Here is a 144,179-nt window from a genome sequence, read left to right on the forward strand (position 1 = left end):
AGCAATTGGTGTAAGGGCTCAATAGAAAGTCTATGAGCCCGTACATCAATTGCTCGGCTTTCCGAAAAAAGCCAATCAGAAATGAAGCGGCTCAGCGCTCACCTGAGCGCTTCTGCTGCTTCGTTTTAGCGATCGGACCCGCACCAATCAAAACTTCTGACTTGTCACTATGACATATCAGAAGTTTTTTGAAAGTTTATGGACCCTTGAAAGTTAAATTTCGAATGTACAACAGAATATGCAGAGTGCCACATGTCCCGGGCAAACCTCACTTAAAGGGTCCGTACCACCCCCTTACACTTCGCCTGGGTTTAACAAGTACCATCCTTGGCACCGGACACTCCTCTACACCTCCTGCACCGGAAACAACACCTTGGCTATGTGAGGCAGTCTCTACATGTAAAAGCAGTCAGAATGCATATGAATAGAAGACATGTAGGTGGGCTGGTATGTTATATTAGGCCTGTACAACATGTTCACTGTGCGGTCAAACCCCCCAGGAGGCCTAGATCGGCTAGCGGTGAAGTACAACAGGCACCTATCATGTACAATATGGATACCAACTTCTGGTGTCTCCTCATCTTCCCCCGACAGGCTTAAAGTTAAGCATGGTGGCCATCTAGTCCGAAAGATAATATAATAACGAAGTAAGGAACAGATCGGGATACAACAGAAGACAAATATAATATCAGAAAAACAGGTAAGGGAAGAAACTCCAATAACTGGTACTGGGGCCAGTGTATCGGGCATTTAAATAGAGCATCGGACATTTAAATGATTGGCCGGATGGTCATGTCATGTACTCTGCACACATGTTGCTTGACATCCCTGTCTGCCCCGCTGAGAGACTCATTGCTGGCGGCAACTGACAGAGAGAGAGAGAGATTATGCTGGAGCACGGCAGGGTAAGTACATTCAGCTTGTTATTTGTTTTCAATAACAAGCCAGCTCAACTTTGAATGCAACTCTAGAACAGGCTTTAACTCAGAATCGTGAAAAGATAAGCAATGCAAATACTGTACTTAAAAAGCAAAGCTGTGTCTCTCTGCCTCGCTCTCACTCTTCTTCTGCTCTCTTCTCCCCCCTCCCCTCTCCATAGATCCCTCAGTCCGTTTTTTCTTCAGGAGATGTAATAAGCAGCAATTTCAAAGTGAGTGGAGAGTAAGTGGAGAAAGAAGTGTTTTTCAGGTAATAAGATATGCAAATGTGTCGACCCTTACCTTTGTTTGAATTTCGTTAAGGACTTCAATTTATCATGAAAAGAATTCAATACAATATCGCGGCACGCTAGCAAAACCCCTGACAGGCTGTAATTGACATTGCAACACATCTCGTGACAGAATATCGCAAAATCATGTTTGTTTGTTTTTAAGAAGGAAAGAGATAAAAGGAAAGGTAAGAAAGGGGACATATGTTTTACATAGTTTTTTTTAATATTTGCTTGTACTTTTGATTTATGCAAAATTTGTTGAAAAGTTAGTGACCATTTGTAGAACATATCTTCTGCCTTATACAGCGCTTATAAGCTGGGGCTGTTGTAAGAATCTCAATTATTTTTGGCTATCTTGCCAGTGCCACAATTGCTGTTCAATATGATTTAAAGATAAATGTAATCTCATTCACTAATGTATAGTAATTATTGCTTCTTTTACAATAATCTTTTACAAATTAAAATCAAAAGAACATTTAAAGAGTCAAATATGTAAACATGAGTAGGGTCCAATTTACACTCACATAGTAAGAGGGGGTAGGAAACAACAACTTACCTCCTTTCTGATGCCCTCAGAGTAAGATCTTCCCTCGGCAGATCATCCTTTTATTAGAGTATCTTTAATATTGAAATATTAAAATAAACAAACATAGCTCAATGCATTTTATAAAATCTTACTTGCGCCATAATTTTACATGAACAGTTTTATATATATACTGTGATCCTTCCTGGTATTTCACCAAATTATACGATTTCCATTGATTTTATTTGATGATAGTAAATCATATCCTGTGATTTTGCCATAAATGTCTAAGATCGGAATACCCCTTTAAGAAAAGTTTTTGTTTAAAGCTTTTTAGGATTAGGGCCATCGCTAGAGATTTTATCTAACAGACATCGAAATGGCACCCCTCCTCCATGGCGCTTTTACAATCTAAGGCTGGTTTAAAATCACATGTGAAATTTCTGCTCTTCTATGTTTTTTTTTTTAAATCAAAATGAGGAAAGGCCCTTAGCAAAAGGGAGAAGGGAAACATTACCTAAGTAGACGTTAGAGAATGTTTCTCTTCTACCTTGTGCAAGACTCTGTTCCTACTTTTGATTTAAAGAGACATCTCCCAAATGTGTTGTGATCCTGTACCGCCATACAGTACATGAGGTAAATTTCCTAAAACTAGTGTGATACCTAAACATAGTGGTTTAGGCCAGTTTCACACTAATGAATTCGGTCTGTAAAATTCGGTCCGTATTTCGGCAGTATTTCCCGGACCGAGCACAGTTCAGGGAGATGGATTCCTAGCATCATAGTCCCTGCCACCCCATGTAAATACGTACTGAAAACATGATTACAGTACGGGACACTATTCCCGTGATGAGGCAGGGACTCCTAGCATCATAGATAACTACCTGAACTGGGTTCGCACCGAGAAATATTGCCGACATACAGGTGGAATTTTACGGACCAAACAAGCGCTTGTGGAACCGGCCTAATACTAACAACTGTATTAATTAGGGTAGTGAATGGTTTAAATCCAAATTCCAAAATAATCTAGGGTATTAACAACTTATCAATGAGCGACAGATTTAGCTGTCACGAGCAGTTGCAAGTTCTGGCATAATAAAAATATATATCCGTCATTCAGATCTCATGGATAGTGCCAATTTACCCACATTATACACAGCCGAGCTCCTGCTGCAACTGCCAGATTGGAAATAATTCCAACCCTGGAAGTTTAAACCCTTAGGGTATGTTCTCACGGCAGCGTCTGTAACGGCTGAAATTACGGGCATGTTTTCAGGAGAAAACATCCCCGTAATTTCAGCCGTAACGGCATGTGCATGCGCTTGAACGCCGCGTCCATTACGGACGTAATTGGCGCTGCTTTTCATTGGAGTCAATGAATAACGGCTCCAATTACGCCCCAAGAAGTGACAGGTCACTTCTTTGACGCGGGCGTCTATTTACGCGCCGTCTTTTGACAGCGGCGCGTAAATATACGCCTCGTGTGAACAGACAAACGTCAGCCCATTGGTTTCAATGGGCAGATGTTTGTCAACGCTTTCAAGCCGCATTTTTCGGACGTAATTCGGGGCAAAAACGCCCGAATTACGTCCGCAATTAGTGTGTGTGAACATACCCTTAAATGCCATGGTCACAATCGACTGCGGCATCTAAGGTGTTTGACAGGCATGGTGGGACAAATTGTGACGGAAGAAAAAGTTAAATTGTGTTTATTAAACTTTAAGTACTCACCATAAAAAAATAAACCTTTTTTTTAATAAAGAAATCTTAAATATTTTTTCAAAAAATGGCTCATACATATTAGGTACTGCAGCAATTGTAATAAATATAACTTATTATTTATGCTTTTTGTAAAGGGAAGTGTCAATATATATGTATATATATATATATATATATATATATATATATATATATATAGTATGTATGTATACAGTGTGTGTATATATATATACACATATATATAATATATATGTGTATGTATAGTACATATAATGTATCATGAGCCAGGGCTGTAACAACAACAGCCCTGGTCATGAATACGGTTGGAAGCAGAGCAGGACAATTAGCATGTCCCTGCTTTGTTATTAAACCATGGAGACAAGGGATAGTTATCCCCTGTCTCCATTTCAAGTCTCGTGCGGGCTCTCATGAGTCGGCTGGTGATACATTATCACCGTGCCGACCCATGCTAGCCTGGGGCAAGCGCCACACTCCCCGCTGCGAGCGTACCGACAGGGTTAAATAGCCCTGCATCGGTACGCTCAGGAGCCGAGCTCAGGAGCCGAAGCCAGCTGAAGAAGATCAGCTGAGAGCTGCCTGCCTACCTCACACACACACCACCGACGACTCACCTCTCTCCTCCAAAGACCTCGAACTCGTGCTCCTGCCTCTGCTGCTCCACAAAGTCTAAGTATCAAGTGTAGCAGCAGCTACACTTAACCCTGTCTCTCCCTGTCTCCTCCTGCTGTAACCCTTGAGTCCCTGAGTTAACCTTTGCTTCCCTGAGTTAACCCCTTGCTCTCCCTGAGTCCCTACTGTCCCAGTTAACCCTTGCTTCCCTGAGTTAACCCCTTGCTCTCCCTGAGTAACCCCTTGTTCCCAGAGTCCCTGAGTTAACCCTTGCTTCCCTGAGTTAACCCCTTGATACAGTCCCTACTGTCCCTGAGTTAACCCTTGCTTCCCTGAGTTAACCCCTTGCTCTCCCTGAGTCCCTACTGTCCCAGTTAACCCTTTCTTCCCTGAGTTAACCCCGTGCTCTCCCTGAGTAACCCCTTGTTCTCCCTAAGTTAACCCTTGCTGTCCCAGAGTCCCTGAGTTAACCCTTGTTTCCCTGAGTTAACCCCTTGATACAGTCCCTACTGTCCCAGAGTTAACCCTTGCTTCCCTGGGTTAACCCCTTGCTCTCCCTGAGTCCCTACTGTCGCAGAGTTAACCCTTGCTTCCCTGAGTTAACCCCTTGCTCTCCCTGAGTAAGTTAACCCCTTGTTCTCCCTAAGTTAACCCTTGCTGTCCCAGAGTCCCTGAGTTAACCCTTCCTGTCCCAGAGTCCCTGAGTTAACCCTTGCTGTCTGTTTTACACAGTAACCCATTCCCCTTGTTCCTCTTTATCCCGTATTAACCCTTAGTGTATAGGGAAAGTTATATTAGGAGGGAGTGGGATAGAGATAGAGAGCGTGTGAGAATCACAAGTAACTTATGTGTATTGTGTTGTAACGTAACTGTATTCTGTGTAAGTTTAGGTAAGTGGGTGGCGGTATAATATTGTGATACCGTGTTTATACTGTACTGTGATTAGTTACTGTATTATACATATGATTGTGATTACTGTATGTTAATAAATATTACCTTTATTTACTATACGGTCTTATTCCCTTGAGTAGCCGCTAAAGCAATTAGATCGACGTTAGTATAAGGAAAAGGTAGGAGAACTAGGCATAACCCTAGTGACCCTGATTATAAAGGCGGTAGTAATAGTGGGTGCCACTAACCAGTGAATCCCGTTATTACCCCACCCCCTTTAACACTTTTTCAGAGCATGACATAAAAAAAAAAACTATAGTGGATTTGCTGTTTTGTTTTTTTTTCATTCCCCCCAATCTTTTTTTAATAAAAATTAATAAATAATTAATTTGTAGGCCAAAACAGTACCAATAAAAACTGCAATTCATCCTGCAAAAAACAAGCCATCATAGGACTACATTGACAGAGAAATAAAAAAGTTATGGCTCTTGGAATGCAGAAAACCAAAAAGGACTTTTTTCCATAACCTGTTTTTAACTGGCTTTTACTGAGCAAAAGTAAAAAAAAAAATTACGTAGCTGTGAGAGACTTTCTTTTTTGCGTGAAAAGTTGTACTTTATGTAGGTACTATTTTTTGGGGACATTTACATTATCATTTCATTTATATAAAATTTTATTTTAGCGAAAATGCGGAAAAAAAACAGTTCCGTTGCGGTTTTCATAATTTTTTTTTACAGCATACACTAATCAACATAATTGATTCTATAGATTTGTTGTTCAGACTGTTACGGTTGTGGCGATACCAAATATGTGTATATTATTTTATGTTTTGGGACTTATATTTTGTAAAGTTTGTTAACCCCTTAATGCTATGTGACGTTATAGTCCGTTACAGGCGTTGTCCTGTTAACGCAAACCGACAGACTATTATGTCAGAGCATTAACAGGGTACTGTGTCTGCAGACACGTCTGCAGATACAGTTTTAAAGCAGTGATAGCTTAACGCTATCCTTGCTTCAAGGCCAGAACCGGAGCTAGTCTCCGATCCGTCCGATTAACCCCTTAGATGCAGGGCTCAAATGCGAGCGCTGCATCTATGGTGTTTACAAGCAGATCGGAACCCCGCAATGAAATCGTGGGGTTCTGATGACTGCTCCGGAAGACTGGAGGCCTAACAATGGCCTCCTGTCTGCCAAGTAGCGACGGGGCCTAAAAGGTGCCCGGTCGCAGTAACAAGATGGTGCAGGCTCAGAAGCTGAGCCTGCGACATTAGCCGCTGGTGTCAGCTGTATGTTACAGCTGACACTGTGCTGTAATGGCATGGAACGGAGCTAGCTCCGATCCCTGCTATTAACCCCAAAAGCGATCGCGGCATCTTAGTGGTCTGTAGTTATCGGCATTGACGCAATGTGATTGTGAGGATGCCGATCGTTGCTATGGCAACCACTGGAGGCCTAATAATGGCCTCCTGGTCTGCCACGTACGATAGCCTATTAAGCTCCGCCCACAGAATAATAGGCTTGCTGTCAGGGAATGACTGACAGCTCTATTGCGTTGCACTCGGTCGGTTGTGCAATGCATTAGAGTAAAGATCAGAGGTGTATAAGTCTTTTATTATAGGAAAAAAATGAAAATGTTAAAAAAAGTACACATATTTGGTATCGCCGCATCCGTAACAACCCAACCTATAAAACTATAATGTTATTTTTTCCCACACGATGAACACTGCAAAAAAAATAGTAAAAAACAATGCCATAATCGCTATTTTTCTTATCACCACTCCTAATCAAGCCCTTACACAACTTTTTTGACTGAAAAATAAAAAAGTTCTGGCTCTCAGAATATGGTGACACAAAATGTGCAGAATGTCCAAAAGCGGGTAAGATTGGGCACCATTTATCAGTGCGACACTGACCTTATATCTGCGGATTATTATTTATTTAACGCATTATTATACCCTCTTACTATACCCTGATGTACACCTCACAGTTTACATATGCCCCCACATTATAAACTGAAACACAAACAAAACCCCAAACAGAGCAACTACCAAGCTAAATCGGCGCTTCAAAAGCCAAATAGCGCTCCCTCCCTTCTGAACCCTACAGCGTGCCAAAACAGCAATTTACGTCCACATATAAGGCATCGCCATACCCGAAAGAACCAGCTTAGCAGTTTACGAGGTGTATGTCTTCGGTGGCAACAACTGGGCACAACATATTGTGCACTAAAATGGCATATCAGCGGAAAATTGCTATTTTCACTTTGCACCATCCGCTGCGCAGTAACTAGTAATTACTAATGGAAAAACACCTGTGGCCTTAAGAGGTGTAGTTTCCAAAATAAGGGTCACTACTTGAGGGTTTGTTTTACTACTTGACCTCAGGGCCCTGCAATTGTGGGCCAATGCTGTGAAAATCACCAAAATAGACCTCAAATGCGCATGTTGCTCTTCACTTCTGAGCTCTGTTATATGTCCAGGCAAATGATAAATGCCTTGAGGGGTGTAGTTTCCAAAATGGGATCACTTCTTGGGGGCTTCCACTGTACTCTGGTACCTTAGGGTTTTGCAAATGCGACATGGACCCAAAAACCAATCCAGCAAAATTTGCATGCCAAATAGCGCTCCTGCCTTTCTGAGCCCTGCCGTGTGCCCAAAACGCAGTTTAAGACCACATGTGGCGTATTTCCGTATTATGGAGAAATTGCTTTTCAAATGTTGGGGTGCTTTTTCTCCTTTATCCCTTGTAAAAATTTAAAATGTCCACGTTTTATCTGAAAAAAATGTAGCTTTTCAATTTTGTGGCCTAATTCCACTAAATTCAGCAAAAAACCTGTGGGGTCAAAATGCTCACTATACCCCTCAATAAATTCCTTAAGGGGTGTCATTTCCCAAATGGGATCACTTTTGGGGGGTTTCCACTGATTTGGTTCCGCAGGAGCTTTGCAAATGTGACATGGCGCCGCAAACCATTCCAGCAAAATTTGAGCTCCAAAAGTCAAATAGCGCTCTTTCCTTTCTGAGCCCTGCCATGGGTCCAAACAGCAGTTTATTACCACATTTGGGGTATTGCTGTGCTCAGAAGAGGTTGAGGTTGCTTTACAGATTTTGGGGTGCTTTTTCTCCTTTATTTATTGTGAAAATGTAAAAATCTGAGCTAAAACTACATTTTATTAGAAAAAATTTAGATTTTAATTTTCATGGCCTAATTCCACTAAAGTCAGCTAAAAACCTGTGGGATCAAAATGCTCACTATACCCCTCGATAAATTCCTTGAGTGGTGTAGTTTCCCAAATGGGTCTTTTTTGGGGGGTTTCCACTGATTTGGTCCCTCAGGGTCTTTGCAAATGTGACATGGCACCCGAAAACCATTGCAGCAAAACTTGAGCTAAAAAAGCCAAATGGTTCTACTTCCCTACTGAGACATGCCTTGTGTCCAAACAGCAGTTAATTAACAGATATGGGGTATTGCCGTATTTGGGAGAAATTGCTTTTCAAATGTTGGGTGTTTTTTCTCCTTTATGCCTTGTGAAAATTTAAAATTTCTATGTTTTATTGGAAAAATGTAGATTTTAAATTTCACGGCTTCATTCCACTAAATTCAGCAAAAAAACTGTGGGGTTAAAATGCTCACCATATACCTTGATAAATTCCTTGAGAGGTGTAGTTTGCCAAATCGTGTATTTTTGGGGGTGTTTCCTCTGTTTTGGCATCACAAGACCTCTTCAAACCGGACATGGTGCCTAAAATATTTTCTAATAAAAAGAAGGCCCCAAAATCCTCCATGTGCTCCTTTGCTTCGGAGGTCTGTGTTTCAGTGAATTAGCACACTAGGGACACATGTGGGATATTTCTAAAAACTTCAGAATCTGGGCAATAAATATTGAGTTGCGTTTCTCTGGTAAAACCTTCTGTGTTACAGAAAAATAATAATTAAAAATTTATTTCTGCAAAAAAATAATGAAATTTGTACATTTCATCCCTACTTTGCTGCAATTCTTGTGAAATGCTTAAAGTGTTATTAAACTTTCTAAATGCTGTTTTGAATACAGGGTTCAGTTTTCAAAATGGGGCAATTTATGGGGGTTTGCATTGTATGGGCCCCTCAAAACCACTTCACAACTGAAGAATAAAATATAGCCTTTTGAAATTTTCTTGAAAATATGAGAAATTTCTGCTAAAGTTCTAAGCCTCGTAACATTCTAGAAAAATAAAAGGATGTTAAAAAAAATTATGCCAATCTAAAGTAGAATCGGAAATGTTAATTAGCAGTTATTTTGTGTGGTATAACTATCTGTCTTACAAGCAGATACATTTAAATGTAGGCAATTTTCGCTAAATTTTGGTGTTTTTCACAATAAAATACTGAATGTATCTACCAAATTTTATCACTAACTTAAAGTACAATGTGTCACGAGAAAAACAATCTCAGAATCGCTTGGATAAGTAAAAGCATTCCAAAGTTATTCCCACATAAAATGACACATGCCAGATTTGAAAAATGGGGCTGCGTCCTGAACGTGCCAACTAGTCCATGTCCTTAAGGGGTTAACAGTAAAAAATGTGCATTTGTTTTTTTTATTGTTTTTATTTAACATTACTTTTTTAAATAAATGTAAAATTTTTTTTTAATCCCACTGGGGGATTTTTCATTTTGATTTTTTAACTTTAATGTACTGCCATACATCTATTTGCCAGTACATTAGCCTGTGTACTGATCGTACACAGGCAGTTGTTATGGCATATATTACAAGTATGCCCCGACAACATTAAATATGGTCGGACAGCCCTGGGGTCCTTTAATGGACCCTGAGCTGACTGGCCATACAAGGTAAGGCCATTGATCGCGTCACAGAGATTCCCTGTGATGCTAACAAAAGGCGGTCCCCCCTTCCTATTTTCAATTTTAATGGCGAGATAAGCTTTGACGTCACGTTAGGGGCTTCTCCTGAAGTGGAATCCCCGTCCACAGCATCCAGAGACATCAAGCGCTTCGTCCAGGAGCGGAATCTCCGACCACAGGTGGATTCCGCTCCTTCAGGGAGCTACAGTGGCACTATCTACAGGAAGGGGGTGCTATCTACAAGGGGGCTGTGTGGCACTACCTACAGGGGTGTGTGTGACACTACCTACAAGGGGGCTCTGTAATACTACCTACAAGGGGACTGTGTGGCACTACATACAAGGGGACTGTGTGGCACTACCCACAAGGGGGATGTGTGGCACGACCTACAGGGGGCTGTGTGGCCCTACCTACCAGAGGGCTGTGTCGCACTACCTGGGGGAGTCTACATGGGGGAGGTGGGGGGGCCGTATGGCACGATCTACAATGAGGAGGTGGGGGATGTATAGGACCAGGGCCGGCCTTAGGGGCGCATCACTCCAGCAGGTGGAAGAGGGCGCTGCGCTGGCTCCCTTCCCCTGCTTGTTTCAGAAGCGCCAGGGCCCGGGCGCATCTTCAATCAGTGCCGTCGCTACCGCTGTAGCAGCCATAGCGGCTGCTAGCGGCGACACCTGGCATGAGGGTGGTGGCGCCGCTAGCAGCCACTGCGGCTGCTACAGCGGTAGCGACGGCACTATAGCAGAGCAGGGAGCTATCTCCCTGCCCTGCTATCTACTAGCGCCACTGTAGCTCCCTGAAGGAGCGGAATCTCCATGTGGCTGGGGATTCCACTCCTGGAGCGCTCCGCTTGATGTCTCTGTCCATATATGGACACTGACATCAGGGGAAACTCCTGAAGCGGAATCCCCGTCCACAGCATTGCCGATGCTGTGACCGGGAATTCCACTCCAGGAGAAGCTCCTGTTGTCTGTGTCCATTTATGGACAGTGACGTCATTGGCTTCTCCTAGAGTGGAATCCCCGGTCACAGAGTCGGCAACGCTGTGGACGGGGATTCTGCTTCAGGAGTTTCCCCTGATGTAACTGTCCATATATGGATAGAGACATCAAGCGGAGCGCTCCAGGAGCGGAATCCCTGGCCACACAGAGATTCCGCTCCTTCAGAGAGCTACAGTAGCGATATCTACAGGAAGGGTGGGTGCTATATACAAGGGGGCTGTGGGCTGTGTGGCACTACTTAAAAGGGGGCTTTTGGCTGTGTGGCACTATCTACAATTGGGCTGTGGGCTGTGTGGCACCACCAACAAGGGGGCTGTAGGCTGTGTGGCAGGGGGCTGTTTGGCACTCCCTACCAGGGGGCTGTGTGGCACTACCTACCAGGGGGCTGTGTGGCACTCCCTACCAGGGGACTGTGTGGCACTCCCTATCAGGGAGCTGTGTAGCGCTCTCTACAGGGGGCTGTGTGGCGCTCTCTACTGGGGGCTGTGTGGTGCTCTCTACAGGGGGCTGTGTGGCGCTCTCTACAAGGGGGCTGTGTGGTGCTCTCTACAGGGGGCTGTGTGGTGCTCTCTACAGGGGGCTGTGTGGGGCTCTCTACAAGGGGGCTGTGTGGTGCTATCTACAAGGGGGCTGTGTGGCGTTACCTACAGGGGGCTGTGTGGCGCTACCTACAAGGGGGCTGTGTGGCGCTGCCTAAAAGGGGGCTGTGTGGCGCTACCTACAATGGTGCTGAGTGGCGCTACCTACAAGGGGCTGTGTGGAGCTGCCTACAAGGGGCTCTGTCTCGCTACCTACAGGGGGCTCTGTGGCGCTCTCTACAAGGGGGCTGTGTGGCGCTATCTACAAGGCGGCTGTGTGGCTCTACCTACAGGGGGCTGTGTGGCGCTACCTACAAGGGGGCTGTGTGGCGCTACCTGCAAGGGGGCTGTGTGGCGCTACCTACAAGGGGCTGTGTGGCGCTACCTACAAGGGGCTGTGTGGCACTACCTACAGTGGGAATCTGTGAGTGGGGGGACTGAAGGTCATTTTACTGTGAGTGGCTGGCTGATGGTCATTTTACTGTGAGTGGGGTGCTGATGGTCATTATTGTGAGTGGGGGGCTGATGGTCATTATACTGTGAGTGGGGGGCTGATGGTCATTACTGTGAGTGGGGGGCTGATGGTCATTTTACTGTGAGTGGTGGGCTGATGGTCATTTTACTGTGAGTGGGGAGCTGATGGTTATTTTACTGTGAGTGGGGGCTGATGGTCTTCAAGTGGTTTCCGCCTCTGACCTCCAATTGAAATTAATAGGAGGCAGATATTACCTGTGGCACCCTTTTGGAGCTTTTTTGCCTGCGTCTTTTGAATTCGCTTCAACGGCTTAAGAAAAAACGCAAAAAAAAGGTTAAACAACGCTGTCAGTTCTTGAAGAAATTTTGAGCCAGATTTTTTTTGCCTTACCATCCTACCTTCACTTTTCCCATCCCTTGGTTGAACTTGATGGACATGTGTCATTTTTCAACTGTACTAACTGTACCTATGTAACTATGTAACATACCCTACAAATGTAGTGCTTGTTTTTAGCCGTTTTCTGTCTTTCTCGAAACAATTTTTTGGAGGGGTGCCCTGAGGAAATATTATTTTTCCAGTGCTGCCTCGAGTCCGAAAAGGTTGAGAAACTCTGTACTAGGCTACAGGATCACGCCGAAAGAACGCAAGAATCCCGTCGTGGAGCAGCTCAGTTCGACGTGGGAACGGGGCCTAGGTGAGTACAATTTTTGTTTTTGTTTGGGAGCACTATCTACAAGGGGGAGGTGGGGGCTGTATGGCACTGTCTACAGGGGGGAGGTGGGGGGGGGTGGGGGCTGTATTGCACGATCCTCAAGGAGGAGGTGGGGGATTATGGCACTGTCTACAGGGAGGCTGTATGGCAAAATCTACAGGGGGCACTATACTGTGTGGGGGCCACTAAGCGGACATTATACTGTGTAGAGGTACTACAGGGGACATAATACTGTGGGCACAATTAGAGGACAAAATACTGTGTCCTTGAAGGGGTTGTAATATATTATTAAATATTATTATTATTATACTGTATGGGGGGTACTAAAGGGGCATTATAATTTTTTTATGGGCCATTTTTTTTTTAATGATAGGGGTGGGGTGCCGAAAGATCATTTTGCATGGGGCGCCATTAATCCTAAGGCCGGCCCTGTATGGGACTGTCTACAAGGAGGAGGTGGGGAATTATGGCACTGTCTAAAAGGAGGAGGTGGGGGATTATGGCACTGTCTACAGGAAGGCTGAATGGCACAATCTACAGGGGGGCACTATCTACAAGGGGGGGCTGTGTATGGCAGCCAGGGGAGGGGACATTATACTGTATGGAAGCCGCTAATCGGACATTACACTGTGCACTACAGTCGGAAATATACTTCGTGTGGCACTTTTAGAGGACAAAATACTGTGTCCTTGGAGGGGTTATAAAATATGATGTTATTAAATATTATTATTATACTGTATGGGGGCACTATATAGTGCATTATACTTTGCAGAGGCATTATACTTTTTTATGGGGCATTTTTTTATGATGGGGTTGGGGCACCAAAAGATAATTTTGCACGGGGCACCATCTATCCTAAGGCCGGCCCTGATGGCTGATTCCCTGGGGTCTATGGCAAGAGTTTACTCATCCCCTCCCCAATGCCTGCTGAATCCTGCCTTTCTTAAACAAATCTGAACTGATTAGCTTCCCCTTCACTCCCTGCACTGATCACACAGATCTATGCAGGCAGCAATATAGAGAAAAGCAGAACAGTTCTCGCTATTATCGGGCACAGTTCTGTATGAGCACTCAGCCCAGTCACTCAGAGAACCTACTGCTCGGGTGCCCTCATTCCCCAAAAGGAAGCCCTGACCAGGATTTGTGCCAATGTCTTCCATGAAGAATAGATTCTTACAGATGTAGCAATCCTTATCTTGACTCTAATAACTTGTTGCAGGAAAACAACTTATCAATTATCACAACAGGAGCTATTGAAAAGCCATGAAAAAAGTCAAGTTCAAGTGAACAGTGAAAAAAAGGCTGCTAAAAATGGATCAACTGTCAGTTTTTCACGCCCGTTTTTTCGTCAGTGTGTCTCTAAATTTCATTCATTTCCAGGCTGTTTGACCATTTTTCACGGCCGTTACAAAAAAAACAATGAATTTAAATAATCAGCGTTCTTTTGGTCCCAACCCCCTCAAAACACCACAGTACCCATGTAGATAGTGCCACAATGCCCCTGTAGATAGTGCCACTGTGCCCACTGTAGATGGTGCCCACATAGATAGTGCCACAAGGCCCACTGTAGATGGTGCCCACATAGGTAGTGCCACAGTGCCCACTGTAGATAGTGCCACAGTGCGCACTGAAGATAGTGGCCTCATAGATAGTGCCACAGTGCCCACTGTAGATAGCGTTACAGTGCCCATTGTAGATAGTACAAAAGTGCCCAGTATAGATAGTGCCACATTGCTCACTGTAGCTAATGCCTGCACAATTCCACTATGCCCACTGTAGATAGTGACCACATATAAAGTGCCACAGTACCCATCTAAGTAGTGCCACACAGCAGTGGCGGATCATAATTAGGGCGGTTCGGGCGGCCGCCCTGGGCCCAAGGCTCCCAGGGGGCCCATGCCCGCCCGAACCACACATAACCGCACGGACCCCCTCATGCCTGGTGGCATCGCTAGCACCGGAGGGGGCCCCGGTGCCAGGGCCGCACCTTTTATGAGGCGAAGTGAGCTTCTGTCCGACTCCCAGCTATGAGCAGCCGTGGTCTGTGCTGCGATCTTAAGACTCACTCTGCTGCTTTAGTAGGTCACCCTCCAGCCCCCCTTCCCTGCTCTACACACCTCTCCTCCTCCTGCTCCTGCTGCTGCTGTTACCAGTCGGGATGTGAGGGAGTGGAAGGGGAGACTGTCTGGGGCACTGTGTCGGTACATCAAGCTGCTGAACGTCCTTCACAAATATCCTACATAACCGGTAGGTGCATGTGTGTTTACAATGTGTACTTTATATGTGTAATATGTGCATATTCATGTGTGTCTGTGAGGTGTACATGTGTGTGTATGTATGTATATATAGTGTGTGTGTGTGTGTGTGTGTGTGTGTGTGTGTGTGTATAGTGTGTGTATGTATTTATATATATTTTGTGTATGTATGTATATATAGTGTGTGTATGTATGTGTAATGTCCGTGGCTGCGGGCTGTCAGCTTCAACCTCCCCCTGACAGCCGCAGCCACGAGTCGGCAAGCACTGGCCCCAGCCTCCTCCTCAGGAGACGCCAGCGCTCGCATCCACTCACCTCTGCCAGATCCTGGAGGGTGCGCGCTCACGCTCGTCCCCGCTCTTAAAGGGGCTTGATACGAAAGTCTTCCTCCCCGGCAGGAGCCGGGTACTTCTTCGTCAAAAAGAGAGATGGCTCTCTTCGTCCTTGCATCGACTACCATGGTCTCAACCAGATCACGGTGAAGAATAAATATCCGTTGCCACTGATCTCCGAACTATTTGATCGTATACGTGGTGCAACATTTTTTTCTAAACTAGACCTGCATGGGGCTTACAACCTAGTCCGGATTCGCCAGGGTGATGAATGGAAGACGGCATTTAACAACCGTGATGGACACTATGAGTATCTAGTAATGCGCTTCGGCCTGTGTAATGCTCCCGCGGTCTTCCAGGAGTTTGTGAATTACATTTTCCGTGACCTCCTCTATGTTTGTGTAGTAGTCTACCTTGATGACATCTTGATTTTCTCCCCAGATCCTATCACGCACCAGAGACATGTCCGTCAGGTTCTGCTACAGTAAAGGGAGAATCGTCTGTATGCCAAGCTGGAGAAGTGCATATTTGACAAGGATGCTCTACCCTTCCTGGGCTACATCGTCTCGAATCGAGGTCTCGAGATGGACCCTGAGAAGGTAAAGTCTGTCCTGGAGTGGCCACGCCCTCAAGGCTTGAGGGCCATACAGCGCTTTATGGGATTTGCTAATTTTTACAGGCAGTTTATTCCGAACTTCTCCTCGCTAACTTCTCCCATCTCTAACCTTGCTAAGAAGGGTATGAATGCCAAGGTGTGGACTGCTGAGGCAGAGTCCGCATTTACTAGCCTGAAGAATGCCTTCACGTGAGCCTCTGTCCTCCATCATCCGGATGTCTCTCTCTGTCAGTGCTGGTGCACTCTTGTTCCAGAGAGGTCCCAAGGGCAAGTCAAGGGTATGTGGATACTTTTCCAAGCTCTTCTATTCCGCAGACCGTAACTACTCGATTGGGGATCGGGAGTTACTGGCCATTAAATTGGCTCTGGAGGGGTGGAGACATCTACTAGAGGGCGCAGCTCATCCGATCTTGATTTTTACGGACCACAAGAATCTGACCTACCCCCAGCCGGCCCATTGGCTGAACCCTCGTCAGGCCAGGTGGTCACTGTTCTTTGCAAGGTTCCAGCTTGAGCTTCATTATCGCCCGGCCGACAAGAATGTGAGGGCCGATGCCTTGTCCAGGTCTTTCGAGACAGAAGACACCATTGAGAGTCCACTGAACATTATCGATCCATCTTGCATTGTCTCGGTCAATCCCATGCAAATTGGAGACATTCCTCCAGGGAGGACTTTTGTGCGCCTGGCTGATCGTGGAAGAATCCTCCGCTGGGGTCACTCCTCTAGACTGGCAGGTCACGCGGGGTTACGTAAGACCCGGGATTTGATTACTCGTCATTTCTGGTGGCCCACTCTGCCCAAGGATATTGTGGACTTCGTTTCTTCCTGTGCTGTATGTGCAGCCAACAAGGCCACCTACTCCAGACCTGCTGGCCTGCTCCAGCCATTGCCTGTGCCCAATGTTCCCAGGCAGCATATAGCGATGGACTTTATCACGGACCTGCCTCTCTCTGCTGGATGCAGTGCTGTCTGGGTGGTGGTGGACCAATTTTTGAAGATGGCCCACTTCGTTCTTCTGACCGGTCTTCCTTCTGCTCCTCAGTTGGCCAAGTTATTTACCCAACACATCTTCCTCCTGCACGGCTTGCCGCAGCATATTGTGTCTGATCGAGGGGTTCAGTTTACTTCGAGGTTCTGGAGAGCCCTATGCGGACTTCTTGGAGTGAAGTTGGACTTTTCTTCTGCCTACCATCCCCAGTCTAATGGTCAGGTCGAGAGGATCAACCAGATTTTGGAGAACTACCTACGCAACTTCATCTCCAAGCAGCATGATGACTGGGTGCAGCTGCTCCCATGGGCGGAGTTCTCCTACAATAATCACACCAACGAGTCTACTAGCAATACACCGTTCTGCATTGTCTACGGCCAGCACACACAAATTCCTCTTCCGTTGCCTGATACTTCCGAAGTACCCGCAGCTGACTCCACGTTTAAAGACTTTTTGAGGATCTGGCAGCAGACTCGATCCTCAATCCTAATGGCAGTGGACCGCATGACACGGAAGGCTGACACAAAGAGAAGAGAAGAGAGCCTCCTCAGTTTCTTCCTGGCACTAAGGTCTGGCTGTCATCCAGGAATATCCGACTGAGGGTGCCGTCATGTAAATTTGCCCCCAGTTTCCTCGGACCATTCGAGGTTCTGCAGTAGATCAACCCTGTTGCCTACAAGCTTCGGCTCCCTCCTACCCTCAGGATTCCCAACTCCTTCCATGTCTCCCTCCTGAAACCGGTGATCCTAAACCGCAATTCCAAGACTCCCAGCCGTGCAGTTGCCTCCAGCGGCCCCTCGGCATCTTTGAGGTCAAGGAGATCCTGGGAGCCAGAGGAGAACCTCAATGGCCCTACTCTTCTGAAGAAGTTTCTTTCTCGCTCTGGTCCCAAGTAGAGGGGGCGTAAGAGGGGGGATACTGTAATGTCCGTTTCTGCGGGCTGTCAGCTCCAACCTCCCCCTGACAGCCGCAGCCATGAGTCGGCAAGCGCTGACCCCAGCCTCCTCCTCAGGAGATGCCAGCGCTCGCATCCACTCACCTCTGCAGGATGCCGGAGGATGCGCGCACACCTCTTAAAGAGGCAGTGCGCGCACCGGACCTCATGGACGAACTTTGACCCGTGAGTACCCTGGACTATAAGAGGGGTCCAGCCCCCTAGTTCTATGCCTGAGCGTTGTTGTGTTCCCTAAGTTTGTCTATGTGATGGCCTCCTAGTTGTTTCCTGTTCCAGTCCCAGTCCCAGTCCCTGTCCCTGTCCCTGTACCTATACTTGTTTCCAGTTCCTGTTCCTAGCAATCCATACCTTCCTGGTTTAGCACGGAGCCGTGCCAAAGTCGTGTCGTGCTGCATCCACATCTGACCTGCTTCACATCGCCTGACGTCCGCCTGCTACTTAGTCCAAGCCAAGCCTACCCAACCGCTGTCTGAGCTGCCACAGGTACCTATAAGAACTATAGACTTTCAACTACTCCCTTTTGGCCAGCTGCCTTACCGCCACGGCGGTACGGCCCAGTGGGTCCACAGACCCTTTGTGACAGTATGTATGTATATATATTTATATATATATATATATATATATATATATATATAGTGTGCGTGTGTGTGTATGTATGTATATATAGTGTGTATGTATGTCTATATAGTTTGTGTGTGTATGTATGTATAGATAGTGTGTGTATGTATATATATATATATATATAGTTTGTGTGTATGTATGTATATATAGTGTGTGTGTATGTATGTATGTGCATATATAGTGTGTGTATGTATGTATATATATATATATATTTAGTGTGTGTATCTATACATATAGTATGTATGTATATATGTATATATAGTGTATGTATGTAAATATAGTGTGTGTATGTATGTATGTATGTATGTATACATATATATATAGTGTGTGTATGTATATATAGTGTGTGTGTGTGTGTGTGTGTGTGTGTGTGTGTGTGTATGTATATATCGTGTGTGTATGAATATATAGTGTGTGTGTGTGTGTATTTATATATAGTGTGTGTATGTATGTATGTATGTATGTATATATATATATATATATATATATATATATAGTGTGTGTATGTATATATATATATATATATATATATAATTTTGCTGTTTAGAGGAGCTATAAAACTGACCTTCCTTTGAGCTAGTTGAGAATCTGGAGCATTAACATTTGTGGGTTCGATTAAACTCTCAAAATGGCTAGAAAAAGAGAGCTTTCATGTGAAACTCGACAGTCTATTCTTGTTCTTAGAAATGAAGGCTATTCCATGCGAGAAATTGCCAAGAAACTGAAGATTTCCTACAACGGTGTGTACTACTCCCTTCAGAGGACAGCACACACAGGCTCTAACCAGAGTAGAAAGAGAAGTGGAAGGCCCCGCTGCACAACTGAGCAACAAGACAAGTACATTAGAGTCTCTAGTTTGAGAAATAGACGCCTCACAGGTCCTCAACTGGCAGCTTCATTAAATAGTACCCGCAAAATGCCAGTGTCAACGTCTACAGTGAAGAGGCGACTCCGGGATGCTGGCCTTCAGGGCAGAGTGGCAATGAAAAAGCCATATCTGAGACTGGCTAATAAAAGGAAAAGATTAATATGGGCAAAGAGCACACAGACATTGGACAGAGGAAGATTGGAAAAAAGTGTTATGGACAGACAAATAGAAGTTTGAGGTGTTTGGATCACACAGAAGAACATTTGTGAGACGCAGAACAACTGAAAAGATGCTGGAAGAGTGCCTGACGCCATCTGTCAAGCATGGTGGAGATAATGTGATGGTCTGGGGTTGCTTTGGTGCTGGTAAAGTGGGAGATTTGTTCAAGGTAAAAGGGATTTTGAATAAGGAAGGCTATCACTCCATTTTGCAACGCCATGCCATACCCTGTGGACAGCGCTTGATTGGAGCCAATTTCATCCTACAACAGGACAATGACCCAAAGCACACCTTCAAATTATGCAAGAACTATTTAAGGAAGAAGCAGGCAGCTGGTATTCTATCTGTAATGGAGTGGCCAGCGCAGTCACCAGATCTCAACCCCATAGAGCTGTTGTGGGAGCAGTTTGACCGTATGGTACGCAAGAAGTGCCCATCAAGCCAATCCAACTTGTGGGAGGGCCTTCTGGAAGTATGGGGTAAAATTTCTCCCGATTACCTCAGCAAATGAACAGCTAGAATGCCAAAGGTCTGCAATGTTGTAATTGCTGCAAATGGAGCATTCTTTGACGAAAGCAAAGTTTGAAGGAGAAAATTATTATTTCAAATAAAAATCATTATTTCTAACCTTGTCAATGTCTTTACTATATTTTCTAGTCATTTTGCAACTCATTTGATAAATATAAGTGTGAGTTTTCATGGAAAACACAAAATTGTCTGGGTGACCCCAAACGTTTGAACGGTAGTGTATATTTCTGCAGCAATTCCGCAGAAACTAGCAGAAATTCTGCTGCAGAAAAAAAAAAAAAACTTTCCTGCATTTTTGCTGCAGAAAATGGTGCGTATTTTGCTGTGTTTTTCTCAATGTTGGGAGATGGTGACGTCTCCTCTGTAAAACGCAGCAATTCAGTCCACTACCTGCCGCAGGAATTGACATGCTGTGGTACGAAAAATACGCACCGCAGGACAAAATTTCTGGTGGAAAATTTTACGCAGCGTCCGGATGACATTTGTTAAATGGTTCCGGGCGGAAAATATGCAGCAATTCCGTTAAGTGTGGACAAGCCCTAATACAGTAGCAGCAGAGTAGATTAGATATGAACAATTCTCAACCACACGCTGCGTAAATGATAGGTGGAAAAAAAAAGCTCAGAAATTGACCTGCGGTGCGTTTTTTTTATTCTGCAGCATGTCAATTGTATTTGCGTCAACGCTGCTTATTTGTTTCGGGTTTTCCCCATTTAATTCAATGTAAGGAAGGGAGCACTGTGTTTCACTATATACAGGGGGAGTGCTGTGTGGCTCTATCTATAGGGGGCTGTGTGATGCTATCTGTAGGGGGCTGTGTGGCGCTATCTACAGGGGGTTATGTGTGGCGCTATCTACAGGGGGTGTGTGTGTGGCGCTATCTACAGGTGTGTGTGTGTGGCGCTATCTACAGGGGGGATGGTGCTATCTACAGGTGTGTGTGTGTGGTGCTATCTACAGGGGGGTGTGTGTCTGGCCCTATCTACATGGGGGGTTGGCGCAATCTACATGGGGCACTGTATGTGGTGCTTTACTTTACAGTGTGTGACACAATTATATTCAGGGGTGCAGTGCATGGTGATATTATATTTAGGGGCTTCAGAAATAGGTCATGGACGGGAGAAGTTGTCATGAGCTCTGGACCAGATGGAGAAGAAAATAGGAAAAAAAACTACTAGCATCTGAGACGTCGTCACCTGTGAGTCACTGGATTTGTAGAGAATCTGTCCTCTCCTGAGATGTTTATTATACGAAATCCTTGTATTCCGCATAAAGTCTTTGTGCAGTCCAGGACTGATAGAAAAATTGGTGTTACCAATCCCCTTGTCAGGAGGATGTGTCCCTACACAGTATGATACTGTCAGTATGTAGGGACACAGCGCTGTGAAAGGGGAATAGTAACACCCAATTGTTAATGCCTGCGCAAAAAGGTAGTGTTAGCAATAGTTATGGCGCGGCAGGGTGGCGGTGGAGAAGAGGGGCCCAAGTTTGGGTAACAGCCCAAGGCCTATGGTCTACTTAATCCGCCACACAGTGCCCATTTACTGCCACAATGTTCCATGTAGATAGTGCCTGAACAGGGCCACATTGCCTATGAAGATAGTGCCACACCCCCCTGTAGGTAGCACCACATCATCCCCCTCCCGGGGATTCCGCTCCTCGAGGAGTCCCTGACATCACTGTCCATATATTACATTACAAAGCTCCTAACATCACTGTCCATATATGGACAGTGACATCAAGGGCTTTGCCAGGACAGGAGTTCCCGTCCACAGCGCTTGCGATGCTCTAGTCTAAATCATGTGCTATTTTTGATGCCCAGTATTCATGTGCCGTTAAAACAACAGTCATGTGAATACACATATAGAACTTTACTGTTTTAAAAACGGCCGTGGGACGGCTGGCAAAAAATGCATCCATCACATGGCCATTTTTCACTGTGAATATAGCCTAAGAGTCAAGTTAAAGATTGCTACATCTGTGTCTAATGCACTAAGTAATTTAAATTATTTTAACTTTAGTGTGAATATAACTCTTGTACACGTGCACACACTGTGGTTTTGGTCCAGATGTTCAGCACAGATCCTACAGCTTACGTTCGTACAGTAAATGCAAATGAATCTTCATTCTCATGTCCTGGAGATACACTGTAGGGGCTTATTCACACGATCCTAGCATACGTCCGTGTGATGGCCGTTAAAACAACGGTCGTCACCTGGACGCATGTATTTCAATGGGGCCGTTCACACGGCCGTTGTTTTAACGGACTGTGTAAATGGGGCTGTGGAAAAATAAGACATGTCCTATTTTCTTCTGATTTCACGGATCCCTCAGTAGACTCAAGTTTATCCATTTATAAATATGTCTCAAGTCCAATGACTTTTAATAACGCATTATAAAGATATTTTATATCCAATATGTTTAGATAACCTCATCTTACTATATTAACTTAGGCCATGTTCACATGGCATGTATTTGACGCGTTTATGCCACATTTTACGCCCTGAAAAATGCGACAAAAATGTGTCAAAAACGCATGCTTTAAGCTTCCCATTATCATCAATGGGAAAACGCATTCTTGTGCATTCGATGCGTTTTTTTTTAACATTTGTGTGTTTTGAAAAAAAGCGTTCTGTACACAATGGAGCGTCAAGTCAATTCTTGGCGCTTAAAACACACCTAATTCCCATAGTCAATAGGAGTCCTAAGTACGCACCCAAAAAACACACCGGAAATGCATAAAAAAAACTTGCCAAAACGCGTCAAGAACGCCTGTACTTTAAAAAGCACTTTGCAAAAACGCCAGCATTTTTTATGCGTTTACACATAGTTTTTTTGGAGCGCCGTGTGAACAAGGCCAAAGCTGGGAGCTGTGATTCAATGAAAGAAAAGAAAGGTCTGTGGAGTAGAGGTGAGGAAATCGATTATAAACTAATCAAAATCGGTCCGAATTTTCCAAATCTTTTGGATTCCTCGAAACCCCGAACTTTTGGGGTTCATGGTGCACAAACCGGAAAAATGGCGGCCACAGGCTGACATTTTACAAATAAGAAAAATGAGGAGGACGAGATAAAAAAAAAATTAGCATTGCGTCCCTGCTCACTTACTGAGATGATGTCGTTTTGTCCCATGTGACTGCTGCTATGACGCTTCCCTGGCATCCTTACTGAGATGAGGTAATTTTGTCCCATGTGACCACTGCAGCCAATCATGGGCTGCATCGTTTACATGGGACAAAACAACATTATCTCAGGAGTCCGGCAGGGACGCGTCGCTACGAAAGACCAGGGGAAGTGAGTATGGTATTTTGCTTTATTTTAGAGGTGGAATTGCAAGTGCTCCAATTGCTCTGTTTTTACTCTATAATGTCTCCAAGAATTGTATCCAACAGATAGAGTCCTAAAAAGACATCAGAAAGTCAGACAGGGTTATCGGGGCAGTTGTGATTCGCAGCAAATTTATTTGGACTGAATCTTATTTAATAGATGATTCGATAGAATCGGCCTAGAAATGAATTTTGGGAAATTTGCTCATCTTATCTTAGGAGCTCTATTTTTTTGTGCATGCTACAGTAATTGACATGCAGTAGTGATGTACTGCGAAAACATCAATCTGCAGTAATTCACATTAAAATGAATGTTTGTTCTTTTTCCATTTACTTTTATTTTTCCAGCACATACTGTACAGTAGATTCTGCTGCTAGAGGACATTTGCAGGAAACGGTGAGATCATCAATATGCATCAAAACAAAATTCAGAAAAATTCTGTTTTATGTTTGGTAATGGATATGTCAAAATTATTTGTCACAACAAATTTACCCAATATTATTCTGATGTTGTATTTTTAGAAGCATAGCACTTGTGATTGAGTCTGTTAACTGACAGACCTATCAAGCCCATTTCATAACACTCACCCATCACACTGTGTTTGGCGCATCCCAGTCGATGAACCAAGACTACGCTGTTTCCCATCTTGTTCCTGGTAATTGAGTGCAAAGTAAAACCATTAGATGGGGCACCAAGGGTTGTGAAAGTAATTAATGTCTATCCATTTCACAGGAACCTGGAGATCAGGTGAAATCATACACAACGACCTTATAAGCTCAAACCTCAGTTTGCCTGTCAATAATCTGTTAATGCAGCTGTGCAATGTCTTTTGAGACCATAAAAAACACTCAAAAGAACATTTTATGTTGTACAAAAATGCTGAATGAGGCAGTCTGAATTCATTAGTTTATCTTATTCCTTACTAAAAATCTTAAACTCGGATCTTGAAGACATTTTACTGTGCTTTTGTATATTTATTAAAAACAAAGTTGGTCAGCACATCCTAAAAAAATGTAAACAAATGTGCAGGTGCACGTTATCTGTGTGATTGCAAACAATCCGATCCTGGCCGTTAGAGCAAGGGTATCACCTTTAATATACAGCTGACGCCCACTGCGTATGTAGTAAGCTTAGCTCCTGAACTCACTCCATACATACACCAGCAACATCCACTGTACACGTATGGCGGATGTCGCCAAGGGGTTATTATTATTATTTAATAGTGAGAAATGCTGAATGCTAAATTGAGCCAAATGCTCAGTTGTAAACACTTTAACAATACATACACACTGCTTATTAATAGCATGGCCGGCCTTAGCTATGTGCGACACGTGCGGTCGCACAGGGCGCCGGCCGCCATGCTGTAAGGGGGGCGCCAGTGGGTACGAGCAGAAGAGAGGAGAAATGTTCCTCCCTCTGCACTGCTGCGTGAAGTGAGCGCTGATTGGAGGAGCAGCAGCAGGTGCTTCTGTCTGCTCCACCAATCGGCACAGCCTGTACTCACACACACTCAGCACCTCACGCAGCTCCTTCCTGCTGTGCTGCTGCCACAGTGAAGACTCCTCCACGGAGCTCCAGAGTCAGGTAAGCAGGGCCGGCCTTAGGGTAGATGGCGCCCCGTGCGAAATTATCTTTCGGCGCCCCACGCCATTATAAAAAATGCCCCATAAAAAAGCATAATTCCTCCCCACAGTATAATGCCCTATATAGTGCCCCCACACAGTGTAATGCCCCTTTAGTGCCCCACACACAGTATAATAATAATATTTAATAATGTAATATATTATAATGCCTTCAAGGACACAGTATTTTTTCCTCTAATTGTGCCCACACAGTGTTATGCCCCCTAAGTGCCACGCACATTATATTGCCCCCTGTAGTGCCCCTACACAGTATGATGTCCTCCACAGAGTATAATGCCCCCACAGCCCCCCTAGTAGAAAGTGCTCCCTGTAGACAGTGCCATAATCCCCCACCTCCTCCTTGTAGACAGTGCCATACAGCCCCCATCTGCCCCTTGTAGTGCCATACAGCCCCCCATCTGCCCCTTGTAGTGTCATACAGCCCCACCTCTCTCTTGTACACACTGACCCCCGCCGCCCCCTTGTAGACAGTGTCATACAGCACCCACCTCTCCATTGTAGAAAGTGACATACAGCCCCCACATCCCCCTTGTAGAAAGTGCCATACTGCCCCCCACCTCCACCTGACAGGATCCTTGCGTAGGCCGGCTTGATCCAGAGATGTCATCACGCCGACTGCGCAGGGATCCTGTCCCTGCACCTCATAGGCTGCAGGCGCCTCTGTAGCCTGCTACAGAGTTTCCCAACCTTTTCGGACTTGAGCCACCCCTGGAAAAAAATAATTCCTCAGGGCCCCCCTACCAAAAATTGTTTCGAGAAAGACAGAAAATAGCTTAAAATAAGCACTACATTCTTAGGGTATGTTCACACAGCGTTTTTTGTAAGGCAGAAAAAATCTGCTTTTGAATTGACAGCGTTATTTGATGGGGTTTTTTTAGCGTTTTTTTTAAGCCGTTGAAGCGAATGCAAAAGACGCAGCAAAAAAATCTCCAAACGAGCACCACAGCTATTTTCTTCCTACTATTAATTTCAATTGGAGGTCAGAGGTGGAAACCACTTGAAGACCATCAGCCCCCCACTCACAGTAAAATAACCATCAGTCCCCCCATTCACAGTAAGGCTGGGTTCACACACACTATTTACGGACGTAATTCGGGCGTTTTAGCCCCGAATTACGTCCAAAAATGCGGCTCAAAAGCGTCGGCAAACATCTGCCCATTCATTTGAATGGGTCTTACGATATTCTGTGCCGACGGTCATTTTTTTTACGCGCCGCTGTCAAAAGACGGCGTGTAAAAGAGACGCACCCGCGTCAAAGAAAAGCCTGTCACTTCTTGAGACGTAATTGGAGCCGTTTTCCCTTGACTCCATGGAAAAACAGCTCCAATTACGTCCGTAATGGACGCAGCGAAAAGCGCCTGCACATGCCATTACGTCTGAAATTCCGGAGCCGTTTTCTCCTGAAAACAGCTCTGTAATTTCAGCCGTAACGGAGGCTGCCGTGTGAACATACCCTAAAATGACCATTAGCCCGTCCACTCACAGTAAAATGACCATTAGCCCCCCACTCACAGTAAAACTACCATCAGCCCCCCACTCACAGTAAAATGACCATCAGCCCGCCACTCACAGATGCCCCCTGTAGATAGTACCACACAGCCCCCTGTAGATAGTGTCAGACAGCCCCCTTGTAGGTCGTGCCACACAGTCCCCTTGTAGGTCGTGCTACACAGCCCCCTTGCTGCACAGCCCCCTTGTAGGTCGTGCCACACAGCCCCCTTGTAGGTCGTGCCACACAGCCCCCTTGCTGCACAGCCCCCTTGTAGGTCGTGCCACACAGCCCTCTTGTAGGTCGCGCCACACAGCCCCCTTGTAGGTCATACCACAGTCCCCTGTAGATAGTGTCACACAGCCCCCTGTAGGTAGTGCCACAAGGCCCCCTTGTAGGTCGTGCCACACAGCCCTCTTGTAGGTCATGCCACACAGCCCTCTTGTAGGTCGTGCCGCACAGCCCCCTGTAGGTCGTGCCACACAGCCCCCTGTAGGCCATGCCACACAGGCCCCTATTGGTCGTGCAACACAGCCCCTTTGTAGGTAGTAGGGATGTCACGATACCTGAATTTGGACTTCGATACCGATACTTCGTGTAGTATTGCAATTTCGATACCAAAACGATACTTTGCCAACAGTAATTAAAAAAAAGTTCTTCCATTTTCCGATGTGGGGCACGTGGTGTGATGAATTTAACCTCCATGTGCCTCAAATTAATAGTAATTAACCCCATCATGTTTCTCAGTCATAATGGGTTAATGTGTGAGGTACATGATGGGGTTAATTGCTATTAATTTGAGGCACATGAAGGTTAAATTCATCACACCTCAGGCCTCACATTAATAAGTGAAAAGTTTTTTTTTATTCTTTTTTTACAGCGTACACATCATAAATGACGCAAAAAAATTGTTGTTCAGGTTATTACGGCCACGCCAATACCGAATGTGTGTATATTTTATGTATTGAGACTTATTTTAAGGTTTATTGTAAAAAAAAGGTGTATGTGTATTTTTGAAAATTTAACATTACTTTATGTTTTTACTTTATTTTTAAACTTTAATATACTGGCATATATCAGATATATGCCAGTACATTAGCCTGTGTATGTATAGTACACAGGCAGTTGTTAGGACATACCTAAGAATGCCCTAACAACAGGAAATATGGTAAGACGGCCCTGGGGTCCTTCAATGGACCCTGGGCTGTCTGCCCATATATGGTATGGCCCTCAATCGCGTCACAGGAATTCCCTGTGACGCGATCCAAGGGTAATCCCACCTCGTCACTTTCCCCTGTATGCTGCAGTCAGCTTTGATCGCAGCATTCAGGAGAATAGCGGCGGAGATGAGCGGTTTCTGTGATCTCCGCCGTTATAGAGCGGGGCTGCGGCTGTGTAATACAGTCATTGCCCCGCTCCTGACAGAAGTGCGTGCGCGGTCAGCATGAGGTAATGCGGCCGGCGCTGCACTAATGAGACAGACACCGAAGACAGAACACTGGGGTGTTTTGCAGTATGTCCGCCATGTTCTGTTTTCAGTGCCTCCGCTCATTAGTGCAGCGCTGGCCGCATCGCATCATCCTCGCGGCGCGCTTTTGTCAGGACTCAGGAGCGGGGCAATGGCTGTATTACACAGCCGCAGCCCCGCTCTCATTCATCATGTATTACTATACTTACCGGTGTGGCTCGAACCATTTGGGGATGCACAGTATCGAAGTTTCGATGCATTGTGCATCCCTAGTAAGTAGTGCCACAAATCCCCCCCTTGCCGCACAGCCCCCTTGTAGGTAGTGCCACACAGATCCCTTATAGTGCCACACACACCCTTGTAGGTAGTGCCACACAGATCCCTTGTAGTGCCACACACACCCTTGTAGGTAGTGCCACACAGCCCCCGTGTAGGTAGCACTCCCTTCCTGTAGATAGCGCCACTGTAGCTCCCTGTGGCTGGGGATTCCGCTCCTTGACGGAGTGCTTGATGTCTCTCTACATATTTGAACAGTGACATCGGGCAACTAACTCCTGAAGCGGAATCCCTGTCCTCAGCATTGCAGACGCTGTGACCGGGGATTCCACTCCAGGAGAAGCCCCTGACGTCTCTGTCCATTTAGTCGGGGGTGCCATCTACAGGGGTTCTGCAAAAAAATCTCCTCCTCCTCCTCACATCCACTCCTCACATCCTCTGGACAACTGCCACGGACGTGCTTTCTCTCCTCCTCCTCCTCCTCATAGCGCGAAGTGGATGTGAGGAGGAGAGAAAGCACGTCCGTGGCAGTTGTCCAGAGGAGTGTCGCGGCACCCCTGGAGGGTTCTCATGGGAACCTCATGCTGGGAACCACCAGCCTAGTAGATCACAGAGCAGGGAGATACCTCCCTGCGATGCTATAGTGTTGAATAGTATCTGCGTCCTTAGCAGGGCCGTATTTACAACTCACGCTGCCCTAGGCACTAAGCCTGAATAGACCCCCATTACAGGCCTATTTAGTTTAGCCAATTATCATTATTCACCAGTTTCTGACCAATTATAATGATATTTGGTCAGTGTTAACAAAGGAGAAGATCAATTAAAAAAGGTAATACACCCGGCCGTAGTCATAGCGATGCGTATTCTGTTCTGAGCGTAGCCCGGCCTCCAGGGATGACGATGCATCCCATGTGACAGCTGCAGCCAATCAAAGGCCAATCAAAGGCTGCAGCGGTCACATGGACTACAGCGTCATCGCAGGAGGCCGGGCTACGCTCAGAGAGAGAGGGACTACGGCCGGGAGTATTAGCTTTTTTTTAAATTTATTTCTGCAGTCTTTCCGCCAAAAAAACTGCACCAAAATTTGGTGCTGTTTTTCAGGTGAAATTCCCTGTGGTTCTCAGGACGTATACACTAAGTAGTTTTACGTATCCGCCCTGTGTGTTCCTACCCTTATAATCAAGTTGCTCTCCCCCACAAATATTATCACTAAGGGCTTATTCAGACGAATGGGATATACGTCCGTGCAACGCGCGTGATTTTCACGCGCGTCGCACGGACCTATATTAGTGTATGGGGCCGTGCAGACATGTGCGTGATTTTTACGCAGCGTTGGTCCTCTGCGTAAAAGTCACGACATGTCCGTTCTTTGAGCGATTTTCGCGCATCACGCACCCATTGAAGTCAATGGGTGCGTGAAAACCACGCATGCCACAAGGAAGCACTTCCATGCGAACAGCGTGATTCACGCACCAGCTGTCAAAAGGATGAATGAAAACAGAAAAGCACTACGTGCTACAAACATCCAAATGGAGTGTCATAATGATGGCGGCTGCGCGAAAATCACGCAGCTGCGCATCATACGGGGCTGACGCACGCAGCTGTCAAATGCATTTTGCGCAGGCAAAACGCCGCGTTTTTTGCGTGCGCAAAAGGCACACGCTCGTGTGAATACAGCCTAAGAGTAAGGCCACACAGAGCGGCCCTGACACGGTCGCAACGCAGTTAACAACCACGCCGGCACCATGTAGGAGCGGCTGTCCAATACCTCGTTAAGGGGTATTCCGGTTACATTCGCATGCGCACTGCCGCTCCATTCATTCTCTATGGGAGCGCCGAAGATAGCCGAGTGCGGTGTTCTGCTTTTTCCGGCGCTCCCATAGAGAATGGATAGGAGGTAAGTTGTTGTAATTTGCAAAATCGTGCGTCCATAAAGGGTGTATTAATTCATGGCCGCACGATTTTGCAGATAAAGGGACGGTTTACCAGCGTTAACGTGCGGTCATGAATTAATATACCCTTTATGGACGCACGATTTTGCAAACTACAACAACTTACCTCCTATTCATTCTCTATGGGAGCGCCAGAAAAAGCAGAACACTGCACTCGGCTATCTTCGGCGCTCCCATAGAGAATGAATGGAGCGGCAGTGCGCACGCGAGTGTAACCGGAATACCCCTTAACGAGGTATTTGACAGCCGCTCCTACATAGTGCCAGCGCGGTTGTTGGCCGCGTTGCGACAGTGTGAGGGCCGCTCCGTGTGGCCGTACCCTAAAGAATCCTTTCTCCCCATACATAACGCTAAGTTCCCCTCCCCCATGATTCATAATAAGCTCCTACACCACAAAATAAACTATACAGAAGTCCCCCTCCCCACAAAATACATTTATAAAGAATCCCCCACACTCCTATAGCACTTAGAGCAATGTCCCCTCCCCCACAAAATCGATCTGTAAAAAATACACACAAAGTACCTCTAACCTAGTCTCCCCTCCCCCACAAAATTGATCTTTTAAAAAAAAAAACATCCTGTTACACATCACATAAAGCCCCCTCTCTCCCCCTCCCTCACACAGCACATAAATAAACATAAATTAAGCTAAAGCTGCTGCACTTACCTGCATGGCCGGCCTTAGCTATGTTCGACACGTGCGGTCGCACAGGGCGCCGGCCGCCATGCTGTAAGGGGGGCGCCAGTGGGTACGAGCAGAAGAGAGGAGAAATGTTCCTCCCTCTGCACTGCTGCGTGAAGTGAGCGCTGATTGGAGGAGCAGCAGCAGGTGCTTCTGTCTGCTCCACCAATCGGCACAGCCTGTACTCACACACACTCAGCACCTCACGCAGCTCCTTCCTGCTGTGCTTGCTGCCACAGTGAAGACTCCTCCACGGAGCTCCAGAGTCAGGTAAGTGCAGCAGCTTTAGCTTAACCCCATTTTTCCCTATTTTTAACTGCAATATGTGACATATGTACACACATACTGTACAATTTTTTTTATTAAATATATATTTCCATCTCTTTACTCTATTTTGGCAGCACTTTTGAAAAAAAATAATAATTTTTGAGCAATTTAGAAGACTTACAAGTTAAGTAATAATTTTATAAATTTTGTAGTACATTTTGTTTTCCTGCACCAAGCCAGGTTTTCAGAGGCTCATAGGTGTCAGAATGGTGGAAACCCCCACAAGTGACCCCATTTTGAAAACTAGACCCCTTAAGGTATTTATTAAGGGGTGTTGTAAGTATTTTGACCCCACAGTTTTTTTGTAAGAATTCATGCAAAGCAGGCATAAAAAAATATAATTTAACTTTTTTCATAAAAGTATCACTTTGAAGACCGATTTCTTTGTAAAGCGACCATGAGAATGAAGAAAAACACCCAAAAATCTATCACCCTGTTTCTCCTGTTTTCAAAAATGCCCCCATTGTGACCCTAATGTGTTGCCTGGACACACGACAGGGCCCGAAAGGGAGCACCCGGAGGCTTTCAGGACTCATATTTTGCTTGAAAATGTTTTAGGCCCCACTGTACATTTGGAGAGGTTTTGAACTACCAGAACGATAGAAACTCCCCATAAACGACCCCATTTAGAAAACTAGACCCCTTAAGGTATTTATCTAGGGGTGTAGTGAGTATTTTGACCCGACAGTTTTTTGCTAAATTTAATGCATAGAAGGTGAAAAAAAATAAAAAATAACATTTTTCATAAAAGTATCACTTTGAAGACCGATTTCTGTGTAAAGCGACCATAAGAATGAAGAAACACACCCCAAAATCTATCACCCTGTTTCTCCTGTTTTCAAAAATGCCCCCATTGTGACCCTAATGTGTTGCCTGGACACACAGCAGGGCCCGAAAGAAAGGGAGCACCCGGAGGCTTTCAGGACTCCTATTTTGCTTGAAAATGTTTTAGGCCCCACTGTACATTTGGAGAGGTTTTGAACTACCAGAACGATAGAAACTCCCCATAAACGACCCCATTTAGAAAACTAGACCCCTTAAGGTATTTATCTAGGGGTGTAGTGAGTATTTTGACCCCACAGTTTTTTGCTAAATTTAATGCATAGCAGGTGAAAAAAAATAAAAAATCACTTTTTTCATAAAAGTATCAATTTGAAGACCGATTTCTGTGTAAAGCGACCATAAGAATGAAGAAACATACGCCAAAATCTATCACCCTGTTTCTCCTGTTTTCAAAAATGCCCCCATTGTGACCCTAATGTGTTGCCTGGACACACAGCAGGGCCCGAAAGAAAGGGAGCACCCGGAGGTTTCAGGACTCCTATTTTGCTTGAAAATGTTTTAGGCCCCACTGTACATTTGGAGAGGTTTTGAACTACCAGAACGATAGAAGCTCCCCATAAACGACCCCATTTAGAAAACTAGACCCCTTAAGGTATTTATCTAGGGGTGTAGTGAGTATTTTGACCCCACAGTTTTTTGCTAAATTTAATGCTTAGCAGGTGAAAAAAAATAAAAAATCACTTTTTTCATAAAAGTATTACTTTGAAGACCGATTTCTGTGTAAAGCGACCATAAGAATGAAGAAACACACCCCAAAATCTATCACCCTGTTTCTCCTGTTTTCAAAAATACCCCCATTGTGACCCTAATGTGTTGCCTGGACACACAGCAGGGCCCGAAAGAAAGGGAGCACCCGGAGGCTTTCAGGACTCCTATTTTGCTTGAAAATGTTTTAGGCCCCACTGTACATTTGGAGAGGTTTTGTACTACCAGAACGATAGAAACTCCCCATAAACGACCCCATTTAGAAAACTAGACCCCTTAAGGTATTTATCTAGGGGTGTAGTGAGTATTTTGACCCCACAGTTTTTTGCTAAATTTAATGCATAGCTGGTGAAATTAAAAAAACAAAACACTTTTTATATAAAAGTATCACTTTGAAGACCGATTTCTTTGTAAAGCGAACATGAAAATGAAGAAACACACCCCAAAATCTATCACCCCGTTTCTCCTGTTTTCAAAAATACTCTCATTGTTGCCCCAATCTGCTTATTAGACGTGTGGCTGGGCCAAAAAGAGAGGGAGCACCCTTTGGCTTTCAGGGCACAATTGAATAAATTCTAGGCCCCATATCATGCATTTAGAGGCATTGAGCTGCCTGAACAAAAAAAAAAAAACACGCAGAAATGACCCCATTTTAAAAACTAAACCCCTAAAGGTATTCATGTAGTGGTGTAGTGGGCATGCGGACCAAAATTTTTTTAAAGGAGGAAATAATGGGTATCATTTCAGACACTATGGGTATATAATGTTTTCTTCAAGCTTTTATTACGTTTCCACATGAAATAGAGGAGACGTGGTAGAAGGTTATTTTGTTAGAAATATGCCACATTAATAAATTTGTGCGGCACAGAATAGAAGTGAAGCCGTGTATTCATAACGGATACATGTCGCTATAGACGTATTTGCCTGTACTTATGACTATGTCTTGCTGAAGAAGCAGTTGGTGCCATTATGATGTCATTGTGGACAGAATTCTGTCCTAATATAAAATCAGTCAGAGAGGAAAAAATAAACTGTACTGGAGTGACGGGCAATATCTTCAAACAAATGTGGGAAAATGTATCCAACTATGTTGCAAACTCGAGTCTGTTCACTAGATAGAAGAACACCTGCAGGGCTGTCAAGACAAGGTTTTTTTTTTCAGTGACTGGTTGTACAACGTCTCTTTAGCTCCATCAATCCTTATGAGGGACGAATGTGCCAAGTGACGCGGTACACCATAACAGGCCCCTGCCCGGCAAGGTAGGAACCGCTATGTGCACAAAACAACCAATCACCTACAGAATATATAAAAGGACAGTGTCCAAAACCATCTATAGGAACAGTAAAGGATCACTAATCCCCAAAATGATGTCAGTATTTCCAGAAGAACCGTAACAAAGCCCATGGTGTATTGATAAGGAACAGCTCAATTATTAGAGATCCTCCAAATAAAAAAAAAGATCATGCCCGTATCACGGTACAGAATTAGGAATGTAACAGCTGTATGTGGCAGGACATAATCATAAGAACAGTCAAAATAAAAAAATTGTGGATGTGGGATTTTGTACTGGACAATTAATTCCAGCACTTGATCACCCACAAATAAATAAAAAAAATCATAAGGGGTAAAATTAGTTTCACGGTCTGAAAAAAATGTGCTCTACAACCTCTCCCACAAGAAATAATCCCTACTTGGAAAGCCCACGAACTAAAAAGAAAATATAAAGAAATTGACTCCCTAAAAAGGCCCCCAACCCATTTTTGTTTTTGTGTGTTAAATTCTAGTAATTTGCAACCGTGTGAAAGGTTTAGAAACAGGGGTAGTTACAAAGGGCTGGTTTTGATGGACACATGGGGCAATAAAAGCGGGTATCCCTCCTCCTGCTATTCTTGCTACATACACGACACCTTTTTTGGGGATATTTTTGGGTCTCAGTGGAGGGAGTAGGGTGTAAAAATTGGCACTCTGAAAGCCTGCACACATCCTCAGATTCGCAGGATTGTGCCGGTATAGTGGACTCAAAAAGGAGATGCTCAATGACCTTCTCCTGAAATTGAAGGAAAGTGAGCGTTCCTTGGGCTTTTTTGAAAATAACAAAACTGTTATAGGTAGCAACCTGGATGAGGTAGATTGCTACCTTTTTGTACCAGGCCTTATTTTTGCGCTTCACCAAGTAAGGCTGAAGCACCTGGTCGGAAAGGTCTACACCCCCCATAAATTTGTTGTAGTCCGTTACACAGACAGGTTTCTGCTTTGCAGTGGTAGCCCCCCTCTCCGTAATTGCCACAGTGGTGTCCGTGTGTACGGTGGACAGCATGTAGACATCCTTCTTGTCGGCCCACTTCACTGCAAGCAATTCCTGACTTGCAAGCGCCATGGATGTTCCTTTTCCCAAACGCCTGGACACCAACTGTTGTGGGAGTCCCACTCTGTTCTTCCGTACTGTCCCACAGGCCCCTGTATTTGCAGCATGGAGGGCTTTATAAAGGGCAACGCTGGTATAAAAATTGTCTGTATAGACGTGGTACCCCTTGTGCAGAAATGGCTCCATTAGGTTCCACACAATTTTGCCAGAGGTGCCAATAGTTTCTGGGCAGCCTGGGGTATAAATTTGGCAGTCCCTGCCTTCATAGATTTTGAAACCGCAGGTGTAACCCGTTGTGCTCTCGCACACTTTGTACAATTTCACCCCATATCTGGCTCGTTTGGAAGGGATGAATTGACGAAAGGAAAGACGCCCTTTGAAGCTCATGAGCGATTCATCTACTGACAAATTTTTGTCAGGGGTGTACAACTTTAGAAATAAATCACTTAGAAGGGTGATTAATGGCCTTAATTTATTAAGCCGATCATAGGCTGGGTCACTTCTTGGGGGGACTTGGGAATTATCAGTAAAATGCATGAATCGCATTAGGGCCTCATAGCGGTTTCTGGACATCACTGCTGCAAATACAGGGGTAGCGTGGACAGCACTACAAGTCCAGTAGGACCGGACAGAGGGTTTTTTAACCAAACCCATATTGAGGGTAATGCCTAAATTTTTTTTTATTTCTGGGACACTTGTGGGGCTCCACATTCTGGAGTACATAGACGCAGGCTTTTGTAGAACAAACTGCCTAGCATACAGATTAGTCTGCTGGACTATCAAGTCTAGGACCGTATCACATATAAATAAATTAAAAAAATTATAGGGGGTAAAATTTTGGACGTCGACACTAATTCCTGGGGTCGCTTCAAATTGGGGTACTTGGGGGGAAAATGATAGTGCAGGATCCCACATCACGGGAGGGACTGCAACACTCGGCCCTGCACTTGACACCTGACACCCTACAGCGACTGACGTATCCACCACCATAGGACTATGGGGTTCAGCGGTGGAATTAGAATCGTCACTGTCACTGTCTGGAACAAATTCTGAAGCGGTGTCTGTTTCGCTTTCAGAAGTGTCGGAACATAGCAAGGCGTAGGCTTGCTCCGCGCTGTACATACGCTGAGACATATTTATAGATGTGTATGTATATATATATACCCTATAAGTCCTAACCCTAAAGTAAACCTAAAATCCTAAAAACGACACAAATTATTATTATTTTTTTTTATATATATTTTTTTTTAATATATATATTTTTTTATATAACAGACGTAAAATTAATTCTAAACGGCCCTAAACACGAACGCTAAACTAGCCCTAACCCTAAAGTAACGCTAAACTAACGCTAAACTAGCACTAACGCTAAACTAGAACTAACGGTAAACTAGCACTAACGCTAAACTAGCGCTGACGCTAATATAGATTTGATTTATTATATATATATATATATATGTATGTATAAGAACTATGATTTTTTATCACTTTCTTTCTTCACAGCACAGGACTTAGACTGATTTCTCTCTCCTCTCAGAACAACTACAATGGGAGGAGAGAGAAACACAGCCCATGTCCTGGCTGTGTTTTGAAAATAACTGTCAGTGATCTCTGTGATAGGTTTTATCACAGAGATCACCTGATCAGGGACCAGTCACAACGGTCCCTGATTGTTGCTGTGCCAGATGACGACACAGGTAAGACATGCAAAGCGCACCCGGGCGCCATTTTGGGGGGGGGAATCGGACCGTGGGGGGGGGATCGGACCGGGGGGGGGAATCGGACATGAAGGGGAATCGGACGGGGGGGGGATCGGACGTGGGAGGGGGGGGGACGCACTATTTACCCGTTCTCTCTCCTCTCTAAGGAGTTATTCCATGAGAGGAGAGAGAAATGGCGATTATCTGCCGGTTTAGCGTGATCGCCGTGAAATAGCGATTCACGGCGATCACGTGACCAGAGACCACTCGTTATGGTCTCTGGTCGTTGCCCCGAACTCTCAGCTACCTCCGGTAGCTGAGAGAACGGAGCCCCAATCTTTAATTTCGGCGATACTTTAGGCTAATGCGATCACGTTAAAAGGCGTCGCATTAGCCTAAAGCCCATTAGTGAGGAACGTAAAAAGGCGTACTGTTGGTCACTAAGGGGTTAATTTATGTTTATTTATGTGCTGTGTGAGGGAGGGGGAGAGAGGGGGCTTTATGTGATGTGTAACAGGATGTTTTTTTTTTTTTAAAAGATCGATTTTGTGGGGGAGGGGAGACTAGGTTAGAGGTACTTTGTGTGTATTTTTTACAGATCGATTTTGTGGGGGAGGGGACATTGCTCTAAGTGCTATAGGAGTGTGGGGGGATTCTTTATACATGTATTTTGTGGGGAGGGGGACTTCTGTATAGTTTATTTTGTGGTGTAGGAGCTTATTATGAATCATGGGGGAGGGGAACTTAGCGTTATGTATGGGGAGAAAGGATTCTTTAGGGTACGGCCACACGGAGCGGCCCTCACACTGTCGCAACGCGGCCAACAACCGCGCTGGCACTATGTAGGAGCGGCTGTCAAATACCCCGTTAAGGGGTATTCCGGTTACACTCGCGTGCGCACTGCCGCTCCATTCATTCTCTATGGGAGCGCCGAAGATAGCCGAGTGCAGTGTTCTGCTTTTTCCGGCGCTCCCATAGAGAATGAATAGGAGGTAAGTTGTTGTAGTTTGCAAAATCGTGCGTCCATAAAGGGTTCATAATTCATGACCACACGTTAACGCTGGTAAACCGTCCCTTTATCTGCAAAATCGTGCGGCCATGAATTAATACACCCTTTATGGACGCACGATTTTGCAAATTACAACAACTTACCTCCTATCCATTCTCTTTGGGAGCGCCGGAAAAAGCAGAACACTGCACTCGGCTATCTTCGGCGCTCCCATAGAGAATGAATGGAGCGGCAGTGCGCATGCGAATGTAACCGGAATACCCCTTAACGAGGTATTGGACAGCCGCTCCTACATGGTGCCGGCGTGGTTGTTAGCTGCATTGCGACCGTGTCAGGGCCGCTCTGTGTGGCCTTACTCTTAGGCTGTATTCACACGAGCGTGTGCCTTTTGCGCACGCAAAAAACGCGGCGTTTTGCCTGCGCAAAATGCATTTGACAGCTGCGTGTGTCAGCCCCGTATGATGCGCAGCTGCGTGATTTTCGCGCAGCCGCCATCATTATGACACTCCATTTGAATGTTTGTAGCACGTGGTGCTTTTCTGTTTTCATTCATCCTTTTGACAGCTGGTGCGTGAATCACGCTGTTCGCATGGAAGTGCTTCCGTGTGGCATGCGTGGTTTTCACGCACCCATTGACTTCAATGGGTGCGTGATGCGCGAAAAACGCTCAAAGAACGGACATGTCGTGACTTTTACGCAGAGGACCAACGCTGCGTAAAAATCACGCACATGTCTGCACGGCCCCATACACTAATATAGGTCCGTGCGACGCGCGTGAAAATCACGCGCGTTGCACGGACGTATATCCCATTCGTCTGAATAAGCCCTTAGTGATAATATTTGTGGGGAGAGCAACTTAATTATAAGGGTAGGAACACACAGGGCGGATACGTAAAACTACTTAGTGTATACGTCCTGAGAACCGCAGTGAATTTCACCTGAAAAACAGCACCAAATTTTGGTGCAGTTTTTTTGGCGGAAAGACTGCAGAAATAAATTTAAAAAAAAGCTAATACTCCCGGCCGTAGTCCCTCTCTCTCTGAGCGTAGCCCGGCCTCCTGCGATGACGCTGTAGTCCATGTGACCGCTGCAGCCTTTGATTGGCCTTTGATTGGCTGCAGCTGTCACATGGGATGCATCGTCATCCCTGGAGGCCGGGCTACGCTCAGAACAGAATATGCATCGCTATGACTACGGCCGGGTGTATTACCTTTTTTTAATTGATCTTCTCCTTTGTTAACACTGACCAAATATCATTATAATTGGTCAGAAACTGGCGAATCATGATAATTGGCTAAACTAAATAGGCCTGTAATGGGGGTCTATTCAGGCTTAGTGCCTAGGGCAGCGTGAGATGTAAATACGGCCCTGCTAAGGACGCATATACTATTCAACACTATAGCAGAGCAGGGAGGTATCTCCCTGCTCTGTGATCTACTAGGCTGGTGGTTCCCAGCATGAGGTTCCCATGAGAAACCTCCAGGGGTGCCGCGACACTCCTCTGGACAACTGCCACGGACGTGCTTTCTCTCCTCCTCCTCCTCCTCATAGCGCGAAGTGGATGTGAGGAGGAGGAGGAGATTTTTTTGCAGAACCCCTGTAGATGGCACCCCCGACTAAATGGACAGAGACGTCAGGGGCTTCTCCTGGAGTGGAATCCCCGGTCACAGCGTCTGCAATGCTGAGGACAGGGATTCCGCTTCAGGAGTTAGTTGCCCGATGTCACTGTTCAAATATGTAGAGAGACATCAAGCACTCCGTCAAGGAGCGGAATCCCCAGCCACAGGGAGCTACAGTGGCGCTATCTACAGGAAGGGAGTGCTACCTACACGGGGGCTGTGTGGCACTACCTACAAGGGTGTGTGTGGCACTACAAGGGATCTGTGTGGCACTACCTACAAGGGTGTGTGGCACTATAAGGGATCTGTGTGGCACTACCTACAAGGGGGCTGTGCGGCAAGGGAGGGATTTGTGGCACTACTTACTAGGGATGCACAATGCATCGAAACTTCGATACTGTGCATCCCCAAATGGTTCGAGCAACACCTGTAAGTATAGTAATACATGATGAATGAGAGCGTGGCTGCGGCTGTGTAATACAGCCATTGCCCCGCTCCTGAGTCCTGACAAAAGCGCGCCGCAAGGATGATGCGATGCGGCCAGCGCTGCACTAATGAGCGGAGGCACTGAAAACAGAACATGGCGGACATACTGCAAAACACCCCAGTGTTCTGTCTTCGGTGTCTGTCTCATTAGTGCAGCGCCGGCCGCATTACCTCATGCTGACCGCACACGCACTTCTGTCAGGAGCGGGGCAATGACTGTATTACACAGCCGCAGCCCCGCTCTATAACGGCGGAGATCACAGAAACCGCTCATCTCCGCCGCTATTCTCCTGAATGCTGCGATCAAAGCTGACTGCAGCATACAGGGGAAAGTGACGAGGTGGGATTACCCTTGGATCGCATCACAGGGAATTCCTGTGACGCGATTGAGGGCCATACCATATATGGGCAGACAGCCCAGGATCCATTGAAGGACCCCAGGGCCGTCTTACCATATTTCCTGTTGTTAGGGCATTCTTAGGTATGTCCTAACAACTGCCTGTGTACTATACATACACAGGCTAATGTACTGGCATATATCTGATATATGCCAGTATATTAAAGTTTAAAAATAAAGTAAAAACATAAAGTAATGTTAAATTTTCAAAAATACACATACACCTTTTTTTTACAATAAACCTTAAAATAAGTCTCAATACATAAAATATACACACATTCGGTATTGGCGCGGCCGTAATAACCTGCACAACAATTTTTTTGCGTCATTTATGATGTGTACGCTGTAAAAAAAGAATAAAAAAAAACTTTTCACTTATTAATGTGAGGCCTGAAGTGTGATGAATTTAACCTTCATGTGCCTCAAATTAATAGTAATTAACCCCATCATGTACCTCACACATTAACCCATTATGACTGAGAAACATGATGGGGTTAATTACTATTAATTTGAGGCACATGGAGGTTAAATTCATCACACCACGTGCCTCACATCGGAAAATGGAAGAACTTTTTTTTAATTACTGTTGGCAAAGTATCGTCTTGGTATCGAAATTGCAATACTACACGAAGTATCGGTATCGAAGTCCAAATTCAGGTATCGTGACATCCCTACTAGCTACAAAGGGGCTGTGTTGCACGACCAATAGGGGCCTGTGTGGCATGACCTACAGGGGGCTGTGTGGCACGACCTACAGGGGGCTGTGTGGCACGACCTACAAGAGGGCTGTGTGGCACGACCTACAAGAGGGCTGTGTGGCACGACCTACAAGGGGGCCTTGTGGCACTACCTACAGGGGGCTGTGTGACACTATCTACAGGGGACTGTGGTACGACCTACAAGGGGGCTGTGTGGCCCGACCTACAAGAGGGCTGTGTGGCACGACCTACAAGGGGGCTGTGCAGCAAGGGGGCTGTGTAGCACGACCTACAAGGGGACTGTGTGGCACGACCTACAAGGGGGCTGTCTGACACTATCTACAGGGGGCTGTGTGGTACTATCTACAGGGGGCATCTGTGAGTGGCGGGCTGATGGTCATTTTACTGTGAGTGGGGGGCTGATGGTAGTTTTACTGTGAGTGGGGGGCTAATGGTCATTTTACTGTGAGTGGACGGGCTAATGGTCATTTTAGGGTATGTTCACACGGCAGCCTCCGTTACGGCTGAAATTACAGAGCTGTTTTCAGGAGAAAACGGCTCCGGAATTTCAGACGTAATGGCATGTGCAGGCGCTTTTCGCTGCGTCCATTACGGACGTAATTGGAGCTGTTTTTCCATGGAGTCAAGGGAAAACGGCTCCAATTACGTCTCAAGAAGTGACAGGCTTTTCTTTGACGCGGGTGCGTCTCTTTTACACGCCGTCTTTTGACAGCGGCGCGTAAAAAAAATGACCGTCGGCACAGAATATCGTAAGACCCATTCAAATGAATGGGCAGATGTTTGCCGACGCTTTTGAGCCGCATTTTTGGACGTAATTCGGGGCTAAAACGCCCGAATTACGTCCGTAAATAGTGTGTGCGAACCCAGCCTTACTGTGAATGGGGGGACTGATGGTTATTTTACTGTGAGTGGGGGGCTGATGGTCTTCAAGTGGTTTCCACCTCTGACCTCCAATTGAAATTAATAGTAGGAAGAAAATAGCTGTGGTGCTCGTTTGGAGATTTTTTTGCTGCGTCTTTTGCATTCGCTTCAACGGCTTAAAAAAAACGCTAAAAAAACCCCATCAAATAACGCTGTCAATTCAAAAGCAGATTTTTTCTGCCTTACAAAAAACGCTGTGTGAACATACCCTAAGAATGTAGTGCTTATTTTAAGCTATTTTCTGTCTTTCTCGAAACAATTTTTGGTAGGGGGGCCCTGAGGAATTATTTTTTTCCAGGGGTGGCTCAAGTCCGAAAAGGTTGGGAAACTCTGTAGCAGGCTACAGAGGCGCCTGCAGCCTATGAGGTGCAGGGACAGGATCCCTGCGCAGTCGGCGTGATGACATCTCTGGATCAAGCCGGCCTACGCAAGGATCCTGTCAGGTGGAGGTGGGGGGCAGTATGGCACTTTCTACAAGGGGGAGGTGGGGGCTGTATGTCACTTTCTACATTGGAGAGGTGGGTGCTGTATGACACTGTCTACAAGGGGGCGGTGGGGGGCACTGTGTACAAGAGAGAGGTGGGGCTGTATGACACTACAAGGGGCAGATGGGGGGCTGTATGGCACTACAAGGGGCAGATGGGGGCTGTATGGCACTGTCTACAAGGAGGAGGTGGGGGATTATGGCACTGTCTACAGGGAGCACTTTCTACTAGGCGGGCTGTGGGGGCATTATACTCTGTGGAGGACATCATACTGTGTAGGGGCACTACAGGGGGCAATATAATGTGCGTGGCACTTAGGGGGCATAACACTCTGTGGGCACAATTAGAGGAAAAAATACTGTGTCCTTGAAGGCATTATAATATATTACATTATTAAATATTATTATTATACTGTGTGTGGGGCACTAAAGGGGCATTACACTGTGTGGGGGCACTATATAGGGCATTATACTGTGGGGAGGAATTATGCTTTTTTATGGGGCATTTTTTATAATGGCGTGGGGCGCCGAAAGATAATTTCGCACGGGGCGCCATCTACCCTAAGGCCGGCCCTGATTAATAGCAACAGTGCTCTGCGAGTGCTAAGACATACGCATAATCGCCTTACTGCTTTGTTTATTATACTTGTAAATGTGAGGTTCTTAGTACACATTATGATCAAATTGTGTGAGCCCAACTGCCAGTTTTTAAGGCTGTTTTGAATTGAAACCGAGCTGGTTCCCAACTACCCTGAGTTTATTATTTAGGCCTAGGATTAGAGAGGTGTCTGTTTAGGTTAGAAGAGGTTGCCTTGTCGTGCTAGGTGAGCTCCCACAATTTGATCGAAATGTGCGCTAAGAACCTTACATTTATAAGCACAGTAAACATAGCAGTAGTGCAATTTAAAATAATCCATATATTCAATGTTTGCTTATGTCTATGAATTATTTTTTGTATAATTAGTAATAATAATTGTATTTGTTGCTTACATGTGTTTGCAATAGAGAATTTGGCCTCTGTCACCCCATCATTCCCTCTGCGACAGGATTGAGATGGTAACGATAAAAGCTACAGCTCACTCTTCAAAAAAAATAAGCCCTTCACATTTCTCTATCGCCCATAAAAAAAATAAAGTTATGGGTCTTAAAATATGGCAACACAAAGCAAACTCTTTTTTTTACACATTGTTTTTATTTTGTAAAAGAAGTAAAACAATGGTACATTGTATGGAGCCATTACAAAATATAACGCCTGCAAAAAACATGCCCTCATACGGCTATGTCGATGAAAAAATAAAAAAAGGCTGGGACACAAAAATGAAAAAAACAAAACTGGCTGCGGCATCAAGGGGTTAAAATATTATATTTTAAGACACAGAAATTCAATTGGACAAATGTATTTATTTTGTCTTTAAAGCGTACGTATCATTACCAAACAAAAATCACAGTCTTTCTTCGGGCAGATGCAGAAATGTTGCATATAACCTGCGGATTTTGAGTATTTTCCTCCCTTTTCCATCATTTCTATAAATGTTTATTTGCTCTCTTCATGTCTGCAGATGGAGTACACTCTTCCTGATGTGATATCAGAGCTGTGCTGTGTGGTCTGAACCAATTTGCTGCCTCCGTTGCTCCCCACGCTTCACTCATCCCCGCATTCAGTAACACACAGTTTGAGGCAGAGTAAAAATAAAATTATCCTTCCCTGTCACAGCACACATACACTGTGGAAAAAAATCCTGCTGCAGCGTCTTCCTCCTCACTATCTAGTATTTACTATTTTACACAAGATGGGTTTTTTGGCGACTGATGTGGTTTAGAAATATTTACAGAGAGCAGGGGCGTAGCTAGGATGGGCAGGCGGGGCATGTGCCCCGGGCGCAACGAAGAGGGAAGGTGGGGGTTGCCAGGGCCGCACCGTTCATGACAGTGGCCTGCTGCCTCTCTGAGGGGGCGGCGGCGCCACTGAAATCAGACGCCGCCACCACCCCCTCCTGCACTATAGGCGATGAATGGCCGGGTACGTTCCGTGCCCGGCCATTCAGTGCCTTTCAACGACTTAAGCGGCGCAATTACTTCTTTGCGCCACTTGCGTCGTTGAAAGCTGCTGATTGACAGGGCAAGTCATAGTGGCCTCCAAATCAGCGCCTTTCATAGACGCAAGCGGCAGAATTACTTTCTCTGTCAAATAGGCGCCTTTCAATGACGCAAGCGGTGCGATCACGTCATTGCGCCGCTTGCGGCATTCAACCCCAGCAGACCTGCTCAGAAGAGAGCAGGTCTGCATGGACACTGGACGGCGAGGGAACATGATTAAGGTGAGTATGTAAAGTTATATTTTTTTCTCCTAATAAAAATATGAGTGACATTATCTACAGGGGGACTTTATCTACAGAGGTCGGCTCTATCTACAGGGGGGTATATGAAGGGGTGGGCAATATGTGGAGCATTATAAGGGGATCTATATGTGAGACACTATATACAGGGCTGGGCCATATACAGGGGTGGGCTATATGTGGAGCATTATAGGAGAATCTATATGTGAGGCACTATATACAGGGGTGGGCTATATGTGGAGCGCTAGAGGGGGAGCTATATGTGGGGCACTATATACAAGGGGGCTATATGTAAGGCACAATCTACAGGGGTGGCCATATGTGGGCACTATCTACAGGGATGGATATATGTGGGACAATACCTACAGGGGGATCTATGTAGGGCACTATCTACAGGGGGATCAATGGGGCACTATCTACAGGGGGCACGGTGTGTGTGTGTGTGTGTGTTTGTGTGTGTGTGTGTGACACAGTGTATGGTGCTATTATAAGTTGAGGTGCAGTGTATGGTGCTATTGTAATCAGGAACACAGTGTATGGTGCTATTATAATTAGAGGTACAGTGTATGGTGCTATTATATTTAGGGGCACAGTGTCTGGCGCCACGAGAACTTTATCTTTGTTTATAGGTGCAGCAATGTTTGAAAAGTGAGAAGCTGAAGACATCTGAGGAACATAAAATACAAACTGCAGAAATGGACTGTGCCCGGGAGAAGTCATCATAGTGGTCTGGACCAGATGGAGAAGAAAAGGGAAATAGAACAACTAGAATCTGAGATCGTCACCTGTGAGCCACTTAATGTAAATGTTCATTCTGCCCCTAATCAGCACTGTAGTCACTGTATGATCTGCAGCGAGATGATAGGTTATATTTTTTTTGTGAAACAGCATCTCCCAGCATATCCTTACCATTGTTTGGGCCAAGCTGGGAGCTGTATACAATTTAGTGTAAACCTATACGGGAGAGGTTGCACTAAATTAAGCTGTATTTGTGCTGGTGTTGTATATATGTACTAAGCTTTGTTCTTATGCTGTATATATGTATTGAGCTTGGTTCTGGTGCTGTATATATGTATTGATCTTTGTTCTGGCACTTTATATATGTACTGAGCTTGGTTCTGGCACTTTATATATGTACTGATCTTGGTTCTGATACTGTATATATGCCCTGAGCTTTGTTCTGGTGCTATATATATGTAATGAGCTTGTTCTGGTGCTGTATATATGTAATGAGTTTTGTTCTGGTGTTGTATTTATGTTCTGAGCTTGGATCTGGTGTTGTATATATGTAATGAGCTTGGTTCTGGTGTTGTATATATGTAAAAAGCTTTGTTCTGTTGTTTTATACATATAATGAGCTTTGTTCTGGTGTTGGATATAGAACTATATTGCTTGTAAAATGTACAAATGGCTTTATGCTCGAGTTACAGTGAAGGAAATAAGTATTTGATCCCTTGCTGATTTTGTAAGTTTGCCCACTGTCAAAGACATGAACAGTCTAGAATTTTTAGGCTAGGTTAATTTTACCAGTGAGAGATAGATGATATAAAAAAAAAAAAAGAAAATCACATTGTCAAAATTATATATATTTATTTGCATTGTGCACAGAGAAATAAGTATTTGATCCCTTTGGCAAACAAGACTTAATACTTGGTGGCAAAACCCTTGTTGGCAAGCACAGTAGTCAGACGCTTTTTGTAGTTGATGATGAGGTTTGCACACATGTTAGATGGAATTTTGGCCCACTCCTCTTTGCAGATCATGTGTAAATCATTACGATTTTGAGGCTGTCGCTTGGCAACTCGGATCTTCAGCTCCCTCCATAAGTTTTCGATGGGATTAAGGTCTGGAGACTGGCTAGGCCACTCCATGACCTTAATGTGCTTCTTTTTGTGCCACTCCTTTGTTGCCTTGGCTGTATGTTTCGGGTCATTGTCGTGCTGGAAGACCCAGCCACGAGCCATTTTTAATGTCCTGTGGAGGGAAGGAGGTTGTCACTCAGGATTTGACGGTACATGGCTCCATCCATTCTCCCATTGATGCGGTGAAGTAGTCCTGTGCCCTTAGCAGAGAAACACCCCTAAAACATAATGTTTCCACCTCCATGCTTGACAGTGGAGTCGGTGTTCTTTGGGTCATAGGCAGCATTTCTCTTCCTCCAAAAACGGCGAGTTGAGTTAATGCCAAAGAGCTCAATTTTAGTCTCATCTGACCACAGCACCTTCTCCCAATCACTCTCAGAATCATCCAGATGTTCATTTGCAAACTTCAGACGGGCCTGTACATGTGCCTTCTTGAGCAGGGGGACCTTGCGGGCACTGCAGGATTTTAATCCATTACGGCGTAATGTGTTACCAATGGTTTTCTTGGTGACTGTGGTCCCAGCTGCCTTGAGATCATTAACAAGTTCCCCCCGTGTAGTTTTCGGCTGAGCTCTCACCTTCCTCAGGATCAAGGATACCCCACGAGGTGAGATTTTGCATGGAGCCCCAGATCGATGTCGATTGACAGTTATTTTGTATGTCTTCCATTTTCTTACTATTGCACCAACAGTTGTCTCCTTCTCACCCAGCGTCTTACTTATGGTTTTGTAGCCCATTCCAGCCTTGTGCAGGTCTATGATCTTGTCCCTGACATCCTTAGAAAGCTCTTTGGTCTTGCCCATGTTGTAGAGGTTAGAGTCAGACTGATTAATTGAGTCTGTGGACAGGAGTCTTTTATACAGGTGACCATGCAAGACAGCTGTCTATAATGCAGGCACCAAGTTGATTTGGAGCGTGTAACTGGTCTGGAGGAGGCTGAACTCTTAATGGTTGGTAGGAGATCAAATACTTATTTCTCTATGCACAATGCAAATAAATATATATAATTTTGACAATGTGATTTTCTTTTTCTTTTTTTATGTAATCTATCTCTCACTGGTAAAATTAACCTAGCCTAAAAATTCTAGACTGTTCATGACTTTGACAGTGGGCAAACTTACAAAATCAGCAAGGGATCAAATACTTATTTCCTCCACTGTATATAACAAAAAAATGGGGAAAAAAATGACACCTCATTGATTGGGAGGGGGAAGGAGATGTCGGGAAAGAGGTTGGGGGGGTGCCAAACTGAATGTTTGCCCCGGGTGCTGGAGAACCTAGCTACGCCTCTGCAGAGAGCCTGAAGACAGGGAAAGGGGAACTACAGGCTGCAGGACGGGAATGAAGATGACATTTATTAACATATATTATAATGTTTCATGTATTTGTATGAGGTACTGATTTATGCACACAAAAAAAATTAACAAATTGATTAACATCTATAATAATTATTAAACAACAAATAATTGAAAGCTTAGCCGAGACACCCCTGTATCATAACTGGAATAGCCAATTGGTTTTAGAAGTTATGTAGTTAACAAGAGATCACATGTACACAGTATAGAAGGTTTAAATGCAAGTCAGATGTCTGGAAAAAGCAATATCTTAAGGCCTTCCCGACATTTGACGTATCCATACGCGAAAGTCGGGTAGGGGAAGTATGGAGCGGGCTCACGGGTGTAAGCTGTTTGTTACTGCCGACACTTCAGAGTAACGAGCGGCATCGCGCTCGAGCGCGATCCCGCTCGTTTAACTCATTAAATGCCTTGGTCAATAGCGATTGCAGCATTTAAATAGATAGAAAGAGGGGGCGTCCCACTCTAACAGCTCATCACACCCCCGCAATGCAATCGGGGGGGGGGGGGGGGGTGATGGTTGCTATGGCTGCCTGGGGGCCTAACAAAGGCCCCCAGGTCCGCCATCTTTGTACACCTTTTAAGCCCTGCCTCCGGCAGGGCTTAACAGTTGCCTGTCAGAATCACGATATACTGCAATACATTAGTATTGCAGTATATCGTGCAAGCGATCTAATGATCGCTGGTTGAAGTCCCCTAGGGGGACTAATAAAAAAGGTAAAAATGAGTTAAATAAAGTTGTTTTTTTTGTAAAAAAAAAATATTAATAGTTGAAAAAAAAAACCTTTTCCCATTTTCCCCCTAGAGCATAGTAAAAAATAAATAAATAAACATAATTGGTATCGCCGCGTCCGTAAAAGTCTGAACTATTACAATATATCATTATTTAACCCACACGGTGAACGCCGTAAAAAAATAAAATAATTGTAAACGCCAGAATCTCTATTTTTTGATCACCTAATCTCCCACAAAAAATGAAAAAAAAAGTGATCAAACCGTCGCATGTACACCAAAATTGTATTATGAAAAACTACAGCTTATCCCGCAAAAAATAAGCCCTCATACCACATAATCAACGGAAAAATAAAAAAGTTATGGCTCTCGGAATTTGGCGACACAAAATAAATTTTCTTTTTTACACTTAGGTTTTTACTTGTAAAAGTAGTAAAATATAGAAAAAACTATATATATTTGGTGTCGGCGTAATCGTATTGACCCACAGAATAAAATTAACATGATGTATTAATTGCATAGTGAATTCCGTAAAAACGGCGCGCAAAAAGCCATGGAGGAATCACTGTTTTTTTCATTTTCTATGCCAAAAATAATTTTTTTTCCCATTTCCTAGTACATTATATGGCAAAATAAATGGTGCTAAGAAAAACTACAACTTGTTCTGCCAACATCAAGCCCTGATAGTACTATATCGACGGAAAAATAAAGACGTTATGGCTTTTGGAAGGTGGGGAGGAAAAAACTAAAATGAAAATCTGAAAAAGGGCTGCGGCGGGAAGGGGTTAAAGACAAAAAAAAACATGTTCTCATGGTTACTGACTACAAAACAACCCTGTGTGTAGTTTGATACTGCAATCATTTGTTACTCCTCTCTCACTTTCCCCTCTCCTACTGTCTGTTAGAAGAGGGGGCAGATTGAGTAGTGTAACATATGACTGCATGATCAGCCTACACATAGGGTTTGTTTGTAGTCTGTAACCATGGAGACACATAGGTTGCATAGGAGCTGTAAACAACCTACAAGCGCACAAGCGCAAGGGACATGACTTCCCAATAAAGTATGAAAGTAAATACCATGGATAGTAAGAAAATGTATAACTTTATTAATATATAACAATACATGGTATAACGATATTAGATATAATTAAAAATATGGCGGATCATATATCTAAAGGAGTAGCAATCTGGTAAAGATGACAACATACCATAGGGAACACAAGAAAAAAACCAACCTCAAACAACGTCCCAATGCTAACATGCCATGGATGCAAGTAAACTGAAATATAGGAGCTGTAGACATGAAAACAGTAGGATGTGGTTAATCGAGACAATTTGCAAAGTTGTTTAACTTTTATTTTGATGTATTGGAGCAATACAAAAATCCTCATAGCCTTTAACCTATCATGGTAATAGGTTCCATTAACATACATGTGTTTCCTGTTCTAAAATTACTCTTTTCTGAAGTTTTGCATTATGCACATTTTATTTGTTAATCTCTTGTTAACCCCTTGCGTACCTTTGACGTAATAGTACGTCGCTGGCCGCTTATTCCAGCGTACCTTCGACGTACTATTACGGCGCAGGAATAAACTGTCACTATGTGAAATCACATAGTGACAGAACAGCGGCGGCAGCTGTCATTGACAGCTAACCGTCTCTGCTACCGGCCTGGGGACCAATTAGCAGTCCCCAATGCCGGCGATTGCTGTGATTGGTCAGTCTCTGAAGACTGACCAATCACAGCCGTCTGTGACGTCGTCTGCAGGAGAAAGCTCCTGTCACTTTCTCTGATCTCCTCACTTCTGTGAGATACGTGAGGAGATCAGAGAAAGCGGTGTAAAAAAAAAACAAACACTTTTTATTAACCCCTTCCCGAAAATGGGCGTATAGTAACGCCCTGAGGATGAAGCGGGCACAGAAGCTGTGCTCGCTCCATCATCGTCAGATGTCGGCTGTAATATACAGCCGACATCCCACTGCAACTACAGCGATCACTGTCCTCTCCGATCGCTGTAGTTTAACCCCTTAAATGCCGCTGTCAATAGCGACAGCGGCATTTAAGTGATTGATACAGAGGGAGGGGGCTCCCTCTGCACCCCATTGCCCCCCCGCGAAAAATCGCGGGGTTCTGATGGTTGCAATGGCAACCAGGAAGCCTAGCAACGGCTTCCTGGTTGCCAGGTACGGGAGCCTATTAGGTCCTGCCCAAGGCAGGACGTAATAGGCTCAACTGTCAGTTTGAAAGTGACAGTTACAATACACTGCACTACATCAGTACATACAGAAGTAGTGCAGTGTATTGTGCAGGGGATCAGAAGATCAGATCTTCCAGTCCCCTAGTATGTGTAAAATAAAAAGTGAAGAAAAAGTAAAAAAAAAAAGTTTTAGATAAATAAATAAATACAAGTTTTACATAATAAAAACAATAATCGCCTTGTTTCCCTGATCAAGCCCTTTATAATTAGAAAAAAATGAAAAAAAAGACAAAAACTAGACATAATAGGTATCGCCGCGTTCGTATCGGCCTGACCTAAAAAAATATCGTATTATTTATCCCGCACGGTGAACACCGTAAAAAAAATACCATAAAAAACAATGGCAGAATTTCCTTTTTTGGTCACGTTTCCAAAAAAATGGAATAAAAAGTGATCAAAAAGTCGCGCGTAGCCAAACATGGCACCAATAAAAACGACAGTGTGTCACGCAAAAAATGTATGTACTCCGCACAGATTACATATGCCCCCACATTATAAACTGAAACACCAGTAAAACACTAAACAAAACTACTACCAAGCAAAATCTGCGCTCCAAAAGCCAAATGGCGCTCCTTCTGGGCCTGGCAGTGCGCCCAAACAGCGGTTTATGACCACATATCCATTACCGTACTCTGGAGAACCGCTGAACAATTTATGGGGCGTATGTCTCCAGTGGTACAAGCTGGGCCCAATGCATTGGGCACTGAAATAGCATATCTGTGGAAAATGTCAATTTTCAATCTGCAACATCCACTGTGCACTAATTTCTGCAAAACCTTTGGGGGTCAAAATGCTCACTACACTTCTAGATGAATTCCTTGAGGGGTGTAGTTTCCTAAATGGGGTCACTTCTCGGGAGTTTTCATTGTACTCGTACCTCAGCGCAATGCAACATGGCGTCAAAAACAAATTTTGTAAAATCTCCACTCCAAAAACGAAATTGCACTTTTTCAGTTTAGACCCTTGCCGTATGTCCAAATAGCCGTTTACAACCACATATGGGGTATTTCCGTAATCAGGAGAAATTGTGTAACACATTTTGGGGTGTCTTTTCTCCTGTATTCCTTGTGGAAATGAAAAATTCTGAGCTAAATCTACAGGTTATTGGAAAAAAAAAATGTTTTCATTTTCACGGACCAATTCTAATAAAATATATAAAACACCTGAGGGCTCAAAATGCTCACTACACCTCTAATTTAATTCTTTCTGGGGTATAGTCTCCAAATTGGGATCACATCTGGGGAATTTCTACTGTACTGGTACTTCAGGGACTCTGCAAATGCGACATGGCCCCCAGAAACCAATTCAGCAAAATCTGAGCTGTAAAAATCCAAATGGTGCTCCGTCCCTTCTGAGCCCTGCCATGGGTCCAAACAGCAGTTTATTACCACATAATGGGGTATTTCCGTAATCAGGAGAAATTGCTTTACAAATGTTGAGGTGCTTTTTCTCCTTTATTCCTTATAAAAATTAGAAAATTCTGTGTTTTTTCCCAAAAAAAGTCTCTTTTCATCTTCACAGACTAACTCCAGAAAATATAGCAAAATACCTGTGGGGTCAAAATGCTAACTATACCCCTAGATAAATTCCCTGAGGGGTGTAGTTTAAAAAATGGGGGTCACTTTTGGGGGTTTCCACTGTTTTGGCACCACAAGACCTCTTCAAACCTGACATGGTGCCTAAAATATATTCTGAAAAAAGGAGGCCCCAAAATCCAAGAGGTGCTCCTTTGCTTCGGAGGCTTGTGTTTCAGTCCATTATCACACTAGGGCCACATGTGGGATATTTCTAAAAACTGCAGAATCTGGGCAATAAATATTGAGTTGCGTTTCTCAGGTAAAACCTTCTGTGGTATAGAAGAAAATGTATTACATATGAATTTTGTAAAAAAAAATGAAATTTGAAAATTTCAGCTCTACTTTCCTTCAATTCCTGTAAAACGCCTAAAGGGTTGAAACACTTTCTGAATGCTGTTTTGGATACTTTGAGGGGTGCAGTTTTCAAAATGGGGTGTTTTAAGGGGGTTTCTAATATATAGGGCAAACAAAACCACTTCAGAACTGAACACGTCCCTGAAAAAATCGCTTTTTGAAATTTTCTTAAAAATATGAGAAATTGCTGCTAAAGTTCTAAGCCTTGTGAGGTCATAGAAAAATAAAAGGATGTTCAAAAAACGATGCAAACATAAAGTAGACATATGGGAGATGTTAATTGGTAACTATTTTGTGTGGTATTACTATCTGTTTTACAAGCAGATACATTTAAAATGGGAAAAATCATAATTTCTTCATATTTTCGCTAAATGTTGGTGTTTTTCACAAATAAGCAATGAATTTATCGACCAAATTTTTGCACTAAACTAAAGTCCAATGTGTCACGAGAAAACAATCTCAGAATCAATTGGATAGGTAAAAGCATTCCGGAGTTATTACCACATAAAGTGATACATGTCAGATTTGAAAAAATGGGTCTGGTCCTCAAGGCCAAAATGAGCTGGGTACTCAAGGGGTTAAATATGTTTTATTTAAAGGTTGTTTTGGGCCTAAAATTTTTTATTTTCAGGTTTTGCCTGCTGTCGGAATTCTGTATTCCCTGTCACTTCTTGTGTTCCTCTTTTCTCCATAGTGGCCAATTGCTGGCCGCAGTAGTGATGTCATTTTGGATAGCACATCCATGGATTGACTGCTGTTATCACATGACATCACTATAGGCAGCATATCATCATGCATGATGGACACACAAGAAATGGCTGCAGAGAGGCAGGGAATAATCAGTAAGGTAAGACTATTGAAAACTTTGTTAAAATTTTTTAAATGTCCAGAATTCCCCTTTAATTTGCAAGCAATCCAATGATGGCCCAAAGTATTTTAGAACCCATAAGTTCCAAGAAAAATCCAAACTTTTGATTCTTGAAGATATATAATACATTAATTAATGTCGCTAATCAGCTCTTATATGTATTTACTGCATATAAGCAGTTGAAATGTTCCTAAATATTTGTTATACCTTTATGTAACCATTTACAGAACTGTTTCTCTGAATTATCTGATATTATTGCATTATTTGACTTTATTATGCAGCACTATGGTTGGTTATTGTCACGTTGGGTGCGTGGACCCACTGGGCCATACCGCCTTGACGGTATGGCAGCTGGCCAACGGGGCGCAGGTCACAGTCTATAGTTCGTATAGTGTACCTGTGGCAGCTCGGACAGTAGCAATGACAGGCTCGGCTGGGACTTAGGCAGCAGGCAGACGTCAGGCGTGGTGTAGCAGGACAGGCGTGGAATACAGCACAGCACGACTACAGCTCAGCATGGCACTTGACCAGGTAGCACGGGATACAGGATACAGGTACAGGAACGGGGAACTGGGAAACACTAGGAGACCATTTACTTAGACAAACTTAGGGTACGACAAAAATGCTCAGGCATGGGAGGAAGGGTCTGGGCCCTTCTTATAGTCCAGGGTACTCATGAGCTAATTTTGACATTTAACTCCGGTGCGCGCGCTGGCCCTTTAAGAACGGGCACGAGCATGCGCGTGCGCGCACCCTACGGGACCCGGTCAAGGTAAGCGGAAGTGAGTGCTGGCGTCTTCTGAGGAGGAGACTGGGGCCAGCGCTCGCAGACCCATGGCTGCAGCCTTCAGGAGGTGAGTGAGCCTGATGGCCCGCGGCCATGGACATGACAGTTATCACTGTTCGTTTTGGTTTTACACTTGGGCAGATGCGCTATATTCTGCAGAAGGTATAGCTGCCTTTGCCTATTGATCTTTTGGCAAGACAGGAAGTACAGTGCATTGAACTTTCTGTAATTAGTTATCTTATCCTGGTAATATCATGTTATTATTTTATTTATTCTGCACTATTAGATTGTTTTTATTATAAATAGAAATGAAAATAGTGCAAATAGTGGACCATGATGCTTCACGCAATGTGAAATAATCTCGACATAAAAGAGACAACTGATGTTAAATGTCATCACCTTTAAGTGGAAACAATTTCAATTTCCCGAAAATTTATTTACAGCCGCATAGATTCTATATTCACTGAACTCATAGTTTTAAGAGCATAGAGCATTTTGGTGAAATTTCCAGCTTGATTAAAAATCAATACTCTTTCAGTTCATCTCTGTGGATTTGTATTTCACAAGGACGCATGGGGCAAATCTTCCCATTAACAAGCTTGTAAGAATGGGAAATCAGTAATGGACAGAATTGCTTATTTCTGTTTATAGCATAAAAACGGCTTATGATCAATGAAAAATATTTTTAACCCTAGAATCTTAGAATAGGCATTACAGAAAAAAAAATATATGTATTTGTTTGTTTCAACTATTTTTAAATATAAATCAGCATCTTTGTATCTGAATTTATCTAAGGCATTTGCGTTTTGCTATTTTATAAAATGTGAATGCATTCCTATATACTGAGTACAGCTGAGAACTCAAGGACCATGATAGTGTGTTATGAGCAGTTCTTCACCAGGGCTGGGGACCTCAATCACCATTGCAACCAGGAGTGCCAAGCCACACAGCGTGAAACACAATTTTTAGTTTAAGACTAGAGATGAGCAAATCGATTCTAAACAAATTGAATTATTTAAATTTTCCTAACAATTTCGAATTTTAGTAAATGCTTTGCAGCAGCCCATACTCAGGCACAGCCAATCATGAGGGGTATAGGTGTGAATAACTGATGACTCAGCCACTATAAACAGTCAAACCAGGATATGCTGCTGCTTTGTGGGGAAATAGAGAGGATAGAGGACATCAGACAGAGAGTAAGATGTAGAAAAACATAGAAGACAGATACAGTAGATAGTGGATAAGTGTCAGTGACTGTGTTTCATAGTGAGCAGAAGAGAATAGTTAGATTTACAATAATTTGGCAGGCACAGGCAGCCATTGCTGTGAGTAAGTGCTGCTGCAGTTATACTATTCTTACATTAATTTGTGAATCACCAATCTTTATGACATCATTTACACATTTTCTTCAATAATGTAAATCCTAGTGCTTATAGCACGATGCTGATACAAAGGTAGAGAGTATGGGCAGCACAGCAGAACAAGATAAGCCTTCAGGGCCCAAATGGGTGCCAGACTCCAGGAAACCGACTTGTAGATCCCACAATGTCCAAACGAAAAGTAAAAAAAGAGAGGCGGCACTCCAAGCAGATGTTGTAAAAAAAAAAGGTAGATTTATTCTCCCATCGGTGCAAAAACCAGTGCAACGTTTCAGCTGCTCAATGCTTGACAACATCTGCTTGGAGTGCGGTCTCTCTTTTTTACTTTACGATGTTGATACAGACGTCACGGACGTGATGTCACTCATTGTTTTGCATATATCTAATAGTGCCACCAAAAACTGGCGTACTGTTCTGCGTCATTTAAAAATTCATGGCCTATCTTTAGGATAAGACATCAACATTAGATCAGTGGCGGTCCAACTCTCGACAACGCCGCCGATCAGCTGTATGAAGGGGGCCATGACGCTCCTATTAGTGCTGCAGCTTCTTCATTGTTTACATTGGGTTTCAGGCTGTTCTTGCACACGTTCATACTGGATGTGTGAGGTATTGCAGTGCTATCTCATTCACTTGATGTAGTACATGTAGAAAATTGGGAAAGTAAAATCAGGAAAGAAAGGAAATTTTGCAATATCAGTTGTGGAAACCAACACAATTGGAAACCCCTCATTAAAAATCCTGTGTTTGCCCCTAAACAGGTATGTACATAGTACTTTCCATTGCGTGTGCACTGTTTTGTTAATTTCACTCCCCTTTGTGTTTGTTGGCGTGTTTTTGGGCAAACTGCTCTCTAATTAGACAAATGCACAGGTGCACTCCCAAGCGAGCTGCACTGCATTGTGACAGATAGGAAAACGAAAAATTGAGAACCACGATATAGCGCTTATAACATCAGGAAGGAACAGTAAAGAATTATATTAAAGATCCATTTATTAATTCAGACTACGCGTTTCAATGCCGTACCGGCGTCTTCATCAGGTCAAGAACAGTGAGGAAACCGACACTGGTTTAAATAGTGATTGACAGCAGTGGTTTGGTATGAAAACAACGCCAAAATGGGGTCAGACAGCCTCGATGACATCCTCACAGGTCAGATATATATAAACACATAGCAAAACCATAATAAACATTTTGTTTGTTGAAAATAGAATGCGGAACGGTAATTCAAAAGGCAGCGTTAAAAACAGCATTAGAGTGGGAAGTACTTATTCATAAATGGACACTAATATATTGCATATAAACTAAACACCAAAAGAACAAAATGATGTGAATAGTTAATACTAACCTCTAGTAACAGGCAACAGGTTAAAACAGGTTCATCAGGAAACTCACCCTTTCGCGTCATTTTTTATTTACTCCCACTTCCTCTACTAATGATCCAGCACTTAACATTAACACCAATGCTCTTTCTGTTGATGTACATCCTAAATTAAACTTTTATCCCTCCTACCATCGGGGGCCGGCATTAGAGACATTCTCAACACTAGTCAACAATGACCTTCAAGCTTTAGACACGTACAATTTTTCAACTGATAATTTGAATCCCTCGGAAAGAAAAGCTTTTAAGTCACTAGCGATGAACAATGCCATAGTCATTAGAACTGCTGACAAAGGTGGAGTCATTGTAGTGCAGGACAGAACAACTTATATGAATGAAGCTCTTCGTCTGTTGTCCGATACAACATTCTACTGTAAATTAGAACACAATCCACTACCATCATATACTTTAGATTAAAAATTTTTACTAGATACAGCGTTCACTGATGGTCTAATAAACAAAAAAGAAAGAAATTTTCTGAACGTTTCTTTTCCATCTGTTCCTTTTTTATACCACTTACCCAAAATCCACAAATCTTCCACCTCCCCCCAGGCCGACCTATCATTTCAGGAATTGGATCTCTAGCAATCTCTCACACTTCATTGATTTCCATCTTCAGCCTATTGTCTTGACGTTACCTTCATACCTTAAAGATTCAACGCAGCTCATCAGAGAATTACGTCTGTTCAACACTACTAATAATCTCTCATCTCTTAATTTTCTAATGGCTGACGTCACATCTCTATACACCAATATTCTCCATGATAAGGGAATTGCTACTATTGAATAATTTCTGATCTCTAATCCTTTGATACTTAATAACCAAATAATATTTCTGTCTGACTGTATCAAATTTATTCTTCATCACAATGTATTCACATTCCATAGTTCCATATACAAACAGATCAGAGGCGTAGCCATGGGCTCTCACTTTGCACCATCATACGCTAACCTCTATATGGGTGAATTTGTAGACCGATATATTTTAGCTAATTCTATGTTTACAAATAATATTTTATTTTATAAACGTTATATAGACGATTTATTTTTTAAATGGAATGGTACCCCTGCAGAAGCTAATAATTTTATCAAATTTTTAAATAATAATAATCATGGCCTTTCTTTTACACATTATTTTTCTTCCACTCATATTAATTTTCTTGATCTCGCCATAAGCAAAGGTGATAACGGATCATTAATTACGCATACATAATTTAAAACCATGGATGTCAACAGTTACCTGGATTTTAAAAGTGCCCATCTCCCTGCCTGGCTTAAAAATATACCCTTTGGACAGTACAGACGCATTAGTAAGAATTGTTCCAGCAATGAGCATTTTTTTCATGAATGTAAAATACTGTCCAAAAGATTCAAAGAAAAATGTTTTCCAATTAACCTCATTAAAGGCGCTCAAAAAAGAGCGGCAATACTTTCCCAGGATTCGTGAATTCATCCACCCCCCTTGGCTAGAGATGAATCCAAGTTTGGAAAACACAATTTTGTAACAGCTTTCAACAGTGGTAATAAAATCATAAGAACAACGCTAAATAAACACTGGCATATACTTAAAAGCAACACATATTTGAAAGATTTGCTCCCTGACGCTTCACTGATCACCTTTAGAAGGTCCCAGACATTAAGAAACCTAATAGCTTGCAGTAGATTGTGCTCAATGATTACCAAAAGTACGAGCATGTTTCCATTATTCAAAGGATTCTACCGTTGTAATCACAGTAGATGTTTCTGTTGTTCCAATATTAGCCATCAAAACAAAACATACACCTCTAAGGTGACTGGTGAGACTTTTCCTACCAAAACCTTTTTAAATTGTAGCAGTGATTTTATTATATATCTACTTGAATGCCCCTGCAAATTGCAATATATAGGGAGGACTGTACAGACTCTACGATGCAGAATCAATAAACATCTTTTTAATACACGCATTGGTTTTCTTAAACAAAGTGTCTCAAGACACCTTACGGGAGCACATAATTGTCATTTCAATGCTATCTCAATCACTCGGATCTAACAGATTAGTGTTGATATACGAGATAGATTTGTGAGACTGAAAGAGAGAAAATTATTGGATCTTTAAAATGGCCACTTTATGCCCAGGGGGACTTAATGATCTAGCTGAAACTGCCCTTGATTGACATTTTTAAATATAACTATGTTTTGATTACTTTTAATATTTCTTATCTTTATTTTAATTTTTGATCCGTATGCTGCATCTGTTATTTGTAAGCCTAAATGTCCTTAGATTCTAGTTGTAGAAATTAGTAATAATTAATTTATTGGTCATGTTCCACTGTTTTGGTTGTATTACCTACTCCTTACGGCTACTCCTTTTAATTGCTCGCACCACACTTATCAGGTCCCACTATCTGCCCTCTGCTCCATCTAAGTTTGTTTACTTACCTAATGTTGCTCCGTTTCCGATCCTGATAGGGATGTACGAATGCTGTCCCCTTCAGTCTATGCATTTCTTCCCTCATGAGCCATGAGTCCGGCTGACAGCCGATTGGTGTTGCTATGACGCCAGGGACGCTCAATTGAGCGTCTGCCTGTATATCTCCGTAGCTGCCTGCGAACTGTTGCCCGTTACTAGCGGTTAGCATTAACTATTCACATCATTTCGTTCTTTTTGTGTTTTGTTTATATGCAATATATTAGAGTCCATTTATGAATAAGTACTTCCCACTCTCATGCTGTTTTTACGCTGCCTTTTGAATTACCGCTCAGCATTCTATTTTCTTTTAAACCAAATTTTAACAATTTGATCATTCCTTGTACTGATGTGTGTATATATATATATATATATATATATATATATATATAGCAAAAATCCAAAACACAAGACAGCACTCCAAGTTCGGTGAAAAATAGGATCACTTTAATCACCACTTGTGACGTTTCAGCCCTACTCCATGGGGCATTTCTCAAGCAATACATCTCAGTGAACAGTGCACATATAAATACATGGTTTACAAAATTGCATAATAGGGCAATAAAAATTCAATATTGCATAATTCTCTGAATTCAAATGTAGACAGTGCAGTGAAAAAACACCGACGTGTTAAGCACACTCTTTTTGTGTACTTTGTGTACAAACGATTATGAGGGCATATCGCCCATACTGTATAAAAGTTCAAATACAATATAATTGGCTAAGTGCCAATGGGTGAAGTGCAGGTGCAGAACATTATAAATATTAAAAACTTTTTAATCATTTCTTAATTCGGCTCACCGTTCAGTGGATCCCCTCATTTCATCCATGCTGATTATAGTCCTCGGCTTCTTTCGGGAGTGAGTGCGCATGCGTTAGACAGAATGTCACGTATAGGGCTGTTCCTGCTCTTGACTTGAGAACGAGTCTTCATACGCATTGATTCAATGGAACGCATCCAATGTGCACTTTACCCATTGGCACTTAGCCAATTATATTGTATTTTAACTTTTATACAGTATGGGCAATATGCCCTCATAATCGTTTGTACACAAAGTACACAAAAAGAGTGTGCTTAACACGTCGGTGTTTTTTCACTGCACTGTCTACATTTGAATTCAGAGAATTATGCAATATTGAATTTTTATTGCCCTATTATGCAATTTTGTAAACCATGTATTTATATGTGCACTGCTCACTGAGATGTATTGCTTGAGAAAGACCCCATGGAGTAGGGCTGAGACGTCACAAGTGGTGATTAAAGTGATCCTATTTTTCACTGAACTTGGAGTGCTGTCTTGACAAGAACCTGTGCACCCGATACTAAAAAAACGGTGCTGCTTCTGCTTTGCTTTATATATATATATATATATATATATATATATATATATATATATATAAAAAAATATATATATATATATATATATATATACTACCGTTCAAAAGTTTGGGGTCACCCAGACAATTTTGTGTTTTCCATGAAAACTCACACTTATATTTATCAAATGAGTTGCAAAATGACTAGAAAATATAGTCAAGACATTGACAAGGTTAGAAATAATGATTTTTATTTCAAATAATAATTTCCTCCTTCAAACTTTGCTTTTGTCAAAGAATGCTCCATTTGCAGAAATTATAGCATTGCAGACCTTTGGCATTCTAGCTGTTAATTTGCTGAGGTAATCGGGAGAAATTTCACCCCAAGTTGGATTGGCTTGATCGGTACTTCTTGCGTACCATACGGTCAAGCTGCTCCCATAACAGCTCTATGGGCTTAAGATCTGGTGACTGCGCTGGCCAATCCATTACAAATAGAATACCAGCTGCCTGCTTCTTCCCTAAATAGTTCTTGCATAATTTGGAGGTGTGCTTTGGGTCATTGTCCTGTTGTAGGATGAAATTGGCTCCAATCAAGCGCTGTTCACAGGGTATGGCATGGCGTTGCAAAATGGAGTGATAGCCTTCCTTATTCAAAATCTCTTTTACCTTGTACAAATCTTCCACTTTACCAGCACCAAAGAAACCCCAGACCATCACATTACCTCCACCATGCTTGACAGATGGCGTCAGGCACTCTTCCAGCATCTTTTCAGTTGTTCTGCATCTCACAAATGTTCTTCTGTGTGATCCAAACACCTCAAACTTCGATTCGTCTGTCCATAACACTTTTTTCCAATCTTCCTCTGTCCAATGTCTGTGTGCTTTTGCCCATATTAATCTTTTCCTTTTATTAGCCAGTCTCAGATATGGCTTTTTCTTTGCCACTCTGCCCTGAAGGCCAGCAACTCCTCTTCACTGTAGACGTTGACACTGGCGTTTTGCGGGTACTATTTAATGAAGTTGCCAGTTGAGGACCTGTAAGGCGTCTATTTCTCAAACTAGAGACTCTAATGTACTTGTCTTATTGCTCAGTTGTGCAGCGGGGCCTCCCACTTCTCTTTCTACTCTGGTTAGAGCCTGTTTGTGCTGTCCTCTGAAGGGAGTAGTACACACCGTTGTAGGAAATCTACAGTTTCTTGGCAATTTCTCGAATGGAATAGCCTTAATTTCTAAGAACAAGAATAGACTGTCGAGTTTCACATGAAAGCTCTCTTTTTCTAGCCATTTTGAGAGTTTAATCGAACCCACAAATGTAATGCTCCAGATTCTCAACTAGCTCAAAGGAAGGTCAGTTTTATAGCTCCTCTAAACAGCAAAACTGTTTACAGCGGTGCTAACATAATTGCACAAGGGTTTTCAAGTGTTTTCTAATCATCCATTAGCTTTCTAACACAGTTAGCAAACACAATGTACCATTAGAACACTGGAGTGATGGTTGCTGGAAATGGGCCTCTATACACCTATGTAGATATTGCATTAAAAACCAGACGTTTGCCGCTAGAATAGTCATTTAGCACATTAACAATGTATAGAGTGTATTTCTGGTTAATTTAATTTTATGTTCATTGAAAAAAACTGTGCTTTTCTTGCAAAAATAAGGAAATTTCTAAGTGACCCTAAACTTTTGAATGGTAGTGTATATATATATATATATATATATATATATATATATATATTAAACACAATTTTTATTATTGTTTTGCTATGTCTTTATATATATCTGACTTGTGATGATGTAATGGAAGCTGTCTGACCCCATTTTGTTTTTTTTTTTTATGCCTAACCACTGCTTTCAATCCCTATTTAAACCAGTGTCTGTTTCCTCACTGTTCTTGAACTGATGAAGACGCCTTTGCGGCGTTGAAACGCGTAGTCTGAATTAATGAATGGATCTTTAATATACTTCTTTACTGTTCCTTTCTGATGTTAGCAGCGCTATATCGTTGTTCTCAATTTTTCGTTTTCCTATCTGTCACTCTAAGTTATCCCCTTTCCAGCGGATTAGCTTTTGAACCCAGCTGTAGCTCCATCACATATCCATTGCCTGTACCAGTGTTGGGCCTGCTGTAGCACAACTCTAATAGGTGAGTCCATATCACCTATCCTGCTTTCTCTATACACAGTGTGACCTGCACCATGTGGTGCCGTGTTTTTTGTCCTCCTTTCTAGGCACTGCATTGTGGGAAGTCAGGGAAATCTTGGCGCTACAGCAAGTGCTGGCAGATGTCACAGGACACACACATGTCCTGTCCCTCTACCTGCCTTACAGAGCATTTTTGCAAGGATAAAACGGCGGTTACTATGGGCAATAAAAGTTACGAGACAGGGTTTAAGCAGCTGAATACTAATGGGCATGACTTCCAGCCAGACATATTGCAAAAAACAGTTTTTTTTATAAATACATAAAGTGACAGTTACACATTCATTTTAAAGCCTGTGTGTATGAGTTCTAAGTATGAATACTACTAAGTCAGCAGTCTAGAGTTTTTTTTAATCATTAACATGAATCAGTAAGCTGAATGACTGCAGAATAAGCTGTTACATGTAATAAGTATTCAAAATGAGGAATTAATTTAGTTTTCATTGAAATCTAATGGCACTGACTAGCTGGTAGATAGCCTTTTCTATTCAATTCAAGTCATTTCTATATTTAACAAGGCATACTGTAATTTCCCCCTGTCAGCAGTGGATATCTGAGCTTCCATGGTGTAAATGTCACCCCGCTCCAATTAATTGCGATTTTAATAGAAAAACGTAGCTTTCTCTTACAACCATTTATATTGTTATAGAAGATGATATACAATTACAGAATGGAGCATTCAAATTTTAATAACACGTAAGGAATGAAAATAAGAAATTTCTCTTATTAACAATCCAACCCAAGAAACTTACAGCTATTTGATAACAATAATATAAAAAAAAAAGCATGTTGGCCCTATGGTCAAGCACTCAGAATGGATATAGGATTAATATATAAATACCACTCTATTCAAAAAGTGATAAATTGAATAAATATCCCAATAAAAAATTGTGTTTGCCACTACTTAGACCACACAAATGTACACAACCTATTACCCAGTCACAAATAAATATATAGAAGAAAATATCACAAAATTCTATATGTAATTGGTCATAATGATTTCTCTATATAGAGAAACGGACTAATTAATTTAAGTTGTTCCATTCAAGTCGTGAATAGAAGATAGATGTGGATTAATAGGCCCCTTAAATAGTCAACCAAATTGCTAACGTGCTCCAAATAAACAAGTTCATTCAATACCATGGACACATGAGATACACCAAAGTCTCAGCTGGTATCGCCAGCGGGGTGGCAGTGTCTTGCATCACCAACGTGTTTCATCCTGGGAGGACTTCCTAAGGGTGCATCTATCAGTATACTTAGGGCTTGTCCACACGTAACCGAATTGCTGCAGAAAATGCAGCAGAAACTAGCAGAAATTCCGTTACGGAAAAATCGAACCATTTCCTGCGGTTTTTACTGCAGAAAATGGTGTGAAATTTGCTGCGTTTTTCTAAATGCTGGGAGATAGTGACATCTCCTCTGAAAAACGCAGCAATTCAGTCCACTTTCTGCAGCAGGAATTGGCATGCTACTATACAAAAAATACGCACTGCAGGTGAATTTCTGCAAGGAAATTTTATGCAGCGTGTGGATGAGATTTGTTAAATCTCACCCACTTTGCTGCTACTGTATTCTGCAATTCTGGATGGAAAATACTCAGCAATTCCGCTATATGTGGACAAGCCCTTATAGTCCTAAACTCAAAGGGATATTTCCCAAATATATATATACAGTAACTGCGGAAATTCTTCAGACCCTTTCACTTTTTTCACATTTTGTTATTTTGAGGACTTGTGCTAAAATAAAATAATTCAAGTTTCTCCCCTTCATTCTGCACTCAATACCCCATAATGACATAGTGAAAACTGAATTTTAGAAATGTTTGCAAATTTATTAAAAATGAAAAACTAACATTTTGCATGGACATAAGTATCCAGACCCTTTGCTATGACACTTGAAATTTAGCTCTGGGAGCCTCCCATTTCTCTAGATCATCTTTGAAATGTTTATACACCTTGCCTGCCGTCCACCTGTGGTAAATTCATTTGACTGGACATGATTTGGAAAGACACACCCCTGTCTATGTAAGGTCTCACAGCTGACAATGCATATCAGAGCAAAAACCAAGCGATGATGAGGAAAGAACCGCCTGTAGAGCTCAGGGACAGGATTATGCGGAGACACAGATCTGCTGCACTGAAAGTTTCCAAGTGCACAGTGGCCCCCATAAATCCTGAATGAAAATAGTTTGAACAACCAGGACACTTCTTAGAGCTGGCCGCCCCACCAAACTTTTTTCTGTGGCTGGGACAGGGAGACTGTTCAGGGTTGAGGGAAAGATGAATGGAGCAAAGTACAGAGATATTCTTAATGAAAACCTGATCCAAAGTGCTCTGGGCCTCAGACTGGGCCGAAGGTTCACCTTCCAACAAGACAATGACTCTAAGCACACAGCCAAGACAACACAGGAGTGGCTTAGGGACAACTCTGTGAATCTCCTTGAGTGGCCCAGCCATAACCCTGACTTGAACTCAATCAAATGTCTCTAGAGGGACCTAAAAATAAAATAGCTGTCCACTGACGGTCCTCATCCAACTTGACACAGCTTGAGAGTATCTGCAAAGAAGAATGGCATAAAATCCATAAATCCAGGTGTACAAACCTTGTGCCAATCTATGGCATGTGAGAGGGGCATAAAAGCCACATTGAAAGCAAAGTTCCTTAGCCACATGAAACCTCAAAAATTGGATCAAGTGGTGTGGGATGATTGTGCGATGCCTCCTGCTTGTCGACATGACAGTTATTGCTACTTGTCGCAAACTGAGAGGGACACAATCCTTGAGCTAAGAGACCTTGGTTTATCACTCCTGCAGATCGATTTGTGCTTGGCCGAGATGTCACCACTGTTCAATGTTGCGTGTACAGAGGTTGGGAGAACAACAACAAACGGGAATGATAGCAAGTGGTTCGCAGAGGTGGACCTCTGCACGGTCGGACTATCTGATTGGAAGAATGGTGCATAGTGAAACTGTACTGAAAGTGAACTTGGACGTCACATCCCAAGCCTAGGGCGGCAACAAGTGTCGACACAAACCATCAGAAGGCATTTGCGCGACATTGGACTATGAGCCAGATGGCCAGCTACAGGTCTTCCATTGACCACACCCCAACACTCTCACAGGCTATCATGGTGCACAGCAAGATAGCAATGGAGGCTGGAACACAGGTTTATCCTCTTCAGCGATGAGTCCTGCTCTTGTCTCGGATGCAATGATAGCTGGAGATTGGTCTGGAGAACATGTGGTCAACGCCATGAAGAGGCCTTCACAAGGGAACGTCACACCGGTTTTACTCCCAGGATTGTGGTGTGGGGTGGCATAATGTACGGTAGCTGGACGACTCTAGTCTTCATTTCAGGTACACTAACAGCTCGGTATTACATTGATTTGGTCATGGAACCAGTGGTACGGCCATTTCCCCAAAGTGTCCCAGAAGCCGTTTTTCAACAGGACAACGCCAGGCCGCATGTTGCTCATGCTACTGTGTGCAGCCTGCATGGACTAAATGTGCTAGCATGGCCTGCAGCATCTCCGGACTTGTCTCCATCAAGCACATTTGGTACGTCATTGGTCGGCAATTGCAAAAGGGGCTGCCAGCAGCCAATCTTGATGAGTTGCAAGCCCAAGTGTGTTTATTCCTCAGACAATCATTAATAACCTCATAGATAGCATGACAAGGCGTGTAAGTTCATCAGCTTAACTCAGAATGTTATATTCAATTAGAGAAAATTTTTATCAACTCCCTTGTAGACACCCCAAATCTGTCTCTTTCTCTATTCAGTCAGCCTAGAATACCTACTCTGTACTTGTTACCTAAGATCCATAAGAATACATTTGAACCGTCAGTTAGGCTGATTCTGTCTAGAAATGAGGGTCCAACTGACCGTTTAGGTAAATTCATTGATTTAAAGTTACAGCCTTTTGTTAATATTTACTGTCCTTTACTCTTGATACAGGGGATGTCTTTAAGAAATTGATGGATCTAAGGGTTCCAGATAGTTCCTTATTGGTAGAAATTGACATTGAGTCATTGTATACATCCCATAGGGGCCTGATTGCAGTGGCCCGCTTCCTAGAAAAAAGAGGTAAAATGTAGGCACATCAGAACGAATTCGTTATAGAAAAGAAAGACTTCATTTTGAAACATTATAATTTCTGTTTTGATGGCATACACTACCTCCAGGTGCAGGCGACTGCGATGAAGTCTTCCTATGCCCCTTGATATGCTTGTCTGCACATTAGGTGGTGGAAGGAACATGTCATATATCGTCACTGGTACAAAAAATGTATTGCCACATGGCTGCGCTTTATAGATGATGTCCTTGTTGTATGGACTAGAAATGGCCAGTTTCTTGGAATGGAAATCAAATTTGAGCTTGACCTATTCGTGTAGTCCTATATCTATCTTTTTTTTTCTACCTTAAAATAATGAAGAATGCAAATAAAAAATTACCGCCACCTACAGAAAGCCGACTGCCGGGATCTCCTTATTATTGGCCCAAAGCAATTACCAAAAATCACTCATTATAGGTATTGTAATTTGACAATTTTTGCGAGTTTGTATGCAGAGGATTTATCAGATAAATTTGTTCAATGGGGCTATAGCAAAAAGCTATCAAGAGGGGGTTTAAGAGAGCATTTGGACATGACAGGAGGGACTTCCTGTCCAGGGCACCCCCAATAAAGAAAGCCCCCGTTAAATTGGTGCGGCTTATTACTCAATTTGGCAGGCACTGGGATGGGCTGACAGATACTCAAAATGAATAGTTGTCACTTGACCCTTAGCAATAGTATTAGGGACATAATGGGTGACAATCCCAGTTTAGTGGCCTAAAGAGCACCTAGTCTGAGAGACCTATTGTTAAAAAATGTATTTAGACAAAAAATTCCCTTTATTACATGGCTCAGCAATTAAATGCAGCAATTGCTCAATATGCAATTTCGCACTGATAGGAAATGCATTCTTGGATTCACAGGGTCACAAGACTTTTTCTATAAGAACCTTTTTGAATTGTAAATCCATGGTAAGTAATTTATATTATTAGGTGCCCCAGCATGAGATTTTACATTGGAAAAACTAAAAGGGAATTGCAGATTTGGATCAGTGGGCACCAAGGGAATATCAGACATGGTGACGATAGAAAACCACTCACATCCCATTTCATCCATTTTCATAATAAGTTCATATCGGGCTTTGCATTTATAGGAATTTGCAAATCAAATGTAATTGTTTTCTTTAGTTACGAGAAGAGACAGGTAGAGGGGGAGGAAAGGTAGTTAATTGATGTGGATGGATTCCAAATAATATTATTTCTATGATGGATTCATTACATTTACATATATCCTGATAAGAGGGATGCCTAGTCTCCATTCCATTTCAGTAGGGTAAAGAAAACGTTCCCTATTGTTTTTAATTTGACCGCATTTTACTTTTGCTATTCATGTGTTAAGTTTATTATGCAGTTATTTGCTATTTATGTCCACCAGCTATCTATCTATGTATCTATCTATCTATCTATCTATCTATCTATCTATCTATCTATCTATCTATCTATCTATCTATCTATCTATCTATCTATCTATCTATCATCTATCTATCTAGTTCGGTCCAGAATTATTTGGACATTGACAGAATCTTCATGATTTGTGCTCTGCAACTAAATGAAATTGAAGTGTAGACTTTCAGGTTTAATTCAAGAGGTTGAACAAATAAATCATGTGAAACGTTTAGGAATTGCAACCATTTTTCTACACATCCTCCTCATTTCAGGGGCTCAAAAATGTTTGGACAAATTAACATTACCATAAATAAAATGTTTTTTTTTTTAATACTATGTAGAGAACCATTTGTAGGCAATGACTGCCTGAAGTCTGGAACTCATGGACATCACGCTGGTTTACCTTCTTTGTGATGCTTTGCCAGGCCTCTACTGCAGCTGTCTTCAGTTGTTGCTTGTTTGTGGGTCTTTCTGCCTTAAGTTTTGTCTTAAGCAAGTGAAATGCATGCTCAATCGGGTTGAGATCTGGTGATTGACTTGGCCATTGCAGAATATCCAACTTCTTTGCCTTAAAAAACTCCTGGGTTGCTTTCGCAGTATGTTTTGGGTCAATGTCCATCTGTACTGCGAAGCGACGTCCAATCATTGCTGCATTTGGTTGAATCTGAGCAAAAAGTATATCCCTGAACACTTCAGAATTCATCCGGCTGCTTCTGTCTTCAGTCACATCATCAATAAACAATAGTGACCCAGTGCCTTTGGCAGCCATGCATGCCCATGCCATCACACTGCCTCCACCATGTTTTACAGAGGATGTGGTGTACTTTGGATCATGAGCCGGTCCAAGCCTTCTCCATACATTCTTCCTCCCTTCAGTCTGGTACAGGTTGATCTTAGTTCCTTCTGTCCAAAGAATGCTGTTCCGGAACTGGGCTGGCGTCTTTAGATGTTGTTTGGCAAAGTCTAATCTGGCCATTCTATTTTTGAGGCTGATTAATGGTTTGCACCTTTGAATTTGCTCTCATGAAGGCTTCTCTTTATGGTAGACTTAGATACTGATACACCTACTTCCAAGAGATTGTCCTTTACTTGGGTAGATGTTGTGAAGGGTTTTTCTTCCCCATGGAAAGGATTCATCCACCTCTGTTGTCTTCAGTGGATGTTCAGGCCTTTTGGAGTTCACCAGTGCGTGCTTTTTTTCAAGAATGTACCAAATCGTTGATTGGCCACTCCTAACATTCGTGCTATCTCTCTGATGGATTTCTTCATTTTCTTCAGCCTAACGATGGTCTGTTTCACTTGCATTGAGAGCTCTTTTGACCTCATGTTATGGGTTCACAGCAACAGCTTCCAAATGCAAATGCCACACCTGGAATCAACTCCAGACCTTTTACCTGCTTAATTGATGATGGATTAACGAGGGAGTAGCCCATGCAGCCCATTAAATAGCTTTTGAGATAATTGTCCAATTCACTTTGGTCCCTTAAAAAATAGGCAGCTACATATTTAAGAGCTGCAATTCCTAAACCCTTCCTCAAATTAGGATGTGAATACCTCAAATTAAAGCTGAGAGTTTGCACTTTAAGCCCAGATTGATTATATAACTGTATATTCAATATGTTTTGGTAAACAGCTAAAATGCCAAAACACGTGTCACTGTCCAAATAATTCTGGAACCAACTGTATGTATGTATGTATGTATGTATGTATGTATGTATGTATGTATGTACAGTGATGGAAATAAGTATTTGATCCCTTGCTGATTTTGTAAGTTTGCCCACTGTCAAAGACATGAACAGTCTAGAATTTTTAGGCTAGGTTAATTTTACCAGTGAGAGATAGATTATATATATATATATATATATATATATATATATTAAAAAAAAGAAAATCACAATTATATATATTTATTTGCATTGTGCACAGAGAAATAAGTATTTGATCCCCTACCAACCATTAAGAGTTCAGCCTCCTCCAGACCAGTTACACGCTCCAAATCAACTTGGTGCATTCATTAAAGACAGCTGTCTTAAATGGTCACCTGTATAAAAGACTCCTGTCCACAGACTCAATTAATCAGTCTGACTCTAACCTCTACAACATGGGCAAGACCAAAGAGCTTTCTAAGGATGTCAGGGACAAGATCATAGACCTGCACAAGGCTGGAATGGGCTACAAAACCATAAGTAAGATGCTGGGTGAGAAGGAGACAACTGTTGGTGCAATAGTAAGAAAATGGAAGACCTACAAAATGACTGTCAATCGACATCGATCTGGGGCTCCATGCAAAATCTCACCTCGTGGGGTATCCTTGATCCTGAGGAAGGTGAGAGCTCAGCCGAAAACTACACGGGGGGGAACTTGTTAATGATCTCAAGGCAGCTGGGACCACAGTCACCAAGAAAACCATTGGTAACACATTACGCCGTAATGGATTAAAATCCTGCAGTGCCAGCAAGGTCCCCCTGCTCAAGAAGGCACATGTACAGGCCTGTCTGAAGTTTCAAATGAACATCTGGATGATTCTGAGAGTGATTGGGAGAAGGTGCTGTGGTCAGATGAGACTAAAATTGAGCTTTTTGGCATTAACTCAACTCGTCGTGTTTGGAGGAAGAGAAATGCTGCCTATGACCCACAGAACACCGTCGCCACTGTCAAGCATGGAGGTGGAAACATTATGTTTTGGGGGTGTTTCTCTGCTAAGGGCACAGGACTACTTCACCGCATCAATGGGAGAATGGATGGAGCCATGTACCATCAAATCCTGAGTGACAACCTCCTTCCCTCCACCAGGACATTTTTTTTTTTTTACCATCAATATTTTTATTGACATTTTTTTCAAGATGACAAATATAATACACAATAACCACAAACACATGGTTGTACAAAAACGCATTATAGCACATAATATACTTAGTACATAGAACTAGCATAGTGTCGTAAATTGGCAACTCAGAATCATTCTAAGCACCCCCACATTTATACATAGTACTAACCATGTGGAGAGAGAAAATACATTAAAACATGTTGCATGTGGTCAACACACACAAAAAGGCCCTGAAAATAGGGCAAAAGAATATGTACAGAAAACCAAAAATAGAGAGTTTCAGGTTTAAATATATCGGTTTCAAACATGTATTACGGGGATATACAATTTTGAGAAAAAAGATGCCAATTCTTCCAGGTCTCCACATACTGCGGGTATTTGTGATCTTTATATGCCATCATTTTTTCGTAAGCACATGTAGTATTTAGCATATCATATATTTCCCCAACAGAGGGAAGGTTCACACTCTTCCAATACCTAGTTATCCCTAATTTAGTAGCCAAAAGGATATGTGCCACAAGTACCCTATTTTCTATAGGTACCTCATTTATTCCGAGAAAAAGAAGTGCTAAAGATGGTGATAGCGGAATGACCCTATTGCACAACCCGGAAAGCAGTTGAAAGATCGATGACCATAGAGGAGCAAGACAAGGGCAATACCATATTATATGTATGAGAGTACCTCTGTGCCCACAACCCCTCCAGCAAAGATCAGAAGAACCCGGGTACATATGGCTCAATTTATCGGGTGTATAATACCATCTGAGGGCTGTTTTGATAGCGGCTTCATAATGAGATACACATTTAAAAGTAGAAACAAGTAATTTCAAGGAGTATGTCCATTGGGATACAGCGAAGGTCTGGCCTAGGTCCTTCTCCAAAGCAAGGAGGGGGGAGGTTTTAACAAACGAGGATTTAGAGCCAATTACAGAATAAAGGGGTTTAAGGCGGACTTGGGTATCTGATGGGGCTGACCATAATTGGAATACGTCCGTATTGGCTAAAAGTACGCTCAAATCCATAGTAGGTAAGAAATGTCTAATTTGTAAGTAGTTATAAAAATCTCTATGTGAAATACCATATTTATGGGTCAGTTCCGAATACGGGGCTAACTTCCCGCCGTCCAATAGATCTGTTAAGTATACTATGCCTCTCTCTTTCCAAGAGTCCAGTTTCATGTCTAGAAGAGCAATGTGAAATATCTCAATAGGCGTTACATGCTGTAAGGAAATTTGGGAAGATTCGCTACCAGAGTGAAATTTTTTCCAGTAAAACAGAGAAGTAGACAAAAAATAGGGAAGACGGGCTGGTAAAGCTATTGTAGTCAGAGCCGCTATCAATAAAGCCCTCAAATTTTGACCCGGAGCTAAAAAGGTCTCTATGTGTATCCAATGTTGAGACACATCCCCAATCCACCAATTCCTCAATAACGATACTTGAGTTGCGTAATAATAGTCTGAAATGTTAGGCAAACTTAAACCGCCAAACTTTTTATCTCTGTTAAGGATTGAAGAGGCAATTCTAGGTTTGCCCGGTTTCCAAATGAAGTTGTTTAACAGTTTCTGTATTTTATTAAAGAAGGAAGCTGGTAGACGAATAGGGATGGTTCTGAAGATATACAAAATTTTGGGCAGAATTAACATTTTGAAGGCTGCTATACGACCCACCCATGAGATTTCAGATTTATTATACAATTGCATATCTTGTTCTATAGTTTTCAACAAAGGGATGTAATTATATTTATTTAAATCCTGTACCGAGGTAGTTACCTCTATACCAAGATACCTCACATGTTGTGACTGCCAATACATCGGGAATTTAAATTTTAGCGAAGCCAGTGCTTCCGCCTGGATATTAAAAGGCAAGATTTGGGATTTATGCTCATTAATTTTGTATAGGGAGAGAGATCCAATTCCTTAATTACCGCCATTGCTACCTCCAAGAATGTCTCCGGCTGCTCCAGTGTCAACAAAATATCATCAGCAAATAGCGAAATACAATGCTTTCTATCACCTATCCGGACCCCTCTAATTTCTGAGTGTGACCTAAGCGCTTGGGCCAATGGTTCTATAGACAATACAAATATAAAAGGGGACAAGGGGAACCCCTGTCTGGTTCCATTCGTTATATCAAAACTCTCAGATAGTGCTCCATTCACAAAAACCTTCACAGAGGGTGTAGAGTATAGTGCCCTGATAGCTCTTAATATTCCATCCTGTATTCCCATTTTTTCCAACATCGAGAAGACAAAAGACCATCGCACCGGGTCGAATGCCTTCTCCGCGTCAAGAGTCACCATTACCGACGCCCTCCCTGAACTTTGTACAAAGTCCATAATGTTAAGAACCCTCCTGGTGTTTTCCGTGGTCTGTCGGCCCTTCACAAAGCCCACCTGATCTCCTCCTATCAATGAAGGTAATAAAGGTGCCATACGATTAGCTAAAATTTTCGCATAAATTTTTACATCCGTATTTAACAACGAGATTGGTCTAAAATTTTGCGGGGCGTCAGTATAATTCCCAGGTTTCGGGAGCGTAACAATCATTGCTGAAAGCATTTCCCTTGGAAATGCTCCTTCATTAAAAGCATGTACTAGAGTAGAATGCAAATGTGGGAGCAAAACATCCAGGAAGGTTCTATAGTAGAGATTTGTTAGTCCATCTGGACCAGGAGCTTTCTGCATAGGTAGGGCCTTAATTACATACTCTATTTCTAGCTTTGTAATGGGAGCACTCAGGGTCTCCCGTTGTTGTTGGGAGAGAGTAGGGAGGCTCCGGTTGCTCAGAAAGTGGGCACTAGAAGACGCAGGGTCTCTTAGAGAACCATTCTGATCATCTAAATTATATAGGTCGGAATAGAATTCCATAATGGATTAAAATCCTGCAGTGCCCGCAAGGTCCCCCTGCTCAAGAAGGCACATGTACAGGCCTGTCTGAAGTTTGCAAATGAACATCTGGATGATTCTGAGAGTGATTGGGAGAAAGTGCTGTGGTCAGATGAGACTAAAATTGAGCTCTTTGGCATTAACTCAACTCGTCGTGTTTGGAGGAAGAGAAATGCTGCCTATGACCCAAAGAACACCGTCGCCACTGTCAAGCATGGAGGTGGAAACATTATGTTTTGGGGGTGTTTCTCTGCTAAGGGCACAGGACTACTTCACCGCATCAATGGGAGAATGGATGGAGCCATGTACCATCAAATCCTGAGTGACAACCTCCTTCCCTCCACCAGGACAGTTTTTTTTTTTTACCATCAATATTTTTATTGAAATTTTTTTCAAGATGACAAATATAATACACAATAACCACAAACACATGGTTGTACAAAAACGCATTATAGCACATAATATACTTAGTACATAGAACTAGCATAGTGTCGTAAATTGGCAACTCAGAATCATTCTAAGCACCCCCACATTTATACATAGTACTAACCATGTGGAGAGAGAAAATACATTAAAACATGTTGCATGTGGTCAACACACACAAAAAGGCCCTGAAAATAGGGCAAAAGAATATGTACAGAATATGTCCTTCCCTCCACCAGGACATTAAAAATGGCTCGTGGCTGGGTCTTCCAGCATGACAATGACCCGAAACATACAGCCAAGGCAACAAAGGAGTGGCTCAAAAAGAAGCACATTAAGGTCATGGAGTGGCCTAGCCAGTCTCCAGACCTTAAGCCCATCGAAAACTTATGGAGGGAGCTGAAGATCCGAGTTGCCAAGCGACAGCCTCGAAATCTTAATGATTTACAGATGATCTGCAAAGAGGAGTGGGCCATCAACTACAAAAAACGTCTGACTGCTGTGCTTGCCAACAAGGGTTTTGCCACCAAGTATTAAGTCTTGTTTGCCAAAGGGATCAAATACTTATTTCTCTGTGCACAATGCAAATAAATATATATAATTTTGACAATGTGATTTTCTGTTGTTTTTTAAATATAATCTGTCTCTCACTGGTAAAATTAACCTAGCCTAAAAATTCTAGACTGTTCATGTCTTTGACAGTGGGCAAACTTACAAAATCAGCAAGGGATCAAATACTTATTTCCTTCACTGTATATATATGTATATATATAATATATACTTAGGTAATATCCCTTTAAGTATAGCACTTTAAGTATAATGATGGATATAGGAAGGAAGAATGATCCAGCGCTGTTTGAAGGTAAAAGGGATACTGTGTTCTCACTTTTATTTGTACAAAAACATAGTTAAAATTGGAAGTAGACGCAGTGTCAAGGTGGTTATTGTGCGGGCAAATGCCCGAGCATACGCATTACGAACACTGACCATGTTCTTAGTCATTGCAGAAGTTCAACTGCGACGTGTGCCTTGCTGGTCTATAGCCACAGCCAGTGAATAAGGCGGGATAAGTCTAAAAGCACATGTGGCCGTCAGAAATGTAGAACGAAATTTAACCCTCTAGGTTCTGGATAGAACTCAGGTGAGAGGAGCTTATGAGAAAAATTCCACGTACATATATTTAGAAAAAATACCACTAATACAAGTGTATTTCTAATAATACCCTTGAATTAAGGTTATTTACTAGTGTAAAGATGAACGTATACATTGGAGAATGGCAAGGGACATTTTTTTTTATAGAACTATTATTTATATTAAAGCCCATCACTGACGGAACATAGACATAGCAAAACTACACGTAGCATATAAAATACATTATAATATAAAATGAAACATAGAAAAGCAGGAAAAACAGAAAAAAAACAGGAGATTGTTATATAATTTTTCACAACAAAAAATATATAATATATTCTGCTTTAGACAAGAAAACATCTTCTGTGAAATGTAAGTAAGAGCATACATATAGACAATAACCCCTGTATTATCCACACAATTGAAAATAGCAAGAACAATTATCAATTTAAAACGAGAAATCAGAACATGTATTTTTATATTTATTTTATTACTTCTATTTGGTTTTGTTGCAGTCCATATATTTGTAATATCTGCATTATTGTGCATCCAGAAGATATATGCTAATTGTACTGCAAAACAAATCTATATCCGTAAAGAATTCAATTTTTGTATATGTCACAAGTGAAAATATGTCTTGTTTTATAGTCCCGGACAGCATATCTGTTAGCCCACTAACAAGGACCTCGCATAGAAACGGAACCCATGGACGAAGATGAACCCCCCCTCAGGTTTCCCCAACAAGACCGACACGCTTGTATGGTAAGTGAGAACCTAGTATATCCCCTCTAGCCAGAAAACTATATTGCAAGGATTTATTATACTATTCGATATACAATATTTGGGTTCTGTGATCTAATAAGGTGAAATTTATGTCACATATAAGATAACTTGAATTACAACTATGATGTGTATTGTAATATATATCTCCTATAAATTCATATGTGACTCTAGATGTGGAATATTTACTCAACCTATACCGTGCATGATCTGTTCAACATGGCTGGTAGTGTAAAATAAAAGAGATTTAAACCCAAAGGGAATCGTGTTTTTAGGTTGTAGATCCAGAAGGCTTCTCTATTCAGTAATCTATGTTATAAATCACCCCCTCTAATGGACCCTCTAATTTTCTCAATTGCGTATGTTCTGAAGGAACTTGTGCACCTATTATGACAGGTAACAAAATGCCTAGCTGCGTTGGAAATGTTAGTAATAGCTGGATTTCTGATATATCCTAGATGTTCGAGAATCCTGGTTTTTAATTTTCTGGTCGTACAACCAACATATTTTAACCCCTTCCCTCTTTAGCCACTTTTGACCTTCCTGACATGGCCTCATTTTTCAAATCTAACATGTTTCACTTTATGTGGCAATAACTCCAGAATGCTTTCACCTATCCAAGCGATTCTGAGATTGTCTTCTCGTGACACATTGCACTTTAAGTTACTGGAAAAATGTGCTCAATATGTTCAGTATTTAATTGTGAAAAACACCAAAATTTAGCAAAAAAAATTGCAAAAATTAGCATTTTTCTCAATTTAAATGTATCTGCTTGTAAGACAGGCAGTTATACCACACAAAATTGTTGCTAATTAACATCCCCATATGTCTACTTTAGATTGTCATCATTTTTTTAACATCCTTTTATTTTTCTATGACATAACAAGGCTTAGAACTTTAGCAGCAATTTCTCATATTTTCCAGAAAATTTAAAAAGGCTATTTTTACAGGGGCCAGTTCAGTTGTGAAGTGACTTTGAGGGCCTTATATATTAGAAACCCCCAAAAAGTCACCCCATTTTAAAAACTTCACCCCTCAAAGTATTCAAAACAGCATTTAGAAAATGTCTTAACCCTTTACACATTACACAGGAATTAAAGCAAAGTAGAGGGGAAATTTACAAATTTGATATTTTTTTGCAAAAATAAATTTTTAACACAATTTGTTTTATAACACAGAAGGTTTTACCAGAGAAATGCAACTCAATATTTGTTGCCCAGTTTCTGGAGTTTTAGTAAATATCCCACATGTGGCCGTAGTGCGCTACTGGACTGAAGCACCGGCCTCAGAATCAAAGGAGCACCTAGAGGATTTTCAAAGAAAATGTAGGTTTAGGTAATTTTTTCTAATTTCCACAAGGACTGAAGGAGAAAAAGCACCATCAAATTTGTAAAGCAATTTCTCCAGAGTAAAACAATACCCCACATGTGGTAATAAACGGATGTTTGGACACACAGCAGGGCTTAGAAGGGATGGAGTGCCATTTGGCTTTTGGAGTTCACATTTAGCAGGAATGGTTTGCAGAGGCCATGTCACATTTACAAAGCCCCTGAGGGGACAAAACAGTGGAAACCCCCCCACAAGTGACCCCATATTGGAGACTACACCCATTGAGGAAATTATCTAGGGGTATAGTGAGCGATTTGACCCCACAGTTTTTTTGCAGAAATTATTGAAATTATGCCCTGTAGGTTTAGCTAATTTTTTTCTAATTTCCACAAGGATTGAAGGAGAAAAAGCACCACAGAATTTGTAAAGCTTTTACATGTGGTAATAACCGGCTGTTTGAACAAAGCGGCGGGGCTTAGAAGGGAAAGAGCACTATTTGGCTTTTGGAGATCACATTTAGCAGGAATGGTTTGCGGAGGCCATGTCACATTTGCAAAGCCCCTGAGGGGACAAAACAATGAAGACACCCAAAAAGTGACTCTTGAGGAATTAATTTAGGGGTGTAGTGAGCATTTTGACCCCACAGATGTTTCATAGAATTTATTAGAATTGGGCAGTGAAAATAAAAACAATTCTTTTTCTTCAATAACACATAGCTTTAGCGCAAATTTTTTCATTTTCTCAACAAATAAAGGAAAAAAAGAACCCAACATTTGTAAAGCAAGCAGGAAACTGCTGTTTGTGCATGCTGTAGGGTTCAGATGGGAGGGAACGCCATTTGGCTTTTGGAGAGCGGATTTTGCTTGGTAGTAGATATGTTTGAGTATTGCTGGTGTTTTCATTTATAATGTGGGGGGTACATGTAAGCCGGGCGGAGTATATAAGGGGCATAGTCAGGTGGTATAATAATGGGGTAAAAAAATAATAATAAAATAATCCATAGATGTGTGTTACGCTGTGAAGCAATCCTTTCTGCACAGGCTGGTGTCGCACTGATATATGGCGTCCTTTCTTATACCCCTTTGGTTCCACACTCCGCACCTTTGCAGTTTGGGGAATTTTGCTGGGAAAGTGCTGTCCTGGTAGAATACGGGCACCGTCGCTTCCAGTGGATATGTTTGGGCTCTCCCCTTCCTGGTTCCCTAATTTTAGGTCCTTGATAAATCGCCTCTTGAAACAGAAGAAATGTTCCCCTCGGGCCGGCACAACTGCATATTTTTTTATTTCCTGACTTATTGGAGCCTTAACTAATTTTATTTTTCATAGACATAGTGGTATGAGGGCTTGTTTTTTAGTGGTACGAGCTGTAGTTTTTACTGGTACCATTTTGGGGTACATGCAACTTTTTGATCACCTTCTATCCTATTTTTTGGGATGCCAGGTAAACAAAAAAACGCAATTCTGGCACAGCTTTTTTTTTTTTTTTTTATACAGCTTTCACCATACGTTATAAATTACATGTTAACTTTATTCTGCGGGTCAGTACGATTCCGGCGATACCTACTTTATAGAACTTTTTTATGTTTTACAACTTTTTGCACACTAAAAATTACTTTTCTAAAAAGAATGTATTTTTTCTGTCGCCAAGTTGTGAGAACCATAACTTTTTAATTTTTTTGTCGACGGAGCTGTATGAGGGCTTGTTTTTTGTGGGACGAGCTATAGTTTTTATAGGTACCATTTTTGGATATGTGTGACTTTTTGATCACTTTTTATTCCAATATTTGTAGGACAAAGTGACCAAAAACCAGAAACTCTGGTAAAGTTTTTTACGTTTTTTTTTACGCTGTTCACCGTGTGCAATAAATAATATAATATTTTGATACCTCAGGTCGTTACGGTCGCGGCAATACCAAATACGTATGGTTTATTATTATTTTTCAATAATAAAGGACTTGATAAGAGTAAAAGGGCGATTGCGTTTTATTTTATTACTTGAAACTTTTATTGTTTTCAAACTTTTATTTTTTGCATTTTTTTTTTTTACACTTTTTCTCAAGTACCACTAGGGGACTTGAAAGTCCAACTGTCAGATTTTTTTTTTTATTATACATTGTACTACCTACGTAGTGCAATGTATTAGATCTGTCAGTCATTCACTGACAGCAAGCCGATTTGGCTTCGCCTCCCGGTGGGGCCTAAATCGGCTTCCATAATGGCAGAGCAGGAGGCCATTGTGTCTCCTGTTGCCATAGCAGCAGTCGCCAGTCCTGATTGCCTGTCAGGGCTGGCGATCTGCTAGTAACCGCTACGATGCAGCAATCGCTTTCGATTGCTGCATCGAAGGGGTTAATGGCAGGGATTGGAGCTAGCTCCGGTTCCTGCCATTACAGGTGGATGTCAGCTGTAACATACAGCTGAATTCCACCGCTGATGACGCCGGATCAGCTCCTGAGCCGGCGCCATCTTGCCGGCGGCTACGGAAGCCGATCGGGCTCCGCCGCCGGGCGGATCTTGACCGGCTTCCGTGCTAGGCAGACTGGGAGGCCAGTATTAGGCCTCCGGTTGCAATTGCAGCCACCGGAACTCCGGCAATTTCATTGCTGGGGTTCCGATGAGCTGCAAACACCTTAAGTGTAGCACTCGCGTTTGAGCGCTGCACTTAAGGGGTTAATGGCAGGGATCTAAGCTAATTTCGGTCCCCGCCATTACAGCCGGATGTCAGCTTTTAGATACAGCGGAGATCCGGCGATTATGGCTCAGCTTCTGAGCCGGTGCCAAACATTTTTCGTAAGTATACGACATTTTGCGGGAAGCACTGGCTTTCCATGACGTATACTTACGACAAATGACGGGAAGGAGTTAAATTGCAACTAGTGCACTCTATAATATATACGACATAATCGCTGTTGCAATTAATGTAAGATTTTATTGGAAAATTGGTTTCGCCTCCAGAATCTTGAAATTGTTTCATCATCTTTGAAAATGTGCATACTTTACAAGGGTGAGAACCACATTTATAAAAGCCTTTCTGTTGTAACCATGTTGGTCTAGTGTTGTTTGGCGTGAGGAGTGAGGGGGAAAGGATGTTACCCAGGGTTGGTGCCCTTCCTGACACCACCCGGCAACAGGAGACACAATGGCCTCCTGCTCTGCCATTACGGAAGCCGATTTAGGCCCCACCGGGAGGCGAAGCCTAATCGGCTTGCTGTCAGTGAATGACTGACAGATCTAATACATTGCACTACGTAGGTAGTACAATGTATAATAAAAAAAAAAATCTGACAGTTGGACTTTCAAGTCCCCTAGTGGTACTTGAGAAAAAGTGTAAAAAAAAAAAATGCAAAAAATAAAAGTTTGAAAACAATAAAAGCCACCCCTTAGAACCATCTCTAATTTATCATTCTCATAAAGTATGGGAATATACTTGTATACCATATCCCTAATAATATTGAACTGATTACTGAATTGCAGGACAAGAGTGGGTTTGTTGAAATCTGAAATGTGGGATGTATCTTCACTGTCATCATTGTCATTGATAGAAAATAAAATATCACTATTTTTGGATTTAACTATTGTTTTGGCTCTATTAAGGGTCCACTTTTTGTAGCCGCGGTTGGTTAGTCTCTGACAAATTTTCATTTGTTCTTTATCAAAACCCTGATTTAAACTACAATTTATTTTAGCCCTTGTGAGCTCTCCCACTGGTATTGAGGAAATTGTGTGTCTGGGGTGGCAGCTTCCGGCATGTAGAATGGTATTGCCAGAAATTGGCTTATGAAAAATTTCAGAGCATATTTTTTCCCCTACTATAGATGTCAATTTTAGATCCAAAAAATTGATGGTGTCAGGATCACAAACATGGGTAAATTTAAGGTTGAAACTATTGCTGTTCAGATAAAATCTGGTATGGCGGATACTTCGCCCTCCCAGATAAAGAGGAGATCGTCGATGTATCTGCCATACCAATGAATGTGCCCCACATAGGGATTGCTCGTAGAAAAGAGAGTGCATTCCTCCCACCACGCCATGACCATATTGGCCATGGATAGTGAACATTTTGCCCCCATAGACACCCCTCTTTTCTGTAGATAGTAAGTACCTACAAATTGGAAGTAATTGTGTGTCATGAGAAAATGTAACACTTCCCCAGCAAAAATTTGAAGTGTATAATCGTAGACACTATATTTTGAGAGGTGAAATTCCAAAGCTCTGGTGGCTACTATATGGGGTATGCTGGTATACAAAGAAACCACATCGCAGCTGAGCCACGTATTGGTTTGGACCCAAAGTTTTGTTGTGAAAAATACACAAAACATCCTTGGTGTCCCTGAGGTGACCGGGTACTCTTGAGACTAGTGGTTGGAGAAGCGAATCCAGCCACTCCGATAATCTCTCTGTAAGAGATCCAATGCCAGAGACTATGGACCGCATGGGTGGGGGAATAATCCTTTATGTGTTTTTGGTAATGCGTGTAAGATTGGAACAACTGGATATTCTACAAGTAAGTAATCATGTTGTTTTTTGAAAGTGTACCATTTTTCAAACCTGTGTCCAATAGATTTTTTTAAATTTGATGGTAACTTATAGTTGGATTTTGATATAGTTTTACATATGTATCAATATCTGATAATGATGCCATAATTTGATTAACATACATATCCTTGTCCATAATAGTAACACTGCCCCCCTTATCCGCCATGCGTATGACTATGTCATTGTTATCACGGAGAGATCTCACTGCCTCATTCTCAGTAGCTATTATATTATGTTTGGTTTTGTTCTTCTTGCTGAGATCTTTAATTTTGTGTAGTTCTCTTTCCATAACAAGCTGGAATTTATCCATGGATTCGGTACGAGATTGTATGGGATAATACCCTGGATTTTTGGTGGAAAATTTAACAGCTTGGATTATTGGACGAGATTCATCCAGCTAGATCCTCCAAACATAAAAGAGCCATCTGCTCCTGGAACATAAATGATCTAAAGACATTGGTTCCCTTTGGTATCGTATTAGTGTCCGGCTCACTATCATCTGATGTTAAAAATGCCTTTTGACTGTGAGATTTCGAATAAATTTATTTATGTCCAGTAGGGTATTGAAAACATCAAAGTCCCGATTTGGACAAAATTTAATCGCAATTAAAGAAGAACTTCATTCTGTTTTGGTGTGAGGGACACTGATGGCAAATTGATAACATCCATGTTTTTTAGAGTCTCTGGTTCCTTAAGTGGCGGGGCTGTATAACATCTGTTGGTTTTATAATTCCTGCCCCCCCTCTTCCCCCGTTTTTTGGAATGTCACGTTTATCACTGAAGTTCTGTCTAGGTGTACGTGCACTTCTTCGTATGCCCATATCAGACCCTCCTTCTGCACCATCTGTAGTCTCCTGTTCCGTGGAACTGAAACTAACCCTATGGGGGCTAAGGTTGCGTTTGTGAGATCTTCTCCTATTCTTGAGGATAGACTTTGCTTTGTGATGGATATTATCCCTTTTACTCCAGCTATACACTTCATTATTGGCGTAGTCCTGGATGTCACGTTGACATTTTGACTTTTTAACTTCCGCCACGGACTTCTCAAGCTGTTCAATATATTCAGATGTTCTCGTTTCCAACATAGAAAAATCAGGTGAGCTGGAGGATTGATTAATTTCCTCCTTCAATTTGTTGTTGTCCGTCTGCAACTCTGCTAGTTTTATTTCCTCGTATTTGTAATGAGCGTCATGAGGTTGCGTGAACATTCAGAAAGTAATGTATTCCAGTCTGTTATGAACTCTTCTGCATAATTAAATGTAGGAGTCTTCCATAAACGTAGACCCCTCGGGATCATTCTTTTAGAAATATAATTTTGCAACGTTGTAAGATCCCACCATACTCTGTTTTCATGGGCTGACAATTTTTCCAGTTCCCCAAATAGATTTTGTAGTGTAGTATTATATTTATCCATATGGCTGGCGTTGCCAAACACCAGAGCTGCCATCTCAGCTTTTGAGTGCTGTGATTCTTGTGACATAGTCATTTTTTTCCTTTTTTCTTTGAAAAAAAGGCGGATTATTTTTTTGGGTATAGTTCTGATATCAAAATTATTCAGACCAAGCGTATATTCACATCTGTGCTCTTCTATATAAAAAAAAGTACAAAACCACCTTGAGGCTAAATGCTGTAATTAAGCAATTGAATGGTATTCATGTGTGCATACAGTACCGTATTTAGGCAATTAGCTATGATACACACTCCAATACATATCCACATAGATGTCTGTAACCTCGATTGGCATGCACGGAGGTTGTAGCCGTAGCAAATGGAGAAAATAGAGAAGGGAGGAAACCTCCAGCTCACCAATCCTGTGTCCCAAACTCGAACCTCGCTCGGATCCCCGCGACGGCCCACGGTGAGTAATGGGAAATAGGAAGGAAGAATGATCCAGCGCTGTTTGAAGGTAAAAGGGATACTGTGTTCCCACTTTTATTTGTACAAAAATATAGTTAAAATTGGAAGGAGACGCAGTGTCAAGGTGGTTAATGTGCGGGCAAATGCCCGAGCCTACGCGTTTCGAACACTGACAGTGTTCTTATTTATGGCAGAAGTTCAACTGTGACGTGTGCCTTTCTGGTCTATATCCACAGTTAGTGGTTGGGGTGGGATAAGTCTAAAAGCACCTGTGGCCATCAGAAATGTAGAACGAAATGTAACCCTCTAAGTTCTAGATAGAACTCAGGTGAGAGGAGCTTATGAGAAAAATATATTTAGAAAAAAGACCACTAATACAAGTGTATTTCTAATGATACCCTTGAACCTCAAACTCCCGTAAAGATGAACGTATACATTGGAGAAAGGCAAGGGAAATTATTATTTTTGTTTTCCCTTGCCTTTCTGGATTTGCAATTGCTGGATTGTTGTGGTATAATCCCCCATTTAGGCTCTTATCAAAGGTGGTGTCAGTAAGAACTTCCAATTTGTGATTTTCATTAATTCTTCATTTGGAGCAGTGACTAATTGAATGAACTTATTTATTTGGAGCACTTTGCCAATATGGTTGACCATGTGAGGGCCTATTCATCCACTTTGCTGTTATAGCTACGGAATTTTGGCGTTTGACATCTTCTATTCACAACTTATATGGCTTTTACAATTGATGAATTTGTCTGATTTTCTATGTAGAGTTATCGTTATGAATTATTAACATCTATAGAACTTATGATATATTCTTCTTTATATTTATTTGTGGCTACTGGCCAATAGGTTGTGTACATTTGTGTGGTCAGAGTAGTAGAATTACACATGCAATGCCAGACTGGGTGCTTGATCAAAAATAGCCTTTCATTTTTCTCATGTACAAGTACTTGAAGGCAGAAGTGTCATGATCTGACATACTTAATTGTTCTACACCTAAACATAGAACAGAATGTGAGCTGTGGTGCAAAAAATTTATTACTCTCAAGCACATTATCAAAAATTCCTTATATTCAGCGCATTTAAAATAATGTTTCATACCTCAGGTGTAAAAGAAGTGCTGGTCTATTGCAGGATGGTCAGGACATATCAAAGTAAAAAAGGAAATGCCTTGTCCAAACTTAGACACAAAACATTGAGAAAAATGAATCAAAGATGTCAGCATGCCATTTAGAACTGTTTTATTCTGCCACACTGTTCACAAAGATAATGTTTCAGTTCCATTTACTGATCAGGCCACAGTCGGGCCAGATATACAATCAGCACAATCGATAAAGATCAACGATAAACCGTAGGTTTATTGTTTAGTGTTCATCATTTACACTGCCCAATTATTGTTATAATTGCTCAGAAACAAGCTAATCAAATATTGATGGCCTATTCTAAGGTTAGGCAAGCAATTATACATTTCCGGGAAACCCCACAAAAGGGGTTGCCCGGGTGCACAAAAAAAACCAGACATTGCTCTTATAATAGAAAAATAAAGCACGTACTAAATAGTTTATATTACCAAAGATGCCCTGATTGCCCAAAGAGAGGATCGCTCACAAGATCCCGTAAGTTTAGTGGGTTTTTCAGAAAGCTGTGACTTATTGTCACTGCTGCATGTCACATGCCCCTCCTGTATGTGTCGGCGCGTCACTGGGAAAGGGGCAAGGCGATTCGGCGCATCCATGAACATGTGAGAGAGAAGGGCAGGGCGGCATACTAAAGATGCGGTTAGAGAGGGTGGGGAAAACAGCAAAGCCGAATTATACACGAGGGGGCAGCTTCCTGAGAAGTGCAACTGCGACGATGTGTCACAGCTTTCTGAAAGCCCACTTAACTTCCAGGATCACGTGATCGCTCCTCCGTTTGGCCAATCACGGCATCTTTGATAATATAAACTATTTAGTGAGTGCTTATTTTTTTATATTATAACAGCAATGTCTTTTTTTATGTGTTCCCAGGCAACTCCTTTAATGGCACACAGAAAACATTATTACGATGGTTTTGTTAAGATGTCATTTGAAAGTTCTCAATTGGAAGTTACAGATAGTCTCTATGCCATTATCACTCTCTCTTAGTCTCTCTCTCTTTGTTTTAGTTGATGGTGTAAAAAGTAATTTTTTGTGGGCTATTTTCTTTACTTTGTCCTTGGGAGGTGCAGGTGTATATTTTTCTTGTACATTATGTATATTGTATTGTATACCATCTATAGAATACCATCAAAACACTCTCACCTGTCCTTTTATCACAGCTTTTGTCTCTTAATGAAAAGATGGAAATGTGGAAATGTACGCTTGTTATGCTAGTGTGTTCAGCAGTTTTGAAATCCTATTTACCAGAATGATAAATATCTGAAATTGTGAAAGAGACAATTCCAACATGAAGAGCATTTGTGGTCTGTGGGGAAAATGCTAAACAGAGGAATACGGGAGCTTACTGCCATTAATTCTTATTAAAGCCCAAAAGGTCATTTTTTTGTGAGTTAACCTCATGGCAACTTCTGATAGGAATCGTGTAAGGTCACCCTCGAGACAAGTAATATAAATTGTCTCAGTAATACAATGGCATACAATAACAAAGGCTTTTGCTCAGGTGAGACCTGGCGCATCTGCCCAAATCATCCTGTCACATCTCCTTGTATTTGTTGGAAGACTGAGACCTGAAATAAGGTATGCCGAGAGTGACACAGGCGGACATGGCAAGTCGTTTTATATATGTTGAAAAATGATCCTTGTCTCATTGCAGCTAAATGTGCTGGATTGGTAAAGAATAATACTGGATGTAATAAGCAGCTTCCCAAACCAAATCTCTCAAGCATTTCCATTAAATCAAACTATCCAACCTTGTCAAATGTGTTTTCTGTACTGATAGTATTAGCTAGTTCCAATATAGAATTTCTGTTAAATGATGAAAATGTGTTGCCGTAGTAGAATAGTATAATAGCAGTGTTTTGTAATAGTATTATCATGACATTATGTGATATAGGGAAAAACTCATACTGTGCTTCTTTTCATTTGTCCACAGATACAATGCAAGTCTCATTACTTTGTGTGTGTGTATATATATATATATATATATATATATATATATATACATATATATATATATATATTATATGTATATATATATATATATATATATATATATATATATATATATATATATATATATATATATATAAAATAATGGTCATAGCTTACTAAATGCATTCCATCAAGTTTTCATTAAAAAGCGACATAAACGGAAAAAAAATAAACTTGCCTATAAAAATTTGATCTTTCTCATGCCTATCTATATGAGTTAGGGCCTGTTCACATCTTGTTTTCGCCCTATGTTAGCGTGTATGTCGGGAAAGCTTCCGACCTACACACTAAATGTGTCCATAGGGATTGATTAGCCCAACAGATGCCCAAAGAGTGTAATTTGTGACTCCGTCGGGCAAGAATACGATGGTATACCTTTTTTTTTTTAGGATGGAATGACGTAGTAGACTACACTATTTCATCCTGAGGGATCCAGAAAAAAAAAAAAGTATACCGTGCAGTTTACATTTTTTAACATGGGAGACAATATGTGAAGAATAGCACGGTATGTAATCCGTCAGAGGTATATGTTAAGCTTATATGTTAGGGAGCTTTCTGAGGGCAGAAGTCCCCGGGAAAAGCATCAGGTAACACTCAGCCTGGGAATTCCAGCCCTGGGAAAGCCCCTGATGTCACTGTCCATATATAGACAATGATGTCAGGGGCTTTCAACAACAAAGTCCCCAGGCAGATCATCGCAAATGCTCTGGCCTGAGGATTCCGGGACTGGAAAAGCCAATGACGTCATTATCCATATATGGAGAGTGATGTCAGTGGCTTTTAGCTACGGAGTCCCCGGCCAGAGCATTGGTAGCGATCTGGCTGGTGACTCCGGGATTTGAGAAGCCCCTGACGTTACTGTCCATATAGTCCACCGCCAGAGTGTTTCCGATGCTCTGGCTGGGGACTCTGTAGTTTAAGCCCCTGACATCCCTGTCCATATATGGACAATGATGTCAGAGGCACTCTCCAGGAGCGGAAGGAATTCCCGGCTAGAGGGTTGGCGACGTCTGGCTGGGAATCCCAGCATCTTAAAGCTCCTAATGTCACTGTCCATATATGGATGGTGATGCTAGGGGCTTCCCCAGGAGCGGAATCCCCGACCAGAGCGCTTGCGACTCTCTGGCTGGGGACTCGGTTGTTAAAATCCCCTGACATCATTGTCCATATTTTCCCTAGTCTGCTGAGTTTTCCTCAAAATGAAAAGTTCATGTAACAACCTTGTATATATTAATACATACAAAAGTGTATGTACCATAGAAACGGCTAAAGCGGCTGCTATGGGGCTCTTCTCATGTTCTCCCAAATGGGTGGAACAAGGTTAAACAAGACTGTCCCTTTTCACAGGCTCTGCAATATTTCCAAGCAAGGGCGCAGGAAACCAGACCAGGGGAGGTTTCCAACAACCTTCTCTTCTACAAAGGACAAATAGTTGAGTTGGTGAACAAGCACCGACTATTCTTGATCCCAAATGGGGGGCATTTCATGGTATGAACCAACTTTTGGAAGTACCAACCTGAATACATATTAATAAAAAAAAAATCATAGGATCAATATGTTATTGAATTACTTGTTATTTCTCTTTTTATGCACCTTAGAATTGCATTCTGATGTTGGGCATTCATTAGGTGCTGCTATTTTTCTTGCCCCCCCCCCCCAGTCATATATTTTTTTTCTACTGATAAAAAACACTGTGCTTTCTATTACATACAAAATATTGTATTATTTAAAGTAATGAAAAGGACTGGGTCTAATACAGATCCTTGTGTTTCTCCTGAGCTACAACATAATATTTGTTTAGAACTAATAGAACATTATAAAAAAGTAGAAAAATTGTGTAATAGAAAAATTTAATGGACTTGCTCTATACTCCATTTTATTATTGACCTGTTTATTACCCTGATCATAGAGCGTGTGGAAAACTATATTCTTAATAATTTACAGTCAGATTTAGAGATGTTCAGTCCCTTTTATTCCCTGTATTTAATGTTCAAACATTACAAGAAAGAACAAAAGATACCGGCTTATATGATAATCTTAAAACTGGTAAGTAAATGTGATAATTGGTATCAACGATGTACACAAAGCTTGTGCTTTTTATATTAACATAATTTGCAATTATTTCTAAGCCTTTAGGTTCCTCTTGAATATTGAGAGGACATATTTTTTTTTATTAAGGCTTGGGCAGGTGTGTCTACATTTTTTATCTATAATCTATTTCTTATTTTTTTACACTTTCCTTATTTGCAGTTTAATCATATGCCCAAAAAATATTTGATTATCTATGTCCATTTGCAGAACAAAGTTGATCAAATCATGTAATCTTCAAAGCAAGATTTAGCACTAATAACTTGAGTGTGTTTTAATGAAAGGATAAAAGGATTAAAAAAGAATGTGCTGCAACTCAGACTGCTAAAACTTGGCATTTATATTCCTCTCCACTCTAGTAGCGTAGGGGCTTTCATCTTTGTAATTAATAATACGCTTCTCACCTTTCCTTTAATTGTATCTTAGGGAAATTGAACACCTTTTAGCTGGTTGTCCTTCAGTATTTCATAACCCATTTAGAAAACTACTGGACAATGTTTGCCCTGGATAACATGAACTTTGAGGAGCAGCAGTAGTTTTGGATATCTTTGTGCATATATATTTTATCTTGTCACCTTTAGGTGGCAAGTTCCAGTTTTATGAATTAGAAGAATAGTTATTAAGGTTTGTAATAAAACTGTTGGAAAGCTTGACACAACCAGGCATACCTGACTATGGGCACACGTGTTTATTTAGCATTAATTTCTGGAAAGACTGTTTCAGGGTACGAACACACACGGCGTATTAAGGGCAAATACACTGTGTCAAGCTGCACAGCGTATCTGCCCTAAAGACGGCAGGGAATGCCGTCTGAAATCCCGCACCACACTGTGGTGCGTTTTTTTCAGACGTAAATTCTGCTGCGTAAATTATTGCATATACTTACCCGCTCCCTCCTCTGGCATCCGCTCGACCTCCCTGGATGACGTTGCAGGCCATGTGACCGCTGCACGATTGGCTGGGATTGGCTGCAGTGGTCACATGGCCTGCAACGTCATTCAGGGAGGCTGGACTGGAGAAGAAGCAGGGAACTCTGGATAAGTTTAACTTTATTTTATTTTTTTCTTACTTGTGATTGTTGCAGCGGAATCACTGTGATTCTGCCGCAAATATCGCAACACACACCACTCTACTTTGTTACGGGTTTAAGCACCCCATTGAATTCAATGGGGAAGCCTGCAACAGAAGAGTTGCAATTCCAAAGCATTAATTGACATGCTGTGGTTGAACAAACCGCACCGCAGGTCAATTTATGTGTGTTTTTTCAGCTGCATTTTTCCACAGTGTGGGGAAGAGATTTGTTGAAATCTCACCCACACTGCGGCTACTGTAATACGCTGCAGATTTTCCACAATTAATACGTTGCGGAAAATCCACAGTGTTTACACTGTGTGTGTTCCTATCCTCAGAGGTACACAATCTGTAAGGTTCATTCTACAAGGCATTAACCCCTTAAGGATACAGTCAGTTTTGGCCTTAAGGGGGAGGGATTTTTTTCTGGATTCTTTTGTGGGTGGTCCGATTCCATAAACATGTGCATTGGCTACTGGAAGAGGCCGTGGATAACGGCATGGCTCTATGACAATGTATCGTTTTAAAGTGGTGAGTCCTATCTGATGATGAATGACAGCTGGATATCAATTAATATTGATATTGGGAATATATATATGTATTTTATGTCCACGAGTAGATTTTTTTTACACTGATACATTGGAACTCAAAGGTTTGATGCACTTTTTACACTTTACACTAATTGTATATTATGAATTTTGTAGTAAATATGCAACGTAATGTAGTGATTGCACTAATCTACTATATATACCTGAAACGTTGCATAGGTAAATAAAGTCCACTTGTTTTTTCACAGAATTTACCGGAGTGCTGCCATTGCTTGTTTTATACTTCATTTGGATACTGAATCTGTGTTCAAGAGCTTTCACCAGGGCTTTTTCAAAAACTCAGTGCTGCTTTCTTTTTTACTTACAGGCTGAGTTCACATGGGGTGGATACGCTGCGTAAAAGCACAGAGCGTATCCGCCCTGTGTGCCGCAGGGAATTCCGGGTGAAAACCCGCACCAAACTGTGGTGCAGTTTTTCGCCTGGAATGTCTATTGCGGAAAACGTCAGTACTTAGCCGGCCTGCCAGCATGCTGGTCTCCTGGGATGACGTTTGGCTGCAGCGGCAATCACATGGGATGAAGCGTCATCCCAGGAGGCCGGCTCTGTCATGTCATCCAGGCTGGCCTCTTGGGATGACGTTTTATCTCATGTGACTGACGCTACAGCCTGTGATTGGCTGCAGTGGTCACATGGGATGAAATGTCATCCCAGGAGGCCAGCCTGGAGGAAGAAACACAGACTCCTGAATAAGTATAAGATATTTTTTATTTCTGAGTTGCGTTTTTTCCGGCGGAATCGCTGCGAACCCGCCGCAAAAGACGCAACAACTGCAGGTTTTACCTCCCCATTTATCTCCCTGGTGGTGGTAGGTAACAGGGTAATAATGGGGTTTAGTGTTAGCCATTTCACCGGCTAACACTAAGCCCCACCTTAGTAATGGATGCTGTCAATCAGCCAGCAGCTATTAATAAGGCAGTAGTCAGGGCCGGCCTTAGGGTTGTGCAACCTGTGCCTTTGAACAGGGTGCATCACTCCAACAGGTGGAAGGGAGTGCTGCGCTGGCTCCCTTCCCCAGCTTGTTTCAGATGTGCCCGGGCCCCGCGACTCAGTAGTCCCATGCGCTTCTTTACCTAGTGGCCGTCGCTTTCGCTGTAGCAGCCATGGCGGCTGCTAGCGGTGACACATGACATGAGGGTGGTGGAGCCACTAGCAGCCGCTGCGGCCTCTACAGCGTTAGCGATGGCACTATAGCAGAGCAGGGAGCTATCTCCCTGCTCTGCTATCTACTAGCGCCACTGTAGATCCCTGAATGAGCGGAATCCCCGTGTGGCCGGGGATTCCACTCCTGGAGTGCTCCTTGATGTCTCTGTACATATATGGACAGGGCCAACAGGGGAAACTCCTGCAGCGGAATCCCCATCCACAGTGTTGCAGATGCTGTGACCGGGGATTCTACTCCAGGAGAAGGCAATGACGTCCCTGTCCATTAATGGACACAGACACCAGGAGTTTCCCCTGATGTCACTGTCCATATATGGACAGAGACATCAAAGAGCGCTCCAGGAGCGGAATCCCCAGCCACACAGGGATTCCGCTCCTTCAGGGAGCTAGAGTGGCGCTATCTACAAGGGGGCTGTGTGGCACAACCTACAAGGGGCTGTGGGCTGTGTGCCACTACCTAATAGGGGGCGGTTGGCTGTGTGCCACTACCTACCAGAGGGCTGTGGGCTGTGTGGCACTACCAACCAGGTGGCTGTGGGCTGTGTTGCACAACCAACCAGGGGGCTGTGGGCTGTGTGGCACTACCAAACAGGGTGCTGTGGGCTGTGTGGCACTACCAACCAGGGGGGCTGTGTGGCGCTACCAACCAGGGGGCTGTGTGGCGCTATCTACAAGGGAGCTGTGTAGCGCTATCTACAAGGGGGCTGTGTGGCGCTACCTACAAGGAGGCTGTGTGACGCTACCTACATGGGGGCTGTGTGGCGCTACCTACAAGGGGGTTGTGTGGCGCTACCTACAGGGGGCTGTGTGGCGCTACCTACATGGGGCTGTGTGGCGCTACCTACAGGCTGCCTCTCCCTCCGTGTACTTCCCAGGTGGCCCTTTGTTGTTTCGTAATGTCTCTTATCTGTTTGTCAGTTGCACATGTACCAGTATACCAGTATACCAGTTGTGCGCCGTCGTTTAGGTCGGGTCGTACAAGTAGGTAGGGACAGAGGTTTGGGAAGAACAGGGACCTCACTGTTACCAATTTATTTGTTCACGACTCAATGCTGTCAGTTCCTGAAGGAATTTTGAGGCAGATATTTTTGCCCTTCTAAAAATGTGTGTAAACATACGCTAGGAGTGTAGTGCTTTTTTTATATCCATTTTCGGTCTTTCTCAAAACAATTTTGGTATGGGTGCCTTGAGGAAATGTTATTTTTCCAGTTCTGCCTCGAGTCCGAAAAGGTTGGGAAACTCTGTACTAGGCTACAGGATCCTGTCGTGGAGCAGCTCAGTTCGTTGTGGGAACGGGGCCTAGGTGAGTACAATTTTTGTTTTTGTTTGGGGGCACTGTCTACAAGGGGGAGGTGGGGGACTGTATAGCACTGTCTACAAGGGGGAGGTGTGGGGGGGCTGTCTGGCACGATCTACAAGGAGGAGGTGGGGAATTATGGCACTGTCTACAGGGAGGCTGTATGGCAAAATCTACAGGTGGGTACTATACAATGTGGGGGCCACTAAGCAGACATTTTACTGTGTAGGGTTATTATAGGTGGCATAATACTGTGGACACAATTAAAGGACAAAATACTGTTTCTTTGAAGGGGTTGTAATATATTAGATTATTAAATATTATTATTATACTGTATGTGGGCACTATAATTTTTTTATGGGGCATTTTTTTTTAATGATGGGGTGGGGAGCCTCATTTCGCATGGGGCGTCATCTATCCTAAGGCCGGCCCTGGCAGTAGTAATAAAGTTTTAAAAATATGCAGAAATGGAAAAAATTGGTTTGTTGAAATAAAAAAAAAACACACAAACCTAGTTAACCATTTTATTGATAATAAAAAAATCCGTCATCTAAGTAATCCTCGAATCTGACGTAGTCCAATGACCGAACCTGTAAAAAAACACAAACACAAAAAAAAAACATTAGTAAGGGCCTGTTCACATCACGGCTGCCCTTCCATTGAGGGGTTCCGTCAGAGGTTTCCGTCGGGTAACCCCTCAATAGAAAGGCAAACTGAAACCTCAGCTTCCATTTCCCTCACCATTGATCTCAATGGTGATGGAAACGTTGCTATAAGGATTCCGTTTGTCACTGTTGTGACAGGGTTCCGTTGTTTTGCATTGTCGACTGCGCTATTGATTCCGTCACAACAACGGAACCCGTTCACAACGGTGACAAACGGAAACCATTAGCAAAGTTTTCGTCACCATTGAGATTAATGGTGATGCAAATGGAAGCCAAGGTTTCCATTTGCCTTTCCGTTGAGGGGTTAACCCGACGGAAACCTCAGATGAAACCCCTCAACGAAAGGGCAACGCTGATGTGAACAGGGCCTTAGATACAGGGCCGAAGTGCATGTGTGATACTGTTTGTTGGACCCTGTATCTAAGCATAAGGTAGGCTTAGATACAGGGTCCAGCAGACAGTAATCTTATACAGTATAAGATTACTGTTTGCTGGGGCCCTGTATCTAAGCCTATCACATGGTAGGCCTAAAGGGGTTGTCCAGTCCCTAAACATTAATGGCCTATCCTCAGGATAGGCTATCAATAGCTGATGGGTCGGGTCCGACTCCCGGCCAATCAGCTGTTTTGAAGGGGGTGCAGCGCTCATACGAGTGCTGCTTCCCCTTCATTTCCCTTACTTGCTCACACTGTGAATCCCTTACACATCAGTGTCTGTGATTCACAGTGTGAGAAAGTGACCGGAATGAAGGGGAAGCAGCGCTCGTACGAGCGCTGCACCCCCTTCTAAACAACTGATTGGCGTGGGTCCTAGGACAATCAGACCCCAACCTATCAACTTCAACAGGCAGTAATATTAAACTTACCCCCCACTTCGTTCGCAGCGGAGTTCCTCACTCCATCCAGGGTCGGGATGTTGTGCGCAGCGCATAGCGTCGTGATGTCATGCGCTGCGCACAGCGCAGTGATGTCAGGACCTCCGCTGCGCTCCGGAAAGAGGGGGTTAAGTACTGTCAGCTACTATAGTGACAGGGGCTCATGTAGTTTATTACATAGGCCGCAGTTACTCTAGTAACTTTTCATTGATGTGGTGCGGGGGCCGCAGGCCCCCCTGGCTTCGGGGCCTGGTCGCAATTCCGACCACTGCAACCCCTATAGTTACGCCAGTGGCACTGCGTTGATAAATAATGAATTACTATTTTATGGTCCGTACATATACATTGAAGATTTTTTCTCATCTTTGCAACAGACAAATCTTTCCAAAGGATGAAATCCTCAGCGATTCCACTGCAGATCTGCATACAGAACAAGCAGATTTTGCAGTGGATTCGCTGCAGCTAAGTCTGTAACGTAAAAATACACCACGCGTAAATCCAGCCTGAGGGTATGTTCACACGCCCTATCTACGGATGTCATTCGAGCGTTTTACGCCTCGAATTACGTCCGAAAATACGGCTCCAAACCGCCGGCAAACATCTGCCCATTGAAATCAATTGCGTTACGATGTTCTGTGCACACTGGCTTTTTTTACGTGCCGCTGTCAAAAGACGGCGCGTAAAAAGACGCCCACGTCAAAGAAGAGCATGTCACTTCTTGAGATGTACACCGTGTTCCAAATTATTATGCACATTGGATTTAAGTGTCATAATCATTTAATTATTCGTTTTTCAATTAAACTCATGGATGGTATTGTGTCTTAGGGCTCTTTGGATCATTGTAATCAATCTCAGACACCTGTGATAATTCGTTTGCCAGGTGTGCCCAATCAAAGGAAAACTACTTAAGAAGGACGTTCCACATTATTAAGCAGGCCACAGGTTTCAAGCAATATGGGAAAGAAAAAGGATCTCTCTGCTGCCGAAAAGCGTGAAATAGTGCAATACCTTGGACAAGTTATGAAAACATTGGAAATTTCAAGAAAACTTAGGCGTGATCATCGTACTGTGAAAAGATTTGTGGCTGATTCAGAGCACAGACGGGTTAGTTCAGATAAAGGCATAATGAGAAAGGTTTCTGCCAGACAAATTAATAGGATTAGGAGAGCAGCTGCTAATGCCATTGCAAAGCAGCAAACAGGTATTTGAAGCCGCTGGTGCCTCTGGAGTCCCGTGAACCTCAAGGTGTAGGATCCTCCAGAGGTTTGCAAGTGTGCATAAAGCTATTATTCGGCCACCCCTAAACAATGCTCACAAGCAGAAACGGTTGCGGTGGGCTCAGAAATACATGAAGACTAATTTTCAAACCGTGTTGTTTACTGATGAGTGCCGTGCAACCCTGGATGGTCCAGATGGATGGAGTAGTGAATGGAGTCATATTTTGTGCTGGAATCATGGGGAAAGAGCTGGTAGGCCCCTTTAGGGTCCCTGATGGTGTGAAAATGATCTCTACAAAGTACGTAGAGTTTATGACTGACCACTTTCTTTCGTGGTACAAAAAGAAGAACCGTGCATTCCGTAGCAAAATTATCTTCATGCATAACAATGCACCATCTCATGCTGCAAAGAATACCTCTGTGTCATTGGCTGCTATGGGCATAAAAAGAGAGAAACTCATGGTGTGGCCCCCATGTTCCCCTGACCTCAACCCTATTGAGAACCTTTGGAGCATGCTCAAGCAAAATATCTATGAGGGTGGGAGGCAGTTCACTTCAAAACAGAAGCTCTGGATGGCTATTCTGACATCCTGCAAAGATATTCAAACAGAAACTGTCCAAATACTCACAAATTCAATGGATGCAGGAATTGTGAAGGTGATATCAAAGAAGGGGTCCTATGTTAACATGTAACTTGGCCTGTTAATTTTTATTTGATTGAAAGAGCTTTTGATTTCTGTAAATATGACCTCCTGATGCTGCAAATTCAACAAATTACCATTTTAGTTCTCTTTATAATCTTTAAAATGTTTTGATCTCTGTTGTGCATAATAATTTGAAACAGTGCATTTTGAGTTTTTTACTTCTAAAAAAAATTTGTTATCATTGGGAGATTTGTTCAATAAAATTTGCATTATACTCCAACGGTTGATGGCTTGAAGATTATACTGACTGTTATTTGCATTGACTATTTAGGAAAATCAGCGAAAAATAACATTTGCATAACAATTTGGAACGCGGTGTAATTGGAACCGTTTTTCATTGACTCCATTGAAAAACAGCTCCAATTACGTCCGTAATTGACGCCGTGAAAAACACGAGTACGAGCAATTACGTCTAATATTCAGGAGCTGTTTTCGCCTGAAAACAGCTCCGTAATTTCAGGCGTATTGGACGCTGCTGTGTGAACATACCCTTAGTGTAATTCTACTTGAGGCAGATTTGTTTCAGAAATTTCTGTGACTGTCCCATTTATTTGAACAGGGTTTGCAGAAATTCATGTACATGCTGCAGAAATCACCCAATTCAGATGTATGGAATGAATTTTTTAGTTGCAGAAATGTCTTTGACAAATCTCCCGCATGTGAACTTATTTTAAATATTTTTAAAATTTTTTTTTTTTTGTGGATTTTGTTTTCTGTCTTTAGATATTCCTTTTTTTGTGCAATTATCATGAAAACATGACAAGCAATTGATTGAGGATTTTATGGTCGGGTTGATGGTAGATGATTCAGTAGTAAGATATGTGATACCTAATAAAACCCCTCTATGCTACAGCGCAGCTTTTTTGTGAACTTATTCCTTAACATCATTCATCTGACAAATGGCCATTTACAGCACAAAGCGATATTTGAGCAACATGATCTTTTAAAAGGCAACTGCTGTCAGCTAGATGATTACTTGAGCCCAAAAGTATAGACTAGGCACATTCCTCTGCATTATAGTCTACAAAGTCAAAAGCAGAAGGCATATTCTGGACCTGTACATTTAGGTAACATAATGATTCAAGAAATCATGTAAGTTACACATTGTGAAGTAAAAACGTACAGCTCAAAATTATTACTTTTTTAGGAAATTTTCTTAGTCTTTATAGTAAGGCCGTATTCACATGAACGAGTGTCAAATCGGTCGTAAAAAACACCTTTTTTCACATCCGATTTGCATCTGTGCAGGACTTGTTTTCATGTATCCCTCATAGACTTGAGTCTGTTGAGGGATTCGGGAAAACGGGCAAAAATAGGATATGTCCTATTTTTTCATGTGCTGTTTACATGATCCGTTAAAAAAACTGCTGTGTGAACAGTCCATTAGACAAGCATTGATTTTAATGTAGCAGCGTGATGGCCGTTAAAAAACCGTCTGTCACATGTCCGATTATCCCGGTCATGTGAATAAGCCCTAAGCAGCTATTTCCACCATAAGGTGGTACTAGGAAAGTCTGCCAGCAGAGGTGGGGAAGGAGGGGCGATGCCCCACCAGCAGGAACTTTGATGATGAAGAAGATGTTCACACATGTGAACTACTTACCGTATAAAAGAAATCATTAATAGTAAATTCATTATACTGCAGAGGCGGCGATACGCGTGGTGTACCAGATGGATGCTTCTGACACAGGGATGTATTTATCTTTATTTACACATTTTTTTAAATGCTTGCATTATACCTGATGTTACATTGATATATGTCACACTCTGGGCAGCCGGCACCATACCTTTTGTATTTTGTGATGGGAAGCATCTATCTATACATTAGGTTTCCCATCATTCAGGATTACTTCATGTGGGAAGAATATGTGTTTTTAAATGTCTTGAGCTCACATTTGTTTTTGTACTTATGGTCTAATTACATTTTGTATGTATAATAATAATAATATTGGAGTGCAAGTGCCTTTCATACACACGGTCTTGTCCGTCTCTTGGGAATATTTTGAATACATCGCTAACAGTGTGCGAATTTAGCACCCAGGTACTTAGTCATCTGCGGTGCTAACCATTGCCTTTATTTACTATTTAGATTAAATTTGAGAGATAAATTATGTTTATGTCCACTTACTCGGTTTGAAAAATTAATGGAATGACGCTTATAAATTCTTCTTTAAATACTTAAAAAAAAAAAAAAATTACATATGATTTCTCAATTATTCATGTGCCACCCCTCCTGTGCTTAGTGATAACTAGCTTTTACCATTCTATACTATCCTTTTTACCATTCATAATCCTTGATCAACTATATAACACTTCAGCGTTTCTATAGCACTTGAAATATTAACAGTACTTAGACCAAATTGATATTTGTATACGGCTCCTTTAATGTACAATGTGTAATGTATCTTTAAGTTTTGCAAATAGGGATTTTATATCGGTGGCTATGGTGTGAAAATCACACTAAAAAGAAAGATGTAAGAAATTGAATCATGAGTGGGAAAAAAGGCATAAAATTAAATAGTCGTACGCAGAACTCTAGCAAAGAGTATATTAGTGTATCTCACAGTTACAATAATGCTGAATTCAGTAACGATTGCCATTAGCTGTAGCAAACGAGCATGCTATATCATTACTGCTACAAACGTACATAAAATGAGATTGTGTATAAGCACTCCCAAAAGAGCATACAAATTTTCACATCAAAGAAATTAAAGCATTCAACCCCTCAGACAATTCTTATTCAAAATATTATTTGCTTTGTATTCTTCAATCAGTCTACACCGAATATGTTTTTAAAAATGTAAAGACACAATGGTAATACCTAGCCCAATATATTAAAAATCTCAAACATATTTAGCTTTTGTTGCGGATAATTAATGGGGTTGTCCAGTTTTAGCAAATTAATGTTATTTTTTGTATAATTAAAACGTATACAATTTCCTCACGGTTTTCGAAAAACTCTGCTTGTTGTTATTCAATAGGTACATTTATTGTTTTCTTCCAGTGGAGATAATTATGTTCATGGTCATGCGATGGACACGCAGGTGTATGGCTCGTTACAGTTAGGGTATGTTCAAACGCAGTGGTTTCAGACGTAATTCGTAATTACGCCTGAAAAAACGGCACCATTACGCCTCAAAACATCTGCCGATTGCTTGCAATGGGATTTATGGTGTTCTGTTCCCACGAGGCGCAATTTTACGCATCGTTGTCAAAATACGGCGCGTAAAATTACGCCGCGTAAAAAGAATTGCAGGTAATTTCTTGCAATGTTTTTGGAGCCGTTTTTCATTGACTCCATTGAAAAAGAGCTCAAAAACGGCCGTAAAATACGCCGCGAAAAACGCGAGTTGCTACAAAAACGTCTGAAAATCAGGAGCTGTTTTCGCGTGAAAACAGCTCCGTATTTTCAGACGTTTTTTTGCTAAGCGTGTGAACATACCCTTACAGTATGTGTATCAGAGCTGTGTCTTCTAACGATCTCAGCATCTGCATGCACATCACATGACCATGGACAGAATGGTATCCACTGGAAGCAAACAATAAATGTTCCTACTAAATAACAACAATATTGTAAACCATAAGGAATTTCTTATTGGTAAATTGGTAAATTGTATATATTGGTAAATTGTATAACTTTTAATTATACTAAAAATAACATTAATTTACTGAAACCGGACAACCCCTTTATCCGCTTCCCGACATCTGCCGTATATATACGGTGCTGTCGGGAAGGGTGCTGTCGGGAAGGGGTTGCCGCAAACCGCTGTACCATTACATTGCGGTGATGGTGCAGGCTCAGAAGCGGAGCCCGCACCATCACCACTGGGTGTCAGCTGTATATTACAGCTGACACCCTCCTGTAACGGCCAGGACTGGAGCTATTCTCCGATCCGGCCGATTAACCCTTCAGATGCTGCACTCAATAGAGAGCACAGCATCTGAGGGTTTTTTACCCGACCAGCTATGGCAACCGGAGGCCAAATAATGGCCTCCGTGTCTGCCTTGTATGGAAGCCTCCAGCGGGTCCTCATAGGCTTGCTGTTAGTGAATAACTGACAGCTCTAATACACTGCACTACGCATGTAGTTTCAACGACAAAAAAAGGCAAACTGTTTTTTTCCCATAATAAGTCTTTTATTATTGCGGAAAAAAACCTTAAAAATGTTAAAAAACTATACATAATTGGTATTGTCGTGTCCGTAACTCCTCAAACAACAAAACTATTATGTAAATTATCCCGCATGGTGAGCGCTGTTAAAAAATAAATAAAAACAATGCCAGAATCCCTGTTTTTGGCCATGTTGAGACGTGGCAGAATTTTTCCGCTGCAAATGTTGGTGCAGATTCGGGGCAATTACGCAATGAATCTGCACCAACATTTGCATATTTGACAGGTAATTCACACGTTGCTGATATCACACCGGACTTGCCACAGATTTCAGTTTTTGCATTGCAAATACTGAAATCCACAGTAAAATTCCGCTTCTTCTCTGCAATGTCTGCGGAGGAAAAATTCTGAACCGCAGCCTAATTTCTGCACAGTTATTTTCCGCAACGTCTGAACTAAGTTTCCTAAAAATGTATAGAAACAGTTGTAAAAAACGGCTGCTGCAGAATTCCACTGCGGACTATCCGCAGCGGAATTCAACAGCAATTCCGCCACGTCTGAATGTGCCCTAAAGGCCACATATCCTCCTAAAAACAATTAATAAAAAGTGATCACAAAGTCACATTTACTCCAAAATAGTACCAATAAAAATGACAACCCGTCCAGCAAAAAAAATAATCCCTAACACAGCATTGTCCACACAAAAATAAAAAAATTATGGGTCTTAGAATATGGCGACACAGGTGGCTTGGATCTACATGAGAACGGACGTGTGAACGAGAGCTCCTGCTTGCTGAAGCTTAAAACGGCACAACTAAACCCTCTTTATGAGATCTGAGTTCCTACTATTCCAGAATAATACTTGGTGTGACATGGTGATTCGTCTAGGATATTTTGCCGACTCCGGTTTCGGCGAGGGAACACGAGTTCTGCGGCCTGCCTCTTCATTTTCTCCTGGGACATAGGAGACCGCCGGATGTGAGACACTCGCCGGAGCAGTGAGGACGCCGTTCTCGCTCCTCTGCAGAAGCGAAGACCACGAACCCAGCAGGTACACAAGATATCTGTGTGTTGGTCAGGAGCCTCTTTTCTCCTCTGGCTGGATTGCTGCTTTCATACAACATTAATAAATACCTATAAGGATACAGACCAAACGATAAACGTTTACAATAAACGTCCACACATATCAAAAAAGAAATGAAGAATGAATACCCATAACTGTACGTGTGGACAAATCACACATCCAAACAGGAATAAATACAACAACAAGTACACATTTGTACCTTGTAATAATGACAATACTTTATTCAAATGCACATAAAAACATATTGGCCATCAAGACCTAAAATAAGACACACAATTTAAAATGCATAGATGTGGAGCACATAAAGGCTACTGTGAGTGAAATATACTCAGTAGATAACAAAATCAAAATATATAGAAGGTAACTCGGGAAGGCATATACAGATGAAAAGATTCAAATACCACAAGTGTGTTACTTACACCCAAGCCTTCACAAGAGATCAATTAAGCCAGGATAAGTATAGACAGGGGAAGGCACACCACACGCTGGTATACGTGTGAGTGTAAAGATATCAACAAAGAGTAACCATAATAAAGCCTAATCCCAAAAAACTATACCAACCAGTAAATGTCATGATGAGCCTAGAAATGAACACCACGCTGCGAGCCCCGATGCGCGCTTCGCGGTAGCTTTATCAAGGGGTACTGACAGGAGAGGTGACTGACGCTCTATTTGTATTGCAATGGTAGGAGGGGTTAGATTAAGGAAGGCCAATGAAGGCATACTTCTGCAGGTGAATACTAATGAGGTTTAAGTGATGCATCAGGTCTATTCATCACCTAAAAAGACAGTTTATAATTACCTGAGTAGCAAGAAAGGAACGGCAGACGCCGCCGATATAGGTCTTAACAGCTGCGCACCGGAGACGTGAGTGCGCATGCTCCTACACGTAGTACAAGGCGCTATGAGAGGGCAGTGTAGTCCCGTACATGTCAAAACGCAGTGGCCATTTTAGAAGCTGGAACAGACACAAAAAAGTGTCTACGTAGCATGGGCCAGTTTCATAATGCATAGTGCAATAGCCCGTTTAAAAGCCGGCCAAACAGGAGAGAAAAATGAAATATAGTATTGTGCCAGTAGGGGTCATCAATAATACAATAAAATATACATACAGCATAAAAATGTACAAAAATCATGTAAAGTGATATAGACAGTGGTAAATTTTATATAATGCTCAAATATAATTATATAATTACATAAACATACATAAATGCATTCCAATATATATACAAAAAATAATAAGAATAGACAAGATATACAAATACAAAGAGTATAAGGACCTAAAATAAGAAAAAAATTAATAAGGAGATATATATGCATAAATAAAAATATAAAAATATATATAAATATATCAATAATTAAAAAAATATATGAATAGTGATATAAGGTGAGTGAACACACGTGCCAAGTGAGGGTGATAAAAATAAATTATTTTTATTAAAAAACAATACAAGAAAAATAAAGTGAAGCACACGTGAATAAGACGCACCTGAAAAAAATATATATTTTATTATTAATCCCATCATATTGCATATAAAGTGTAGAATATAGTGTTTAACCAAACATAAAATATTCTGTATAGAGTGGTTTACTCAAAAGTGTACAATATTAATGGGTAAAGAAAAAGAATATAAGTAAATGTATACATAGATATATATATATATATATATATATATATATATATATATATATATATAAAAATTTGTGAAAAATATATAAATAGTGTAAATTATGCACTTATAACAATCACATCCTGTTATATAGTCAACATATAGAAAATATATATATATAAATATATGCTGGATGTCACTGGAAAAGCTACACAATAAATAGCATATACTAAATACACGAGAAAAGGAGTCTAAACTATTTAAGCAAGAAACGCAAAATATAGAAAATTACTAATTTTATTGGACAATACAAAAATACATGATTAAAAAAACAGACTACAAACCCAATAACTGCATATCTCCACAGTAGGAGACAATGTGGAGCCACAAAACTACTTAAATTTAGTACAGTTTTAATATGTCACATACATCGGGAAAATTTCCCAAAACAGGTTTCTCAAAAGTATGCTCTAAAACAAGTCCCTAGAACAATGTAATAAAGGCTACCAAAACACTTGTGTCCAAAGTATTTTCTGAAAATTCTCAGTATAATGTGTCTCTGTAAACAGTAATAGGGGATACCGAGGTAGTGATTTATTTATAGTAGTGAATACATTTAATCCACTCAGTACCAGTTTAATAATTGATTCAAAAAAGGACCAATAGTGGAGATAGCCTATTTAAGACATTGTCTAAATATGCGGATAACCCGGTAACAGCATGACAAAAAAGTAGTAATTTAGTGGAAAAAACCAACAAGTACTAACCCATGTGGCTCCTCAGTTGTGACAGCTCCCAAGTATGGAGAAAAACCCCAACGCGCGTTTCGCGTAGATTGCTTTTTCAAGGGGTGTTCTGAGTTGTACAAATTAGACCTCTTAAATACGATAGGTCGGGAAGTCAGCTAATTTATCAGGCCAATGAAAGCCTAGGCTTTTGCTCCCATCGCGCGTGCCGAGATGAGTCACCACACAATCACAGCTCCGAGCCGCCGAAACCCGACCACGCATGCGCGGCTCCAGAAACCGCGCACGCGCAGACAGGCACAGCCAGCCACAAGAACAGAGACCGGGGGCGACACACTTGACACGCACAGATAGGAACCAAAGTAAGTGATAAAGAGCGATGACAAAACTCAAAAATTATATGGAGAGAAGTTTTTAAAGGGACTATTAGTTTTCCCCCTTGGAATATCGGCTGATTTTAAAAAGAAAGCAAGAGTATCATCCACCACATATATACACAGACACATTATAATGAAAAAAGCCCTCCTCATAATTGTATGAAGAAAAACCAGCGCGTATAAATAGCAGATAATCTAACAAAAATGAATGAAGTGTAAAGAAATAACAAATTATGAGTCATAATAGACAAAATATATTGTCAAAATAATAAAAAGTGACAAAAAATAATAAATAAGATGCTGAATGAACCAGCAATAATAAGATGCTGAAAAAAACAGCAATAATAAGGTGAAACAATAATATATAAATATTGTTGGATGTTCAAGGAGAGTGCACACAAGGAGAAAAAAATATATCCACGTGTGCATTCCACCCGGACATCCATACACAAATATGTGAATTATCATAATTATGTAAGATAAATATAAAATTTATATAAAATTCAAAAAAGTAAGTAAACCTCCACGTAGGTGAATATCGAAACCCATACTATAGTTTAAGCATAGATTCTTAAATACAGATACAATAGTGAATAGAAGCAGCGTGTGAATATGTCCCAATGGAATCCCATCATATTCCAGGATATCAGGAGGTAAAAGAATTTCTCCAAAAAAGTCCAGCTCATGATGTTACATCCCAACGACCACGAATAACTCAGAAAAACTCTGGTATGGAGGAATAAGGTAGCAAACTAAACAGAACAAAAACATAAATTAATAGATATACAGAATAAAACTGTTTAAAATAAATAGCAAATAAAGAATTTTTAAAGGAAAGAGGCAAAACTCAATGTTTCGTTCAGTCCAACAGGGGCCATAGTACCAAGGGTGATAATCCACTTACATTCCCTCTGAGCCAGCAATTTTTTGGAATCCCCACCTCTAATACCACAGAACACTCTATCAATACCCCATGCTTTGAAGGATTTTGGGTCACAGGCATGGTGTATCTTGAAGTGTCTGGGGATGGTCTTAAGGAGTGTAATATCCTCAATATCCTTGGCGGCCGTTATATCACGCACATGTTCTCTTATCCTGATCCTCAGTTGTCTTGAGGTCAGGCCAACATATACTTTCTGGCAGCCACAGGTTGCGTAATAAATTACGTTCACTGTGCTGCAGGAAATGTAGTGTCGTATATCAAAGACCCTATTTTCTATCATTGACGCAAAGTGTGTTGTCCGAACCATATTTGCACATGATAGGCAGTCACCACAAGGGTAACAGCCCAATCTGGGACTACTTGATGAGAAAGGATTTTGCTGCTTCGGTATATAATGGCTCTTTACTAACATGTCCTTAATATTCATGCTCCTCCGAGCTGTCATCTGAGGTCTTGTGGGTAGATTCCCCGCAAAAGCGGGCTCCAAATGCAGGACTGGCCAATGCTTGTCCAAAATAGATCTCATCATGTGCCATTGGTTATTATATGTGGTAATGTATCGAGTATTATTTTGATCACATTTTTTTATATTTAATCCCACAGGATGCAAAATTGAATTCCGACTCGTCAGTTGTGCCCGTCTGTATCCCTTTTTAATACTTCTATGGCTGTACCCCCTATCCAGAAATCTTTCGCGTAAGTCGCTAGACTGTTTCTCAAAGTTCACATTTGATGAACAAATGCGTCTCATTCTCAGGAATTGACCAGTAGGGACGGCGCCAATCGTCGACTGGCTGTGGGCAGAGGTTGCATGAAGTAAGGCGTTCACAGAAGTCTTCTTCCTGAAGACATCAGTTTGAAGGTGACCCATCTCATCCGCCTCTATTATAATATCCAAAAACTCGACTCTGTGCTTATCAAACACATAGGTGAGTTTTATATTTAAATCATTGTTGTTAAGATCCTGCATAAATTGTGTCAACTGTATTTCAGTCCCCTGCCAGATAAACAAAACATCATCAATGTATCTCATACAGCACTGCACATGGTCGACGGCGGGAGCGCCGCCACCATGGAAAACCTGCCTCTCCCAAAGACCGAGAAACAGGTTTGCATATGACGGCGCACACGCCGCCCCCATGGCAGTGCCTTGCTTTTGCAGTTAGAACACATCCTTAAAAACAAAAAAGTTATGTGTCAGGATGTATTCCAAAAGTTCCACAACCAGTCGACACATGGGACCGTCCCAACTGCTCATCCCCAAGAAAAGGCGCACAACTTGCAGACCATCATTATGTCGTATACTGGTGTACAGCGACTCAATGTCAGCTGTCACCAGAATCATGTCAGCATCAAGGCTGACACCATCAATCCTTTTCAGGACATCTGTGGTGTCCTTAACATAGGACGGTAGACATTCTACCAATGATTTTAGATAATGGTCGATGAACCTGCAGATGGGATCGCAGAGTCCGCCTATCCCAGACACTATTGGACGTCCCGGGGGGTCTGTCATGTTTTTGTGAACCTTGGGAAGAAAATATAATGTTGGTATTCTTGGATACTGGGTCATTAGACCAGACAGAACGTTTTTTGGAATTATGCCTTTATCATGGGCCAGAGTTAAAATCTTAAGTAGTTCAGCTGAGAACAAGCCAACTGGGTTATGGGTTTATTTTTGATAGGTCTTTTTATCTCTCAACTGCCTAAAGGCCTCCTTTTCATACTTCTCGGTTGGCCAGATCACGATATTCCCACCCTTGTCCGCCGCTTTATATACTACGTCTTCATAGCTTTTCAGTTCTTTCAGTGCATCACGTTGTTTTTTCGTTAGATTATAATTTTTTCTATTTCACGAAATGGTTTTAAAATCATTTATTACCATCTTGGTGAAAATCTCCACCTGCGGACAAATGGACAAGGGTGGGAACCTCTGTGATCTGGGTATAACCGATTTTGGAAACCTACCTTGGTCTGTAAAAATTTGCTCCTGTAAGAGGTCCTCAAGGGCTTTTAAAGCTTCTCTTTCCAAAACGCTATTTAGTCCCATATCTACTCCAGGTCTACTATGTAATTTTTTCAAAATGAATTTTCTTGAGAATAGATATAAGTCCTTCATAGCTGAAAAAAAGTTGAAAGGATTACTGGGGGAGAAAGTTAGTCCCTTACCAAGCACCTCATGTTGTGTCTCTGAGAGGGAATGTTCAGATAGATTAATCACCTCTAATACATTCTTGGATTTCTTCCCCTGTTGATATGTCGGAACATCCTTTCGTCTCGCCACCTGTCTCTCTCTATTTCTCCGCGGATAAATTATCTCTGGATGGTTAGTCAATTCATCATTTCGCTTAGGTCTTGTAAGATTATCGCTGGAAGTTACAGACGAAAAAGATGTAGATCTAGATCTTGAAATAGATCTGGATCTCAAGTTTCGCCACCTATACATTCTGCCCTCCTGTGAGTCGTTTTTGTCTCTTTGGAATTTTGAAGATTTTACAGAGAGAATCTCTTGTTCCCACTTAGAGAAATCCCTGTCCAAATCATCATTCAATTTTTCCAACTCAACACTAGAGAGGTCACCTTTCAAAATAATCTGCACCTCCTCGATTTCTTTTTCCAAATCACCTAACGTTACTTGATTGGCTTGAGACAAAAGGTGCATAAAGCCCCTAGAGCAGTCGGTTGCAAAACCCTCCCAAACTGATGTCTTCAGGAAGAAGACTTCTGTGAACGCCTTACTTCATGCAACCTCTGCCCACAGCCAGTCGACGATTGGCGCCGTTCCTACTGGTCAATTCCTGAGAATGAGACGCATTTGTTCATCAAATGTGAACTTTGAGAAACAGTCTAGCGACTTACGCGAAAGATTTCTGGATAGGGGGTACAGCCATAGAAGTATTAAAAAGGGATACAGACGGGCACAACTGACGAGTCGGAATTCAATTTTGCATCCTGTGGGATTAAATATTAAAAAATGTGATCAAAATAATACTCGATACATTACCACATATAATAACCAATGGCACATGATGAGATCTATTTTGGACAAGCATTGGCCAATCCTGCATTTGGAGCCCGCTTTTGCGGGGAATCTACCCACAAGACCTCAGATGACAGCTCGGAGGAGCATGAATATTAAGGACATGTTAGTAAAGAGCCATTATATACCGAAGCAGCAAAATCCTTTCTCATCAAGTAGTCCCAGATTGGGCTGTTACCCTTGTGGTAACTGCCTATCATGTGCAAATATGGTTCGGACAACACACTTTGCATCAATGATAGAAAATAGGGTCTTTGATATACGACGCTACATTTCCTGCAGCACAGTGAACGTAATTTATTACGCAACCTGTGGCTGCCAGAAAGTATATGTTGGCCTGACCTCAAGACAACTGAGGATCAGGATAAGAGAACATGTGCATGATATAACGGCCGCCAAGGATATTGAGGATATTACACTCCTTAAGACCATCCCCAGACACTTCAAGATACACCATGCCTGTGACCCAAAATCCTTCAAGGCATGGGGTATTGATAGAGTGTTCTGTGGTATTAGAGGTGGGGATTCCAAAAAATTGCTGGCTCAGAGGGAATGTAAGTGGATTATCACCCTTGGTACTATGGCCCCTGTTGGACTGAACGAAACATTGAGTTTTGCCTCTTTCCTTTAAAAATTCTTTATTTGCCATTTATTTTAAACGGTTTTATTCTGTATATCTATTAATTTATGTTTTTGTTCTGTTTAGTTTGCTACCTTATTCCTCCATACCAGAGTTTTTCTGAGTTATTCGTGGTCGTTGGGATGTAACATCATGAGCTGGACTTTTTTGGAGAAATTCTTTTACCTCCTGATATCCTGGAATATGATGGGATTCCATTGGGACATATTCACACGCTGCTTCTATTCACTATTGTATCTGTATTTAAGAATCTATGCTTAAACTAAAGTATGGGTTTCGATATTCACCTACGTGGAGGTTTACTTACTTTTTTGAATTTTATATTAATTTTATATTTATCTTACATAATTATGATAATTCACATATTTGTGTATGGATGTCCGGGTGGAATGCACACGTGGATATATTCTTTTCTGCTTGTGTGCACTCTCCTTGAACATCCAACAATATTTATATATTGTTGTTTCACCTTATTATTGCTGTTTTTTTCAGCATCTTATTATTGCTGGTTCATTCAGCATCTTATTTATTATTTTTTGTCACTTTTTATTATTTTGACAATATATTTTCTCTATTATGACTCATAATTTGTTATTTCTTTACACTTTATTCATTTTTGTTAGATTATCTGCTATTTATACGCGCTGGTTTTTCTTCATACAATTATGAGGAGGGCTTTTTTCATTATAATGTGTCTGTGTATATATGTGGTGGATGATACTCTTGCTTTCTTTTTGAAATCAGCCGATATTCCAAGGGGGAAAACTAATAGTCCCTTTAAAAACTTCTCTCCATATAATTTTTGAGATTTGTCATCGCTCTTTATCACTTACTTTGGTTCCTATCTGTGCGTGTCGAGTGTGTCGCCCCCGGTCTCTGTTCTTGTGGCTGGCTGTGACTGTCTGCGCGTGCGCGGTTTCCGGAGCCGCGCATTCGTGGTCGGGTTTCGGCGGCTCGGAGCTGTGATTGTGTGGTGACTCATCTCGGCACGCGCGATGGGAGCAAAAGCCCAGGCTTTCATTGGCCTGATAAATCAGCTGACTTCCCGACCTATCGTATTTAAGAGGTCTAATTTGTACAACTCAGAACACCCCTTGAAAAAGCAATCTACGCGAAATGCGCGTTTGGGTTTTTCTCCATACTTGGGAGCTGTCACAACTGAGGAGCCACATGGGTTAGTACTTGTTGGTTTTTTCCACTAAATTACTACTTTTTTGTCATGCTGTTACCGGGTTATCCGCATATTTAGACAATGTCTTAAATAGGCTATCTCCACTATTGGTCCTTTTTTGAATCAATTATTAAACTGGTACTGAGTGGATTAAATGTATTCACTACTATAAATAAATCACTACCTCGGTATCCCCTATTACTGTTTACAGAGACGCATTATACTGGGAATATTTTGGACACAAGTGTTTTGGTAGCCTTTATTACATTGTTCTAGGGACTTGTTTTAGAGCATACTTTTGAGAAACCTGTTTTGGGAAATTTTCCCGATGTATGTGACATATTAAAACTGTACTAAATTTAAGTAGTTTTGTGGCTCCACATTGTCTCCTACTGTGGAGATATGCAGTTATTGGGTTTGTAGTCTGTTTTTTTAATCATGTATTTTTGTATTGTCCAATAAAATTTGTAATTTTCTATATTTTGCGTTTCTTCCTTAAATAGTTTCGACTCCTTTTCTCGTGTATTTAGTATATGATGTTTGGAGTTTCTATTTTCATTATTGGGGAGCTGGGAATTTCTGCACTTGCTGGTAGCTCAACCCATATGACATTATAGTCCCATGAGACATTTGTTTATAACAATAAATAGCAAATGTAAAATAATATTACATGAATGTATAGTGAAGGCATTAAAAATAAATAAATATATATACAAATAAAAAAATATGTAGAAAAATATATATATGAAAAAATACATGTATATAAAAATAATTTATGAAAAAATACATGTATATAAAAAGATAATGATTTATACTATAAAGCCATAACGACCTAGTGTAAAATAGACGTGCTTGAAGACAGACGTATTAAAAAATATGATGAGTACCCCTTGAAAAAGCTGTAGATGATATGACACAATAAAAATACTACACATGCCAATAAAAAACTACGAACACAGAATATATCTACATATAGTATATATCATTCTAAATCCTGGTATTCTGATACGAGACATATAGTATATCAACAGCTGCTATGGAGATACAAAAAACAAATGTCAAGAGCCAGCTCAAAATATCCATATAACAGCCAGTACACCAAACCACCATAATCTAAAAAAATTTACTACAAGTCAACCTAACCAATCATAACTCTAAATGCAATATATGTACGAATGTGAAAATGAAAAACTAATGATGCTGTAGGACCATAGGAACAGTTACAAGAAGGAAGCAAAGGACATATTTTCATTTAGCCCCAGAGGTGAGCTAGTCTTCAATTTTGTAATCCATTTACATTCGATACGCTCTAATTTGCGAAAAAAGTATCCCCTCCACGCGATCCGATAATAATTTTGTCAATACCATGAACCTTCAGATCTTGCCTTCTATTATTGTGAAAATCTCGAAAATGCCTGGGAATGGACTTGAGTTTGTCAATTTCATCCAAATTATTACTCTCAATGAACCCAGCCTTTTTAATATCCCTGACATGTTCCTGGATTCTTATTTTCAATTCTCTTGTAGTCATGCCCACATAGAAGAGGCCACATGGACAGGTCGCCATGTAGACCACCCCAGTTGTACTGCAGTTAATAAAATGTACGATTTTAGAAAAAAATATTTTCAGAGTCAGAGAAAGTATCCGTCCTCACAATCAACTGGCAAATGGAGCAATGGCCACAGGAGAAAGATCCCCATCCCATGTCGGACACCTAGTCCCAAAGAGATAAGTCATTGGATTGGGAATGTTGTAGTGACTTCGGACCAAATGGTCACCCAAGGTTTTACTTTTTTTGGCTGTAAGTTGCGGTTTGGAAGGTAAATATTTCTTTAGATCAGAGTCAGAGAGGAGTATAGGCCAAAAACGAGTCACGATTTTCCTCATCTCCCCCTATTGTGTGTTATAGGGAGTGATGAGTCTGACCGTGTCATCCTTACTTTTGCGTTTATGTTGGGTAAGTAGGCTATTCCGGTTAGTATGACATGCTCTCTGGTATCCCTTCTCAATGTCATGATTGTGATATCTGCGTTGTAAAAAACGAGTCCTCAGGCATTGAGACTCCATTTCAAAATTCGAATCAGAGTCGCATACACGTCTTGCCCTTAAGAACTGCCCCGTTGGAATTGCACGAATTACGTGAGTGGGATGAAAAGACGACGCATGTAGGAGAGAATTTACAGCTGTCTGAGCTTCCAGAGAGAGTGATTTACTGGAAAAGTGGAGAGGGAGCAAACGATAGTGAGAGAGGGGAGAAAGAACAATTTAAAAAAAACAAAAATACAACAATAGTGCGGGTATATATTGTGAGGCTCTAAGACGGGTGGTACCAAGAGAAAGAAGGATACCAAATCAAAGCCCACTAAATTCACATAGTTCTTCAATAATTCACCGTCTCAACAGCTGGTGGCTCAGAGACGCTTATCTATGCCCCCCTCATCTCCTACCCTGTCTTCTAGAGCAGAATCTCTTGCTATAGAAACGGGTGATCACCTTGACTCCCATCCTGTGTCGGAAACGACAATCAAAAAATTGCTCAATTCCCTGAGAGACTCCCTACACTCATAATTAAAGCAAATGATGGGTGGCCTGAAAACAGATATACTGGCAATAGCGTCACATACTGACCATATTGAGCATAAAATGGAAGCCTTTGCCAAATCACACAACATGTTAATCGATGCTAACTCGACGTTGGAAGAAGAAGTTCACAGATTGTCTAACAAAGTCCTTGATCTAGAAGATAGATCTCGCCGAACGTGAGAATTAGAGGGATTCCGGAATCGGTTTTGACTGACCTACTCTTACAATATATAACTGATTTGTTTGCTCTGATTCTTCCCCAAAAGTCTACTTTGGATCTCACGATTGATTGAATCCATCACATTCCAAAGCCACGGCATATCGTAGCTCATCTTCCCAGAGATACTATAGCTAGCATCCATTTTTACCATGTAAAAGATGAATTCCTCCGAGCACTTATAACATCTCCTGATCTTCCAGACAGATTTAAAGATATTGCTTTATACCCAGATTTGTCTGCAGCCACGATGATGCGTCATAGAGAATTTTTACCTGCCACTAGATCCTGAGAAAAAAAGGCATACTATATAAATGGGGATTTCCAGTAAAGCTTATAATTTCTAGGAATGGCGGTCATCAAGTCTGTACATCTCCTGATGCAGCTAGAGACCTACTTCATGACTGGGGCCTCCTTCTGTCTCCCTCTGGCAGTCCTCGTCGTAGGATGAATCACATCCAGAAATCGCCACTCCTTTGTGGTCGGAGAAAGTCAAGTTTTTTCTGCAATGCTACAGCTTCAGATGGGATTGTGGCTGTTGTCCGATTGTCTACTTGTAGGCTCTACAGTCCTTTAACTTTGGTCCGTCCCCCCTTTTCCCTGAAAGAGGGATATCAAGTGCTCCTTCTATTTGTATGAGTGCCATGTTGTTACTTGTTAATTTGATTTATATATGTTATTTTTTCTCCACCTCATGTCAGTTGAGAATTTTGGATTTTATTCACAATGTTCACATGATCTATGATGGGTCTTAAATTCTTATCTGTCAATGTCCATGGCTTAAACTGTCCATTCAAGCATTTATTGCCCTGGAAGGAAGCTACTAGGGCAAATTGTGATGTGTTATATATACAGGAGTCTCATTTATGTCAAAAAGATGTACATCTTCTCAAGCATTCTAAATTTCCTCATATCTAGAGATGAGCGAACTGGGACAACCGAACCCGGTTTCGGTCCGAACTTCCGGAAAAGTTCGGTTCGCAGCGAATCCGAACTTCACCGGGTTCGGCCGAACCCGTTTTGACTGAACCCGGTCAAAAATATTATACAAATCGGCAGCCACTTATCTCTATCAATCACTGATAGAGAAAAGAGGCTGCTGATTAAAAATCAAATAAAAAGCATTTAATACGTACCTGGTCGTTGTCTTGGTGACGAGTCCCTCTTCTTCCTCCAGTCCGACCTTATTTTCTGACGCGGCAGCCTGTGATTGGCTGCAGAGGCCTCTGCAGCCTGTGAATGGCTGCAGAGGCCTCTGCAGCCCGTGATTGGCTGCAGCGCTCACATGGGCTGCTTCGTCATTAAGGAATGTCGGGCCGGATGTCGCGAGGGACGCGTCACCAAGGCAACGGCCAGGAGACCGGACTGGAGGAAGCAGGGAGTTCCCGGTAAGTATGAACGTCTTTTTTTTTTTTACAGGTACTCTATATTGTGATCGGTAGTCACTGTTCAGGGTGCTGAAACAGTTACTGCCGATCAGTTAACTCTTTCAGCACCCTGGAGAGTGACTATTTACTGACGTCGCCTAGCAACGCTGCCGTAATGACGGGTGCACACATGTAGACACCCGTCATTACGGGGCCTCATGCACACGACCGTAAATACACCCGTAATTACGGGTCGTAATTACGACCCGAAATAGCGGGCCCATAGACTTCTGTTAGCCACGGGTACCTTCCCGTTTTCTCACGGGAAGGTGCCCGTGCCGCTAAAAAGATAGAACATGTTCTATTTTTTTATTTTACGGGCCGTGCTCGTAATTACGACTCGTAATTTCGAGCACGGCCGGCCACGGGCAGCCGGCCGCTTTTGCGAGCCGTGCTGTCATTATAAGGCTGGATTCACACGAACGTGGCGTTTTTGCGCGCGTGAAAAACACAGCGTTTGGTTGCGTGGTAGTTGCGTGTGGCATCCGTTAGGGCTGCGTGATTGCGTATTTTACGCGCGTATGGCATTCGTTTTTTACGCACGTCAAAACAACGGAAGGTGGAGTAATGGAGAGGGCAGCCTACAAAAAGACACCTTCTCCAACACCTGCTTGATGTGAGCACATGTTCGCATCGAGTTTGCACCTTGCAAACTACTTTTGGCCGTGTTGGGTGTTTTTTGGGGTTTTTCCAGGTTAAAAAGCTACACTATGCCCTTGACTCCGCTGGGCCATGTGCTGATATCATGGATGGTTTCTCGGAGATTTGGTGAGCGCCGACCCATGCTTCAGGAGGGAACCCGGAGAAGAGGGAGGATTTGGGTTCATCCACTTGTGGCCCAGCGCACCTCCAAAGGCCATTTTCATACTCTAAATGATGACCTTCGCAGCCACCCCGAGAAATTTCGGACGTTTTGCCGCATGTCTGTGTCGACTTTTGATATTCTGCTGGACCTGATTCGCACAGGAATAACCTACCAGGACACAAATATGCGGCGCTGCATTTCCCCCGAGGAGCGACTCCTTGTGACGTTGAGGTATGTGTGTTTTAAACAATTGCAGCTTACAGGATGGTGTGTGGTTGTCATGTCCTACATCACGTTTATTTGTGTGTTGTGTTTTTGCATCTCGCCCATGTAGATTTCTAGCTACCGAAAACAGCTATCATTCGTTACATTTCGAATTCCTTCTTGGAGTGAGCACAATTTCGGGCATTGTGACAGGCACCTGTGTTGTGTTGTGGCTGCGATTGAAGGCCACAGTGATGCCTCAGCCCACGACAGACCACTGGCTTTCGATTTCTGCCGACTTTATCACCACCACCCAATTTCCAAATTGTATTGGTGCCCTAGACGGGAAGCATATCCGGGTCAAGAAGCCCCCCCACTCAGGATCCCGATTCTATAACTACAAACAGTTTTTTTCCATCGTCTTGTTGGCCTTGTCCGACAGCAATTATTGTTTTACCATTGTACATATAGGGTCCTATGGAAGCTCAGCTGATGCCCGCATCTTTCGTACATCCAGGATGGGCCATCGTCTGATGTGCAATCTACTTTCCGTGCCGGCGCCGAACAACCTGCCTGGCTCGCGAGGACCACCAGTCCCTTATGTGATCGTGGCAGATGAGGGTTTTGGACTCACAAGTCAAGTCATGGACCCATTTGCTCGAAGAGGCTTGGATGACCGCCGGCGCATATTCAATTACCGGCTTAGCAGAGCACGCCGATGTGTGGAATGTGCATTTGGCATAATGTCCTCCAAATGGCGTGTTTTTCTCACCACCATGCAACTGACGCCGCAAAATGTCACCCGTGTCATACAAGCGTGTGTCGTGCTTCATAATTTTTGTTGCATACATGATGCCGGTTGTGATGCCGAATATAATCGGCAAAATGTTTCCACATCAACCATTCCGCAGCAAATTCCACTTGGAAGGGCTCAAACATCTGGGATTCGAGTACGCGACATATTTGCACAATATTTTGACAGCCCCGATGGAGCTGTGGCATGGCAGGGGGATGTTCTGTGAGGGCTGTCCTAGTGTAGATTAGTGGCCCACTGTAGCATTTGTAAGTAAAATTTGTTGTTATTTGGGGAGGGGATATTTTGATTAGGGACTCACAAGACATGAGGACCCTTGACGTGGGTTGCGAGCTTATATCTGTGGTGTTTTTTCGTTTTAGTTTGAATGTCCTCTAGACGAAATAGCTTGGGAGGCAGATTGGCTTAGCCCATGTTCACTAATCCCAAGGCAAAATACATTTGTTCGACATTTCTCACACCACTGCAATGCAGTCGAGCACAATATGAGGAATGGAGGAAAACCACCAAAGATACACTAATACCTCAATCATGGCATGCTACAATCTTGCTCCATCGGCATAATGTTTGCACATTACCTAAAAGAATCTTTGGGGGAACTTGGGTTCCACCACATAGATGGAGGCAAACACATCAAATCTTACTTGCAAACAGAAAAACAATTTAATCTGTAATTTCGAACGGTAACTTTTAACAGAAACCAGCAGGCATCCAAAAATAGAAAACGCACCAACATGATGCTACATTAACAAACTGGGACTTCGATGTTTACATCACCACATCAAGCCAGCCGTAATCGGCCTACACACATCTATAAATCATGATACCTCTGTGATGGCGACTGATGGCTCTGCATTTCAGCACCACTATACTGTCCCTGGGCCTGCTGAGGATGTGCCTCAACAGCATAGTGGTGCTGATACAGAGGGTTGAGCCCTGCCGGGGGGCCCTGGCCAAAGGGAGGCTGGGGTCTGACGTAGGGGGCAAAAGGGCGCTCCCGAGGCACCACATGACCAGGTGACATAATGCTCACCATCGGCCGTTGGTACTGTGGCCGTGGAAAGGTGTGTGCAGGCTGGGAAAGGAGAGGTGCAGTAGAGGGCACCAAATCCTCAGGCATTCCACACTATTGCTCTATTACCTGGAAGCACTGGCGTGGATTGTTAGGAGGAGTGGCAGAGTCAATTATAGCAAGGATGGCCCCTTGGACGCGTGCCATCCGGTAGTCCGGGACTCGCCGGAGTAGCGGCGCTATGGTACTGCCAAAAGCGTCACATCCATCCTCCTCCGAACAGCGCCGAAGGTACTCCAGGACTCTCGAGTCCACGTTGGCACCTGCTGTGGCAACCTGGGTGCGCCGGCGTCTGGCTGGTGGCGTCCGGGGATTGTCCACGTCCCGTGGCAGCTCGGGTTGGCTGCTTAACTGGGTGGCTGCTTGTGTTTACGTGAGCTCGGGGGTCAAGGGCAGCACGGGATGTTGTTCCGTGACCAGCTGCGACTCCACATGGCCAGCCTCCTCCTCGGTGTCATTGAGATTATCACTGCATCTGCCAGAAACATTTTTCGTTACTCCTTTTAACATGTCCACAAGGGCCAAACTGCTTTTTAGGCCGATTATACAGTGAACACACACATGTCATCAAGGTACAGTCAGTACTTACGGCCGCATCTCCATAATGTCCTTGAGGAACATCAGCTGTTTCATATATATGTAGGGGCGTTTTTTGGACGCCCCATCCCCACTTCGCCCTCTGCTTCCAAATTCCCTCCTGAACTGATCCCGACAGCTCCTCCACCGTGTTTTAACATCATCAACTGGACATAGGAACAGGAAACAGACAAAAAAAGGAGACCATGTGACCTAACTGAAAACTGCACTTGTCCGAAACGTCGCTAAACTTTAAACACAACTAAACATTAAACACTTGCCTAATGATGCAGTGACACACCTGCGACCAAGCACAGTACAAACATGTGAAACACATACACTACAGCATGGCCGATTGCATTAGCATCAATAGAGATCTGCGCTAACCTATGCTTTTGCGGTCTCTTGTGGTGCTTTTATCCCACTCCTGTCCGAAGAGGCTCTGCGTGACCTCATCCCAGCCAACCTCCTTGCCTGTGCGGTCGTGGTAGGCCTCTGCATTGGTGTTCCACAACTGGGGTCTGTCATGCAGCCAAGCAGATACGTTTTTACACATCGCACGCACGTGGCATTGCAGCAGATGTCGGTTGGAACTGTGCGCATGTACTCAGAAAGTGAAAAGCCACTTCCTGGTTTGTACTTGTTTTGTCTAGTTTGGTCAACTCATTTACATAGACTTAACAAGTGTTGCGTGAAAAACTCTGTGCGTACGGAGGTGCTTCCGTGTGCCGTGCGTTGTTTTCACGCACCCATTGACTTCAATGGGTGCGTGATGCGTTGAAAACGCAGAATCAACGGACATGTCGTGAGTTTTTTGCAACGGACCAACGCAGCGCAAAAATCACGCACATGTCTGCACGGCCCCATAGACTAATATAGGTCCGTGCAACGCGCGTGAAAATCACGCGCGTTGCACGCACGTATTTCCCGTTCGTCTGAATAAAGCCTAAGGGTATGTTCACACGACAGCGTCCGTTACGGCTGAAATTTCGGGGATGTTTCCGCCTGAAAACATCCCCGTAATTTCAGCCGTTACGGCATGTGCAGGCGCTTGAACGCCGCGTCCATTACGGGCGTAATTGGCGCTGCTATTCATTGGAGTCAATGAATAACGGCTCCAATTACGGCCAAAGAAGTGACAGGTCACTTCTTTGACGCGGGCGTCTATTTACGCGCCGTCATTTGACAGCGGCGCGTAAATGTACGCCTCATGTGAACAGACAAACGTCTGCCCATTGCTTTCAATGGGCAGATGTTTGTCAGCGCTATCGAGGCGCTATTTTCGGATGTAATTCGGGGCAAAAACACCCGAATTACGTCCGTAATTAGTGCGTGTGAACATACCCTAAGGTATGTTACCTCTCCTCCACTACTGTCCTCAATAACACCTTCATGATTGGCAAGTCACCACGTAACGGTAAGAGCAGAGTTCACAGCAGCACAGAGTATTTCAGGAAATGAGCGTGCAGATCTTGTGTGCAGTGGTGACTTGCCAATCATGTGAAGGTGTTCTTGAGGACAGGAGTGGAGGAGAGGTAACAGACTGAGAGCTACATAATGGTAAGAGCAGAGTTCACAGCAGCACAGAATATTTCAGGAGAGGAGCGTGCAGATTCTGTGCTGCTGTGAACTCTGCTCTTACCATTACGTAGCTCAGTCTGTTACCTGTCCTCCACTCCTGTCCTCAATAACACCTTCACATGATTGGCAAGTCACCACCCCGCACAAGAACCGCACGCTCATCTCCTGAAATACTCTGTGCTGCTGTGAACTCTGCTCTTACCATTACGTGGTGACTTGCCAATCATGTGAAGGTGTTCTTGAGGACAGGAGTGGAGGAGAGGTAACAGACTGAGAGCTACGTAATGGTAAGAGCAGAGCTCACAGCAGCACTGAATCTGCACGCTCATCTCCTGAAATACTCTGTGCTGCCTTAAACTCTATGGACAGGTCAGGATCCTGTTTCTTTTAAATGCTGCACTATAGCGCAGCCTTATATAGTGGATCGAGCGGGTTCCCCAGCAGCATTTAAAATAAACAGTGTGTGTGTTTGGGTATGTGTCTTTGTCTGTTTTTGTTTTTATATGTGTGTTTGTGTATATGTGTGTTTATGTGTGTTTGTGTATATATGGGTGTGTTTGTGTATATGTGTTTGTGTATATGTTTGTGTATATGTGTGTGTGTATATATGGGTGTATGTGTATATGTTTGTGTGTAGATGTTTGTGTGTGTGTTTTTGTATATGTGTGTTTGTGTATATATGGGTGTGTTTGTGTATATGTGTTTGTGTATATGTGTGTGTATATATGGGTGTATTTGTGTAGATGTTTGTGTGTAGATGTTTGTGTGTAGATGTTTGTGTGTGTGTGTGTGTTTTTGTATATGTGTGTGTTTGTGTATATGTGTGTATATGGGTGTTTGTTTGTGTATATATGGGTGTGTTTGTTTATATGTGTGTATTTGTGTATATGTGTGTTTGTGTATATGTGTGTGTTTGTGTATGGTTGTTTGTTTGTGTGTGTGTGTATATATGTGTGTAGGTGAGTAGAAGTATTGGTATTGTTCACATTGATAACTGTTTTTTTATGTTGTTGCAGATTTTGATGTACCGATTGGACTACATCTTCGATTCGTTGGACTACTGCGTAGATCTACGTTTTTTCAAATTTTAATAAAATGGTTAACGAGGGTTTTGTTGGGGATTTCTTATTTCAATAACAAAGAATTGTCTTTGTGTTTTTTTTAAACTTTATTAGTGCCTAGATAATGGCAGTTGGCTGATTGACAGCGTCCATTATTAAGGCGGTACTTAGTGTTAGCCGGTGCAGAGGCTAGCACTAACCACCCATTATTACCCCGGTACCCTCCACCACCAGGGGTGCCGGGAAGAGCTTGGTACGATCCAGTACCCGACCATCTGTTGGTATTATGAGGCTGGGAAGGGCCAAAAACAGTGGACCTTCCCACCCTTGTAATGCTAGGCTGCTGCTGCTGTGTTGTATCGGGCTGGTTATAAAAATGGGGGGGACCCCACTGCGTTTTTTTTTTTAAATTAACAAATTTAACAATAGACGTTGGGTCCCCCACATTTTTAATAACCAGCCATATACAAGGCCGCAGCAGTCTGGCATTACATGGGTGGGAAGGGCCACTGGTTTTGTCCATTCCCAGGCTAATAACACTGTGTTGTATGTGGCTGGTTATGATAAATTGGGTGGAACCCCATGTCTATTTAAAAAAAAATGAAAAATAAATAAATAATTAAAAAAAATGACGTGGGGTCCCCCCCACTTTTATAACCAGCCAGATACAACACAGCAGCAGCAGCCTAGCATTACAAGGGTGGGAAGGTCCACTGTTTTTGGCCCTTCCCAGCCTCATAATACCAGCCTGCGGCCGCCCCAGAGCCCGACCATCAGAACAGATGGTCGGGTACTGGATCGTACCTGGCTCTTCCCGGCACCCCTGGTGGTGGTGGGTACCGGGGTAATAATGGTGGTTAGTGTTAGCCTCTGCACCGGCTAACACTAAGCCTCGCCTTAGTAATGGATGTTGTCACTCAGACAGCGGCCATTACTAAAGTGGTAGTAATAAAATTTGAAAAGAAAAAGACAAAGATATAGATAAAATATTTTATTGAAATAAAGCACCCCCAACACAACCCTCATTAACCATTTTATTGTAGAAAAAAAAAACGTCATCGAAGTAGTCCTCGAAACGGACGTAGTCCAAACACCAAACCTGTAAAAAAAAAAAAAAATGAAATAAAACATGTCGTAGGCTTAGATTCAGTTTAATGTGTGATACTGACTGTTATACCATGTATAGAAGCCTGCCGCGAAGTTGACTTAGATACAGGGCGCCAGCAGACAGTATCATACATGGCCATACAGACATATATACAAACAAACATACATGCAAACATACATACATACATATATACAAACATACAAGCATGCACATATATACATGCAAACATACACACATATATACATACATACATGCAAACTATCATACATACATGCATACACACACACATGAAAACATACATACATACAAACAAACATGCAAAGATACATACATATATACAAGCATGCACAAATATACATGCAAACATAAATACATGCAAACATAATTACATACATGCACATATATATATATATATATATATAAACATACATGCAAACATACATGCAAAAATAAAAACATGCAAACATACATACATACATGACAACATACATACATACATGCAAATATATACATGCAAATATACATACAAACATGCACATATATACATACATGCCAACATACATGCAAACATACATGCACATACATACATACATACATACATACATACATACATGACAACATACATACATGACAACATACATACATACATGCAAACATACATTCATGCAAACATACATAAATGCAAACATACATACATACATGCAAATATATACATGCAAATATACATACACACATGCACATATATACATACATGCCAACATACATGCAAACATACATGCACATATATACATACATACATGACAACATACATACATACATACATACATACATACATGACAACATACATACATGCCAACATACATACATGACAACATACATACATGCAAACATACACACATGCAAACATACATACATGCAAATATATACATGCAAATATACATACAAACATGCACATATATACATACATACATGCCAACATACATGCAAACATACATGCACATATATACATACATACATGACAACATACATACATACATACATACATACATGACAACATACATACATGACAACATACATACATGCAAACATACATTCATGCAAACATACATACATGCAAACATACATACATACAAACATACATTCATGCAAGCATACATACATGCAAACATACATACATGCAAATATATACATGCAAATATACATACAAAACATGCACATATATACATACATTCCAACATACATGCAAACATACATGCACATACATACATACATTCATACATACATACATACATGGCAACATACATACATGCCAAAAAACATAAATAATACGTTCATACTTACTTTCCTCCTGTCCGGCCTCCAGCGATGACGTTTCATCCATGTCGCCGCTGCAGCCTGTGATTGGCTGCAGAGGCGGTCACGTGGGATGAAGCGTCACCCTGACGTGCGTGACCGCCACTACGGCCTGGGATTGGCTGCAGCGGCGAAAGGGATGAAACGTCATCGCTGGAGGCCGGACAGGAGGAAAGTAAGTACGAACATATTTTTTTTATTTTTTTATTACATTTAAATTTTATTTTCCACGCGCAGAGCATGTACTGTCAAGGTTGCTGAAAGAGTTAGTGCAGCCCATTAACTCTATCAGTAGCATGCGCGGCGCACGGAAGTGACAGGTTCGGTCCGAACTAGTTCGGTCCGAATCAAACTTTTTTGTGAAATTCGGCGAACTAGCCGAACCGAACTTTTCGGCTTCTGTGGCTATTAAAAAAGCAGGGGTCATTGATGCAGTCAAGAATTCTGTTATTTATTAAAATGTTCACACATATACTGATCCTAGGGGTAGATTTGTAATTGTATTATGTAAGTTAAATTTGGTTCCCTATACTATTGTCTCTCTGTATGCACCGAATTCTAGACAATTACCATTTATATCTAAAGTTATTTCTAAAGCTAAGCCTATGCAACAGGGTGGTGTACTTATTTGTGGGGATTTCAATGTTGTAATGCACTCTAGATTAGACCGATCTTCTTTTGGGAATAGACTGACTTCTGAACTAAATGCCTTAGCTACCGAAGAAAATTTGCATGATGTGTGGAGATACCATCATGCCTCTGAGAGAGATTATACCTATTTTTCCTCCCTACACAAAGTTTACTCCAGAATAGACATGTTCTTACTGGATAGGGAGGTTTTGTTGAATGCATCTGAGTCTGGAGTGGTATCTATCACTTGGTCTGATCATACTCCTGTCTATCTCACCTTGTTGGATGGATATAGCTGGGCACCTAGGCCGCCGTGGAAATTGAATACACACCTTCTGAAATCCCCACATACGAGGTCTGCTATTAGTTTGCCTCTGAAAGAATTTTTTATTATAAATTCTCCCTCATCCTTATCTCCAGAGTTATTATGGTGCCCTCATAAAGCTTATGTGAGAGGACTATTTATTCAACTTGCAGCTGGAGCCAAAAAAGAAAGAAATAAGGAAATTGACTCTCTTCTTTCGGAGATCCTCTTAAATGAATCCCAGATGAAAATTACCCCAAAAGATAGCCTTAAAGACAAGCTCAAAACTGTAAGAGATAGACTTAGGTCTCTAAACCTTATATATTATGAAAAGACTCTAAAACGTCTTAAATTTAACTTTTATGCTCAAGGAGATAGACCCAGCAAAATACTAGCGAAAAAAGTGAAACAACAAATAGCCAAATCTAAGATCCCGTTTTTGAAATCCCCAGATGGTAGAACTAATTGTGATCCGCGGAAGATTGCAGATTCTTTTGCGTATTATTATTGTAAGCTTTATATTTTAACACAGACCCATCTTTACCTCTTATTTCCAAAGCAGCGGCTAATGAATTTTTATCTACCCTTAATGTGCCAAAATTATCTGACACTCAACTTCTTACTCTTAATAAACCTTTCACAGACTTAAAACATAAAAAATTAATTCATAGTTTAAAGCAACATAAATCTCCGGGACCTGATGGTCTATCTAATGAAGAATATTATACGGTATTTGAAGAGGTTCTTCTCTCATATATGACAACTACCTTTAATGCCATAGTTTCTAAGACAACACCTCCTGCTGAAATGCTTCAAGCGGTTATTGTTACTCTTCCCAAACCGGGTAAATCGTCGGACTCTCCTGAAAATGTCAACCCAATTTCTCTGCTGAACAGCGATATTAAGATATTCTCTAAATTATTGGCTAACAGGATAAATGAGTGCTTGCCATCTTTGATTTCTTTAGATCGGGTTAGTTTTGTAAAGGGACGCCAAGCTAGAGACGGGACTAGACGAATGTTAGACTTGATACAAGTGGTGTATGACTCAATGGAACCTACGGTGGTACTTTCTTTAGATGCTGAAAAAGCATTTGATAGGGTAAACTAGACGCGGTTCTTGACAAATTTGGATTTCAATCTTTCATAAAACACAATTCTTTCCCTTTATTCTAGTCCCTCAGCGATAGTGTTAGCTTCGGGCTTTCTTTCTAAATAGTTTTCAATTAGCAATGGCACTAGGCAGGGGTGTCCACTTTCACCTTTAATTTTTGATCTATGTATGGAACCTTTAGTGGAAGTGATCCGCACCTCCCCAAATATTTTAGGGATTATTATAGGTGATAAAGAACATAAAATAGGATTGTATGCAGATGATGTGGTTCTCGTCAGCACTTCTCCCTTTTCCTCTTTAACAGAAATTGCCAAAGTTATAGTGGACTATTCTAAAATATCCTATTATAAATTAAATATCACTACGGCTCTACTAATGCCTATTCATGTCCCAGTTATTCTAAAATCACTTCTTTCTAGTTTTAATTTAAGTGGGCAGATAAAGGTCTTCCATATCTGGGTATTACATTGACACCTCATCCATCTCAAATAGTTACCTTAAATTATTCAGATCTTTTGGTGTTCCTGAAACAAGAATGTAGTCGACTAGAATCCTTTCAATTGTCCTGGATAGCCAGAATAAATTTGGTTAAGATGTTACTTTTACCAGAATTTAATCTTCTTTATTGACTCAAATCCAATCCCTATTCCTTGGATTCATATGGAATAAAAAGAGAGGGAGAGTATAACTCTCATTTTGTAGACTTAAAAAGAGAGGCCTGGGGGTCCTGAATTTAGCAGCTTACAATATAATGGCGATCATGGATCAAGTGCATCGAGTTGTTCCTCTACAAGATCGACTTTATGGGCACAAATAGAGGATGATATAATTCCTGGATTTCTGTTTAAACATTTTCTTGCAGCAGAGTATCTTGGTGCGAAAATACCAGTTATGCCTCTGCGGTCGATGTCTGATTCCCCGGCTTATCTTAATGATGTATCACCTCATGTACTAATTGTCTTTGTGTAACATCTAAATGTTGTGCTTTTTTCTAAGTCATTCATTTGTAAACTGCCTGAAGAAGGGGCCTCTGTGCTCTGAAAGCTTGCATATAGAACTTTTATGGTTAGCCAATAAAGGTATCATACCTATTATACTTTTGTCTTTTTTGACACAAAAGTATTTAACATTGCATGAAGGTTTGAAAATGATATGTTTGCAAATATAATTGGATCCACATTTCTCGGAATCTTATTCCGATACAAGTCATAGGAATTCTTATAACACCTTGGCTTGACACAGGTGTTAAAATGATTTCAGATTTTTATGTAAATGACACATTTCAGTCATTTGCAAATCTCACACAATTATTTGGTATTTCGAACAAGTCATTCTTACAATTTCTTCAGGTGAGGCATCTACTGCGGAGGATAAACTTTCCAGCAGCTCCAGGTTGCTTTACCACTTTTCATAAATTTATGGGTAATTGGCAAGGTCATAGAAAAGGCCTTACTTGTAGTTATGATTTGGTACTTGATGTAGGTTTGAAAGGAAGAGTGAAATATATGCAAAGGTGGGAGGGAGAGATGGGAGTATCCTATTCAGAGGAGCAGTGGCTACTGGCCTCTAACTGGAATTCAAAACCCTCTAAATGTGTGAATCACATAGAATTAATGCGGAAAATTCATCTTAGATGGTATTTAACTCCATATAGATTAGCACATATGTGTGCAAATGATTCTAATTCTTGTTGGAGAGGGTGTGGACGAATAGGTACTACCTTATATATGTGGTGGTCATGTCCGATCATAACTAAGTTATGGGAAAAAGTGTGTGCTTTAATGTCTGAATTTTCCAACAGGCCTTTAGATAGACATCCGGCTCTTGCAATTTTAGATATATCCTTAGACCATACCCCTTCATCTTCCAGAGTTATTATACACAACATTTTAATTGCTACTAGACTAGCTATTGCGCAATCATGGAAGTCTCCCATGTCTCCTTCCTTATCTGACATTATACAAATGGTTAATTGTCAATGCTCTCACGAATCCTGCTTGATCTTTGATATTAAAACTCAAGAGCGCACTAGAAAGCTATGGTCCGCTTGGATTTCCTCTACGTATTTCATGTGAAGGTATTTCTTATTATTGTATTCTCTGTAATGTGAGGTGTTGTTTATATTGTTTTGATGCAATTTCTGTTTGCTGTCTGTAGTTCTCCTTTGGTTGAGACAACTTTGTCCTGTATTTGTAAAAAAATTTCAATAAAAATGTAAAGATAAAAAAAAAGAATATGGCGACACAAAAAACAAATGATTTTTTTAAAAAAAAGTGTTTTTATTGTGCAAAAGCTGCAATACATGAAAAACTATGTAAATTTGGTATTGCCGTAATCGTATCGACCCGCAGAATAATGTTAACATGTAATTTATGGTGCACAGTGAATACCGAAAAAAGAAAACCAATAAAAAACTTTTCCAGAATTGCTTGTTTTTGGTAATTTCCTCTTCCAAAAACTGAAATAAAAAGTGATCAAAAAGTCGTATTTGTCCCAAAATGGTACCAATAAAATCTACAGCTTGTCTCGCAAAAAATAAGCCCGACACTGCTCCATCAACCAAAAAATGTAAAAGTTATGGCACTAGTAATGTGGTGATGAAAAAAAACATCCCTATGTGCAGGCGGAGGGGAACATTCCTTCAGTTTCAGGGCCCTAGTATTTAGGAACTAGGAAGGGAAGGGACATAGCACATCCACTGGAAGCGAGGGCACCTGTGTTATACCAGTGCAACACTTTCCCAGCAAAATTTCCAAAACTACAAAGGCGTGTTACAAAAGGGGGATAAGAAAGAAAACTGTTTATCAGTGCGACACTGGCCTGTGCATAACAGATTGCTTCACAGTGAACCACACATCTATGGATAATTGTATTATTTACCCCATTATTACACGCTCTTATTATGCTCTGATGTACTCCACATAGATTACATATGCCCCCACATTATAAACTTAAATACCAGTAACATTCAAACAAAACTACTACAAAGCAAAATCCATGCTCCAAATGCTGCTCCTTCCCTTCTTAGCCCTACAGTGTGCCCAAACAGCAGTTTACGTCCACAAGTAATGCATTACAATACCCGGGAGAACCCGCTTGATAATTTATAGGGTAATATTCTCCAGTGGCACAAGCTGGGCACACCATATTGTGCGGTGAATAGGCAGATCAGTCGAAAAAAATTGCAATTTTCACTTTGTATCCTACACTGCATATTAATTTCTGAAAAAACACCAGTGGGGTCTAAATTCTCACTACACCCCTCGGTAGATGCCTTTAGGGTGTTCTAAAATGGGGGTCACTTTTTTTTGGTGCATCAGGGGTTTTGCGAATGCGACATGGCGTCCACAAACCATTCCAGCAAAATCTACGCTCCAAAAGTCAAATACCAGTCCTTTTCTTCTGAACTCTCCCATATATTTAAACAGCAGTTTATAACCACATATGGGGTGTTACCATACTCGGGAGAAATTGCTTTACAAATGTTGGGGTGCTTTTTCTTTTTCATTCCTTGTAAAAATGAAAAATGTTGATCTAAAACTACATCTTATTACTACGGCTTAATTCTGATTAATTCAGCAAAAAACCTTTTGGGGTCAAAATTCTCACAATAACCCTAGATGATTCCTCAAGGGGTGTAGTTTCCCAAATGGAGCCACATTTGGGGTGTTTCCATTGCTCAGCAAATGTGACATGGCACCCAGAAACCATTCCAACAGCCAAATGGCACTCCTTTCCTTTAGAGCCCTACCGTGTGTCCAAACAGCAGTTTATGACCACATATGGGGTATTATTTTACTCGAGAGAAATTGCTTTGCAAATGTTGGGTTGCTTTTTCTCCTTTAGCCCTTGTGGATTTTCATTTTCCTGGCCAACTTCCAATAATATCTGCAAAAAACCTGTGGGGTCAAAATGCTCACTATATCCCTAGATAAATTCCTCAAGGGGTGTCGTTTCCTAAATGGGGACCCTTGTGGGTTTTCCACTGTTTTGTCCCCTCATGGGCTTTGCAAATGATACATGGCCTCCGCAAACCATTCCTGCTAAATTTGAGCTCCAATCTCTAATGGTGCTCTTTCCTTTCTAAGCCCTGCCGTGTAGATTTTCGTTTTCACGGCCTAATTCCAATATTTTCTGCAAAAAACCTGTGGGGTCAAAATGCTCATTATACCTCTAGATAAATTTCTTGAGGCGTGTAGTTTCCCAAATGGGGTCACATTTTGGGGATTTCCACTGTTTTGGCACCTCAAGACCTCTTCAAACCTGACATGGTGCGTAAAATATATCCTAATAAAGAGTAGGCCCCAAAATTCACTAGGTGCTCCTTTGCTTCTGACGCCAGTGCTTCCGTCCATTACCACACTAGGGTCACACGTGGGAAATTTCCTAAAACTGCAGAATCTGGGCACTAAATATTAAGTTGCGTTTCTCTGGTAAAACCTTCTGTAATACAAAAAAAATGGATTAAAAATGAATTTTTGCAAAAAAAAAAACTAAATTTGAAAATGTCACCTCTACTTTGCTTTAATTCCTGTGAAACATCTAAAGGGTTAAGAAACTTTCTAATTGCTGTTTTGAATACTTTGAGGGGTGCAGTATTTAAAATGGGGTGACTTATTTGGTGTTTCTAATATATAAAGCCCTTAAAGCCACTTCACAACTGAACTGGCCCCTGTAAAAATTGCGTTTTGAAATTTTCTTGAAAATGTGAGAAATTGCTGCTAAAGTTCTAAGCCTTGTAACGTCCTAGAAAAATAAAATGATGTTCAAAAAACTATGCCAATCTAAAGTAGACACATGGGGTTGTTAATTAGCAACTATTGTGTGTGTATAACTGCCTAACTTACAAGCAGATACATTTAAATTTAGAAAAATGCAAATGTTTTCAATTTTTTGCTACATTTTGTTGCTTTTTACAATTAAATACTGAATGTATCGAGCAAATTTTGCCAGTAACATAGAGTCCAATGTGTCACAACAAAACAATCCCAGATCACTTGGACAGGTAAAAGCATTCCAAAGATATTACCATATAAAGTAAAACTTGTCAGATTTGAAAAATGAGGCTCTGTCAGGAGGGTCAAAAGTGACCACAGCGGGAAGGGCTTAAGGACTGTGTTAATTTGCATTGTGAGGTAGGTAAACGGTAATAAGATTTTTATTTTACATTCACGGGTATAGTAAGCCACGAAAAATATCTACAGGATAAAAATCTGATTTTTAATCAGAAAAAAAGCTTAATTGTATAACACATAATTAAAAAAAAAATGTAAAAACAATCAGAAGGAGAAAGAGAACCCAACTTAATGGCAGTGAGAGGTAAGTACATAGTTTATTGCAGGAATGGTAAACAGACATAAAACATGTGCTACAGGACCAAATAATGAATAGTAGATCGCTGGCTGGCATAGAAAGAGCTGACTAGAGGTAAATAAAAAACATACGTAAGTCCAGCTAACAAACAGGCAGAAATAAACTATAATTTGCATGGAAAATGCCAACCGCACACAAACTACAAGCAATGGATTAACCCAGGCTATTGGGTTAATCCATGATGGAAGGGAATGCCAACAATAAAATGGCGATAATGCGATCCACTACTAGTTATGGGCATGCGCAATTTCTTATAAGCCTAGCGGCACTAACGATGGTGCTCGGTTCAACTGAGCATACGCGAGTACTCAATAGTCTCGCGATAGTAATTGCGTTACAACAGGTTTAAAACACATGACTCATTTGGTCCAATTGATGGAATTATGCCCCATGCACACGAACGAGCTTTTGCGCCCGTAATTCCCCCGAAAATCCTCGGGGGAATTGCGGCCCCATTCATTTCTATGGACCCATGCACACGACCGTGGTTTTCACGGTCCGTGCATGGCCCAGGAGCCTGGACCGCAGAAAGAACGGACATGTCTTATTATGGCCGTGTTCTGCGGTCCAGGCTCATAGAAAATAGTGGACGTGGCCATGTGCACGGCCGGGTGACCCTCCGCGGATGGCCGACCCGAAAATCGCGGCCATGCACATGGCTACGGTCGTGTGCATAAGGCCTTAGAGTGGTGCATGCGCATGCAGGTTCATGCGCATTGTAGCGGCTAGGATGCTGAGGATGAATAGTTAATATATGACGCAGCATTAGTTTTTTGCATAATTGTGAGTGCCAGCTTGATTTTAATTATTATTAAGGGAAACACATGTTAATAATTATATATGTACTTATTAAATTTTTAGTTTTTTCCACTGAGCTGTGAAAATATTACAAATATGAAAAACATTCTGTTCACCTTGCACTTTATTCATATTCATGTCACTATTGATTATATCGATTTATGAATGCATTTGCACTTTAATTTTGAGAAGTTTAATGTGAATGACGTAATTTGTCAAATGAGCTTATGCTCCCCATTCCAACCCTGTAATCGCTACTGTGTAATGCTTGAAAATGCCTACATAGAGGGGGTGAAACATTGCAGTGAGATATTTGGTGAATAAATAATTTTTTACATTTGGAGTGCTGCTTCTTTGCCTAATATAAATATATATATATATATATATATATATATATATATATATATAAATATATATATATATATATATATATATATATATATATATATATATATATATATATATAGCAATAGAAAGCAGCAGCACTCACTAGAAACAAATGTCTAGGTGCCAAGCATGTCGTCCAGATCCAAGGACAAGGCAGTTGTTATGGCAGGAAGGAGGTGAAGGGAAGAATAACAAGCAATGAGGAAGAGAAAACGGCAGGTATAAATGGACAGGGGGCGGAGCTAACTCCGACTGACCAGGCCGCGATAGGCTCTCCCACTCCTGAGCCTGCCACCCTGATTGGTGGGAGCCGGTGTCAGTCTAAGAGGTCTGGCCTCAGGTGTCGACTGATTAATCCTGGGAGTATCCACAGACGTAGTGCCTGGCAGATCCTTTACAGTACTCCCCCTTTTATGAGGGGCCACCGGACCCTTACTAAGAGGACCCGGTTTAGTGGGGAAGAGAAGGTGGAACCTCCTGACCAATACCCCAGCGTGAACATCTCGAGCAGGTACCCAAGTCCTCTCCTCCGGCCCGTATCCTCTCCAATGGACCAGGTACTGGAGGGAGCCCTGGATCATCCTACTGTCCACAATCTTGGCCACCTCGAATTCCACCCCCTCAGGGGTGAGAACGGGAACAGGAGGTTTCCTCGAGGGGGACCAGGACGGGGAGCAGCGTTTAAGGAGGGAGGCATGAAAGACGTCGTGTATGCGAAAGGATGGGGGCAGCTCCAGACGGAAGGATACAGGGTTGAGGACTTCAATGACCTTATAAGGCCCAATAAATCGGGGAGCAAACTTCCTGGACGGGACCTTAAGGCACAAGTTCCTAGACGACAACCACACCAGATCCCCGACGACAAACCGGGGGTTAGCAGAACGTCTTCTATCAGCCTGAATCTTTTGTACGCTCTGGGACGCCTCTAGGTTCTTCTGAACCTGGGCCCAGACTGTGCACAGTTCCCGATGAACGTCCTATGTTATGGCAGGAAGGAGGTGAAGGGAACAAGTGAGCTCTAATCTACCCACCGCCCTGTCCCTGCCTACTTGCAACGACCCGCCCTAGGCGACGGGGTACAACTTGGCGGCGGTCCCTACGCTGACTAAGTGCAAGGGGATACAAACAGGGAACAAGCAAGGGAAAGGGCAGTAGCCCACGGAACACCGTGAGGAAACGGAGTGGTGAACGAGCCAGTCAGGATCAGGATGTAGTGGAGTATACAAACGCAGAGTACGGAGCAGGAAGCAAGCCAGGGGCAGAGCGAAGCAGGATAAGCGGGAACTGAAGCAAGGCAGAAGCACGGCAGAAGCAGGCTGGAGCAAGGCAGCAGTGGGGCCAGGAATCCAAGAAGAATAACAAGCAATGAGGAAGAGAAAACGGCAGGTATAAATGGACAGGGGGCCGGAGCTAACTCCGACTGACCAGTCCGCGATAGGCTCTCCCACTCCTGAGCCTGCCACCCTGATTGGTGGGAGCCGGTGTCAGTCTAAGAGGTCTGGCCTCAGGTGTCGACTGATTAATCCTGGGAATATCCACAGACGTAGTGCCTGGCAGATCCTTTACAGCAGTATATAAAAATAGAAATCTTGCACTCCAAAAGTGTGAAAAATAAGTGGTTTATTCAGCCAACAAACAGCGACGTTTCTGTCCTACAATTGGTGAGGGGAACTAATGTGACTAGTTCTGACACAACTGTTGTATATTTTATTATGTTGTAATCATGTATTATTGCATGTTTATTATGCGATAATGTTGTTTATTTTAAATGTATCTGCACGTGCACTTTATATATCAATATTTTGTTTGTACTTGATACCATTCATATACACAATGCTCTGTAATTCTGTCACTTTGCACTTTATTTGTATTTTAATCAGATGAATTATGTAAATGCTCTTTTGCTCTTTATAAACCGTTATCACTCAGTATGTCACCATGCTTGATAAAGGTCCTATTGTAGGACAGAAACGTCGCTGTTTGTTGGCTGAATAAACCACTTATTTTTCACACTTTTGGAGTGCTGCAAGATTTCTATTTTTATATATATATATATATATATATATATATATATATATATATATATATATATAGAGAGAGAGAGAAACATAGACCACAGCAACGGCACCAGGACTTCAGAGTAGATGAAAGCAAAAAGTGGATTTATTCACCTCAATAAAGCAACGTTTACACAGTATATATATATGTTAATTGAGAAAAATGGCTCACCACGGGTAAAATCCTCATACCCGGTTTTACCACACCAGAACTTCAATGAATCAGAGCATCAATTTAACGCAATTAGATTATTTGGGTTCTTTTCTATTCGTTAGTATTACCATAGAAAATAAAGCCAGAACATAACAGAGCAGAGGCTATTGTTCCATCAAAAACAAGATTTCCAATAACTCTGTTTCATGTCAGCTTCCTCTCCCTTTCTCCTTCCTTATCACATAGTATGGTTCAAAACAGACACATGTCCATCAAGTACACATAGGAAAAAAAAATGTATAGGCTGTGAAAACAGGGAACGGGGGGGGGGGGGGGGATTCAATGTAGAACTTTGTTACCCCCATTATTCCAAAAAAGGGAAAAATGTTCTACCTAATCCCAAGTTGCAATCTGACCAGATCAACTTTAAAACAAGAATTATATACTTAAACAATTTGGTTTTCAATATAATTGTTTCGATAAATTGTCTTAGCACCATCATAGATTGCCATTAGCTGCCAGACAATAAATTTGTGATATTTTCCAAAATATAAACTATTTCCTAATACATATCTATGTAAGCTTTTAACCCCTTAGTGACCACTAATACGCCTTTTTACGTCGGTCACTAATGGGCTTTAGGCTAGGTTGACGCCTTTTCACGTCAGCCTAGTCTAAGTCCTGCACGGGTCTCCCGTGCAGGCTGGTGCCGGGGCTCTGCTGTCTGATGACAGCTGAGCTCCTGCTCCAACGCCCGCGATCGAAGTTTACTTCGATCGCGGCCGTTTAACCCGTTAAATGCCGCCGTCAATAGCGACCGCGGCATTTAACTTTGTTTACAGAGGGAGTGCGCTCCCTCTGTCACCCATCGGCGGCCCGCGAATGCAATCGCGGGTCTCCGATGGAGTGTCATGGCAGCCGGGGGCTTGATAAAAGCCCCCAGGTCTGCCCTGGACATATTCCTGTTAGGACGCGCCGGAGGCACGTCCTAACAGATTGCCTGTCAGATTTACACTGACAGGCAATAATGCTCTGGTATACGAAGTATACCAGAGCATTATAGCAGCGATCGGAACATCGCACAGTAAAGTCCCCTAGTGGGACTAATAAAATAAGTCATCAAAGTGAAATAAAGATTATTAATAAAAAGTACAGTAAAAAAATAAATAAAAGTACACATATGTGGTATCGCCGCGACCGTAATGACTCCATTAATAAAGTTAATATGTAATTTAAACCGCAAAGTGAACACCATAAAAAAAACGCAAAAAAACGTGGCTAAATTGCAATTTTTTCCCATTGCCCCCCAAAAAAGTCATAATAAAAATGAATCAATAAGTCCCATTCACCCCAAAACAGTACCATTCAAAACTACGTCTTGTCCCGCAGAAAACAAGCCCAAAAAATCACTACATTGATGGAAAAATAAAAAAATTACGGCTCTTGGAAAGCAACGATGCAAAAGCAAATAATTTTAGTTCAAAAGTGTTTTTATTGTGCAAAAGTCGTAAAACAAAAAAACCTCTACATATGTGGTATCGCCGTAATCGTACCGACCCATAGAATAAAGGTAACATGTTATTTACGTCGCATAGTGAACAGCGTCAATTTAAAAACGCATAGAACAATGGCGGAATTTCAGTTTTTTTTTATAATCCCCCCCAAAAAGGTTAATAAAAGTTAATATAAAAATTATATGTACCCAAAAATGGTGCCATTAAAAAGCACAACTAATCCCGCAAAAAACAAGTCCTCATACAGCTATGTAGACGAAAAAATAAAAACTTTATAACTCTTTGAATGCGACTATAGAAAAACGAATAAAATAGCTTGGTCATTAAGGCCTAAAATGGGCTGGTCACTAAGGGGTTAAATTTATTTCATTAATAATAAATCAAAGTCAGGTTACAGTAATAACATAACCATAGATTCTAGCTGTCTTAAAAATGTGATTCTCAAAACAGAACTGGAACATTTCTAGCACTGGAGGCTGTGTCTAGATGCTTTTCATTCTCACTGTCAGCTGGTACTGACTTCACTTGCGAATTCAGAATAACACTGAAATATGCCTGGTACATGTGCAAAATAAGACAGTCTGATTTTAATCCAGCTAAATCTTGTGCTAAAAATATATTGTAAGTTTTGATATGTTGCTCCTCATCTTCTGTAGATTTCTAAAGCATAGTTATACTGTAAGGGTATGTTCACACGGCCAAATTTCAGACGTATACGAGGCGTATTATGCCTCGTTTTACGTCTGAAAATATGGCTACAATACGTCGGCAAACATCTGCCCATTCATTTGAATGGGTTTGCCGACGTACTGTGCAGACGACCTGTTATTTACGAGTCGTCGTTTGACAGCTGTCAAACGACGACCCGTAAATTTACTGCCTCGGCAAAGAAGTGCAGGGCACTTCTTTGCCACGTAATTTGAGCCGTTCTTCATTGAAATCAATGAAGCACGGCTCAAGGTTTACGAGCGTCTCAGATGCCTCGTAAATTACGAGGAGGAGCTTTTACGTGTGAAACGAGGCAGCTGTTAACAGCCTGTCTTTTCACACGTAACTGCCTCTCAGCGTGTGAACATACCCTAAGGGTGGCAGTGTGGTCACTGTCGCTTGTAAAATGGATTATTTACCATATAAATGATCTACTATATTATCCTATAATGAATTATTTTCTTCTAATAACCTGAAAGATAATAATAATAATAATAATAATAATACTACATTAAATAAATAACATTTTAGGTTGTTTGAGGTTGATGCAAGTGAAAGTAAATGTAGATTGTTAATATATATATTTATTTTTGGAATTAGTTCGCAATTAGGCCCATTTCACATCATGTTTGGAAGATCCGATCCCCCATCTTTTTAGATTCCTAAGGAATTATTACTCTCTCCCTTATCTGATCCTATATCCTTATGATCTAAAAAGACATATTGTACTGGAAACAGATTTTCTAAACGTAATGTGAAAGGGGCCTTCATGAATATACTGGTATACAAAACTAGAGCTGAATATACATAAGCAGTTTTTGATGCAGGAGTGGATTATAAAGGATTGATTTTTTTTTTACAAAAGAATGACGTATTTGTCCTCCATATTTTTGCATCCGTTCCACAATTTACTATAGACTAATACTGCTGGAAATTACAAATTAAAAAATTATTATTAATTTAGGATTACTAGGCCTTATTTTCAGCAGCCAGCACGCAAGTGTCCTAACTGCAAATGCTAGTAGATCATAATAAATTTTTCATGTTCAAACAATAATTATATTTTAGCAAAATAATATAAAATGCATTATTCTCTTGAAAAACAGTCCTACTTTATCATTGCATGGATTCTGTAAGTTGTATAAAATATGCTGTGGACATCCTCTACCACACTGACATAATAACATTGCACAATTGCTACTAATTACAGTGCATGGTGTCACGTTGGGTTCGTGGACCCACTGGGCCATACCGCCTTGGCGGTATGGCAGCTGGCCAACAGTGCACAGGTCACAGTCCACAGTTCGTATAAGGTACCTGTGGCAGCTCGGACAGTAGCAAGGCAGGCTTGGCTGGGACTAGGCAGCAGGTAGACGTCAGGCGTGGAGCAGCAGGACAGGCATAGATACAGCACAGCACGACTACAGCTCAGCATGGCACTTGACCAGGATAGCACGGGATACAGGATACAGGAACAGGGAACACTGGAACTGGAAAACACTAGGAGACCATTTTCTTAGACAAACTAGGATATGACAAACAATGCTCAGGCAAGGATCCGAAGGGCAGAGGTCTTCTTAAAGCCCAGGAAATCATGTGAGTTGATGATGATGATTGTTTTCATGTGCGCGCGCTGGCCATTTAAGAACGGGCACGAGCGTGCGCGTGCTCCTTACGGGACACAGCGGACCGGAGTGGAAGTGAGCACTGTCGTCTCCTAGGAAAGAGATGGGGACCAGTGCTCAAAGATCCATGGCTGCGGGCGTCGGGAAGTAAGTAAACCGGACGGCCCGCGGCCATGGACGCTACAGTATCCCCCCTCTTGCGCCCCCACTTTTTGGGACCAGAGCGAGAGAAAAATTTCTTCGGAAGGGTAGGAGCATTGAGGTTCTCCTCTGGCTCCCAGGACCTCTCTTCTGGACCAAACCCCCTCCAATCCACCAAATAAAAAGTCTTTCCACTCACTTTCTTGGTGTCCAAGATCTACTTAACCTCAAAGTGGTCTGAAGGGCCGCTGGAGGCAACCGCATTGCTAGGAGTCTTGGTAAAGCGGTTCAGAACCACTGGTTTCAGGAGAGGGACATGGAAGGATTTGGGGATCTTGAGGGTAGGAGGCAGCCGTAGGAGCTTGTACGCGACAGGGTTGATCTGCTGCAGGATCTCGAAGGGTCCGAGGAACCTGGGAGCAAATTTGTATGAGGACAACCAGACCTTCGTGCCAGGAAGAAACTGAGGAGGTTCTTTTCCCCTTGTGTCCACCTTCCGTTTCATGCGGTCGACTGCCAGCAGGATGGAGGATCGAGTCTGCTGCCATATCTGCAGAGATTCCCTAAAAGCAGTGTCAGCAGCCGGCACCTCGGACGTATCAGGCACCGGGAGAGGAATTCGTGGGTGTTGGCCATAGAAAATAAAGAACAGTGTCTTCTGTGTGGACTTGCTGGTGTGATTATTGTAGGAGAATTCAGCCCACGGGAGCAACTGCACCCAGTCATCATACTGCTAGGAGATGAAGTGGCGTAAGTAGTTCTCCAAGATCTGATTGATCCTCTCGACCTGACCATTGGACTAAGGATGGTAAGCCGAGGAAAAGTCCAACTTTACACCTTGGAGTCCGCAGAGGGCTCTCCAGAACTTCGAGGTGAACTGAACACCCCGATCAGACACAATATGCTGCGGCAAGCCGTGCAGGCAGAAGATGTGTTGGATGAAAAGCTTGGCCAGTTGAGGAGCAGAAGGAAGACCGGTCAGAGGAACGAGGTGGGCCATCTTTGAAAATCGATCCACCACCACCGAGACAGCACTGCATCCAGCAGAGAGAGGCAGGTCAGTAATAAAGTCCATAGCTATATGCTGCCAGGGTGCATCGGGCACAGGCAATGGCTGGAGCAGGCCAGCAGGTCTAGAGTGAGTGACCGTGTAATCTGCACACACTGAGCAGGAAGAAACAAAGTCCATAATGTCCTTGGGCAGCGTGGGCAACAAGAAATGATAGGCAATCAGATCCCGGGTCTTACGAGTACCCGCATGACCTGTCAGTCTAGAGGAGTGTCCCCAGCAGAGGATTCTCCCTCTGTCAGCCAGGCGCACAAGAGACCTCCCTGGAGGACTGTCCCCAACTTGCAGGGGATTGACAGAGACAATGCAAGACGGATCAATAATGTTCTGTGGATTCTCTATGGTGTCTTCTGTCTCGAAAGACCTGGACAAGGCCCTTACATTCTTGTCGGCCAGGCGATAATGGAGCTCAAACTGGAACCTGGTAAAGAACAGTGACCACCTGGCCTGACGAGGGTTCAGCTGTTGGGCCATCTGAAAATAGGTGAGGTTCTTGTGGTCCGTAAAAATCAGGATGGGATGAGCTGCGCACTCTAGTAGATGTCTCCACACCTCCAGGGCCAATTTGATGGCCAGTAACTCCCGATCCTCAATCGAGTAGTTGCGTTCTGCGGAAGAGTTGAGCTTAGAGAAGTATCCACATACCATTGACTTGCCCTTGGAACCTCTCCGGAACAGGAGTGCTCCAGCACCGAAAGAGGATGCGTCCACCTCCAATGAGAACTGTAGGGAAAAAACTGGATGATGGAGGGTAGAGGCGGACGTAAAGGCGATCTTCAGGCTATTGAATGCGGACTCTGCCTCAGGAGTCCACACCTTGGCGTCCATGCCCTTCTTAGTGAGGTTAGAGATAGGAAATGTCAGTGAGGAGCAGTTTGGAATAAACGGTGTATAAAAATTGGCGAATCCCATAAAGCGCTGTATGACCCTCAAGCCTTGAGGACATGGCTATTCCATGACAGACTTTACCTTTTCAGGATCCATCTTGAGACCTCTATTTGAGACAATGTAGCCCAGGAAGGGTAGAGCATCCTTTTCAAACACGCACTTCTGCAACTTAGCATACAGACTATTCTCCCGTAAGCGCAGCAAAACATTACGGACATGTCTCTGATGCGTCATAGGATCTGGATAAAAAATCAAGATGTCATCAAGATAGACCACAACACTAACATAGAGGAGGTCACGGAAAATGTCATTAACGAACTCCTGGAAGACCGCGGGAGCATTACACAGGCCGAAGGGCATTACTAGGTATTCATAGTGTCCGTCACGGGTGTTAAATGCAGTGTTCCATTCGTCACCCCGGCGAATCTGGATTAGGTTGTAAGCGTCACGCAGGTCTAGTTTGGAAAAAATATTGGCACCACGTATACGATCAAACAGTTCAGAGATCAGTGGCAACGGATACTTATTTTTCAACATGATTTGGTTGAGACGCCGGTAGTCAATACAAGGATGCAGGGAGCCATCCTTCTTTTTGACGAAGAAGAACCCAGCTCCTGCCGGGGAGGAAGACTTCCATATGAAGCCCCTCTCCAGGTTCTCTTTAACATAGGCGGACATGGACAGAGTATCTGGCAAGGAGAGAGGATATATCCTACCACGGGGAAGGGATGCACCAGAAATCAGCTCGATAGGACAGTCATACGCCCAGTGTGGGGGCAGTGTATCCGCCTCCCTTTTGTTGAAGACGTCCGAAAATGCAGCATAATGACCAGGCAATCCTGCCAATGACCGAGGCAGAGGAGGCTGAGCCGAACTAATCTGCACCAGGCATCGGCTGTGAGACTCGGGCACCACTGGAGAACCTCTCCAGAGTTCCAGTCCAGGACTGGGGCATGTAGTCGGGGCCAAGGCAGGCCAAGCAGTTGAGGTTAACGGCCTTGGACAGGACATAGAATGCTAGAAGTTCGGTGTGGAGAGCCCCTACTTGGAGCCTCAGCGGCTTGGTCACAGCTATAACTGGGTCTGGCAGAAGTAGTCCATTTACTGATGCAACCATCAACGGCCTCTCCAGAGGGGTAGTGGGTAATTGAAGAAGGTCCACCAGGTCTCTACAAATGAAATTAGCAGCGGATCCAGAGTCCAGATATGCAGAGACCTGATGTGTTTTCTCACCAGAGACTATGGTCACGGGTATGGACAATTTAGACGGGAGTCCTTCTTTGCCCAAGGTTGTCTTTCCTAGCAACCCTAGGCTTTGGGGCATTTGCCTCCGAGGCAATAAAGACAGAGTCCCAAAGTGCGTCTGCATTGTCTCTCCTGGGTAGATAGCTTACATTGGTCCATCCTCACAGACTCCTTAGGCATCTCAGGATGGCAGGGGTTGCTGCAAGGAAGGGACCAGACTAGGAAGACCTCCCTCCCGACTAACCTCTTGGAGCTGTTCTCGGAGCCTTCTATCAATCCGGCAGCCAGAAGGATGATGGTCATCCAGGGTAGATGGCAGGTCTCGAGCGGCAAGTTCGTCCTTAATTTTAGGAGACAGTCCATGCAAGAATGTAGCCACCAGGGCCTCATTGTTCCACAACAGTTCTCCTGCCAAGGTGCGGGAGTGGATGGCGTACTCGCCCACAGACATGTCTCCTTTGCGTAGGTTCAGCTGGAAGCCACTACAGAGGACACTCGTCCAGGCTCCTAAAACACAGTGCAAAATGTCCGGAGGAAATCCTGGAAGTCACAGGTCTCTGGTCCTTGTTTCTCCCAGATAGGGTTCGCCCATGCAAGGGCCTTGCCAGTAAGAAGAGAGATGATGAAAGCGACCCGTGTGTCATCAGATGAAAATTCCCTTGACTACAGGCTGAAGTGGATCTGGCACTGGTTCAAAAATCCACGACCCGTACTTGCGTCTCCATCATAGCGGTCAGGAAGCGGCAAAGAAAAATGAGGATCAATACTGGCAGGAGGTGTAGTCTGAGGAACAGTACTGCCAGGAGGTGTAGTAGGTGTAATGGCAGCTTGTGCCTCCTGCCGACGTGCGAGAATATTCAAGGCCTGGAGGAGTTGGTCCTGTCGAGACCGGAGGTCTAGCATATCCGCCTGCATCTCTTGTGACTTCGTCATGGTCTTGGATCGACCAGCGGGCTCCATGGCCTGAGCATAGTCACGTTGGGTTTGTGGACCCACTGGACCGTACCGCCTTGGCGGTATGGCAGCTGGCCAACAGGGCGCAGGAAACAGTCCATAGTTCGTATAGGGTACCTGTGGCAGCTCGGACAGTAGCAAGGCAGGCTCGGTTGGGACTAGGCAGCGGGTAGACGTCTGGGGAGGAGAAGCAGGACAGGCGTAGATACAGCACAGCATGACTACAGCTCACCACGGCACTTGACCAGGATAGCACGGGATACAGGATACAGGAACACTGGAACTGGAAAACACTAGGAGAAAATTTGCTTAGACAAACTAGGATATGACAAACAACGCTCAGGCAAGAATCAGAAAGGCAGAGGCCTTCTTATAGTCCAGGAAACTCACGCACCCTACGAGACACAGCGGACAAGAGCGGAAGTAAGCGCTGGCGTCTCCTAGGAAGGAGATGGGGACCAGCGCTCACAGATCCATGGCTGTGGGCGTCGGGAGGTAAGTAAACCGGACGTACGGCGGCCATGGACGCTACACATGGTGGTAAAGCTACAATACACACAGCCAGTTTCAGCTCTTTATGGAGATGGACTTTGTGGAATTTCAATAATTATTTTGACCTGAAGCTTTGTTCTTCTGAAAGTATACAGGACTGGACACGGACACGGGACTCAGAACACAGGACTAGACACGGACACAGGATTTGGGATACAGAACTAGTCATGAACACAGGATTCAGAAAACAGGACACAGGACCTTCGTAGACTAACACTGGGTTAGAAACAACATTGCTCAGGCAGTGGGCAGAGTTCCTTAACCCCTTCCCAACATTTGACGTATCCATATGCCAAAGTCAGGTAGGGGAAGTATGGAACAGGCTCACGGAGTGAACCCGCTCCATACGATGCCGGTGTCGGCTGTATGTTACAGCCGACACTTCAGAGTAACGAACGGCATGTCAGATTCACGATATACTGCAATACATTAGTATTGCAGTATATCGTGCAAGCGATCTAACGATCGCTGGTTGAAGTCCCCTAAGGGGGACTAATAAAAAAAGTAAAAATGACTAAAATAAAGGTGATTTTTTATGTAAAGAAAAATTACAATTAAAAGTAAAAAAAAAAAAACCTTTTACCATTTTCCCCCTAGAGCATAGTAACAAAATAAATAAATAAACATAATTGGTATTGCTGCATCCATAAAAGTCTGAACTATTACAATATATTTAACCTGCGTGGTGAACGCCGTAAAAATAAATTATAAACGCCAGACTCTCTAATTTTTGGTCACCTCATCTCCTACAAAAAATTTTATAAAAAGTGATTAAAACGTTGCATGTACCCCAAAATGATATTATTAAAAACTACAGCTTATCCTG

The sequence above is a fragment of the Rhinoderma darwinii genome, chromosome 1 (assembly GCF_050947455.1).
Source record: "Rhinoderma darwinii isolate aRhiDar2 chromosome 1, aRhiDar2.hap1, whole genome shotgun sequence".
NCBI classification, from domain to species: domain Eukaryota; kingdom Metazoa; phylum Chordata; class Amphibia; order Anura; family Rhinodermatidae; genus Rhinoderma; species Rhinoderma darwinii.